The following is a 144179-nucleotide window of genomic DNA, read 5'->3' on the forward strand; positions in this document are numbered from 1 at the left end:
CTGCTCATCCCTTTAACAGATACTCAGCTGACAGATATTTAATGGGGGTGGAACTACAACCTGATGAGTTCACCAGGATTTGATGGCTACAAAGAATTTTATGGTGGGATCCTGAAACAGTGATGCCAAGGAACATAATGAGCCAAACATCAATTTTGTGGACCCTAAGACATAGTTGAACAGACATCTATTAATCACCAAGATCAGCCTTAAGAAACAACTAATGTGGGCTTCCCTGGTAGTTCAGTGGTAAAGAATCTGCCTGCCAATGCAAGAGACTTGAGTTTGATCTGGGAAGACCCCACATGGGGTGGGGCAACTAAGCCCACGCACCACAACTACTGAGCCCACCTGCTGAAACTACCGAAGCTGCAAAGCCTAGAGCCCAGGCTCCACCACCACAATGAGAGGCCCGCGCACAACTAGAGCCCAGCACAGCCAAAACTAATACATTTTAAAAATTATTAAAAAAAAAAAAAAAAAGAAAAGCAACTAAAGGGACTTCCCTGGTGGTCCACACTCCCAATGCAGGGAGCCCATATTCAATCCCTGCTCAGGGAACTAGATCCTCCACGGCACAACTAAAGAGCCCACATGCTGAAGAAGACTGAACATCCGTGTGCCACAACTAAGACCTGGTGCAATCAAATATTTTTAAAAAAGAAAGAAAGAAACAACTAAATCTGTCGGCAACGTCAACTACGCTAATGCCAAAATTGCTTTCGGGAGACGTTGTTCTAAATTCAAATGGGCACGCAGGAGGAGACCAGGGAAAGCTTCCTGGAAGAACAACTTGCATGTTGTCTAAAAGTAGGCCCAAGAGCACTACTGTCCAATGTGGGAGTCACTGGCCTCGTGTGGTTATTGAGCACCTGGATGTGGCTACTGCAACTGAGGAAGGGAACTGAGATGCGAAGTAATATTAACACCATACCTTCCTGTAAAGACAGTAAAAAATTTTTAAATGTATTGATTTTTATATCGATTATATGTTAACTTAAAAAAATACCACTCAAATGGATAGAATTCAGTAACACCTGTGGAGCTAAGCCTGCTCTGCAAGTTCCTCACTGAGGAGGGCCAAACAAGAGGCCGAGGGAGTTTCAAGGTACTTCCAAATCTCCTTTACCAACACTGCCTGCCCTTTGAGAGGTTCCAGGCTAAGAGTCCCTTCTATGCTTTATGGTGCACAACTCTATGGTCCTGACAAAGTAGTATTTCAAATATCTGAGCAACTTCAAAACTCAAGAAAATTTTAGTCCTGCCCACTGTCATCCCCACTACATCATCTCCTTGTCCAAGACCAAGCTCTCCACTTCTCTGGGGGAGAATGAAAGTCAGGCACATTGATTGCCCATAAAGCCAATTGGATCTTCCATATCTGGTATAGGAAGCCTATGGCTCTCGTTTGAGTCAAGAACACTAAGAGAATCATCTGTGCTCCATTCACTCACCAGTCAGACTGCTGGATTAGGAGCCAGGAAAGAGCAGTTTGACAATTGACCTAAGACAGTATAAGGGACAGGCTAATTATCTACTACTCTAAAGCTGTCTTTTTATCAAATAAGGCCAGAAAGCAACATACTTAACACCATGGTGGCTTATCTCTTTTTAACAAATGCCTCCACTATCAAAGTCAATACAAAAAATTGCTTACATTGTTCATTATGTTACTGGGTATCATTATTTAAGGATCCCACCCAAAAACTTCATAGAATTGTGTGTCTGGAAGTAGTATCTAAAGATTGTTATGAAAATAAAAATTACATAATTTACTGCACAAGCCTTTATGCCTTTATCCCTTTGGCTGCCAGGAAGCCAAGGGATACAGTTAAAGTAACACTAAATAAACTTCAGTAATCACTTTATGCCAAATTCTTCACATAGTTACTATAGTCCTTTGTTCTAATAGGCTTCTGCTGTACTTATCTAACTTTTTGTACCTGTGAGCATCATGAAACACTAAACCTTTCTTGAAAGCAGGCAAGGTATTAATTACAAAATTAAATTTTCACTGCCAACTTGTACCACTTTTGTATTATATCACCTAAGGATAATCAACCAACAGTGCGGCCGTTTCCCAAAGCCAAACTTAGGACTAGCACTTACCTTTCAAGCACAGGAGGATGTTATGACCAGACATGCATTTAATAACTAGAAAAAGTTATTTAACTATATGAAAAATAAAAGTAGCACATGTAAATTAGGACACTGTCCTTGTTTTACGGTATGCAATTCCAATCTCACTAATCAAGACCAATCTTTTCCTCCAGTTAGTACTATGATGTACTTTCACAAAGTCTTTTTCAAAAGCCCAGGAACTACACTTAGATTATACAGCTTGGTCAATGAACAGTTCAATGAATCCTCAAAAAACCTTAATATTATTCTTATGGTTTCCTCTAAGTCTCAGAGATAATAAGTTAGGCAGTGATGTATGGCAGAAGAATTTATGGTGTGCCTGAAACCTGTTTGCTTTTAAACCAGGTAGGAAGACCTGGTTTAGCAACTGAAAGGTAACTCTTCTTGCTCTTTCCCTCTAGCTAATGGCTGCTGCTGCTGCTAAGTCACTTTAGTCGTGTCCGACTCCATGCAACCCCACAGACGGCGGCCCAACAGGCTCTTCCATCACCAGGATTCTCCAGGCAAGAATACTGGAGTGGGTTGCCATTTCCTTCTCCTAGCTAATGGCATGTCCTCCAAATTGGCTTTGGGCCAGTGATTCTCTCAGCTGTTCTGGGGAGGCCAGGTGACTAGCTCCATCCATTCCATTTAAACATAAAACAGAAAATACAGTGAATTTAAAAATGCCTTTTAATTGGTGGTATTTTTAAGAAAATCTCAAGAATTTAGATGGGTGCTGGCACATGCAAAACAAGGATTAACTATAGGAAAATCCTAGGTAACCAAGGTTAGTCACTGCCCTTTCAGCCTATCTAGAGTAACCAAATAAAACAAAGTTATTTAACAATATTGAAGAGAATTGAATCCAAACATTCAGTATATATCTTTTTGCCTTTTCATACTGTTCATGGGGTTCTCAAGGCAAGAATACTTAAGTGGTTTGCCATTCCCTTCTCCAGTGGACCATGTTTTGTCATTGGAAAAGCCCCGATACTGGGAAAGATTGAAGGCAGGTGGAGAAGGGGACGACAGAGGACGAGATGGTTGGATGGCATCACCGACTCAATGGACATGAGTCTGAGCAAGCTGCAGGAGTTGGTGATGGACAGGGAAGCCTGGTGTGCTGCAGTCCATGGGGTCACAAAGAGCTAGACATGACTGAGTGACTGAACTGATTTAGTACATATAATAAAAAAAGAAAAAGACCCAGGGGACTTCCCTGGTGGTTCAATGGTTAAGAATCTGCCTTACAATGCAGGGAGTGCAGGTTAGATCCCTGACTGGGGAACTAAGATCACATGTGCAGCAAGGCAACTAAGCCCACGCACCACAACAAAGAGCCTGCATGCTGCAACTAAGACCCGACACAGCCAAAATAGTTCTGAAAAAGAAAGAAACAGAATCACATACAAAGAACCAACCAGTGGTTACCAATGAAGAAGGGAAAGGGGGGAAGATAAGGGTAGGAGATTAAGAGTACAAACTACTGTGTATAAAATAAGCTAAAAGGGTATATAGTACAACACAGGGAATATAGCCAACATTTTATAATAACTATAAATGGACTATAACATTAAAAAATTATTTATCACTTTGTTGTACACCTGAAACCTTATATAAATACTGCATGTCAACTACACCTCAGGTAAAAAACTCAATACATTCAGAAGTTCCAAAATCCAGATAAATATTGTATCAGCAAAAAAATTAAAGGACTTGCCCCAGAGGTGGGCAAGGTACCCTCTGAATCGTAGTTCCTTCATCCATAAAATGGAGATTGTAAGAGTAATCTCTTACAGCAGTGTTGAGGGGATTATATGTGAAATGTGTATAAAGTACTCAGCATGGGAACTAGCACATTTTAAGCACTCAGTATTTATTATTATTAATATCACCATTACTAATAGCAGAAACTTGTTCAACTTTTTTGGAGATCAATTTGGCAATAAGTATTAAAAAGCCTGAAAAGTAGTGTATACCTTTTAACCTAGTAATTCTAGAGATCCAGGAGTTTTCATTTAAAAGCATTAGATCAAAAATTATAAATATTGAATAGGGACTTGGTGATCTAAAATTATAGTAAAATCATGACAAGACTGTACAGCTATTTAAAACAATGGAGACTAAATATTAAGAGAAGTGTTCAAAATATAGTGCTGAGTGAAGAAAGCTATAAACAATATGCCATACTTTTTTGAAAAAGTATATAAACACACAAACACCTGGAAGGTCATAAACTCAAATGTGAACCGTTTGTCTTGGGTGGTAGAATTATTTGGGACATCTTTTATCCTATATTCCCCACATTTTTTGCAATACCATCACCATCCCTTACCAACACTGAGAATCTGTTAAGACAATGTTCTAAGAATTTTACTCCCATCTCATTTAATTGTCACAAAAGACTCTAAAAAACGTGTATGCTCAATCATGTCCAACTCTTTGAGACCCCCATGGACTGTAGCCTACCAGGCTTCTCTGTCCATGGGATTTTCCAGGCAAGAATACTGGAGTGGGTTGCTATCTCCCCATCCAAGGGTTCTTCACGACCCAGGGATGGAATCCGAGTCTCCTGCATTGGCAGCTGGATTCTTTATCACTGAGCCACCTGGGAAGCCCAAATTTATTATTTTAAAGTTTTATAGAGCCATTCCCTTGGTCTTCAAACCTAGGTCTTCCACATTGCAGGCACATTCTTTACTGTCTGAGCCACCACAATACTCTGGGTAGATAATATTTTACAGGTGAGATTACTGAGGCAAAGAAAGGCTTAGGATTCAAATCCAGCTTCTCTGACTCCAGAGCCGGAACCCTCAATCTCTTTCATAGCTATCTGTGTGCCATACACCCACATATATGTATGCATGTTTCTCCTTAAAAACTTGACAGCAGGAACTCCCTGGTGGCACAGTGGTTAAGAATCTGCCTGCCAATGCAGGGGACATCGGTTTGATCCCTCCTGAGAAGATACCACACACCACGAGGCAACTAAGCCCATGTGCCACAACTACTGAGCCCATGTTCTAGAGCCCAGGAGCTGCAACAACTGAGTCTATGTGCCCCAACTACTGAAGCCCTTCTCTGACAACAAGACAAGCCACCGTGATGAGAAGTCTGTTCACAGCAATGAAGAGTAGTGCCCCCACCCCACTCCCCTGCCAACTGCTACTCGCTGCAAATAGAAAAAGCCCACTCACAGCGAGGAAGACCCAGCGCAATCAAAAATTAATTAATTAAAAAAAACTGGACAGCAAAGGATGATCCTGACTTCACGAGAAAACTACTCAGGAGAGCATCAACCCCTGAGATTGTGCCAAATTGCAGCAAAACAGTCTCATCTGAGGATGGGCTTGCAGTTCCCCATCTAATGACCCATAGCACCCACTGTGGGTAGGGGCTATCCTGTCCATGACCTTTAGATCCCAGAGTCAGGGCAGCAATTACCACTTCTGCAGTGCAGAAAAGCCAAAGGTTGGGGGAGGGAGGTGAGGGGAAGCTCCATCGGCAACATATTCGATTATGTTGAATGAAGATTTCAGAACATCTAAGGAGCCAAAAAGCTAATGATAAAGCCAGAAACAAAGCAACCGAACCAGTCAGCAATTTTCCACATTGGGCTTAATCTTATCCAGTGTTTCCAAGCATGTTACTGTCTGGTTATTTAAAAATGAAATCAGCCTTTTAGCTCAGTCTCAGTAGACTGGGACTCCAGACAATTTTAGAGAAATCAATCAGTAGACCACTAAACTGTTCTCCTCCTCCCCTCTCCCAATTTAGCCTCAGGTTCTGATGTGGTGCACTAGGCAGAGGGTGCACAGGGAAAATAAAGTCTTTGTATTTTTCCTGGAAGCATAGAAAAAAGATTTAATAGTCACAGTTCTCTAGGGAACAACAAAAAACCTCCAAATGAAAATCATTCTGGTCCCCTAGCTATACTGCCACTTGCAAAGTCTGGTCCTGTTTTATTACAGCCCATGAGTCATAATGGTGTGGTTAAAGCTAAAGACAGCAGCTTGGCGAGCCTTTCGACTAAGGTATTGTCTGGTTACAGAGGGCATCAGGGCTTGCACCATCATTTGCATCACAACCAATGGCACGATGATCAAGCATCCAGAAGGAAGCTGTCCACTAGAGATGAATGCTTTTACCAGCAGGGTCTACAAAGGACAGGGGAAGTTACACTTTGGGAAGAGAAAAGGAAAACAAAAGCACTTAGGAAAAAATGTTCAAGGCAATCTTCACTAATTTAACTGACTCATTAGGTTTGGTGTGAATTTTCCCCTTAATAGAGGACTGACTGTGGGTACTGCTCTGACTTGATCAACAGGGTAACAACAAAACACAGAAAAACACTTATCAGAACCAGAAGATTCTAGATTTAGATGGAAGTGGTACTGAAAGGATTTGGTGACCAAGTTATCTCTAAGATGGCCCCAAGGTTCAGGAGCATGGTGGAAGTGGGGGGAGGGAGCAAATGTAATCAGCAAAGCAATGACAAAAAAGTCATTGCAATTAACTATGCATTTCCAGCCTTCCACTCCATTATCTTTCTTCTATTATCTTAATATTCAGGGATAAAAATGTTTCTTAAATCCCCCACACATTAGAAGAGGGCAAGTTCAGGATAGACTTTGGTTCTGAAAAATATGCTTTTGCACTGTTTTACAAACAGCTATGCTTGGGAAGATCAAGGATTCCAGAATTAAGGTTCCCTATTATTTTCTGGATGGCTCAAACCAAGATGCTGGCAATCGGGATGCAGTTAACGCATCATTTTATTCAAGCGACTAGAGTTAACTTCGAGTTTAAAGATGTGAAAATTCAACACTCGCCAATCTAAGGAAGTCCTCAGTATTAATTTTGGCGCCCTCAGCACATAATGTCAAGTTCCCTCAACAGTAAATCCGATCAACACGGTTTCAAATTGAAAAGCTGCTTCTCAGACGCTAGGGGAAACACCACGAGGGTTCAGTACGCAGTAAGATCTCCCAAGCGAGCCGGTCTAAGAGCAGAAGAGAACCCAGTCTGGATGGCTCAACAGCTAAGCGGCAAAGCCACGTGTCCCCACCGCGGAGCCTAGGCGTTCTTCCCCTCTAGCCGCTCTAGGAAGCCACCATCCCCGCGTTGGGTCCTCCGGCGATTGGCGTCAAACCCAGTAGCTTCGCCTCCTGCTCCATCTTGACTCCACCCCACCTCACAGTGAGAATGAACGTGACCCTCCCGCGAGAGGTAAAATAACGGAAACAGCCCGTGAGGCACGCTCGTCACAGAGCTGCCCCTTCCCCCCAAACCCGGCCCCTTGGAACTCATGCTGTGACCTCATCCCCCTACCCTCGGTTGCCCTGGCCTCTCCGGCAGGTGAGGCCGGTCGGCGTCCCAACTTCATCCTCACCAGGTCTCCTGGTTGCTGAATTTCTTAGTCACCACCTTGCCCAGTTCCAGGCCCAGGCGGTCGGCAATCTTCTGGGATAGGTCCTGGTGGGAGCTGCCGCTGAAGATTTTGATATTCGGCATCTTGGCCAACTACCCTAGGCTCTCTTTGCTTAACGATCACTGGTGCTGCCTCCGAGACCCGAACCGAGTCGGCCCTGAGACTCAGTACTAAGCACTCGCGTTTCTACTCCGCCATCTTACATTCCCGCCCGGTGCGCGGCTCTAAATCGCCCAGCGCTGGGTAGGCGGAGTCAGAGAGGAAGTTAACACCCAGCCCTCTCCGATTGGCTGAGCGCTAGCGGGGGGCGGGTCCTCGTTGTAGTTCCGCCTACCCCCGACTGTCTCGAGGATTGACTGGAGGCCCTGAAGGGGGCGAGGCTAACGAATCGCCCCGCCCCCTGCAGCGAGGCAGTTGGGGAGGGCAGAACGCCTAGAAGCCCGGGTTCGGATGGGGGTGGAGGGATGCTGGTGACGCGTAGGGCCAGATCTTTCCTGCAAGCGGGAAATCAGCCACGCTTTTTTTTTTTTTTTTTCCTTCAGCACCTGAAAGTAAGCCTGGCTCTGGTTTACAATTCCTTTTTCTTTTCTTTTTTACAGTTTCTTTTAAAAATATCTATTTCTCAGGATAGCAGCCGCAGTTCTGAACATGATTTTTATCTTTTTGTAAGGATGGAGCTGAACTTAAAGCATGATTGCCTCACAGACAGACGCCCATAGCACAGGCTCATCCAAAGGGCACACCGGTAATTTCACTATCCCCTGTGCCTGATAGACAAGTCCCAAGGGGTAAGTGACTGAGGGCAAGCTACCTGAGTCATCCAGAGACACTGCAAGAGAAGTCACATTTCGTTTTTAGCACTGGGACCAAGTACGTTCAAACAGGTGCTGGAGTATGGATTTTCCACAATATCTGGGTGATAAATGGTCTGATTTATCTGACCCTTGGAAAGGAAAGAAAGTACAGTATACTTACAGGACTTCAGATAAAGATCCCCGAAGGAGTCAGAAAACCTAGTTTTGGGTACTATCTGCCTGATGTTATCCTCAGCATCATATTCTACCTGTTGCTAATGTGTTGTTTTACACCACTATTTTATTACTTGTGTGATGATACCAGCTAATTAGACCAAAGACAGCCTTTATTCTCACACCACATTTTCATTAAGCATATCCCAACCATGGGTTAGAAGTAAGACAAAACTCATGTAATTTTAGAATCATACAATTTTAGTTAGAAGTGCCATAATGCTCATAACTACAAGCTGTAAAAATAGAAGGGACTTCAGAAATCATCTAGTCTACTAGCTTCATTTTACATACGGTTGAAACGGAGACCAGACATGGAAAGGAATTTGTCCAAGTGGCAAAGGCAAAAAATATTTCAGGCAGCACCCTAGCTTTCTCTTCCTGCCATTTTCAGCAGTGCCCACAGAGGACCTCTCCTTCTGACCTTTTGTTATAATTTTATGAGTTCAGAAATTCAATATAAGCCCAGGAGTACAGGAATACTTGAAGAAGGAAGTAGACTACAGGCAGAATATTAGCAGTGTTCCATCACAATTCATTCATCAAATATTTACTGAGTGCTTCATTGCATACAAGGCAGTATACTAGGCATTGAGGGGACTATAAAATATTTGCCTCCAGGGAATTTGCTCATTCAATATTTATTGAAATTTTTGTTGAATTCTTCTAATGTACCAGGCCCTGTTCTGGGCACAAGAATGCAGTAGTAAACAATCAGAAACCCCTGCTCTCATAGAGTTTACATTCTCAAACAATAAACATGTAAGTGAAGAAACTGTGTAATATATCAAGTGGTGATAAACCATATGGAGAAAAATCAGGGGAAATGTGCCATGGTGCTTGTGGAGGAAAGGGAGAGTCTAATTTCAAGTAGGGGAGTCAGAGAAGGCCTATCTGGGAAGGTGACATTTGAGCAAAGACCTCATGGAGATAAAGGAATGAGGCCTGTTGATATCTGGGATAAGCAGAAGGCACAGCAAAAACTCTAGGGAAGGAGTGCACCTAACTTGTTCACAGACTAGTAAGGAGATTGGTGTGTCTGGTACAGAGTGAATATTGGGACCACAGGGGTGGAGCACACCTGTAAGAGAAAATAAGATCAGTGAGATAAGAGTGATTGGTGGGAAGATGTCAACCATGTAGGACTGTGAAGATCATTTAAAGGATTTTTGCTATTACTAAGTAAGGGTTTTTACCAAAGAATGACATGAGCTGACTTCTTTCTTAAAAGGAATAGAGTGTAAGCAACAAGCCTTTGACTGTGTGGATCACAATAAACTGTGGAAAATTCTTCAAGAAATGGGAATACCAGACCACCTGACCTACCTCTTGAGAAACCTATATGCAGGTCAGGAAGCAACAGTTAGAACTGGACATGAAACAACAGACTGGTTCCAAATCGGAAAAGGAGTACGTCAAGGCTGTATATTGTCACCCTGCTTATTTAACTTCTATGCAGAGTACATCATGAGAAACGCTGGGCTGGAAGAAGCACAAGCTGGAATCAAGATTGCCAGGAGAAATATCAATAACCTCAGATATGCAGATGACACCACCCTTATGGCAGAAAGTGAAGAGGAACCAAAAAGCCTGTTGATAAAAGTGAAAGAGGAGAGCAAAAAAGTTGGCTTAAAGCTCAACATTCATCATGGCATCTGGTCCCATCACTTCATGGGAAATAGATGGGGAAACAGTGGAAACAGTGTCAGACTTTATTTTTTTTGGACTCCAAAATCACTGCAGATGGTGATTGCAGCCATGAAATTAAAAGATGCTTACTCCTTGGAAGGAAAGTCATGACCAACCTAGATAGCATATTGGAGAAGGCAATGGCACCCCACTCCAGTACTCTTGCCTGGAAAATCCCATGGATGGAGGAGCCTGGAAGGCTGCAGTCCATGAGGTCGATGAGGGTCGGACACGACTGAGCGACTTAACTTTTACTTTTCAGTTTCATGCATTGGAGAAGGAAATGGCAACCCACTCCAGTGTTCTTGCCTGGAGAATCCCAGGGATGGGGGAGCCTGGTGGGCTGCCATCTATGGGGTCGCACAGAGTCGGACACGACTGAAGTGACTTAGCAGCAGCAGCAGCAGATAGCATATTCAAAAGCAGAGACATTACTTTGCCAACAAAGGTCCGTCTAGTCAAGGCTATAGTTTTTCCAGTGGTCATATATGGATGTGAGAGTTGGACTGTGAAGAAAGCTGAGAGCCGAAGAGTTGATGCTTTTGAACTGTGGTGTTGGAGAAGACTCTTGAGAGTCCCTTGGACTGCAAGGAGATCCAACCAGTCCATTCTAAAGGAGATTAGTCCTGGGTGTTCTTTGGAAGGACCGATTCTAAAGCTGAAACTCCAATATTTTGGCCACTTCATGCGAAGAGTTGACTCATTGGAAAAGACTCTGATGCTGGGAGGGATTGGGGGCAGGAGGAGAAGGGGATGACAGAGGATGAGATGGCTGGATGGCATCACTGACTCGGTGGACATGAGTTTGGGTGAACTCCAGGAGTTGGTGATGGACAGGGAGGCCTGGTGTGCTGTGATTCATGGGATTTCGAAGAGTCGGAGACTGAACAAGAAAAGCAGAGAGACCAATTAGGAGATGACTTCCTAGTAAAGAAGATGAGACATTTATACAAATATTTAAGACACAGTACAATTTAATACACTACCTTACAGAACTCTGTGTTCGGGTAAAGAGCAAGGTGCTGTAACATAGACCCTAAAACACAGTGGCTCAAAGAACACAGACTATTTCTCTCTTGTATAACATGCTCCCAGGCCGATGGGACCATTCTGCTCCATGCTATGTCATGAGCACATCCACCTTCCAGTCTGTGGGAAGGAGGAAAGAGAAGAGGTCCAGAGAATGACATGAGCTGACTTCTTTCTTAAAAGGAATAGAGTGTGGGGACCAGATGCCATGATGAATGTTGAGCTTTTTAATCAAGTCACGTGGAATTTCCCAGATGGTGCTAGTGGTAAAGAACTCGAGTGCCAATGCAGTAGACGTAAGAGACACAAGTTTGATCCCTGGGTTGGGAAGATACCCTGGAGGAGGGCATGGCAACTCCATATTCTTTCCTGGAGAATCCCATGGACAGAGGAGTCTGGCGGGCTACAGTCCCTGGGGTTGCAAAGAGTCAGACTTGACTGAAGGGCTATGGAAATTGCTCATTTCATTTTCCATCACATCCCTTTGGAATGAGCTTAGTCACATGGCAAGAGCTTAGTTGCAAGTCACACCTACCTGCAAGAAAGACTAGGAAATGTCTTATACTCAGGATGCAGAGGAAAAAGGGATTTTGGAGGTACAACTAGACATGCAACCCAAACAAAGTGATAATGCAGACTCTGGTAAAAAATGTCTCCTCTACCTGGGATATCCTGAGTCTTTCTGGCAGTGAAAGCACATGAGCTAGGCCTTGAAGGATGGGCAGGGTTTTGGCAGTGATGAAATAAAATTCATATTTTGTGTCAAGACAAAATTCTTCTCTGCCCATCTGGGACTCCTCCTTCCCTTTTAGTGTGTATTATTATTATTAACCAGACCTCTCTAGAAGATAAACTTCCTTCTCATTCTTGTGATGGGTCATGATGACCCACTACTCACTTTGTATGCACAGATCAGGATTATGTAAGCTGTCAATCAAACTGTGATTTGATGTATAACTCTATGTCTCAGGGAGGCCTGGCGTGCTGCAGTCCATGGGATCACAAAAAGTCAGCTATGACTGGACAACTGAAAGTGAAGTCGCTCAGTGGTGTCCAACTCTTTGCGACCCCATGAACTGTAGCCTGCCAGCCTCCTCCATCCATGGGATTTTCCAGGCAAGAATCTTGGAGTGGTTTGCCATTTCCTTCTCCAGGGGATCTTCCTGACCCAGGGATTGAACCTGGGTCTTCCACATTGCAGACAGACTCTTTACCATCTGAGCCACCAGGGAATCCCTGACTGGGCAACTGAACAACAACAAATGTCTCAAAAACTTATATAACTGCTTTGACCTGTGATGGGCAGAACAGTCCTTAGTGCTGTCTGAAAGACTGTTTCCCAGATTACAATCCTCAGGTTGGCTTGAATAAAATTTTTCATTCTTTCTTAGGTCGATTGTTGATTAATTTTTTTGCTGACAGCAGACAATGATTGGGAGGAGGTGGTTCTCCCCTGACAAGAAGAAAAGGTGAGGAAGTAGATGTGTTGAAGAAAGGTAAGTAGTCTGCCTTGACTAGCGTATCAGGTACCATATTGATTTTATTCTGCGGGTGATGGGAAGCCATTTACTATTCTGGAATAAGGGAATGACATGATCATAATTGTGCTTTTGGCAAGTTTAACTGTGTGGGTTAATAATAGGGAAGAGAAGATTGGAGGCAGGCAAACCAGCTTGGGAGGGTAAGTTAGTAATGTCCTTAATTGGGCCAGTAGCTGTAGGTTTAAGAGGAGGGATGAGAGATGTAAATCTCAACCTTTTGGATGTCATGGACCCCTTGGAGAACTTTATGAACACAAGGGATCTTCTCCCCATATAAATGATCAAAGAACCCTGGGCTTATTGGATTAAAACTAATAATGATCCCATTAGGACAAAAACTAAGTCACCTAATCAGAGAATTCCAGAATATAAATGTGTGTGGGGAAAATGCTGTTATCTTTATTCAATTTTTCTCTCTCTAGAAAGGTAAACAACCTTAGGGCATGGGGGATGGGAGTCTTAGTCCTTATTTTAGGTAAGGTAATCGGGAGGAGAAAGTTTAAAGGAGACTTGAATTAAAGTGATCCAGGAAAAAATGTCCACAGACCTTTAGGGATGGATGAACATGGCCAAATTTGTTGTTCAGTTGCTCAGTCATGTCTGACTCTTTGTGACCCCATGGACACAGCATGCCAGGCTTCCCTGTCCTTCACCCTCTCCCTGAATTTTCTCAAACTCATGTCCATTGAGTCGGTGATGCCATCCAACCATCTCATCCTCTGCCACCCTCTTCTCCTCCTGCTTTCAATCTTTCCCAGCATGAGTTTTCTCCAATGAGTTGACTCTTCACATCAGGTGGCCAAAGTATTGGAGCTTCAGCATCAGTCCTTCCAATGAATATAGAGTTGATTTCCTTTAGGATTGAATGGTTTGATCTCCTTGCTGTCCAAGGGACTCTCAAGAGTCTTCTCCAGCACCCAGTTCTAAAGCATCAATCAAAGGTGCTCAGCCTTCCTTATGGTCCAGCTCTCATATCTGTGCATGACTACTGGAAATTAGGTCATCAGAATAGGAACAATGTATGTGAGGCTGGCATAAGGATCCTAAAATACGAAATTTAGAAAAGAGTGTGCTGAGTTATATGTAAATGGTGATGAGTTCTGTAAGTTTGATATCATTCCAAAGAAATATGCTGAGATCCTTCTATATGTCAGGGCTTCTATATGGAGGGCGGAAATGCAAACAGTACACATTCTTTTCTTCCTAGCATGCAAGACAGATACAGAAATAAGGTTAAATATGGGGGGCAGGGGTGTGAGAAATGCAGTCAAGTTGAGAAGATGTAGGAAGAGTCTTGAAGGAAATGGGTCTCTTAAGATTAGTGAGGTTTGTTGCATGGGAAAAAAGGATGGTCACATCCCAGGTCTGAGGTGAGTCCCTGGGATGGGCCATGAACTGTGAGTTCTTGGCTTCATGCAGGAAAGAATTCAAGAGCAAGCCATAGTAAAATGAAAGTTGTTTTACTTAACAATATACATGCCACAGACAGAATGAGGTCTGTCTCAGAAAGTGAGAGAGGCTTTGGGAGAAACACATTCCACAGAGTGTGGGCCATCTCAGAAAGTGAGAGACCCTGAAATATGGGATGGTTAGTTTTTTTCCAACCTTTTATTTTATATTGGAGTATAGCCAATTAACAGTGCTGTGATAGTTTCAAGTGGACAGCAAAGAGACTCAGCCATACATGTACATGTATCCTGCTGCTGCTGCTAAGTCGCTTCAGACGTGTCCGACTCTGTGTGACCCCATAGACGGCAGCCCACCAGGCTCCCCTGTCCCTGGGATTCTCCAGGCAAGAACACTGGAGTGGGTTGCCATTTCCTTCTCCAATGCATGAAAGTGAAAAGTGAAAGTGAAGTCGCTCAGTTGTGTCCGACTCTTAGCGACCCCATGGACTGCAGCCCACCAGGCTTCTCCGTCCATTGGATTTTCTAGGCAGGAGTACTGGAGTAGGGTTCCATTGCCTTCTCCGATACATGTATCCATTCTCCCCCAAACACCCCTCCCATCCAGGCTGCCACATAACATTGAAGAGAGTTCCCTGTGCTATACAGTAGGACCTTGTTGGTTATCCATTTTAAATATAGCAGTGTGTACATGTCCATCCCAAACTCCCTAACTAACCCTTTCCCTCACCCTTGGGGTGGTTAGGTTTTATGGGCTGAGTAATTTCATAGCTAATGAGTTGGAGGATTAGGATTAGTCCAACTATTTGGGGAAAGGGGCAGAGATTTCCAGGGAATTGGGTCACCATCCACTTTTTAGTCTTTTATGGCTAGCCTCAGAACTGTCATGGCGCTGGTGGGTGTGTCTCTCTCTCTCTTTTTTTTTTTTTTGGCACACCACATGGTATGTGGGATTTTACTCCCCCATCTAGGGATCTAACCCATGCCCCCTGTAGTGGAATTGCGTGTGTGTGTGCTAAGTTGCTTCATTTGTGTTAGACTCTTTGTAACCCTATGGACTGTAGCCCTCCAGGCTCCTCTGTCCATGGGATTCTCCAGGCAAGAATACTGGAGTGGATTGCCATGCCCTCCTCCAGGGGATCTTCCCAACCCATGCAGAGTCCTAAACACTGAACTGCCAGGGAATTCCCAAGTGTGTCATTTAGGAAAGTTGATGTATTACAATGGGCATTTAATGAGGTTCAAGCTCTTCTAGTGGAAGTTGACTCTTCTACCATCTTGGGCTTACTTACTTCTAACCAGTTTATATTGTGTTCTCAACATCTAAGTCATTCTTTTAAAGGTTGTGCCCTGCCCCTTTCCTGTCTCAGGTTTATCAAAGGCCTTGGGGCAGGTAAATGCACAGATGGGGAGGTGAAGTAAGGGAAGGTATGTTTGGAGCTCAGGCAAGAAAGCAACTCAGAAGCTTATGATGGTCAGTTTTATGTATCAACTTTTCTAGGCAGTGGTCTTAGTTATTGTATCAAACACTAATCTGGGGGTTGCTGTGACAGTATTTGGTAGATGTGATTTATATTTCTAATGATTGTCTTTAAGTAAAGGAGATTTTCCTAGACAATTTGGGTGGGTCTGATTCAATCAGTTGAAATGTCTTAAGAGGACAATTTCAGTTTCCCTGAGGATAAAGGTATTCCACTAGTAGAATTCTAATCTCCCCTTCCTGGTGACTGGCCTACAAATTTCAGACTTGTCCAGCCAGCCCCTGCAATGGTATAAGCCAATTCCTTATAATAAATCCCTTAATATACACCTCCTACTGGGTCTGTTTCTCTGGTTGACACTGAGTTATACACAACCAGGTTGTGGAGGGTTTTGAATGCCAGTTTCAGGCTGCTAAGGGTAAAGGACTAGAGTCCTGGTCCCCAAATAGGAGAGAAGGGGAGGGGAGAATTCAAACTATTTTGTTCTAGAAAGGGCTGAGAAATGTCCTCTTGCCTGTTTCATATTTCCAACTAACTCCAAAGCTCAGGGCTAGTGGGAGAATTTTGTAAGCACCTTCCTCACTGAGAGAGTCCCCTCCCTCCTCTATAGGGCAGGTCTGGTTTTGCTTCCTTCTGAGATTCCAGGCATTATGTTGTTATTGCCAGGCTTCTCTGTCCTCCACTGTCTCCCAGAGTTTGCTCAGATTCATGTCCTTTGAGTCAGTGATGCTATCCAACAATCTCATCCTCTGCCACCCCTTTCTCCAGACATTATAAAAGTGAAAGTGTTAATCGCTCCATCGTGTCCAACTCTTTGTGACCCTAAGGACTATAGCCTGCCAGGCCCCTCTGTCCATGGAGTTTTCCAGGCAAGAATACTGGAGTGGGTAGCCATGCCCTTCTCCAGGGGATCTTCCAGACCCAGGGATCAAACCCCTGTCTCACTGCCTTGGAGGCAGATTCTTTACTGTCTGAGCCACCAGGGAAGCAGGCATTATCCATCCTAAGTCACTTCAGTTGTGTCTGACTCTTTCGATACCATAGACTGTAACCCATCAGGCTCCTCTGTCCATGGGATCCTCCAGGCAAGAATACTGGAGTGAGTTGCCATTTCCTTCTTCAGGGGATTTTCGCGACCCCAGGGATCAAACCCTTGTCTCTTATGTCTCCTGCACTGGCAGGCAGGTTCTTTACCACTAGCACCACCTGGGAAGACTGTAGCATTATTCAGTTCAGTTCAGCCGCTCAATCGTGTCCAACTCTTTGCGACCCCATGAATCGCAGCACGCCAGGCCTCCCTGTCCATCACCAACTCCCGGAGTTCACCCAGACTCACATCCATCAAGTCAGTGATGCCATCCAGCCATCTCATCCTCTGTCGTCCCCTTCTCCTCCTGCCCCCAATCCCTCCCAGCATCACAGTCTTTTCCAATGAGTCAACTCTTCGCATGAGGTGGCCAAAGTACTGGAGTTTCAGCTTTAGCATCATTCCTTCCAAAGAACACCCAGGACTGATCTCCTTTAGAATGGACTGGTTGGATCTCCTTGCAGTCCAAAGGACTCTCAAAAGTCTTCTCCAACACCACAGTTCAAAAGCATCAATTCTTCGGTGCTCAGCCTTCTTCACAGTCCAACTCTCACATCCATACATGACCACAGGAAAAACCATAGCCTTATAGGAGGGTCTAAATTTATCCATTTATTCAGTCACTTCTTCTGCAGGGATTTCTTGGGCAGCAACTATGGGCAAGATAACAGTGGTCAGCCTTTGGATTACAGAAATGAATAAAACATGACCTTTTCCTTGAGAAGCTTTACAGATTCGTAAATGACTACTTTAACAGCAGGCAGAGAGAAAGTTATGGTTCTCTCCTCCCATCCCCTGCAGGAATATAAGGAAGGAGTTACAGTAGAGTCTCTTCTGGTCCTGCCATTTCAATCCCAGTGCGCAGGGCTCCTTCTAAGCAGCGGCTTTGACCAGCTGGACTTCCTTGTCATCTTCAAGCAAACTTTCCTGCTCCTTCTGGGTATTAGCATTTCTTTCAAGCTATTTTCTCTTTTCTGTCTCCTGCCTTAGTTCTATCTCTTTCCCTCTCGAGGCCAGTGTGGCCTCTCATTGTTCATATCCTCACCTTCACATTTTCAGCCAACTCCTAACTCAGTGCCAGGGTGATGGCAGGTGGGTGTCTCTCTTTTGTCAGCACACCAGAGGGCTTTCAAAGGCCACCACAAAGCACAGTACATCTGTAGAGACAGCCCGATGTGCTGAGCCCACACTGAGTGCACCAACTCTCAAGAGTTAGCCCTTCTGTGGGCCCTGAACTCCCAATTTATGTTCTCTGTGTCTTCAGTGAGCACACAAACTCTTTGAGGCCAGAGACCATGCATCTCTCACAGCCCTTAGCACAGACCCTTAGAGTGGATGCATTTTAAAGATTTAAGAATTTGAACTGAAAATCTGAACTGATGCCAAAGATATATTACGAGGTGAGTAGTAACAGCTTTTCAAAAGGATTAACTTTAGTAGTCCTTTGAAAGAGCAAAAGGCATAAATGTAAGTCATGGTTTTATTAACAAAAGTCTTCTTCTTTTTTTTTTTTCCATGTGCCTTGTGGGATTTTTAGTTCCCTGTCCAGGGATTGAACTGGGGCCCTCAGCATTGAGAGTTCAGAGGGCTAACCACTGGACTGCCAAGGAATTCTCAACAGTTTATCTTTAGGTTTACTTTTTCTTTTCCTCTAATTTTTGGCTGTACCCTGTAGCATGTGGGATCTTAGTTCCCTGACCAGGGACCGAACCTGTACCCCCTGCATTGTCATTCAGTCGCTAAGTCATGTCTGACTCTTTGTGACCCCATGGACTGCAGCATGCCAAGCTTCCCTGTCCTTCACCATCTCCCAAAGTTTGCTCAAACTCATCCATCGAGTCAGTGATGCCATCCAACCATCTCATCCTCTGTCATCCCCTTCTCCTTTTGCCTGCAATCTTTCCCAGAATCAGGATCTTTTCTAATGAGTTGGCACTTCACATCAGGTGGCCAAAATATTGGAGCTTCAGCATCAGTCCTTCCAATGAATATTCAGGGTTGACTTCCTTTAGGATGAACTGATTTGATCTCCTTGCTGTCCAAGGAATTCTCAAGAATCTTCTCCAGAACCACAGTTCAAAAGCATCAGTTTTTTGGCTCTCAGCCTTCTTCATCATCCAACTCACACCCGTACATGACTACTGGAAAAAGGTGGAATCTTATCCACTGGATCACCGGGAAAGTCCAACAGAAGTCTTTTAAATCCAGTTCTGGGACTTCCCTGGCACTCCAATGGTTAGGACTTCGTGCTTTCATTGCGAAGTTTATTCCAGTCTATTCCTGGTCGGGGAAGTAAGACCCCACAAGCCATGCAGCAAGGCCAAACAAACAAAAACAAACAGACAAACAAAACGCAGTCCTGTTGCAGAAGATTTATCTCATAAAGCCAAGTTTGCTGCTTTACCTTAGGATTTGCCTGAACCCTTTAGATGGATTTCACTCTCTAGGGTTCTTGTGAGTTGGTTTCATGTGAATGTAGGCTTTATTGTACAAGGTCAGTATTCCAGGGAGTGAGAATCATCCAGGGATTTAAGAAACAGGAGATTTTATCCCCCTTGACAGAGGGGATTAGATGAAAGCAGCAGGGCCAAGCTGGCTCGGTGGTCTGTTCTGGTGCTTACATTTTATGAGGTTGCAGAGTTCTCCCAGTTTAATTACTGACCTGGCGAATGTTTGGGTGATGCTAGAAGTACTTGTCTTTGTCTAAAAAAATGCTTATATGAAAGAATGTAGGGAAAATGTGCTCTTTTAAAGCTAATAGGACCTCTAGTTCAACCCACTCCTTTTATTAATGTATAGCAAGACACTGATACTCAGGGGAGGGAAGTGAATGCCCAAGGTCACACAGCTAGTTCTTGAAAGAGCTGCAAGTAGAACCCAAATCTCCTGGCTCCTAGTGCCGCTCTGTTACAGAGCCAAGCTAGCATGGGCTCAGGGCTGCAGAAACGGCAAGTCAGATCAAAGCCTCTTCCATTGTTCAGCACGGGGAACATCTGCCTGTTTTTGACTCAGTTCTTTGAATTTTTCCAGGTCCCTGGAGGCATTGTACATTCCTGCTGTGCCAGGCAAGGAAAGGGGCAGGAATGCTTGTCCTTGTCTCCGTTTCCTACCAATTCTCCTGTCCTTGGGGGCCAAGAATCACGTCATTGCCATATGGCATTTCCCCCCTTTTCCTCTAAATTGTACTAGGAAGCAGGAATTTATAGGAAATGTACCATTTCCTAAAAATTGTACTAGGAAACAAGAATCTGCAAACAGCTTGCCCATACTGCAGATTTACCTTCAAATTTATATGAGGGAAATTCCCTGGTTGTCCAGTGGTTAGAACTCTGTATTTCCATTGATGGGGGGCATGAGTTCAGTCCCTGGATGGGGAACTCAGATCTCACAAGCTGTGTGGCTTGCCCCCCACCCCAATATTTTTCATATGAGGTAGGGAGAGGTGGGTGGGTTTCTGAGTTTACAAGTAGACAGGCTGAGGGATTGAATGATTAGGATTCTAGAGAAGGCAAAGAGAACTCTGTTTACCTCAGTGGCTTAGACCATCCCCACTGGCATAATGCCATAACCGAGAGAAGGGATTTCCAATGGCCATGTTACCTAGGTCACAGGCATGCATACAAATTCAAATATCACATTCATTGCATCCTGCACTGGTTATCACTAAAGCTAGCTTTATAGGAAGCCATGAGGCATGGTATAAATTGATTTGTGTGTTAATCAGATGGCTCCGAAACCAAACATAGGCCTGTAATACTAGTTTTTATGTGGGGAGAGGAAGAGGAGGAAGAGGTCATTTTGTAGGGGGGGAATGCCTAGAGGGTTATCACCATGTAGGGCATTGACCGGAGAAGGCAATGGCACCCCACTCCAGTACTCTTGCCTGGAAAATCCCATGGACGGAGGAGCCTGGTAGGCTGCAGTCCATAGGGTCGCTAGGAGTCGGACACGACTGAGCAACTTCACTTTCACTTTTCACTTTCATGCATTGGAGAAGGAAATGGCAACCCACTCCAGTGTTCTTGCCTGGAGAATCCCAGGGATGGGGGAGCCTGGTGGGCTGCCATCTATGGGGTCACACAGAGTCGGACACGACTGAAGCGACTTAGCAGCAGCAGGGCATTGACAAGCTAGAGGAATGCTTGAGGGCCCAGAGTGTCCTGGCAAGGGAGAACCAGGGGTAGGGAAAGAACCAGGGGGTGGGAACCAAAGCCAGCTTTGCCTTCTAAGCCGTCTTGCTGTGATCTGGGAGCTGAACTGCCTCCCCACCCCCTGCCCCCATGGGTCTTCAAAAATCATTTCTCCTGCTGCCCTTGGCCCACTGCCATAGGTTGGCAAACTTCTAAGGTGGGAGTGGGATGCACAGGAGCTAAACACAGGCACTGCAGCAAGAACTCGAAGCTGTCCTTGAGAAGCTGGCTAAGAATTTGAAATGGAAAGTTGTTTCCTGTGAACTAAGCCTGAATGTTGAAAAAAAAAAAAAAAAATGAGAAGCTCAAGTTTCCTTGAATTATAGCTGCTTTAAAGCAAAGAGGATGAGAATGGAGAGGAGAGGAAGGTGTCAGAGAAACAAGCTGGGGTACTGGCCAATGGCTGAAAAGAGCGTTGGGTCTGCCTGACAGGGAGCCTTGGGTCCAGGATGGGAGTGTGTACTGAGGGAGCAGGTGGGCTTCCCAATTTCAAAAGAAAGGCCCGAGAGGGCAGAGACCTCACACATGCCTTTTTGAGGGGAAGGTGGTTTTTGTCAGAAAATAATGGATATTTGAAGGAAATAGACACCCAATTTCCTAGTGCCAGGCTCTTGGTACAAGCTTAATTAGTTTCTGTGGACTGGCTGCAAACGGAGCAGTTCGATTTGCACTTGTTAAGCTCTACAGCTAGGACTTTTACAGCTGTTTTTTTCAGTACCACCTCATTAATCCTCCCAGCTGCAGAGGGAGGCTGAAGACTCAGTCATCTTCGTTTTAGAGAAGAGATCCAAAGAGAAGAAATGATTTGTACTCCCATCAGATGACAAGTTAGCGGCCAGGCTGAAAATAGAACCGAGCCCTGATTCTAGGGGGAACCACTCACCTTACGCACATGGCCACCCTGCTTTGCCTGCTCATTGCAGAGGAAGAAATTTTGGGTGGCATAGAATCTGACTTCCCTGTCTGTACCCAGGGCTGTGGTTGGTGGTTTATTTGCAAAGTCGTGTCTGACTCTTAGTGATCCCATGAACTGTAGCCTGCCAGGCTCCTATGTCCATGGGATTTCCCCAGGCAAGAATACTGGCGTGGGTTGCCATTTCCTCCCCCGGGGATCTTCCCGACCCAGGGATCGAACCCATGTCTCCTGTATATTGCAGGCAGATTCTTTACCACTAAATCATGGGACTGACCCTGTGCTAAAGTGTGTCAGAGGCAACACTGGGGCTGAGAAGGAGACTTTGATAATGTGCTCAATCTCCTCCTGGCGCCCCTTCCTGGCACTCTGTCATGCCAGGTGTCTCATACCCAAAGAGGTGCCTGACCGCCAGGGCCCAGATGCACAGAAATAGGTGAGCCTTAGCTGTCCTCCCCTTGGGGCCTACATCACTATATAGTTCATCTGATGGACTCAGAGCGTGTCCAGCATTTTCACCAACGCACATCTAGGGGTAGAGAAGGGTGAACCTGGACGCTGGTGCAGTAGACATGGTAATGAAGCCAGAAGTATCAACCATGCGTCTCGAGTGTCTTTTGAAATGATATGTTTTCTTTACAGCAAGTTCAACTTCTTCATTCCTCTCCAAAGTTTTACATAAAAACATTGAAGATAGGGACGTCCCTGGTGGCCCAGTGGCTGAGACTCTGCACTCCCAATGCAGGGAATGGTTCAATCCCTGGTCAGGGAACTAGATCCTGCATGCTGCAACTACAACCCTCTCCAGCCAAATAAAAAAATAATAAGTAAAATAAATATTTTTGAAAAGTTAAATATATCATTCATGTGGTATTTGCCTACAAAATCTTTGAGAAAAATGCCAGTGCATAATGAGTATGGGTCATACCCATAGGAAACTCAGATTCCCATTTGAGGAACATGCGGGAGGGATGTTCCCCTCATTTTGATGATGGTGACTTTTTGGACACAGCTGCTCTATATGACTCCACTGCTTCTGAGAGTCACATGGCACTGGGGCCGCTGGGTGAAGAGTCAGCTGGGCTTGCAGTATCCTGCACCTTCCACCCCAACCTTATCAATGACCCACACGCTGCCTGTACCTTGAGCAACAGTTATAGGCCATCCTCTGACGAGTGTGGCTGCGCCTGTGCCTCTGTTTTCAGGGGGAGGGGCTTTAAATTTGGCGCTAGGCTGAGTACTGCAGGGTAGCAGGTGAAAGCTTGGTCTGAGTTTGGAAACCAGCTAGCTTACTGCTTACCAGCTGTATGACCAAGGTAGTGACTTAACCTCTCTAGGCTTCAGTTTCTTCCAAGAAAAGTGGATATGCTTGTGGTATTTCTCTCTAAGGATCTTAGAAAGTTTAAATAAGAACATGCATGTGTGCATGCGTGCTAAGTCACTGAGTTGTGTCTGACTCTTTGTGACCCCATGGTCTGTAGCCCACCACCAGGCTCCTCTGTCCATGGGATTCTCTAGGCAAGAATACTGGAGTGGGTTGCCATGCCCTCCTCCAGGGGATCTTCCTGACCCAGGGATCGAACCCATGTCTCTTGTGTCTGCTGCATTGGCAGGTAAGTTCTTTACCACTAGTGCTACCTGGGAAACCCGATAAGATCATGCATGTAAAGTACTTAACACAGTGCCCAGCATAGGGTAGATACTCATACACGTTTGTGTGTGTGTGTGCATGCGCACACATTTAAAGGCAGGGATCAAATTTTTCTGTGCTGTGGAAGGCTCCCAACTTATTCATATTCCTTTCAGCCAAAGCAGTGAACATTAGAATGAGGCGTCAGTATGCAGAGGGAAGGACAGTCATCGCAGATGGGAGGGCAAGAAGCTCACAGTGAGCACACTGCTAAGTGGTAGGTCCAAAACCTGCAGCTGGAAAGGTCAGTGAGGGTGCCCGGCAGTGTCCCTGAGATACTGGGAGCATGGGCAGCACCTGCAGACTTACTGGTGTGTGGGCCGTGATCATGAGTGGGAAGCAGAAACCCAAACTGAAACAAGAAGTTCTGTACCTGTGAGAAGTCAGGCCTCCATGGTTTCCATGTAATGGTTGCTCCCAGCAGGTCAGGGCGTTGAAACCAAGAAACCCACCTGGAATCCAGGACATTTTGCCCAGACCCGAGACTGAACCCTCAGGGGTCATTTCCTCTGAAGACACACACACACACACACACACACAGTCTGGCTCCCAGGCTGACAGGATGGGGCATGGGATGGAGTTAGTACTCCCATCCTAGTGGCTCTTTGGAGAAATTTGATCCTAAGACAGAAAACCATACCCCTTCCTAGTGCTGGTAGCCGATCCTCCCCGGTCCCTTTGGCAGTAGAAGTTCTGGCTCAGGCGGCCCCTTTCAATTCATTGTTGATGAAATTGACTATGATCCACAGTGTCTTGATAGCAGTTTGGAAAAAAAAATGTGATTGTGCCAACACCACTGGCATCCTGGGCCCACGCCAGTAGTGTGAACCCATTTTCCTCAAATGGCCTGAAGTTGGAAAGGCAGGAGGCAGGCTCTGGGGACTTGTGTCAGGTACAGGATGGCTGGAGAGGATCAGCTTCCGGCTCCAGCTCAGGCCAAAGATGGTGAGGAAGGTGCTTGTGGGGAGAAGCCTGTGCCAACCCCACCCAGGTCTCCCAGCTACTGCAGAGAACCACCCCAGGTCAGGAGAAGAGGAGTCCATTGAGCACCTCAGGAGAGTTTGTGAAGCTTTTGGAAAGTAACTGGTGAAACTCAGCTCTGAGTCTGTGGTACACTTTTCCTAGTTGGCACAAAGGTATCTCATAGACTTGTGGGGACCTGTGATTACCACAAGGACCCAGAACAGGAGAAATAGAATCAGCACCCACCATTAGATATCTCTGAAAAACCAGAGATGTCAGCTCTGCTTAGGGTCCTGCTGCTTCTATTGTACGGAAATACCCCTCTCCCTAGAAATCGCCAGAGGCCATTGCAAAGTCTGTAATGAACGTGACTCCTCATCTTTGATAGGAGGATGCCAGGTTGCTGCGCCTCATCCAACTGCACTGACTAGGGTTAGCCATTCCCATAGAGAGGACCTTTTTCACGAGGGTCAGAGGTCTGGCAGGACTCTCTCACGGCAGTCATCTCATTCAACACATTCATTCAACAAATGTTTATTGAACACCTACTATGTGCCAGGCAGGTACTGTGTGGGTGCACACCCAGACTATAGAACTGAATAAGATATGCTTTCTGACTATAAGGAGCTACCAGTGTGGTACAGGACCACAAGTTTCTGGACTGTCCAATCAGGTCATTTTGAGTGGTGGCCTCTGTTCACACTGGGACTGACTTCAAGAGTCCCAACCTTGATGTCATGGGATGTATCCCTGGTGGGTATTTCCCCAAAGAGTTCTGCCACCAGGTCACCCTGGGTAGCCTCCCACATGCAGAGCCACCCAGCCTGACTGCTGTCTCTGGTTCCTCCTCCATGTGTGGCTTCCAAACCACTTTAGCCATGACCTTTGCAAACATGAGGAAAAGCATCTGTGTCCAAGCTTTGGGAGGAAGTAACTCATTAGGGCTGCTGTACACAGTTGTATAGGATGTACACTCGGCCAGGGAAGCAAGTGGGCCTGAAATTACCAAGCTATGTGTCCAAAGGCCTAGCATCACCCAGAGGACTGGATCTGCCTCCCCTAATTCGTCATGGCAGGTGGGTGCAGCAGGGAGAAACTTCCTAGTTGGCACAAAGGTATCTCATAGACTTGTGGAATCTGTGATTACCACAAGGACCCAGAACAGGAGAAATAGAATTACCACCCCCGACTAGGTAACTCTCTGAAAAACCATCTCTGCTTAGGGTCCTGTTGCTTCTATTGTATGGAAATACCCCTGTCCCTAGAAATTGCTAGAGGCCATTGCAAAGGATTGGCTAGCTTTAACTACAGGCTAGTTCTGAGGTAACTGGGTGCAGTTTCAGAGGGAGAGGCCCCATTTCCCAAAGCAACGTGAAAGCTGACCTGAACCTCTGTCTCCTAGCTCCCAGGCTGCCCAGTTCTCCCAGCACAGAGCACATGGTGTTTCTGTGCTGCCCTTGCTGGCAGCCACGGTGGCCAGTGGAGCCAAAGGCCCCAGGGTCAAGTGAAAGGAGCACAGTATCCAACTCCTGTGACCAACAGGAGACTTCTAAGAGGGGCAAAGGGGAGGCTGGAAGAGCAGGGTTCTCAGCTCTCCTTGTCCACCGGGGCCCAGATAGATGGGTGAGGGGCCCAGTGGGAGCATTCAGAGGGCTGCCAGCAATCAACAATTCAAGGACACAAGGACTCCCACACAGAGGCACTGCAAAGACTTATTGGGATAGTAAGATGAATAGATTTAATCATTCTTGTTTGAAAAACAAGACATAAATTAGTATATATATAGAATTTATATATTTTATGTAGTATATATACTATATACAGACATTAGAAAATGTGTCCTCTCCATGAGGTTGAGGGAGAGGTGAAGGATGGCGGTGGAATGAATGACACAGGCGGGACCTAAATGGTGAAGAGGCAGGATCAAGAGGTTGGGAGAAGAGGGAGACCATGTCAGCAAGTGGGCTCACAGTGGTCGTGGGGGCAAGGGTTCCCCACCTGGCTGCATCTCTGGCCCATTAAACAACTTGGTCCTGTGGGAGGAGAGGCAAGGAAGAGCGGGGGGCGCTGGCTTTTGCAGAACGAGCTCCTCTAATCCTTGCCGGGAGGAATTGCCACTCAGGGGGTCTTTTATCACACTCGGGGGTACCAAGGATAGGTGGGGGTTGAGCACAGTGTACATCTTTATAAAACTCACATAAGAACGGGAGGTTTCACATGAGCCCCTCACAGAACGATGAATGAGGCAGACACAGGGCACGAGCATGTGGGAAATGGGGAATATGGAGAGGTGCATGAGAAGCAATCTATACAGAAGAAACATTGGCTTTCTTTGTTCCCTACAATGGGCAATTAGTAGGGACTCCGTGTCTTCACTCCCAGGAACACTGTGGGGGGACGGTGACGGCAGCAGATGTGTGTCAAGAAGAATGCAAAACAGTGTGAATTCCCTTCCAGATAACTCCAGGGGAGGGGAGAGAGAGAGAGAGAGAAAGGGAGAGAGAGAGGTGCAGGACTGCACCGGGTAAGGCGCTCAGCTTCTTTTCTTAGAGAGACAAATCCACAGGGTCAATACACAGCCAAAAGCATATACTCAGGATTAACATATCACGCTAGCTTCCAGAAGTTTAAGATATAGTCATCGACACCCCCCCACCCCCGACCCCCTGCCCCCCACCCCCCACCCCCCACCCCCAATCTGTAGCTAAGTCGGACTCCTAAGGACAGTCTGTCTGGTAGAGAGATGTTGAGAGGAGTCGCATGCTGGCAGCGACAGCCCCTGTGCTGGGCCGGGCTGGGCAGGGTGGGCTCCAAGGCCTGCACTGGGTCTCCCCAGGGCAGACATGGTCACCAGGTACCTTACCCAGGACGAGCGGGGTAATCCCAGATGCCTGCTCCCTAGTGGACTGAGCTGCCCTGCCCGTCAGCGAGGGACAGGGCACTTTGGGAATGGCTGGTGTGGAGCTACTGGGCCCAGGGGCGAGTGCTCCCAAGGCTGCCAGCCTGTAGAGCTGGCCACCAACAGCCCAGAGTGGCTGTTTTCTGCAGACCCACCACCTGGGCACCAGCCCTCAGGGTGGCTCCTGCCAAGTGAGTGAGAGCTTGGGCACATCTGGGCTGTGTGCCCTCTCCCCTCTGCTCGCTCGGCACCGCCGTGGCCCTGGAGGGAAACAGGTGCCAAGAGGAGCTCGAGACCCACGGGCCTCTGGCTTCAGGCCTGCCTCCCTCTGACTCCCACGATGGAGCAGGAAGTGGACCTGACGTCACGTCTCAGCCCTAGAGAAGAGAGAAAATACAGCTCTGTGACGGGCGTAGTGACGGGGGGGCCGTGGCCCTCACAGTGACGCCCAGAGGCCAGGGAAGGGGCGAGGATACCCAGGGTGGCAGCTGCCTGGAGCCCTCAGGGACAGCCTCCAATCCAGGGACTTCTCAGTCCCTGGAGACTGAGGACTCAGGGGGGCCCTGACTGGCCCAGCAGACACATATACTCACCACAAGATGCAAAGACCACAAAGCTCAAACCTGGGGCCACGGTTGGAGAAGGGGGGCAGGCCTGGGCAGATGGCCTACTTAATAAGGGTCTTTAAGGAGCGGGTGAATGTGCTCATAACAGTCGCTGAAGTTGGGGAGCCTGGCGGGTGGCCCCCAGCTGCCCCCAAGGCTGTTGCTGCCTGCTGTTGCTGCTGCTGCTGCTGGTTAAGGTTCCGGGCAGTGGACTCTTCAGCTGCGCGCAGCAGGAAGGTGTAGTTCCTCACCACTTCCTCCACCTTGGCCAGCAGCTCCTGGCGCTGGGCCTCAGAGCGCACGATGAACACCAGCCGCACAAAGGTCTCAATGAGGCTGCTCAGCACCTGGAAGCTGCCTGTGATGGCCGCCAGCATGTGCGTGGGGCTCTTGTCCACGTTGGCCACACGGCGGCAGGAGGCCCGGAGCTCCTTGAACTTGAGAGCCAGTTCCAGTTTGTATTCAGAGATCTGGGAGACGTAGGGCTTGGGGGCGCGGGCCTCAGGACTGGCCACACACTGCCGCAGGACCGTCAGCAGCTCGTTGGTGTCCAGCCGGGCGGCCAGGAAGCCGTCGGGCAGGCCATAGGCATGGGCCCGCAGGGCATTGATTTTGGCCAGGCTTCCCTCGAAGGTGGACACCCGCAGGTCGATCTCCTGGGTGCGGGATGCCTCGGGGCTGCTGCTGCTGCAGGTGGTGGCATCCAGCACCTGCAGGGTCCTGCTCACCACGGGCACTACCTGCTCATCCAGCTTCATGCCGGGCAGGATCTTCATGGGGATGGAGTACGAGAGCTCATCCTTGCCATCACTGGCATCATCTGCCATGTCACACTTGCGGTAGTAGAAGCAGTAGCGGATGGAGCAGCACTTGCCGTTCTCACTGTCCTCGTCCAGCTCTGCGGGCTTCCGGTACACCTCTTCTGGCAGTGAGAACACGGCCATCTGTCGGGGCCCTTTGGTCTCAGGGGTGACATGGACGTAAGAGGGGTCTCCCAAGGTTGGGGACTCCAGCGACTTGCTTTTGGGACCCATGCCTAGGGGGAGGCCCGCCTCTACCTCCTTGGCCTCCCTGGGCAGCATGCCCAGGGGTGGGTGCGGGTAGATGTCTGAGGTCAGTGAGGCCCTGTCACCCTGGTCCAGCTCACTGATGCTGTAGCGGCGCATCAGTTTCCTGTAGTTGGGAGCTCCGAGACACTCGCCCCCGGAGGCACACGTGGTCAGGCAAGAAACACCACTCTCAGGGTCCGATCGGCACTCTCGGGACTCCAGGCTGGTGGAGCGGATGCGCCTGACACTGGTGGGGGTGTCGAGGCTCAAGCCTGGGCCAGCCTCTGGCTGCCTCTGGGTAGGGGGGACCCTGTCCCGATCCTTCCCCCGGAGGCTGGGCACTGGTGTCTGGGGAGCCTGAGGCCAGGCCCCCCTGCACATGCGCTTGCAATCGCAGCTGCGCCTCTGCTCACGGGACATGCCGGGTCCCTGCTGCACAGGGCTGCTGCGGAGCTGGCAGCTGCAGCGGCCTGGCGCTAGGGGTTGCAGGTACTCGGCTCCTGGCAGCTCCCCCTGGCTTGGCGGCTTAAGGAGTTCCTCGAGGAACTCCAGCTCATACTGCTTCACCTTCTGCAGCTGGGCCTGCCGCTCATCGGTCTCCTTCTTCTGGCGTGTTGGGAAGGTGGCAGAGAATAAATTACGGAGCCGGAAAGGACCCCGGGAAGATTTGGGCTTGACAGGACCTTCGGAGGCTGACTGGCCTCCATCCAGGGTGGTTTCGATCTTTCTGGAGGGCATAGTGCTCACCTGCCGGTTGATGGCTTGAGGCCTCAGTGGGCTCTGGCCTCGTGTCAGGCAGCTGGGGCTCTGCAGAATCATGGGGTAGCCGACTCGGGGGACCAGGCTGGTCTCCTCAAGTTTGCTGCTTTGGGGGGTGCTCTCCAGCTGCCCCTTCTCCCCATGGCCAGAGACAGTGCCCTGTTTGTGCACAGAAGGCTTGGCACCCTCGGGCCCACCCTTGCCTGCCACCTCCCCAGTACCTTGCTTGCCTGCTGACTCTCGACTCGCTCGAGACAGATAGGTTTTGGGAGGGAAAGTTTGAACAGGCAGCCTGTCCTCTTGTGGGGAGAGGTGCAGGCTCTCAGCTCGGCTGCCTGTGGGTGCTCTGGAGCTGGAAGAGACCTCTGGGCTCAGCTGCTGCTGGGAACTGCGTGAGGTCTCCGGAGCACCGGGGCTCATTTTGAACTTCAGATTCTTAGTGGCACTGCCACTCATTGTGCTAATTTCTGGCCTTACTAGGCTGACCTCTGACCTCCCCATGCTGGCCTCTAGCCTTCTCTCTCCACTGCTGGGAGTGTTCCCCAAGGCTCCGGCAGGGGCAGGTAGGCTCTTAGTGTGAACCACCTGCTGGAGGGCAGCTGAGATGATGGCTGGGGTCATGCTGCCCTTTGGGTCCAGGATAAGCTTGGGGCTCAACCTGACCTCCTTGGGCAGATTCTCCCTTAGCTCAGAGACCTGCTCTTCACTAAGGGATGGTGTGGCTGCCCTCAGTGACATCTCTAGGCCTGCCCTAGTGTGGCCAGGCCCTTTGTCCTCAGGAACTGGGGACAGCAGGCTCAGATTCTTCGGCTCACTCAGCTGTGGGGACAGTGCTGGGTGCACTGCCAGGGCATATGTTCGTTCACGCTGTGGCTGGGCCTCCGATGAGGGCAGCTTCCTCCGAGCACCAGGGGGACCGGGACTCTGACCTGCAACCACTGGCTGGAGGGATGAGTTGGGATCCGGGCGCCCGAGAGAATAAGGGGCCGTGAGAACAGCCTGGGCCGCACAACTCTGGATCCGGAAGGGCAGGTCCTTGCGGGCCAGGAGGCTGTCCTTGTTGAGGTGCTGGGCCAGGAAGTAGGTGGTGTTCTGGTGCTGCTTCATGGCCGACATCATCTCCGACATGTCTGTGAGCTCTGAAGAGTTGGTCTCATGGCCCGAGTCCAGTGATGATTCAGGGGTGATTGTGGCCAGCACAATCAGACCTGGGGGGACAGGAAGAGGGGTCTGCAGCACTTACTCAGGTCAAGTCCTTTCCGATCATATGTAGACGGTCTGTGAGGGTAAAGGTTAGTCAATAGGATTTCAAGCTGGGAAAATCCAGTCAGCCCTGGGGGGCCTGCAGGGCTGAGGGTGTGAAGCGGGGAGGGGAGGGGACAAAGAGAGGCAAGCTGGGAGAGGGGTGATGAAGGGCTGGAATCCAAAAGAGAAACAAAAGAGGCCAGAGAGAAGATCTGGGCAGTTTGATGGCAAATTAACATGCAAATCACAGGCAACATAACATGCTAATAATCATCACTATTTTTAGACTCAACAGCCTAGGAAATTTTTGTTAATTGTCCTGAAGAGAGCTGACAAAGAGAGCTCCCTCTCTCTGGCACTCCTCATTTGGCCAGGCCAGCCTACTGTCCCCGCAGCTGAGACCATTTAGCAGACCTTGGCCTCTCTCTGGCTACCACATGGGCCTCTAGCCTGGGAGCAGCTAGTGCTTGGAGCTCCAGACTCTGAGTAGAGAGTCACGCTAGGCCTAGGGGCCGAACACATAGGGGCTGCCCAACACCAAGGATGCTCTTACAGACAGAAAAGGCACACGCTCGCCCTGGTCAGCTAGGCTCCCTCTGACCCCAATAGCTTCACTTTCTGTCCACACTTGTCCTTGCCTCACATGCTTTCCCATATGCCTTCTTCCTCCCTATTTCTTTCCTTTCACTACAGCATTGACCTCTTTTAGGCATATGTGTATGGAAGGATGTACATGTGGCTATGGGTGCATGTCAGACATGTGGGCTTGTTTATAAGATGGATGTATGTGGGTCTATAACAGGGAATAACATGCATGTTGTATGGCTTGCCTACCAAATAATAATAACAATGGCTACAATTTACTGAATCCCTACAATGTACTAGGAAGTGTTTATGTACTTTGCAAGAATGATCTCAATTTAATCCTCACAACACCCCTATGAGATAGGACTGTTCTCAGATCCATTTAAGATGACGAAAGTGAGGCTCAGAGAAGGTTAAGTGGCTTGGAAAAGCAAAGGTGACACCGAAAAGTGGTGAAGGAGCCAGGACTTGGGTGCCTCTGACTGAGAGCCAAAACTCTGAGGTGGGATAAAGGCCTTAGCCCTGAGCAGTGATGGCTCCTGGCTCCTCTGATCCCAGGTCCCTACGTGGTTAGTTGGTCATTTTGTTTTTCTTCCAGACACATGCATGCTGGATGCTCTTTGCCTGTCTTCTATCTCTCTCACAATTTTGCTCTGATCCTCCATCCTGGCCTGGCTCCGTAGCTGTCATGGCCCCAATCCCTGGGGTCCATCCGCAAGACATTTCCAAAGCGATGGGATGGTGAGAGCCAGACCTGTAGTGGGGGCTGAGCAGTAGCTCCCTGTCACAGCATCATCGCTCCCCTGACCCTATCTGAACTGCCTCTGGGCCATCCACTGCCCTGACACACCACGCTGACTTTGACCTCTGCTTGGGAAGAAGAAATGTCACCTGCTGGCCCTGCCTGGCCAGGACAAGGAAGGGGAGGCAAGAGAGAGGAGGAACGGGCTGTTACCTGCAGTCTGTGGGGGTGGGGGATGTGGTCCATCCTCTGAGGCTGCCAGGGCTTCCAGAGCCTGCAGAGTGGACACCAGGGCATCATCTAGCTCCTGGGCATGATCTCGGACTGTCCGGGTCTGCACGCTGTCAATCAGTGTCACTGGAATCTCATCGTACAGGAGCCCCCGCAGGTGGCGTCCTTGCTCTTGGCTCTGGGCAGCCCGGCGCTTGGGGTCATCCTCATCAGAACTGTTGTCTCGGAAACCAGGAGGTGGGGCAGCAATGGCAGGCAACAGCGAAGTGCTCTCATCTTCTTCCTCTTCCTCCTCCTCACTCCCAGGGGGTGGGAGAGACATCAAGTCCACCATATTGTCACGAGAGGAGCCAGACCTCCCACCTTTGCGAGGGCCCAGCTGCTCCTGGAGTTTGGCTTTGCAAGAGTCACAGTAGAAGTTCAGGGCTTCAGCCCCAAGGGAATTGTCCAAGGTGTAGGAGCGGGCCCTGCTGGCACAGGGCTCGTGGTCTAGGCTAGCTGCATCAAAGTCATCAGGGATCGCCTCATAACCTTGGCCAGAGCTCTTGGACGTGGGGTCAGACTTGGTCCGGGGCCTGGTCTCCTCAAAAAAGATTAAGTTTTCATTGACATCCATCCGGCTTTCCTGTTCCTTCCTTTGTTCCCGCATGTGGAGGTAGCAAAAGCTGACAAGCTCAGAGTCGGCAGGTGGGGGCGTGCAGCGGCTCGACTTCCTGGGGCTGGTGCCCACGCTGCCCACATAACTACTCTCCTTTTTCCCCAGGTGGCCCCCAGTGACAGGGCGGTGGGCGCTGTGCATGTAATCTAAACCCAGAAAGAGAATCAACAGATGAGTCCTGGTGCTGAGGACTGTGGCTGACTTCACATGGCGTCTTGGGCCTGGGTCTCTGGCGCCCAGCTGGGTGGTGGGTACTGAGAAAGAGCATGATTTGGCTCCTAGAGATGAGGGGAGGGGCAGCCAGGCTGCTGCTGACCCTGAAAGTAGAGTGAGTAGAATTGAATGGCCTGGGTGGCTAAGAGCCCCCAGGGATGGGGGCAATGGGGGCCCCCATGGGGGGCCTTTTCTGCAATGGGCAAAGGCATGGGGTGAGGTGGTGTAGGGATGAACACCTTGGTGTCTGGGCACAGCTGGACTCTTACATGGGTATATGTCTGGTCCAAGAGTCAGCTGTACGGGTGAGGTTTGTTTCATGTTCCCTCGGAACTGTCACTGTCTCCAACCCCCTCTATTCAGAGCCTGTGTTATACTTGTGTGAGGTTGTATCTCTTCTAGCAGAAGGAAATGAGTCTGACAAGTTAGTAGTGCTTTAGTGAGAAAGTGTACAACAGGTAGTACAATTCCAAGAGTGTGTATTTCAAAGAGGATGGTCAATGGAGGGCACCTAAAAGAACAGAGCTCTACTAGCAGAATTTGGGGCATCTGAATGTGTCAAGCATATGAGACAGATGCTGGCATGTATATTATGTGGGAGGAGAGTAGGAAGAGCATTTTTTTCAATTCCTCAAATCACATCACTTCTCTGTATTCATACAGGGCTAGCCTGCCTGCTCTATGTACATGTGGCAAAATATTCTAGTCAAGTATTTATTTTCCTGACCATGCCTCACTTAAGAGGAATCTTAGTTTCCTGACCAGGGATGGAACCCATGCCCCATGCATTGGAAGCACAGAGTCTTAACCACTGGACTGCCATGGAAGTCTGCTACCAAATGTATTTTAGAGACAGTAAGTGCAGGAGGAGTTCACAGAAGAGACAGAGGCCTTCAGTCTAGAATGATCAGAGAAGACTTTCACAGAGGAGATTTAACAATGGTAAGTATGTAGATCTGAGGATTATTCATAGCAAATGCTTTCTTTCTGAATGGCTTCTCTCTTTTAGGCTGCTTTTTGGCCCCTTCCCATGTTACTTGTGAGAATATACTCAGACAATGCCAGTTTTCTTTGCTATCAGCAGACAGACCGATGGCAAACACTATCTTAGGCTAAGGCTATATACCTGATCCAATTTAATCCTCACAACAACCCAATGACGTAGGTGCTATCATTATCCCCATTTTACAGAGAAAGAAACTGATCCATTCATTTTGTGACTTACCTAAGGTCACATGAATTGTAAATGGCAGTCTGGATTTTTTTTGGGGGGGGGCGTTATGCTACACAGCTTTTGGGGTCTTAGTTTCCCAACCAGAGATTGAACCCACGACCTTGGAAGTGAACGCTCAGAGCCTTAACCATTGGACCAGCTGGGAATTCCCTGGCAGTCTGTATTTGAGCCCAGGTTTGAGAGACGACGAAGCCCATGTATTTTTTTTTTCTTAAACTTTTTACTTTATGTTGGAGTATAGACAGTTAACAGTGTTGTGATAGTTTCACTTGGACAGCAAAGGGACTCAGGCATATTTATACGTGTATCAGAGCTAGTGGAGGTGATGGAATTCCAGTTGAGCTATTTCAAATTCTAAAAGATGAAGCTGTGAAAATGCTACACTCAATATGTCAGCAAATGTGGAAAACTCAGCAGTGGCCACAGGACTGGAAAAGGTCAGTTTTCATTCTAATTCCAAAGAAAGGCAATGCCAAATGCTCAAACTACTGCACAAGTATACTCATCTCACACGGTAGTAAAGTAATGCTCAAAATTCTCCAAGCCAGGCTTCAGCAATACATGAACCTTGAACTTCCAGATGTTTAAGCTGGTTTTAGAAAAGGCAGAGGAACCAGAGATCAAATTGCCAACATCTGCTGGATCATCGAAAAAGCAAGAGAGTTCCAGAAAAACATCTATTTCTGCTTTATTGACTATGCCAAAGCCTTTGACTGTGTGGATCACAATAAACTGTGGAAAATTCTGAAAGAGATGGGCATACAAGACCACCTGACCTGCCTCTTGAGAAACCTGTGTGCAGGTCAGGAAGCAACAGTTAGAACCGGACATGAAACAACAGACTGGTTCCAAATCGGAAAAGGAGTATGTCAAGGTTGTATATTATCACCCTGCTTATTTAACTTCTATGCAGAGTACATCATGAGAAACGCTGGGCTGGAAGAAGCACAAGCTGGAATCAAGATTGCTGGGAGAAATATCAATAACCTGAGATATGCAGATGACACCACCCTTATGGCAGGAAGTGAAGAACTAAAGAGCCTCTTGATGAAAGTGAGAGAGGAGAGTGAAAAAGTTGGCTTAAAGCTCAACATTCAGAAAACTAAGATCATGGCATCCGGTCCCATCACTTCATGGCAAATAGATGGGGAAACAGTGGAAACAGTGGCTGACTTTATATTTCGGGGCTCCAAAATCCCTGCAGATGGTGATTGCAGCCATGAAGTTAAAAGACCCTCCTTGGAAGGAAAGTTATGACCAACCTAGACAGCATATGAAAAAGCAGAGACATTACTTTGCCAACAAAGGTCCATCTAGTTAAGGCTATGGTTTTTCCAGTGGTCATGTATGGATGTGAGAGTTGGACTATAAAGAAAGCTGAGCACCGAAGAATTGATGCTTTTGACTTTGATGTTGGAGAAGACTCTTGAGAGTCCCTTGAACTGCAAGGAGATCCAACCAGTCCATCCTAAAGGAGATCAGTCCTGGGTGTTCATTGGAAGGACTGATATTGAAGCTGAAACTCCAGTACTTTGCCCACCTGATGCAAAGATCTGACTCATTGGAAAAGACCCTGATGCTGGGAAAGATTGAGGGCAGGAGAAGGGGACAACAGAGGATGAGAGGGTTGGATGGCATCACCGACTCAGTGGACATGGGTTTGTGTGCACTCCAGGAGTTGGTGATGGACAGGGTGGCGTGGCATGCTGCAGTTTGTGGGGCTGCAAAGAGTCGGACACGACTGAGTGACTAAACTGAACTGAACTGATACTGTTTCTTTCCTTCTGCTTGTTTTGAGTTTAGTTCACTGATTTTGTTTGTTTGGGGTTTATTTTGTCTATGCCTTGTGGCTTACAGGATCTTAGTTTTCCCACCAGGGATTAAACCTGAGCCATAGCAGTGAAAGTCCCATGGCCTAACCACTGGATTGCCAAGGAATTCCCATACTTTGTCTTCTTCAAGTTTTGTAAGGTGGAAGGTCAGGTTACTGATATGAAGTCTTTTTTTCTTTTTAAATCCAGGTGTTTATAAATTTCCCTCTAAGCCCTATATTAGTTAGATCTCATAAGTTTTCATGCATTGTATCTTCATTTTCATCCATGTCAAAGTATTTTCCAATTTCCCTTGTGATTTATTTTTTGACCCATTGGTTATTTATGAATGCTTTATTTAATTTCCATGTACATATGAATTTCCCAGGTTTCTTTCTGTTATTATTTTTTTCTATTTCTGTTGTGCTCAAAAAACATACTTTATAAGATTTCATTCCTTTTAAATTTGTTGAGGTTTATTTTATGACCTAATAATATATGGTCTGTCCAGGAGAATGTTCCAGGTGTACTTAAGAAGAGTGTATATTCTGCTATTGTTAAATGACATATTCTATAGATTTCTGTTAAGTCTAATTGGTTCATGGTGCTGTTCAGGTCCTCTGTTTCTTCACTGATCTTCTGCCTAGTTGTTCTATCCATTATTGAAAGTAGGGTATTGAATTCTCCAGCTATCGCAGTTTTATTGTGTTTTTCTCTTTTCAATTCAATCAGGTTTTGCTTCATGTATTTTGGGGCTCCATTGTTAAGTGACATCATCACAGTTTTGTGCTGGCTGTAAGCTCTAGTGAAAAGTAACACTGATTCATTGCCCCCGTCAAACTGGAATTTGAAAGGCATTTGGAAGTTTTTTTTTTCCCCCCCCCAGCATCTAGACCACTATGATGAACTATAGGGTAATGGTTAAAAACATAGGCTTATATAGTTATATGACAGCCTGTATGCGAGGAGAGTTTGGGGAAGAATCCATTCAGTTCAGTCGCTCAGTTGTGTCCGACTCTTTGCCACTCCATGAACCACAGCATGCCAGGCCTCCCTGTCCATCACCAATTCCCAGAGTTTACCCAAACTCATGTCTACTGAGTCAGTGATGCCATCCAACCCTCTCATCCTCTGTTGTCCCCTTCTCCCGCCCTCAATCTTTCCCAGCATCAGGGTCTTTTCCAATGAGTCAGATCTTTGCATCAGGTGGGCAAAGTACTGGAGTTTCAGCTTCAATATCAGTCCTTCCAATGAACACCCAGGACTGATCTCCTTTAGGATGGACTGGTTGGATCTCCTTGCAGTTCAAGGGATTCTCAAGAGTCTTCTCCAACACCAAAGTTCAAAAGCATCAATTCTTCGGTGCTCAGCTTTCTTTATAGTCCAACTCTCACATCCATACATGACCACTGGAAAAACCATAGCCTTAACTAGATGGACCTTTGTTGGCAAAGTAATGTCTCTGCTTTTTCATATGCTGTCTAGGTTGGTCATAACTTTCCTTCCAAGGAGGGTCTTTTAACTTCATGGCTGCAATCACCATCTGCAGGGATTTTGGAGCCCCGAAATATAAAGTCAGCCACTGTTTCCACTGTTTCCCCATCTATTTGCCATGAAGTGATGGGACCGGATGCCATGATCTTAGTTTTCTGAATGTTGAGCTTTAAGCCAACTTTTTCACTCTCCTCTCTCACTTTCATCAAGAGGCTCTTTAGTTCTTCACTTCCTGCCATAAGGGTGGTGTCATCTGCATATCTCAGGTTATTGATATTTCTCCCGGCAATCTTGATTCCAGCTTGTGCTTCTTCCAGCCCAGCGTTTCTCATGATGTACTCTGCATAGAAGTTAAATAAGCAGGGTGACAATATACAACCTTGACATACTCCTTTTCCGATTTGGAACCAGTCTGTTGTTCCATGTCCGGTTCTAACTGTTGCTTCCTGACCTGCACACAGGTTTCTCAAGAGGCAGGTCAGGTGGTCTTGTACGCCCATCTATTTCAGAATTTTCCACAGTTTATTGTGATCCACACAGTCAAAGGCTTTGGCATAGTCAATAAAGCAGAAATAGATGTTTTTCTGGAACTCTCTTGCTTTTTCGATGATCCAGCAGATGTTGGCAATTTGATCTCTGCTTTGCTGGAGCAGCCGTGAAGAGATACCCCACATCCAAGGTAAGAGAAAACCAAGTAAGAGGTAGGCACTGACAGAGGGCATCAGAGGGCAGACAGACTGAAAGCACAATCACAGACAACTAGCCAATCTGATCACATGGACCATGGCCTTGTCTAACTCAGTGAAACTATGCCATGCTGTGTGGGGCCACCCAAGATGGACAGCTCATGGTGGAGAGGTCTGACAGAATGTGGTCCACTGGAGAAGGGAATGGCAAACCACTTCAGTATTCTTGCCTTGAGAACCCCATGAACATTATGAAAAGGCAAAAAGATAGGACACTGAAAGATGAACTGAAAGATGAACTCCCCAGGTCGGTAGGTGCTCAATATGCTACTGGAGATCAGTGGAGAAATAACTCCAGAAAGAATGAAGGGATGGAGCCAAAGCAAAAACAATACCCAGTTGTGGATGGGACTGGTGATAGAAGCAAGGTTCGATGTTGTAAAGAGCAATATTGCATAGGAACCTGGAATGTTAGGTCCATGAATCAAGGCAAATTGGAAGTGGTCAAACAGGAGATGACAAGAGTGAACATAGACATTCTAGGAATCGGCAAACTAAAATGGACTGGAATGTGTGAATTTAATTCAGATGACCATTATAATTACTACTGTGGGCAGGAATCCCTTAGAAGAAATGAAGTAGCCATTATAGTCAACAAAAGAGTCCGAAATGCAGTACTTGGATGCAATCTCAAAAATGACAGAATGATCTATGCTTGTTTCCAAGGCAAACCATTCAATATCACGGTAATCTAAGTCTATGCCCCGACCAGTAACGCTGAAGAAGCTGAAGTTGAACAGTTATATGAAGACCTACAAGACCTTCTAGAACTAACACCCAAAAAAGATGTCCTTTTCATTATAGGGGACTGGAATGCAAAAGTAGGAAGTCAAGAAACACCTGGAGTAACAGGCAAATTTGGCCTTGGAGTACAGAATGAAGCAGGGCAAAGGCTGATAGAGTTCTGCCAAGAGAAAGCACTGGTCATAGCAAACACCCTCTTCTAACAACACAAGAGAAGACTCTACACATGGACATCACCAGATGGTTGACACCGAAATCAGACTGATTATATTCTTTGCAGCCAAAGATGGAGAAGCTCTATATAGTCAGCAAAAACAAGACCGGGAGCTGACTGTGGTCAGATCATGAACTCCTTATTGCCAAATTCAGACTGAAATTGAAGAAAGTGGAGAAAAGCACTAGACCATTCAGGTATGACCTAAATCAAATCCCTTATGACTATACAGTGTAAGTGAGAAATAGATTTAAGGGACTAGATCTGATAGACAGAGTGCCTGATGAACTATGAATGGAGGTTTGTGACATTGTACAGGAGACAGGAATCAAGACCATCCCCAAGAAAAAGAAATGCAAAAAAGCAAAATGGCTGTCTGGGGAGGCCTTACAAATAGCTGTGAAAAGAAGGGAAGCAAAAAGTAAAGGGGAAAAGGAAAGATATAACCATTTGAATGCAGAGTTCCAAAGAATAGCAAGGAGAGATAAGAAAGCCTTCTTCAGTGATCAATGCAAAGAAATAGAAAACAATAGAACGGGAAAGACTAGAGATATCTTCAAGAAAATTAGAGATACCAAGGGAACATTTCATGCAAAGATGGGCTTAATAAAGGACAGAACTGGTATGGACCTAACAGAAGCAGAAGATATTAAGAAGAGGTGGCAAGAATACACAGAAGAACTGTACAAAAAAGATCTTCACGACCCAGATAATCATGTTGGTGTTATCACTCACCTAGAGCCAGACATCCTGGAATGTGAAGTCAAATGGGCCTTAGGAAGCATCACTACAAAGCTAGTGGAGGTGATGGAATTCCAGTTGAGCTGTTTCAAATCCTGAAAGATGATGCTGTGATAGTGCTGCACTCAATATGCCAGCAAATTTGGAAAACTCAGCAGTGGCCACAGGACTGGAAAAGGTCAGTTTTCATTCCAATCCCAAAGAAAGGCAATGCCAAAGAATGTTCAGACTACTGCACAATTGTACTCATCTCACACGGTAGTAAAGTAATGCTTAAAATTCTCCAAGCCAGGCTTCAGCAATACGTGAACCATAAACTTCCAGATGTTCAAGCTGGTTTTAGAAAAGGCAGAGGAACCAGAGATCAAATTGCCAACATCTGCTGGATCATCGAAAAAGCAAGAGAGTTCCAGAAAAACATCTATTTCTGCTTTATTGACTATGCCAAAGAAACAGTATAGAGGACAGAAAAATAGAGAAACATCAGTGAATCTAAAAGTTGGTTTTTTGAAAAGATTGATAATACCAACAAACTTTTAGCTGTACAGACCAAGCTCAAAGAGAGACAATTCAAATTATTAAAATCAGGAGTGAAAGAAAGGACATTACTACTCACTCTCCATCAATAGAATCATTTATAAGGTGAATATTTTGAATAAGCTTATGCCAACAAATTAGATAAGCTAAGATAAAATGGACAAATTCCTAGAAATACACCAATTACCAGAACTGAATTAAGAAGATAGAAAATCTAAATAGGCCAATAGCAAGAAGATAAATTGAATCAGTAATTAACTCTCCCCAAATTAATCAAGTCAGTCAGTCAGTCAGTCCAAGCCCAAAATGACTTCACTGGTGAATTTCATAAAGTGCTCAAAGAAGTAATTTATAGTATTCTTCACAAACCCTTCCAAGAAATGATAAGGAACAGATACTTCTCAGCTCATTTTATGATTGTCAATATTACCTTGATACTAAAGCAGACAAAAACATCACACAAGAGAACTACAGACCAATATTCTTTATGAATATAGATACAAAATATAGTCCTCAACAAAATACTAGCAATCAGAATCCAGCAACATATATCAAGAATTACACATCATGCCCAAGAGGGATTTATTGCAGGAATGCAGCATTGGTTTAACATCTGAAAATCAATTAATGTAATATACCACGTTAATAGAATAGAGGACAAAAACCACATGATCATCTCAACAGACACAAAAAAATCATTTGACAAAGTCCAACATCTTTCATGATAAAACTCAACAAGATAGCAATAAAAGGAAATGTCCTCAACATGATAAAGGTTAACTGTGAGAAACCTAAGTTAATTTCATACTTGATGGTGAAAGACTGAAAGCTTCCCCCTAAAATAAGGAAAAAGTCCAGGATTTCTACTTTCACCACTTCTATTCAACACCATACTTGGATTTCTTGCTAGGACAATTATTAAAATGAAATACAGTCATCCAGATTGGAAAGAAAGAAGTAAAACTATTTCTATTTGTAGATCTTATATATAGAAAATCCCAAAGAATCCACTAATAAAATATTAGAACTAATAAACAATCTCAGCAAGACATCCCTGGCAGTCCAGTGGTTAAGGCTGTGCTTCCACTGCAGGGGGCACAGGTTCCATCCCTGGCTGGGGAACTAAGATCCTGCATGCCACACTGTGCAGCCAGAAAAACAAAAAAAAGCCCAATATCAGCAAGGTTACAGTATAAAAACTTAATATATAAAAATCAATTGTATGTTTATGCAGTAGCAATAAATAATCTGATAATAAAATTAGGAAACAATTCTATTTACAATAGCATAAAAATAATATACTTAGGTATAAATTTAATAAAAGAAACTGGAAACTACTGGAAACTACAAAACATTTATGAAAGAAATTGAAGAAGATTTAAATAAATGGAAAGATACTATGTGTTCATGGACTGAAAGACTTAATATTGCTAAGATAGCAATACTTCCCAAATTGATCTATAGATTCAACACAGTCCCTATCAGAATTCCAGCTGACTTTATAGAAGTGAAGTGAAAGTCACTCAGTCACATCCAACTCTTTGCAACCCCATGGACTATACTCCATGGAATTCTCCAGACAAGAATACTGGAGTGGATTGCTGTTCCTGTCTCCAGGGGATCTTCCCAACCCAGGGATCGAACTCAGGTCTCTTGCATTGCAGGTGGATTCTTTACCAGCTGAGCCACAAGTAGAAATTACAAGCTAAGTAGAAACTGACAAGCTAATTCAAAAATTCACATGGAATCACGAGATCCAGAATAACTGAAACAATCTTAAAAAGATCAAAGTAGGAGGACTCATATGTCCTGATTTTAAAACTCACTACGAAGCAATGGTAATTCAAACTGTGGTACTGGCATAAGTTTAGACATTATAGGTCATATGGAATAGAACTGAGAGTCCAGAAAAAAATCCCTTTTTTATGGTCAAATAGGCCAATTTAAGAGCTTCCCTGGTGGCTCAGTGGTTAAAAAAATCTGCCTGCCAATGCAGGAGACATGAGTTCGATCCCTGAGTTGGGAAGATCCTCTGGAGAAGGGCATGGCAACCCACTCCAGTATTCTTGCCTGGAGAATTCCCTGGACAGAGGAGCCTGGTGGGCTACAGTCCATGGTGTTGAAAAGAGTTGGACACGACTGAGCACACACACACACATGCTGCCTCTCTAAACATATAGTCAATGTAACCACATTGAGTGGGTTTAATTTAGATCACAGTGGCTGACTCTAGGGAACTCTAGGTCAGCGGGAGAATGGTATGTAATGACCTCTGTGCTTTAGGTAAGAAGTGCTCTAGGGGAGCACCAAGCCAGGAGCACGAACTAGCAGTTCAGGAGGTCTCTACCCACAGGCACTGTTCACAGGGCTCAGCCATGTACCAGGTGCTAACTCCCTTTGAGGCAGATGAATAATCAGCATAGCCAGCCTGGCAACAAGCTGCCATCATAGGTGGGTCCCAGAGGCATGTGCACTAAGCAGGTGGTGACTTCTCTCAGCCAAGGTCCTGATGTCCAAAGGTGGCTTCCCTCCCTGCAAGATGGAAACATCTCCCAGCACCAGGTTGTCAAGGCCAGATGAAACACAGCCTGCCACTTGGTGCTGTGATGTGCAGATCCAAGGAGCAGCATGGGGCTGTGTGGCAGAGACAGTGTGCCTGCAAAAGCCCACATCTGAGGACAGAAGGTTACAGATGCCAGTAAAGTCAGCTATGATATGCTGACGGCTGGGACAGCATGCCTCTCAGACTGAATCTGCTGTAAATTGCTCATCAGCTTTCCCCAAGAGGGATGCCCTAGTCTAGCCCTCTGTACTCAGTTACTCTCAAGGGTAACTTAAATGCTTGCAAAGAAATAGGATAGTGATTCAACTGTGCTGTGCTTAGTTGCTCAGTTGTGTCTGACTCTTTGTGACCCCATGGGCTGTAGCCCCCCAGGCTTCTCTGTCCATGGGGATTCTCCAGGCAAGAATGCTGGAGTGAATTGCCATGCCCTCCTCCAGGGGATCTTCCCAACTCAGTGATTGAACTGAGGTCTCCCGCATTGGTGGTGGTTTGTTTACCGTCTGAGCCACCAGGGAAGCCTGGTGGTCCAACTAGATCACTATATAAGTATATGTGTGTGTGTGTGTGTGTGTGTGTGTGTGTGTGCGTGTGCTCAGTTGTGTCCAACCCTTTGCAACCCCACAGACTGTAGCCTGCCAGGCTCATCTGTCCATGGACTTTTCCAGGAAAGCATACTGGAACAGATTGCTATTTCCTCCTCCAGGGGATCTTCCTGGCCCAGGGATCAAACCCGCATCTCTTGCGTCTCCTGCATTGGCAGGCGGGTTCTTTACCTATATATGCTCAAGTATATCTCACACACATACACACACACACACATACAGCAGGATGTTGACTTAGCTAGCCTCCTATTACTTGGCCTTGCTATATTCTACAGTCCAGTAATCATTACTGGTTATAATAATGACCTAGAGGCTTTGGAATAAGTTCATGTTCTTTCTGACTCATCATTAAAAAAGCCTGTTATGTTCAATCCAGCTTTAGCACTCTGTGCATGTCATGGAGTTTTAACTTCATGAAAATCAGTAAGCCATGCATGGGCTATGTAGTAGCCATTAAGCATAATACTTGATTCACTAGACCAAACTGCCTTATAACCGTGAGAGAAAATGTAGAGTGAGTTCCTCCAACTGTCATCCCAGTTGGGGCCCCCAAACCTTACTTTCATGGATTTCCCCAGGATACAAGGGAATTCAAGGCTGGAGAGAGAAGGTAGCTGCCTCTGGATTTCCCACAGCTGGAGAACAGGCATTTGTCTGAGTCTTTCTCAAGCCCAGGTATTGTTCTGTTGTGTCAGCTGAATTTCCCCTAAATAAATGCAAAGGCACTTACTGCACTGACATTATCCATTTCATCATCTGTCCGTATTCCCCCGCTGGACTGTAAGCTTGGCGAGGACAAAGACCATGTCTGTTACTCCTGGCTCTATCCGCACTGCCTGGCACATAGTGAATACTAGAGAAAGAGTTGTTGAGTGAATAAATGAAATACCTCCTGTGGGGAAACTACTGATAAAACCCAAGAGGTAATCCCTTCCTTCCCACATCCCCATTTTCCTTTTTCATTCAGTCTCAGAGGAGAGGAGGTGCTTTCTCTTTTCTACTTGTGGGTTTAACAGCATCCTTTTGGCCCAGCCAGCTGAGAACTGAGTCGAGCTAGCTGGCAGCCAGTAACTGCCGAGGGACAAGAATAGAGAGCAGGCCAGGGATACCAGGCCCTGAGTGGTCTGGAGCTTTGGTTCCTGAAGGTAAAGCCCAACTGAAGTTGGCAGGATTCCTTTTCCCTATAGGCCTTGGCTAAGTAACACAGCACTGGGCCTTGTGTTCTGAAATGAAAGTGCGGGCCAACAGAGGAAAGCCATCTCAGCTTTGTACCAGGGACTGATGGCCCCTCACTGTAATCTGGGCAGAGGGCTCCTCAGTGGTACCCATTGCTGTCTTTCTAGCCTGTCCTTGGGGCCAAGGGAGAAGAAGTGCACACCAGCCCCTGACAGGCAGAGCCGGGAGGCTTGCCCTGTGCCACTGGCTGAGAACACTGGGTGGCTGTTGTTGAACCCAGCATCTGACAGTCCCAAAGGCCACACAACTAGGCCCTGCTGTGGACTCAAGGCCTTGGGGAGGTGAAGCACTGCAAACAGCAGGGACACCACTGTGGTCTGTGTGGCTCCCACATGGACAAGTGAGGCCCTGTGGTAGAGACAGCCTGAGCCCCCATCACTCTGCAGGCCCAAGGGGGCTCTCAGGAATCAGGAAGGACCAAAACCCACATCCAGTTTTTTGGAAACCTCTTTGCAGGCTGCAACACCTCCATGAGAAATGGATTTGCCTTTGGAATAGCAGCAGGGTTGCAACATACAATGTGCTCAGTGGAACTGCCAGGACACAGAAGACTGTGCTGCTTACTTGGTGCCATTGTCCCCACAGCAAGGAGAGTATTTAAGGACAGCATTGGCTAGGGTGGGATGACAGAAACACTTTGTCAGGCCGGGTGGGACTGGCAGAGTCACTCCCAGGGTCTTGTGAAAGTGGATCCCTTTAAACAACTGTCATTTCCACACCTGGTCCTCAGCTGGGTTCCAGGCTTTTCTTTCTGGCTTTCCTTTTCCATGTCTCCCTCTTGGTGCTGTTCAGTAAGAGGTATCACTGGATGTGATGACAGAGAGGAAGACCACAGGTGACACTGACAAGGTTAATGCTGGCCTTGGCATCCTTTGACCATCAGAGGTTTGATAGTGCAGATGGCAGCTCAGCCCCTTGGCTCCTTCTATTCTAAGTCACTTCCTATGCTTCTCTACGTAGAACCTCCTTCATGTGCCTTAAGGCCACTGATCCTTTCCTACATCTGTGTTTGGTGGATTGCCTTCTAATTCCTTTGGTCAGGGGCTTCCCCAGTGGTCCAGTGGCTAAGACTCCGAGCTCCCAATGAAAGGGAGCCTGGGTTTGATCCCTGGTCAGGGGACTAGATCTCACATGCCATAACTAAGATTTCACATGCCACAACTTAAAAAAAAAAAAAGATCCTGCATGCCACACAAAGATGGAATATCCCACATGCTGCAGCTAAAACCTGGCACAGCCAAATAAAATAATAATAATTCCTGTGAACAATGCGATGAGATGTAAACACAGGCTTGTCACCACGTTCGTGAAGAGATCATGAAGTGAGAGGGTGGGTGTGAGTGTACACAGCCCACAGGCTGCTGGTTCATCCCCTGAAAGTGTGTTTCTACTCCTCACTCTACATCACAGGTAACCATACTGCAAACCAAGACAGCCTTAAAGAGAAGAGACAAGCAGCAAGGCAAGCGGATGGAGTCATCAGCATGTGAGGAAGGCGACTCCTGGGCAGTCAGTCTCAACTTCCGCCCACGATGTTTGGGTGCTGGGACAAGGCAAGCCTCGGGTGTAATACATGGAATGTCTGTTCTTTGGGTCTCCTCCCTCTCCTCCTACTGTGGTTCAGGACAGCAGTATCTGGACTGGGCTGATCTGTCCTAAGGCCCCTATGTGTCGCATCACCAGCACAGCTCTGGGTGATACACTGAGTTGCCTCACTGGGAAGCCTTCTGTTGGGGGGCAGCCCTTGACTCTATCTGATCCTAGTGATCATTCCCTCCTATCTCTGAGCCTCTTGCTGGGCTTGCATAGCCCTTCCTACCCCCGCCTTCCATGGCCTCTTACTCCAGGCAGCTCCGTCAGTGCCCACTCTGATGAACAAAAGAAAGGTTTTAGCTTCATTTTCAACTGCGCCAGGACATCTGTGCATCTCTCCTAGATCACTGTACCTCTAAAGCTTTGCCTTAGATCCCATGTGATTCTCCAATTGGTTCTATGCATTGCTCGTTTGCTATTTTTATGTTATGCTTGTTGACCAACTCAGACACAAAGTATTGTCACCGGCATCCTTTGTGGGACAGGCCCATATGAAGGCCAGCTGTCTTTTCCACTGGCTTGGGCCAGGGGAGACGCAATGGTGTATCAGGGACTCCTGGTAAACCAGGAGCTGGAAGAAAGGGGTGAGCCTTCCTCCATGTCTGCAGGGTCCAAAGGGCCTCTGAGACACTGAAAACTCAGGCTGAGCCCTACCTGCCTTGATCATTGGAGGTGGTAGAGGCTGGCTGGCGGGCCTGGAGAAGACCATCTTCTTGGAATCCAGCAGGAGGCGGCAGTACCCCGCAATCAGGCAGGCAAAGTTGGTGGCTTCGGGCCACTCCATCAACAGCACCAGAGGCTGGGGGAGAGACAGGAGAAAACGTGAGGAGGCAGGAGGGAGGGGAACAGGTACATGTCCAGGAGAACAACAGCAAAGACAAGATGACTTGAATAGTTAACGAGAACATCCTTTCTGAATCCCACATTAAGGCACCTAGGCTGACAGATAATTTCTTCTGATTTGAGAATTTATTTATAGTCAACTCTTCCCCAGGTATCAAAACTAAATCAACCTTTAATTACACATTTAATGAACCACTTTTACTGAAACAGACTAAAATTATATAACATCACATGACTGCTGTGTGGCTGTTTGGGTTTACTGAGGCTCGGCAGATGGGCAAGCCTGCTGAGAGAACAAGGCTAAACCTGGGAGTCTAGGCTAGGTTGGGGAAGATCCTTGACAGGAAGTTCCTCAAATGCATGAACTATCTCTTACTCAACTCTATAACCTGCTATGATACCCAGGAGAGCTCCCCGGACATGGACACTCTGAGCAATCCAGTCCTCCCTGTGTCTTCTGGGCCACAAAGTCTTTCTGGTCTGTAGTCCTGCTCAGACCTGCATGCTGTTCCCCGCATTTCCCTCTATTTCCCTAAGTGCCCTCACAGTGTTAATCGGTGCCACTTAAAAGAGTTTCTTGGTCAAATATGTATGTGAAACAATGAGTTAAACAAAGCTATGCACACAATTATACTTATGGGAATTCTCAGATCCTTTAATGTGCGCTGTGAAACTTCAAGAGGAGGGCTTTAATACTGCAACTTTTTCCAATTATTTGATCAAAAAAATCTATTTTTATAGAACATCTCATAGTAGCAGGGCTGCTTTTTTTTGGGGGGGGGGTTGTTTTATTTAACCCACACTGGAAAATACTAGCATACTCTGTTGATTTCTGTTCCTGACCCTAAATCAGTCAAATTAATCTTGGGGTTAGCTAGCTGACTACTTCAAAGACCTGGCAATGATATACCAACAAAAAAAAAACACCACACACACACAAAAACACAAAAAAACCCCCCAACCCCAAAAAACACCTACACCTTTTCCAGAAACCTTCCCAATATCTGTATTCTTCAAGTGTGGCTTGAAAATAAATTTGGGTCAGACTGAAGCCAGCCATGAGAGTATTTTCCCTGCCATAGGGAAGTGGCCTCCAGGTAAAGACCACTGAAGACTAGCTAAAGAGGAAGCCATGGGGTCATGCATCATCTTGTCTTTTGAGTGTTTCTGGACCAAGCATTAAGAGCAAAAGGAATTAAGAGGAGGGAATGAGCCTCCTCTGACTAGTGAAGAAGCTACTGCAACAGTACAGGTGAGGGGTGATTAGGACCCTACTAGGGGATTTCTTGATAGCTCAGACAGTAAAGAATCTGCCTGCAATTCAGGAGACCTGGGTTCGATCCCTGGGTCAGGAAGATCCCTTGCAGAAAGGAGTGGCTACCTATTCTAGTATTGTTGCCTGGAGAAACCCCACGGACAGAGGAGCCTGGTCGGCTACAGTCCATGGGGTCACAGAGTCGGACACAAATGAGCGACTAACACTTCTACTTTCAGGGCAGTAGCAGTAAAAAGGCACATCACAAACACTTGATGGAACTTGGTCACCAACTTGACGAGCCCTGTTTGGCTGGACCCTCACCTTGGGAACAATTCTGAATCCAAACCAGCTCAGCTTTTAGCTAAAGTTGCAGCAGTCAGTTTTTTTGCTATCTCTCAGGATCCTGAAACATAGCTTGCATTGAATATTTTCAGTTCATATAGACCAGGGATTGGCAAACTTTTTCTGCAAAGGGCTAGATAGTAAATATTTTAGGCCTGGTAGGCCACACAGGCTGTGTTACAGCTCTGCTATTGTAATGTGAAAAAAGCCATAGATAATCTGTAGGCTAAACAAATGGGTGTGGTGGTCTTCTCCAAAAACTATTTCTAGAAACAAGTGCTGCTGGGTCAGGTTTGCTTCATAGTTTGCCACCTAATCTATGAGTAAAGCTACTTTCCAACTAAATACAATAGTCTGTATTCACATTCACACCTCTCAGCTTGTTTCATTTGTCAACAGTGATCTCATAGTCCTTTGGAAATTCTTCTCTGGACTTCTGTTTCCGAGAGATGACACTGTGCTCTAGTTCTATAAGCTCTGACCACATTTGTCTCTCTCTCTCTCTCTGGGTCTCTTCTTGTCTCAGGCTCAGTCCTCAGGCATCAACTTTCATTTTTGAGCTAGGGATCCCAAAGTCACTATTTCTAGTCCATTCCCCTCTTGAACTCTTTTCCTATCTCAGAGCTTGTACCGTGCTGGGTCTATATCACACAGTCTTGTGCTGGATCGAATCCTATCTTAAGTTGTTTAATAGTTATTGTTCATCTAATTATACTGCACGCCACAGTAAGGCATTTTGGATTCTGCCCCACAGACAGTGAGTTAGTGATGTTCCTGTGGAACTCATTCAACACCATCAGGAAAAAAACAAAAAGGAACCATCTTTACCCAGAAGAGCAATGACTCTATTCTCCAGTGATAAAGGGACCAGGGATGAGACACTACCTTTGAATCATTGTTTGGAAGGGGTAGAGGAGATGTTTGTACCTCCAGTTAACACATGCTTCTCAATCACCACAGAATGGTCAACTTTGTGTACAACAAAGCAGAGGCAGAGGGGAATGGGATGGGGTGGTGAGGCAGGGGGAGAATAAGATCCCCTTCCTTTCTGCGTCACCCCCTGCCACCAACAGCAGAAGGATACATAGAGTGGGTGTAGATAGCTGCTACTGCCATTACTAAGGCCTCTTGCCATTACTACAAGCTAGGCTGGCCTCTGGAGCATTCACACACATCATGGCCATTGCTTCATTCTGGACCCTCATAATCTTCCTCTAAGACCAAATCTTCTCAAGGTACATGTAAATGGGTCACAAGTGTGCTGAGATCCTGAGCCCCTCAGCCTCTGGCCAAAACTGCCTCATCTGTTTATTCCAGTGGGCCATACAAATTGTGATATTTTCATGATTAAGAAAAGGTGAGGATACACTAACCTGAGGACCTTTGATAGCCTCCTGATTGGCCTGCCTTTTTTTTTTTTTTTTTTTTTTTTCTGGCCATGCTGCACAGCATATGGGATCTCAGTTCCTGACCAGGGAGCAAACCCATGCCCCTGTAGTAGAAGCACAGAGTCCTAACTACTGGACTACCAGGGAAGTCCCAGCCTCTTTGCTTCCAGTCTCTACTCACTTCACCTCCATCCTGCGGCCTGAGCATCTGTCTAAAACACAACTCTCACTTAAAATCTTTAATATCTCATCACCTAAAATCTACTGCCTTCCAACATCACACAAAGCCTCTCGTGACCCAACCTACAGCTCCAAGCACATCTTCCACTAACTCTGACTCCTCTCATCACTGTCCTTCACCATATGCTACAGCAACACCACATCATTTACAAGGTGCTAGACAGGCCTTGTGTCTTTGCCCCCTCATACCTTAACCTATGCTGTTCCCTCTGGCTGAAATGCTCCCATGCCCTGTCCACCTAGCAAGCCACTACACACTGGCTAAACGGCTCAAGGACCACATGACCCCCTGAGAGATGCAGCCGTTCATCCTAGAGTGGGGCCAATTAGGTCCTGCCCTCATGGAGCTTATAATCCATCAGGAAATAAGATATAAATGAAGGGAACTTCCTCAGTGACTAGGACTCAGCACTTTCACTGTGGTGGTCTCAGTTCAATACCTGGTTGGGGAACTAAGATCCCACAAGCCTCTCAGTGCAGCCAAAAAAATAAATGAAGTAATCATACAAAGGAATATGATTACAAGGTGTGATAAGCACTACGAAGGGAAAGTGTGTGTGCATGCTAAGTTACTTCAGTCGTGTCTGACTCTTTCCGACCCCATGGACTGTAGCCTGCCAGGCTCCTCTATGCATGGGATTCCCCAGGCAAGAATACTGGAGTGGGTTGCCATTCCCTTCCCCAGGGGATCTTCCTGAGCCAGGGATTAAACCCTTGTCTCTCTGTATCCTGCCTTGGCAAGTGGTTCTTTACAACTAGTGCCACCCAATATGAAGGGAAAGTAGAGAGACCGATCAGAACATAGAATGTACTGGACTGGTGGGTGGGTGGGTGTGAATGTGTGCATGGGTGACTACTTTGGGTTCAGAAGCTGGAGAGAGGTTCTTTGTGGAAATGGCACTGACTGACAAATAGAACGAGAGACCACTGGACCAAAGCACAGGCTGACTGACTGATGGACAGACTGATGACAGACTAGCTGGCTGCAAGCAGTCTGACTCACTGATGCACTGGCTGATGAGCTGGCTGCAGGGCAGGCAGAATGCCTAACAGCCTGACATCTTGACTGGTTAGCTGGCTAGCTGGCCAATGGATAGATCAGAGGCTGAGTGCCTAACTGGCTGATTGACTGAACTGTCTGCCTTCAATGTCCCCTCTTCTCTCCTACCCCCACTATGGCCCAATGTCAGTAATAAAACAGTATGAAACAAAATCTTATGCCCAGAGAGGGCCAAACGTAGCCTGAGTTGGCTCAGCAAAGCACATCAGCAGCCTCTCATCTGCATCGCCATACAACCCAATCGGCTCCAGCAGGGGCCAAATGTAGCTCATGAAAGGAACAGAGGCAGTTTTTGCCATCAGGGGTAAAAAAAAAAAAATCTAATCAGAGGCAGGCAAGCAGAGAGATTGGATAGGTTTTCTTAGAAACCTTCAAAAACAACATTTTATTTTAAATAGGATTTTAATGATCATGACGCCTAATGTAATGCTTGTCCCGACAGAAACCACTAGAGCAATAAGGCTCAAACATGAGAACAGGAGACATACTGGGCCACAAGAGATCCTTTGGGACTTTAGCGTGATGATTTCTTTCTCCCCCTTATGGGTTTCCGTGGTAATGGGGTATGGTAATGGCCCAGAGCCATCTCAGTCCCAGACTGCTGTCTCCTGGAGAAAGATATTTGCAGACTACCTCATGTTTACCTCACTCAGAGCAAGTAAACTGAGTGAAAACTGTAACTAAATAGGCCCAGTGAAAAAGTGAAAGTGACAGTCGCGTCCAGCTCTTTGCAACCCCATGGATGTAGCCTACCAGGCTCCTCTGTCCATGGGATTCTCCAGGTAAGAATACTGGCGTGGGCTACCATTCCCTTCTCCAGGGAATCTTCCTGACCCAGGGATTGAACCCAGGTCTCTGACATTGCAGGTGGATTCTTCACTGTGTGAGCCACTGGGGAAGCCCTTAAATAGGCCCAAGCCATCTTCAAATGGAAAAGAGGAGAATGGAGTTGGAGGCATGGCCAGCCCTGAGAAGGTACAGCAGGGATTCATCTGACATGCTCTAGCACCACCTTCCTGGGGTGCCCTGGGAGTTTGAAGGCACCCAGCACTTGGGGATGCCAGCTAGGGAGGGGACTGGCCTTGGGGGAGCCTCAGCTCACACTAGCATCCCTGAAAACAGGAAAAAATGGAAATTTAGAGGCCTGGAGGAGTAAGGAACAAGATGGTTGTCCTTGAGTCCCAGGGGACTGGTGCCTTTGCATTCTTGCCTCCACAGCACCAGGAAAGGCTAATTGTAATAGTCGGCCAATTCGGGGGCAAGGCAGAATATCACTTTAAGGCAGTGGTTCTCAGGCCAGATGCACATTAGAATCACCTGGGAAGCTTTAAAAACTTATCTACTCCTGACCTCATCCCCAGAAATTCTGGTTTTTAAATGGTTTGAAAAGAAGGGCCTGGGCAGCCAGTGGTTTTTAAATCTCCATACGTGAATCAAATGTGCAGTCAGAGCTGACTGCCTTAAGTGAACAGTCTCAGTTATTAAGGCCCTTCCAGAATATTCCCAAACCAGAATAGCACATCTAGGGGGAAATGGCCAATTCTGGTTTGTAACTTCATGTTCCTTGTTCAGGAAGTTCAAAGAGTCTTTCCTCAGTGTACCTCATGCAGTGGTGTGCTGGTAAACATTTAACAACCAGTTCTCCAAAGTTCTGATTTGTAGCGTTTGCTAACTTCCCTGGCATACATACTCCCACCATGGCTGCTTTCCAGTTATCAATATGACCTCACTGAATGCAGAGTTGGGAGAGATACATATGCCCAATCAGCTCTTATGTGCCTGTGTGAGTTGGGTCCAGCACGACACTGGCCCTACAGAGAGACTCCTACTGAGCCCAGGAAGTCACCCTCCAGTGCAGAGCTTCCCAGACTGTCTTCCCAAATCCTCCTCCTTGTGCACATATATGGAAGAGGCACTGCTTGGTAACCACAGATCCTGCTAATATAAAGTGCCTGCTGGAAGCTTCCTTAATCCCCCAGCCAGAATTAATTTCACACTCCTCTGTATTCTAACATGGTCTTCCCATGTTAAGAACCTGGCAGCCAATGCAGGAGACTCAAGAGACACAGTTTCAGTCTCTGCATCGAGGAGGAAATGGTAACCCACCCCAGTGTTCTTGCCTGGGAAATCCCATGGACAGAGGAGCCTGGTGAGCTACAGTCCATGGGGTCACAAAAAGTTGGATGTGACTGAGCATGCATGCACATACTCTAACATGATCTTGCTACCTCTTCTAAGGTACCTTCTTTGGTATGCATATAAGGGTGTACTTCTTTCTCTCCTACAAGACAGTAAGCTTCTTGAGGGCTAGGAGCCATTTTTTTTTTTTCATCTTTGTATCTCCCATTGGGTTTAGTGTCCTTCCAAGCAACAGTAAATTCACAGTAAATGACTGCCTAATGAAACCTGGATCATTTTGTCCCCACCCTTCCTCTTTTCCTCCTACCAGTATATCACCAATTCTGCCAGTTTACCCAAGAAAGGGACACTTCCCTGTCCATTTCATAGGGCACTGACTTGTAAATAGAGATGCTCATGTCAGACATCTCTGAACACAGATGCATCAGATTTTATGTTAACAGAAGTTGGGTTGCAGATGAAACATTTATCAAAGAAATGACACTTTAACGGAGTGAATGAGAGCTTCCTATTTGAAGGAATCTTAGTTTCCTGTTGCTTCTGTAACAAATTAAACTTAGTGATTTAAACAGTACATGTGTGTTCTCTTACAGTTCTGGATATCAGAAGTTTGACACAAGTCTCATAGGCTAAAATCAAGGGTAGGCAGGCCTGCGTCCCTTCTGGAGGCTTTAGAGGAGAACAGGTTTCCTTGCCTTTTCTGGCTTCTAGAGGCTGTCCACATTCCTTGTTTTATGGTCCCTTCTTCCATCTTCAAGGCCAGCAAGGTTGGGCTGATTCCTTCTCACATCACACCACTCTGACCTTCTCTTCTGTCTCCCTCTTCCACTTACAAGGACCCTTATGTTGACACTGGGCCCACCTGGATAATCCAGGCTAATCTATTTATTTTAAAGTCAGCTGACTAGCAATCTTAATTCCATCTACAACCACAATTCCCCTTGCCATATAACATAGTGTATTCACAGGATCTTGGGCTTAGGGCATGGGAATTTTAGGGGAGGTGTATGATTCTGCTTACCACACATGATAAACCTTTTGACAAAGTAGAAACATTTTAATATAAATTAGAATTCTCCCATAGTTTCTCATATGCATTTTATCAGCACCTTTAAGTAGAGCCAATCTGATCTATCTACCACTTGATGGTTGTATCATCTACCTAATGATTTGCTGCTTTTCACTCAGCAAAGCATAACCTTCTCATACCCCCCTCCATGCACCAACAAGATGTCCTGTTTACCCTGCGATGTAGTGTCTCACCACCTCACCCAGCCACAGTGTGGACCGTCTGTGAGCCGTCTGCACGGCACCGTGCTTCAGTGCATTCAGGATACAGGCAGCAGGCAGCAAGGGTTAGGTATAAGACCTCTGCATTGTGTGTGGAAGAGAGGAATGTGTATGGGGATATGCAAGCAAACTCGTAGTAATTCTATGTTTCACCCTCACTCTTGTCCATTATCACAGCTATTCCTCCAGTTCAGACCCTGCCCTGGTCACTTCACCCTTGTACTTGCACTACTTTCCCCTCTCTGCCTCCCTGGCTTCACATTAGCCTTGCAAACATCCATCTGGTACACTGGTCCCAGTCAGCTTTTGGCCTGTCATTCCTCTCTTCAAGGGCCTACAGTGGATTCCTAGTATTCTAACACATTGAATCTCAATTCCTCGGACTGGCCTTTGAAACTTTTCACCAGCTCGTTCTGCCCACCCCCAATCTCTCTCCAATCTCTTTTCTCATTATTCTCCTCTCCAGCCAAGCAACTATGCTTATCGACCCGCACATATGGCTTACTTATTTCCGTGCTTGCTCTCTGTCTGTGAACACATCCCACTTCTCCTTGCTAATCCATGCCTATCACTTCAAGATCCAGCTTCAAACACTCTCCTGTGGGAAGCAAATTCTGATTAACCCCTTCCTCTTCTTTTGTTCCAGGTTCCACACCACTGCTGCTGCTGCTGCTGCTAAGTCACTTCAGTCATGTCCGACTCTGTGTGACCCCATAGACGGCAGCCCACCAGGCTCCCCCATCCCTGAGATTCTCCAGGCAAGAACACTGGAGTGGGTTGCCATTGCCTTCTCCAATGGTTTCACACCACACTTAACCACAAAATTGACTTCATATGAACTTTTCCTCAGTGCTGTTTTGCATTGGCAAAAATAATAGGTTGCATTTGTTGAGTACTTACTCTGTGTCAGACAGTGTCCTAAGACATTTTACCTCATTTTCTCATTTAATCCTGAATGACGACCTTTGGAGACAGGCACTCCATTTTGCAGTTGAAGAAATCAGTGTTCAGAGAGGTTAAGACACTTTCTCAAGGCCACACAGCTAGGAAGTGGCAGAGCTGAGATTTGAACCTGGTCCGTCTGATTCCAGAGGTCCATACATGTTCTGATGTGGTATGATTAAGGCAGGTCATGTGCCTTTGTGAGTCTCCCCAATAAGAGTGTGACCCCTCCTGGGTGGCATTCATGCCCACAACTGTGGCCAGATCACTCCTAGAAATGAGAGGAGGGTTCCTCACTCAGGCAACACCCAGCAACTCTGCTGGGGCTGGTTCCTCCCAGAACCACAGATGCAGAGGTCAGTGGTTCTCAAACTTGACTGTACTACCGAATCACCAGGGAACTGAAAAAGAAAGAAATCCTGATGCTCGGGCTGCAGCCTGACCAATTAAATCACAAACTCTGGGAACAGGGTTCAGTCATCTGTATTTAAAAAAAAAAAAAAAAAAAAACTCTAAAGGAAATTCTGTTGTGTAGCCAATGTTGAGAATCACTCTCCAAACAGGAGACTCAGCTGGAAACCCGTTTCTCAGTTTTAAACCCTTTTAATTTCTCAGGAAGTCATATCTTCCCTGTATGTCTTGTCTTTCCTCCCCTACTTCCCTGTCTGTTTTGCTTTTCACCCAACAACATCTGAGGAGGCCAGCAATCATTGGTTGAGGAAGTGGCCACAAGCCAATTAAATACTGGCTCCAGGAAGGTTCCTAAACCAATGGAAAGCCTATGAATCACAGGTGGAAAAAATTAATATATTAAAGCTTCCTGGGTTTCACAAAGACAAAAATAAATAATTTGCTCTTTTAGAAACAGCAAACATTCCACCTCTTAATCTGCTAACAATATCTCCCCCTGGGAAATCCTTTAAGATTAAGAAAGGAAACTTGCACCTCCTCTAACAGCTTCCACCAGCTGGCAGGCAGGCCTGCCCCCCATCCACACTGGTCACTGGGTATTCAAACAGGAGAGCCATAGAGGGGGCGGCTGATCACGGCTGCCAGATTCTGTACAGGCGACAGCTGCTTGCCAGTCTGAAGGAGCTGATCTATGGGAAAGGTTGTAAGATCCTAGAAGAACTTGACTCTGGAAGGTGAAATGGGGACGAGGCTCTGCCTGCTCCCTGTCCCCCCAGGACCCCTTGGTTCTGTCCACACACTCAGACACTCCCCTCCTCAATGAATCCAAGTGTGTGCACCTATGGCACCCAAATGGTGTGCACACATCCCTTCAGCCTTGGGGGAAGCCGGGGGCGGCGGCGGGGCTGGGGAGGCCAGAGTCCCAGGGGCTGGTCCATTTACCCCAATGCCCCACGTGAATATCAAATTCTATGTGTGCTGTGACATGAGAAGGATTGGGAAGAGATGGCCTAGGGGTAATTCCAAGTTCCCCAATCTCTGTGCCCATTGCTAAAAACCTCTCACGGGTAGATCAGACACTTTCTAGCCTTCCCTAGCATGGGCTGACCTTAATAGGGGGTCAAGGGCCTCCCTGGTGGCTCAGTGGTAAAGAACCTGCCTGCCAATGCAGAAGACTCCGGTTGAATCTCTGGTCTTGGAAGATCCCACAACTGAGCCTGTACTCTTGAGTCCAGAAGCTGCAACTACTGTGCCCTAGAGCCCATGTTCCACAATGAGGGGCAACGAGAAGCCCATGCACCGAAACGAAGAGTAGCCCCCACTCATCGCAACTAGAGAAAAGCCCATGCAGAAAAGCCTGTGCAGCAATGAAGATCCAGTACAGCTGATAAATAAATAAATCAAAATTTTTTTTAAATTGCAAAGGTGGTTAAAAAAAATGAGGTCAAGATAGCATGTCCCAGAGGGTTGAAAAGAGGAAGAAAGATAAGCCCCCAAAGGCCCAGGATCTGAACCACTTCAGAATCACTGAACCTCACCTCATGGGCTAAAACTATTTGTCAAGTTTACTTCTTCCTCTCTTCCCCAGGCCTGTTCCTGGGAAGGAACCCCTCGAGGCTGGACTTACCTTGGCATCCATGATGCTGGTCTCCACCCGGGCCACGCCCTGGTTCTCCCGGAACAGCTGGATCTTGCTGATCTTGCTGAACTCGGACAGCACAGTGGTGAGGTTGGTTTTGAGGTCAATAACATGGCTGATGCCGTGTCGGGGTCCCACCAGGAGGGTGGTGGCTGACTGCTTCTCATCCTGGGGCCCCAGCGTGGTGCACAGCATTCACAGAAAGAAGGGCAAAGGAAGTGGGGAAGAGGAGGTGGAAGGCGGAAAGACAAAACAGGCATTGGACTGGTTCTGTTGGGAGATCTGGAAATATCTGGAGCTCAGGGTCAGGGCAAGAAGACAACCTCGAAGGGAAAATGGTCTGGGATGCCCCTGTTCCCAGGACAGGGCCCTGGATCATCGGTCTAAATGGACACATTAGCCTCAGTAGCAGGGAGAGTGAAGTGGGCAGCAACAGGGCTAGTTCTAGCAAAATCATCAAATAGGTGAGGTCTGTTTTGGTGCCTTTGAAGTACCCTTGTCCTACTAAACCCCAGAGATTTTTCCATTGGTTGCCTTGGGCCACTCAAGTCTCCCTTGGTGCTCTGTCTGAACAGGTGGCATCTGGTGTTTGGTCTTTACCCTCCCCCACCAACAGCTTGCACTTCTCACCTCGTGCTAAAAGCTAAACTGACAAAGTAGCCTGGAGGGGGATCTCCCTCCCTAAGAAGCTATTTGCTCTCTTGAATAGGCACTATGGGCTTCCCCAGTTGACTCAACAGTAAAGAATCCCCTGCAATGCAGGAGATATGGGTTCGATCCGTGGGTCAGGAAGATCCCCTGGAGAAGGGAATGGCTACCCACTCCATTATTCTTGCCTGGGAAATCCCATGGACAGAGGAGACTGGTGGGCTACAGTCTATTGGGTTGCAAAGAGTCAGACACGACTAAGTGCACACACACGTAATAGGGACCACAGTAGTCTTACCCCAGAGGAATGATCTATAAGAATTTCAGCAGTGGACTTCCCAGGATCCTCAAATCTCAGTATGTAAATGGTCACCTCTGTGCCTGATGGACTAGATTCCCTTAAGTGGTCCTGACAGGCTCCTTGGTGCCATCAAGCCTGAGTCCTCTGCCAGCCCATTCCCTGGCATTAGCATCACCCCAAGGAACCTCTTCCATCTGTTCTAGACACTTTGATAAGTGGCTTTCCATCAGTGTGCCCCACGAGCATGACAGCGTGTTCCCCAGAGCATGACTAACACCTGGATCCAGTAAGCAAATGATTTGAATTTCCTTTCACAGAAGCACACTAGGGTAAACTAGCCCGGGGCACAGTCTTAGGGGGACCACTTATGCCCTACCTCAGGCGAGCATTGCTATACTGAAGGCCCTGGGTGGGGGCTGGTGCAAGGGGCATCCAGGCTGGGGGACTGAGGGAATATGGGTAAGAACAATGAAATAGGGCAGGGGTTGGCAAATTCTGGCCCACAGGCCAATCCAGTCCTCTGCCAGTTTTTGTCCAACCCACAAACTGAGAATGGTTTTGTACATTCTTAAATGCGTGGAAACAATTCCAAAGAACCATATTTTGTGACACATAAAAATCACATGAAATTCACATTTCAGCATCCGTAAACAAAGAGATATTGGAACAGAGCCAGGCCCATTTGTTTATGCACTGTTGATGGCCACTCTTGTGCTACAATGGCAGGGCTGAGTGGTTGCGACAGGGACCCTTGTGGCCTGCCTGCCAAGCCTATGCAATTCACTTATCTGGCCCTTCACAAAAAAAGTTTGCTGACCCCTGAAATTGAGAATAGGAGGCACAAAAGAGCCTGGAGGGATGCTGAAAACAAATATTGTCTCCTACTTTACATTTTATTTTTGGGCTGCACCACATGGCCTGTGGGATCTTAGTTCCCCAACCAGGGATCGAACCCAGGGCCTTGGCAGCAACAGCACCATGTTCTAACCACTGGACTGCCAGGGAATTCCCGAAAGTTTTTACATTTTACTTTATTTATTTATTAATTTTTGCCTCCTACTTTAACCATTTTACCAGAGGTGGGACCAGAACACCACAGGACCCAATGGGGAGAAGGAGGAAGGGGAGGGAAGTCTTTTAGAAATATTCACTGATAGGGAATGCCACCCAAAAGATCTAATGGAGTCCCTTCTGTCCCCCCACCCAAGGACAAGTGCCCCTAAAGAGCTCCCACCCCCTCACTGGCCTCACTTACCAGGCCCACAGTGTTGAACAAAACGCCCGTGAACGTTGGAAGTTCATTCAGAATTCGAAGATACTGGAGTTTGGCCTGAATTGCAGAGCCCTGTGGAAACAACCCACCCAGAAGTGTGAGAAACTTGAGGTGCAGAGGAAAAGCAAACCCATGTTTTCAGGAAGGAGGGTCAACAGCTTTGGATAGGCAGTAGTCAGACCAGCCAGCAAGCCCCACTGTGGGACCTTTGGGAAAAAATCACAGGAAGGTTCCAGTTTGGACAGCTCTTGCCAGACTTTAGCATCCCACCCGCCTTCCTAAACCCTCCTGCTACCTCCAGGTCCTCATTCCTGAAGAATTCAGCTTACTCATTTTTTTCCTGGGTTAATCTCAATGCATTTCCCCAACTTCAACACCCCATGACATCTATACCTCTCTCCTGAGATCCCTGATGACCACTAGGTGCTGGCCATCCCCAACTCGATACCTTTATCCTGAGCACTCCTAAGTCCCCACCCTGCTCTTCCTCTGGCAGAAAAATTTCCAACAGTGGTCCAGGCATTCCCTGGGCATTCAGGCCAGAAACCTGCGAGTCACACTGGACTCTTCCCTCAGCCTCTCATGTCACCAAATCATCTTGATTCTACCTCTTAACTCCCTCTCCACCCTACCATCCCTCTTCTCTAGCTCCATGGTCATTGCCTCAAGGTCTGCCATTTGCATCTGTCAGCCATGTTACCTTCAGTACCAACACTCATTTCCCTTCACATCTTCAATGAGAGGGAGCAGCCTAAAACTTAAATCACATCAGCTGCCCAATTAAACCCTTTGATGGCTGTGTGCTGCTTACAGGATGAAGGATAATCCCTTTCCACAGCACATGAGGCCCTCCATGAACAGGTTCCTGCCAACCTCTCTGGCCTCTTCTCTTGTCTGCACCCTACCCAGGAAGGTTTCTTGAACCCTCTCTACTGGTTTATGTCAGATTTCTCTGCCTGGGGATGTTCCTCCCTGCAACTCGTCTAGACAAACTCCTATCTGTACTTTAAGACCCATCTCTGGCATTAGATGGCATCACCAACTCAATGCACATGAGTTTGAGCCAACTCTAGGAGATAGTGAGGACAGGGAGGCCTGGCATGCTGCAGTCCATGGGGTCTCAGAGTCGGACACGACTGAGACTGAACAACTGGCATCAAATGCACCAGTTCCTGGCTTTTTCCATCTCCTTCAGGATGGGCTGGCTGTTCCTCCTCTAAGCTTCCAGGGAACCTGCATGAGTTGGATTGCACTGTTGTGACTGCCTCTGGTTTTCCCACCAGCCTATGCTTGACTCAGGGCAGAGACTCGGCTTTCTTCATCTTCATGTCTCTCGCCCAAGTGCTGGGCGGGGGTGCGGCGGGGGTGGGGGGGTGGTGGCGCTCACAAATGATGTTTGCTGAGGAGACGGTTAGGAGCCCTGAAACTCTCCACTGGGAAGAAAACAATCTGATTAAATATGCACAGCAAGGTAGGAATGGCTTAACTCTCCGGGGAAATTTGCATCTTAAAAGAGAAGCTAGTTGGGAATGCAGGGAATCTGGAATGGGTGTGATATAAGAGGGCAACTGTGTCTTGTGTCTCCATCTGCATGTGGATTCTGGGGCCTCTCACCACCGCCTCTTAGGAGGCAAGTGGATTGAGCCTTATAAGTCAGAGAAGGGCCTGCAGGGCTGGGGAGGCAGGGAGTGGGAGTCCCTCAGAGGGCACCCCAGAAAGGGAAGGAAAGTACAGCAGTGACCTGAGCCCTCAACGTGACCTGGAGTGGCCAGCAGTGATCTGGAGTCCTGTTATCCAGGTCAGACCTTGTCCCATGGGGTTGGGCTTTTATCTCCCTGTACCAGGACTGATGAACTAGAAAGCTAATGGAGGACAGAGTAGTCGATTCCATGGGAAATGTGTCTATTCAGGGTTCGGGGCTTGTCCACACAACAGGTGCTTCATCAGCAATGACTAAATCGGTGAAACAACCCAAGAATTTTTTCTGCCTGCATCTTGGTCCCTTTGCTTTGAGGATCCTGGGCTCTCCCAGTAACTTGCCACTGAGCTGTCTCTGGGGGAGGCTCAGGCTTGGGGAAAAATCTCCACAGTCATCCTCCATATCTGGTCAAGCTGGATGTGTATCCAGGTCAAAAACAGCAGGGAGAGTCCCCAGAAGACCAGACTTGCTGGGAAACCAAGCAGGAGTCCCCCAGTGCCACTAGTGCCCCAGCAGGGGGCCCCGGGGCTGACTCTGGATACCTTGGTGCCACTGGAAGGATGTGTTTGGTGTGCCTTCAGCTGCTGAGAGAGAGATTTCCGGAGGGTCTTCTCTTTGATGCCCTGTAGGAGGGAGGGGGGAAGAAAGGGTTCCAGGCCCCACTCCTTCCTAAAAGCAGAAGAAAAGTAGGAAATTAGAGGGACAAAGTGAGACAGGAAAGGAAGATGGCAAGACAGAAACGGAGTGAAATTGGAGACAGAGGTGGAGGAATGGAGACTAGGGGGCGGGCAGGAGGCAGGCAAGTAGGAGCTGGAGCTCAAGGGCATCTTGGTCTAGGGGGTTTGAGGAAGTCCAGTTCTCACTCCCATCCCAGGCCCATGGTCCTCAAAAGCATAGCACAGCTCAACCACTGTACCTTCTCCCTGTGTGGCTATGTGCCCCCCTCCTGAAGTGCCCTGGCACAACTCACTCCACATTCTTGAGCGAGATCTTCTGACTAGGTCGAGTAGCTGAGACAGTGATATAGATGTGGAGGGCAGCAAGGCCCAAAAGCATCTCCGGCTTGGGGTCCATTCCAAAGCGTTCTCGGATGACATCATTCCGACTCTGTGAGAGAGGGCAGTCCAAACCCATCAGTTAGAGATCTTTCAGCCACTGCACCACGGACTCCCTTACATCCCAGAAGAGAATCCTGGTGTCACTAAGAATCCCAGATCAAAGGGAAGAGGAAGGTTCTGCCCTTGGGGAAGAGATACTATTTGCTTCATTCAGCAGATAGTTGACTGCCCCCTTCTCAGTGCCAGGTACACACGATGGCAAGGCACAAACAGGTAGGATGTCTAGGGCACTACAGAAGTGAGACATGGCAATACTCCCCTTCTTTCCTCCTGTTCCAAGAGACCTTTCTGCCTTTTCTCTGGGGCCTATACTCACCACTGTTCACCCCCAGCCATCTGAGGCTCCTCTACCAGCTTAGATAAGAACAAAATAAGAGAGACACTGGGAGGGATTCTCTATAGGGCTCTGGCCCAGAAGCCCACAGTGAGAGATGGATGGCAGGCATGGGGCAGATATTCTTTTCCTTGGTGTCTGAAGATCAAAAGCAATAATGAGTCAGTCTTCCCTCAGTTCAGTTCAGTCGCTCAATTGTGTCCAACTCTTTGCGACCCCATGAATCACAGTACGCCAGGCCTCCCTGTCCATCACCAACTCCCGGAGTTCACCCAAACTCATGTCCATCGAGTCGGTGATGCCATCCAGCCATCTCATCCTCTGTCGTCCCCTTCTCCTCCTGCCCCCAATCCCTCCCAACATCAGAATCTTTTCCAATGAGTCAACTCTTCACATGAGGTGGCCAAAGTACTGGAGTTTCAGCTTTAGCATCATTCCTTCCAAAGAAATCCCAGGACTGATCTCCTTTAGAATGGACTGGTTGGATCTCCTTGCAGTCCAAGGGACTCTCGAGAGTCTTCTCCAATACCACAGTTCAAAAGCATCAATTCTTCAGTGCTCAGCTTTCTTCACAGTCCAACTCTTACATCCATATATGACCACTGGAAAAACCATAGCCTTGACTAGATGGACCTTTGTTGGCAAAGTAATGTCTCTGCTTTTTAATATGCTATCTAGGTTGGTCATAACTTTCCTTCCAAGGAGTAAGCATCTTTTAATTTCATGGCTGCAATCACCATGTACAGTGATTTTGGAGCCCCCAAAAATAAAGTCTGACACTGTTTCCACTGTTTCCCCATCTGTTTCCCATGAAGTGATGGGACCAGATGCCATGATCTTCCCTATGCTATCCTAAAAAGGATCTCCTGGAATTAATGGCCAAAGGTAAGAAAACCCTCAGACCCTGAAGGTCAGAATCCCAGCTATCAAGGATCAGCCTAGGTTAGACCAGTTGCCCATTGTGTTGAGGTGGAACCAGAATAAGCTGAGAGACTAGAGAGCCACAGTGGTATCACTACAGCAGAGGAGACAGTGTAAAAGGAATGCTTCATCAATGATCATCTATGTAGAAAATCCAACAGAATCAACAAAAAAATCTACTAGAAATAATGAGTTAACAAGGTTGCAGGATATAATCAATATTTCAGTATCAACATAATCAATATACAAAACCAACCATATTTCTACATGTTTGCGACCATCAGAACCTAAAATTGAAAATCAAAACCATTTCTAATAGCATCAAAAACATGAAATTATTAAGGACAATCTGTCAAAACATGTGAAAGACCTATACACTGAAAAGTACAAAAAACTGTTGATAAAAATTACAGAAGACCTTAAGAAATATAGAAATATACTGTCTTCATGGGTTGGAAGATTCAAACCAATGTATAGATTCAACACAATCTCGATCAGAAGCACAGCAGGTTTGGGATAGAAACTAACCATCTAATTCTAAAATTCACACACAAATGCAAAGGTCCTAGAATGGCCAAAACAGTTTTGAAAAAGAATAAATTTGGAGGACAAACACTACCTGATTTTAAGACTTGTTAAAAAGCTTCAGTAATCAATAAAAATAATAATAATCAATAAAAAGCCTCAGTAATCAAAAAAGTGTGATGGTGGCATAAAGACCGACAAGCAGCTCAACAGAATAGAATAGAGACTTCAGAAATGACCCACACATATACAGACAACTGATTTTTCACATAAGCACAAAGGCAACTAATGGGAAGAAAGGATGCTCTTTTTAATAAATGGTCTGGAACAACTGGATATCCATATGGAAAAAAGAAAGAAATCTGATCAATACTTTGTACCACATACTAAAGTTAACTCAAAATGGATCACAGATCTAAATGCAGAGCCTAAAATGATAATGCTTTTAGAAAAAAACAATAGCAAAATCTTTGTGAACTTGGGCTCGGCCAAGATTTCTTAAATATGACACCATAAGCACAATCCATAAAACAAATTGACAAATTGGACTTCATCAAAATTCAAACTTCTGCTCTGTGAAAGACACTGTTTAGAGATTAGGATGAAATAATTGCAAATAACACATCCAATAAACAACTTGTATCTAGAATACACAAATAACTCTCAAAACTTCCTAATAAGTAAACAAACAACCCCAACTTAAAAAGTGGGCAAAAGATTTGAACAGATACTTCACCAAAAATGATGCATGATGACAAAGAGGCACATGAAAAGGTGTTCAACATCATTAGTCATTAGGGAAATGCAAATGAAAACCAGAATGAGATACTTCTATACCCTATTAGAATGATGGAAATTTAAAAATACTGCCAAGTGCTGATGAGGGTGTAGAGAAACTGGGACTCTAGCACATGGCTGGTGTGAATGTAAAATGGCACAGCCACCTTGGAAAACAGTATTGGAATTTCTTCAAGAAATTAAGGAAAGATAGATCTACCATATGATCAGGTCATTCCATTCTTAGGTATTTACCCAAGAGAAAAGAAAGCATATATCATACAAAGACTTGTATATGAATGTTCATAGAACCTTTATTTGTAGTAGCCAAAACCAGACAACCCAAATATCCATCAGCAGATGGACTGGTAAACAAATTTTTGTATATCCATACCATAGAACAGTACTCAACAATAAAAAGGAATGAATTACTGATACACATAACAACATGAGTGGGCCTCAAAATCATGCTGAGTGAAAGAAGCAAGATCAAAATAAGGGTTTATACTGTATGATTTCGTGCCTATAAAATCTAGAAAATGCAAACTAATCTACAGTGACAGAAAGCATGTCAGTGGCTGCCTGGGGATAGGGGTACGAATTACAAAGGAGACTGAGGAGACTTTTGGGGGTGTTGGATGTGTTTAATATCTTGATTGCGGTGATGGCTTCAAGGATATAAACATATGTCAAAACTTACCAAATTGTCATTTTAAATATGTGCAGTTTGCTATGTGTCAATGAGACCTCACTAAAACTATCTTCAGTATAAAAGGAATATAGCTGAACACATCATCATAAAGGCGAAAGGCAAGGTGGACAAGGTCTTGTCACCAAATTCCAAAATATCTGAACCAAACATCCATCTCTGCGCCCAGCAAACATTCACTCATCCTTCAAGGCTAAGAACACGCATCTATCCCTTCCACTGTGAAGCCTTCACTATGCCTCACCCAGGAAGAGTTGGCAAATTGCTTCCTGAGCACCCCTACTGACATTGTAGCCTGCCATCCTCATAGTGCCTGTCACACTGTCTTGTATTTATTTGTGCACATATCTGTCTGAGCTCTAGCAATCTGCGACAGTTCTTTGATCATTGTGATTGCCAGCACCTAGCACAAGGCCTGGCCCAGAGTAAGTGCTTGGCAAATGTTTCTGGATGAACTGATTTGGGAACTGTCTCCTTACTGGAGCTTAGAACTGAGGAGTGGAACCTTCTGGTACCCAAATGCACTTGTTAAACCAGGGTATCCTGCGAAGATGCCAGAGTTACCAGGGTTGCTTCCTCCTGAATGTTGATGGGATCTGTCTAGACAAACAGACAAACAGACAAACAGACTGGCGCCCCAGACAGCCCAAGTTGCCAGGCCAACTAACTTGACCATGCCCTACCATGGTAGCCAAAAAGGAAAGAGCTACCTGAAGGTTGGAAAAATTTACATTGTGACAGCAGAGCAGCCTGCCTGCTTGTTTGTCCATTGGTCTGTTTGTCTGTGTACCCCAAAACCAGACTCTACCTGGATGTACAGGTACTCGAAAGCAGCAGGATCCCGACGCAGCAGCTCCACGGGGTCTTTGGGAAAGAAGCTTATCCGGAAGAGGCATTTCATTCCATGATAGTGTGTCCGCTGCACTACCTGAATCCCGGAAGTGAGAGGTGGGAGGAAAAGAGATCAGGAATCAATGGCTGGGGTGGCAGGAGTCTGCTCAGGGCCCCCCAAACAGAGCTAGCTGCTATTTCCTACTCTGTCTTCTGCCTGGCTGATTCCAATTACCCTCGGGGAAAGTGATGAGGAGCTGAGTCTTTTTTGCTCTTCTGACCCAAAGTGATTAGAATTTTTCAAACCACTGATCCATGACTTGGTCTTTATCAACAACCCAAGGCCCAGGACACAAGGTAGGAAGAAAGAGCTCCCGGCAACTTCTCTGACTCTTCTTGCTGTGGGGCCTTTGCCTTGCAGAGGGGCTCAGCCTCTGGCAGAGGAAGTTGCTGATGAGCAACCAAATCAAAGAGTTAAAATCCTATTTGGAGGTGTAGCTGAAACAAGCCAGCAATATGCCAGTAACTGCTGAAGCTGGGATGGGTAATGAGGGTTCATTATCCAATTCCTTCTACTTTGGTGTATGTTTGAGATTTTTTAAATTATAAATTTATTTATTTTATTTGGAGGCTAATTACTTTACAATATTGTATTGGTTTTGCCATACATCAACATGAATCCGTAATAAAAATGCTTAAAAATCCCATTTGGAACAAGAGATCAGTTGGATCCATAAGCTCCCCTGATGGGCAGGGAGGTGATTAGGCCTCCATCCAGGCAGGCCATCCACCTTTTTTCCTTCATAGATGGGAACCTAAGTCTCTGGACTACATTTGGCTGAGAACTACCCTTGAAGAATTCCTCTCTCTTAAATCCTTTCATTTTGGTGTGTCTCATTTCAGCTTTTGCTTTGCTTCCTTTAGACATTTCTTTCTGGCCGTCCCTCTCCAACTCCTTCTCTCCCTCTCTGAGAATGTTCTTTTTTTAAAGCAAATGAGAGATTCTTTCTTTCTTTGGCCATGCCATGTGGCATGTGGGATCTTAGTTCCCTGACTAAGGACCAAACCTGTGTCCCCCTGCATTGGGAGAACAGACTCTTAACCACTGGACCTCCAGGGAAGTCTGCACTGCCTGGGAATACTGATTGGCCCTGGTTGCCTGTCTTCCTCTTCGTGGTGAATCACCATTAGTGAAACGTTATCCAGCAATCCTAGATTTCACTGGCTTTTTTCCATAGGCGGGGAAGATAAGACACTTCCCCTACTCCACTGTGGAACCTGACATGGCTGTCACATGGGTGACACGGGTGACACACTGTCCATTCTCGGCTTCACTCAGCCCCTCCTCAGTCCACGTGTCAGCCTCGGGGGTTTCACTAGACTCCACTCGCCAACTCCTCCATATTACAGCGCTAATCTGAAGGTTGAGTGTCCTCTCAGAGGCAGAAACGTCTAGCAGGCAGGGACTCCATGAGATGGTGGAGTTGACACTGCTCTTCAACTCAGCCTTCCACACAATGAATTGCCACTCCACGCCTTCCCTAACTAGTGACCACCAAGACTAACAACCGTCATGCCTTTTTTAGGTTACAAGAGACATTTTAAAGAATTTATTTATTTATTTTGGCTGAGCTGAGTGGCTTGTGGGATCTTAGTTCCCCAAGCAGGGATTGAACGTGGGCCCTCAGCACGGAAAACATAGGGAGTCCTAACCACTGGACCACCAGGGAATTCCCAAGAGACATTTTCTTTAAAACTTTTTTGGGATATGGACCATTTTTAAAGTCTCTATTGAATTTGTTACAATGTTGCTTCTATTATGTTCTGTTTTTAATTTTTTTTTTTGGTCATGAGGCATGTGGGATCTTAGCTCCCTGACCAGGGATCAAACCCACACCCCCTATATTGGAAGGTAAAGTCTTAACCACCAGACTTCCAGGAAAGTCCCTCAAGGGACATTTTTAAAGGCCTCTGTGGGTGGTTGGGACAGATCTTGATTGAGAACTGGGACTTCTAGGAGCTGGCTGAGCAAGTCATGATGAATTTTCCAGTAAGAGATTGCCTGGTGGCCTCTTGTCTACTAGAGGCCACTTGCAAAGGTATGAAGCTGTGACAGAGGAATTACTTACATAAGCCAGGGGCTGCTTGTCCTGGAGAAGCAGGAACTTTTGGTTCTGTTCTGGTCCGGCATACTCAAGGACAAGAGCAAAGTGCTCAATGTACCTCAGGGAAAGCCGGTCCTGTAATGTCACCATCACATCCTATAAAGACAAAGGAGCCTTGAGAGAGAGAGATCCCTTCCAGCTCTAAGATACTTTCTGTACCCAACATGGCAGAAGGGGACTGAACATCAAGAGAGTCCTGGGGAGAAGGCTGAGGGTGGGAAAGTGGGTCAGACAGAGCCACTGGCCTTCAGGGTGGCCCAGGCACAGGGCTCCAGGACGAGGAGAGTGACCTAGGAGTGTTGTTCAGAGGCCTAGGCCCTGGAGAACACAGAAGGGGTGAAGGGAGGTCTTCCTAAACTTGGTTGGTCCATGTAGATGGCAAAAGAAGGTCATGGCCCTTCCTCCCCCTCCCCCCTCTCCATTCAACCAATGATCTCCTGAGCCTGTCCTTAGTGCCATGTGTGGTGTGGGTTCTTCCCTCAGCTTCTCACGTAAATGAGGATGTTCCCTCTGGTTTGTCCAGCAACTCTTTACTTAGGAATCAACAAAAGCCAAGGCCACAATTACATGATTTCAAGGGTACATGATTTCTGGATTCATAATCTAAATTGAATGACTTGCAGTTACTGGCAAAATATTCATCTTTGTCACTGGCTTTTAGAGATGATCAATTTACCAACTTGAAAAATGTGTCCATGCAGAGGAACAACATCACATGTTCTATGTACAGTCAGGAATCTGATGACTTCCAAGCTCCGTCTGCTCTGCTGCCTGCCTTTTAATATTAGGGTGTCTGGAACAGATCTGTGGGGGCTGCCCACATGTCAGTTCTGAGACTTCCCATCTACCTGCTGTGACTTTGGCATACACCGACCTCTAACACGTGTGTTTTAGAGTCAGCGTGGCTCAAGCCTCCAAGGGCCAGAGAGAAGCAGACTTGGGAATGCAAAGCTCCCTTCTAGCCAGGGTTGCCAAACAAGCCCCTCAGTGAACACTGAAAGCCGATTTGCTATTCAAATGCCAGGCTGGAAACTGGCGGGTACTTGAGAGTATCTCTTTGTATTATGCAAGTAGTCACAGAGGCCCCAGTGTTGCTGGAGTGCTGGCACAGACAAATGAGGTTGTCTTTGCCTTTCAACTGCAGTGGGACTGTGGGTGGCCAAGCTGGTGATTGCCAAATTGTATTACAAGTGTAATGGCCCCCGTGCCAGGCTGTCAATTCACCCAGGTACCTCTCCAGGACAAGTGGCTTGGCAACCTGTCCAAGTTCCAATGAAGCAGCCAGTGCACCCTGAAGTCAGGGTATGGTCACCAACCAGGGGCTGCCATTGTTTTGGAAAGCTGGGGCTACCTGGAAGCACCAATGGTGGTGACATTGTGAGGGGAGAGAATGCTTAGAGAAGCTACTCAGGCAAAAGAGAGTGGTAAATGCTCCAGTGTGGGAACAGATCAACATGGCCATACCAGTCCATGATGTAACACACAGGAAGATTCTGACACACCCATACCCACTTCTTGGACTTGGACTTGGGAGGGCACTTGGACATCACTGGGTGGCTTAGTTTTAATGTCTGTCCCATAGACGGAAGCCTTCAACAGTCAAGAGACCACCTCAGGACAGCTTTGGGAGTGTGTTTTAGTCCTAGGTTCCCTGGGGAATCCACCCAGGCCTAAGCCTTCCAAAGAAACTCTCGGTTCAACCAACACAGGTTAAATAAAGCCTAGAGTTTTGCAACTTGGCTGCTACTAGCACTTTGGACAGGACAATTCTTCATCATTTGGGGACTATTCCATTTCTTGTGGGACACTTGGCATCTCTGACCCTGAGACACTAAATGCCAGTAGCACGCCAAACCATGGGGATGACCCCACATACACTCAGACATTCCCAAAAACTACCTGGGAGGGGGCAACGCTGACCCAGGCTGAGAATCGCTGGCAAAGTCAATTCTGAACACCTGGTAACTCCTCTTAGGGAAAGTTTCCTGGCCCACAGCTTGCTTTAGTACAGGGTTGTATTGGTCCCAGCAGGGGTACCCCAGGAGAGCCCTGGGCCAAGTGGGTTTTCTGGGCAGGTGCTGTAGCTGCCTGGCAGTCTTGTTGTTCAGTCACTAAGTCGTATCCGACTCTTGTGACTCCGTGGACTGCAGCCTGCCAGGCTCTGGGAAGCATTAACTGCATGGAAACATTCACTCTGAGGATGGCATTCTCTTTCTGGAGAGAATCCAGAAGGAGCAGGAACAGATATTTCTGTCCCAGAGCAGAGTAGATCCAGGTGGTTAATGGTACATACTTCTCATCCTCAGGACTAAGGGAATTGCTACAACTTCCAGATGCCTGCTGCTGCTGCTGCTGCTAAGTCGCTTCAGTCATGTCCAACTCTGTGCGACCCCATAGACTGCAGCCCACCAGGCTCCCCCGTCCCTGGGATTCTCCAGGCAAGAACACTGGAGTGGGTTGCCATTTCCTTCTCCAATGCATAAAAGTGAAAAGGGAAAGTGAAGTCACTCGGTCGTGTCTGACTCTTAGCGACCCCATGGACTGCAGCCTACCAGGCTCCTCCGCCCATGGGATTTTCCAGGCAAGAGTACTGGAGTGGGGTGCCATTGCCTTCTCCCCAAATGCCTGGCTGAGTTGTTAAGAATCAGAGCTCTTTAGTTGCTCTTCTTGTGAAAGGACTGGCCAAAGGGACTGTTGGTGGACTTTTTTCAATCTTGTTCAGTGCTTAAGAGCTGGTTGTTATTTAAAAAGCAAGGCATGGCTAAGCTAATCTCCTGAGAGATCATTTGTTGATTTCTGTGTGTAAACTTGCATAGGTGTTATTGTAGCAATACAAATCACTTTTGCTTTATAAATGGTTTAATGATCATCACACTCCTTAGCTCCTAAAAGTCATGAAGGATGCAAGGTAACATGACACAAAGCAGTTTGTTAACAGATGTGTGCACACATGCATGCCTACCCACATGCATGCACATGTACATGAATGCACACACACACACATTTACAATCACTAGCACACAGTTGGGCAGGCAACTTTCCCCCCACTACAGTCATCCAATGACTGTACATTTTTACAACCAGGTACTTCCAGGAGCAGGAGGTCAAAGACCAAGAGCACCTTGCTCTGGCAGTGAGCAGCCCTGTGCAGACTCAGAGGAACTCTGAGACCAGTGGCTGTGTGTGCTCCAGAGAGTACAGTACCGACCCGCAAGAGGAGATTTTGTGGGTACCTTAACAGTAGTCCGGCCATCAAACGTGAATGACTTGATCTGCCCATTTTCTAAGAAAACCTTCAGGACATTGGGGATGAGGAGGAGAGCTTCTTTCTTCATCATTTTCTGTGAAAGGACAAGGAGGGGGCTCATTTAGAAGGAGGAGGGAAGCAGAAAGGAAGAGAGAGGAGTGAGTGAAGGAGAGGGAGCCAAAGGTATGGAAGGACAGAGACAGAAGAAAGAACTGATCAAAGATAACATTACACAGAGACCAAAAGCAAATTCTCCAAGAAGACAATGGGCCATATCCAAAGCTCACCCTTCATTTGATGTCACAGCACACCCACGGTCTACTGTGGCTCAAAGCTCCACAGCTCAGAGGGGGCTTGGCCAATAGAGACCACCACACCCTGAAGGGCTGATGGGAGGTCTTAGGAGCCCACCTCACTCACCAGCTCCTATCTCCTGCCTCCTTCCTTTCCACCGGGCCCCTCACACATTGAGATCACTTCCACGCCTTTGCCCTGCCAGTCTCCCTCCGTCCAAGCATCTTAGGTCTTCTCTGACCTAGTCCATGCCTACTTCTCCAGTCATGTCTTATCATTCCTGGTACCCACACTGTTCTTTCATACCTGTATACCTCTAGCAACTCATCATTTGAGGACTGCCTCACTCCCCAAAGGACATTTAGCATCTCTGACTCTGAGACACTAAATGCAATAACAAGCCAAATCATTGGGATGACCCCAAACACCCTCCAGATATTCCCAAAAGCTCTCTGAGAGTGGGCAGTACTGACCCTGATTGAGAACCACTTGCAAAGCCCAGTTCTGAACACCTGACAACTCCTTAAAGCTTTCCTGGCTTAGGCATTTCTGTATTTATAGAGTGGTTCATGTTAGGCTCTTGATAAACCTTTATTAAATAAAGACTGTTTCCTCTGCCTCCCTCTTTTGATACCTGGAAAACTTCTACTCATCCTTCAAAACCCAGCTTAAATATGAATTCTGTAAAGCCTGTCTAATATCATTAGGTACTTGAACCTGGTGTTCCCACATTGTTCTTTTAGCAACTTATACACACCTATCAGTTGTTGTCGTTCAGTCGCTAAGTCATGTCCAACTCTTTGCCACCCCATGGACTACAGCATGCCAGACCTCCTTGTCCTTCACACACCTCTCTAAGTGCTCTTAAATATTTAAGTATTTCCTTATGCATTCATTTTTAAAAATTTTTTTTAATCTTTTGGCCACACTGTGTGGCATGTGGGATCTTAGTTCCCTGACTAGGGATTGAAACCACATCCCCTGCATTGGCAGCATGGAGTCTTAACCACTAGACTGCCAGGGAAGTCCCAGTGCTCTTTTTGAAGAATGTGTGTCTTTTGTAACCGAACAGTTAACTCAGCACTGGGACTATGTCCTATTCAATCTTTGTGGCCCTGACATTGAGCAGAGTTCCCAGCGCACAGATGGTGCTCAATAAATGGCTGCTGAACATATGAGCAGGAGGTGCTTACTATGTGCTTGCTTGATTAGACTCATTACGGAAATCCAACCATTTCCTTGGGCCAACATCATCAGTTCTAGAGGACCTGAAAAGCTGCCTCAGACGTGCAGTGTCCTGAATTCTCTGAGCCTCTGCTACACACTCAGCACTATACTAAGCCTCATGAGGGTACAGCAAAAGCAGAGGACCAGGGTCTAGCCTTATACTGTTTTTAAAAACATTATTTATTTATGGCTGTGCTGGGTTTTTGTTGCTGCAAGCAGCCTTTCTCTAGCTGCTGGTGAGCAGGGGCTATTCTCTCGTTGCAGAGCATGGGCTCAGTAGTGGTGGTGCATGGGCTTAGTTGCTCCGTGGGATGTAGGATCTTCCCTGACTGGGATTGAACCTGTGACCCCTGCACTGGCAAGTGGATTCTTAACCACTAGACCACTAGGGAACTCCAAGCCTTACACTCTTACAGTGACGTGGCACACACATGATCCACTAGAGAACAATAAAACCAAAACAAACCAAAAGGTATAAGTTAAGGTCTCCTAGATGGCGTGAATTGGATTTTGATTGTAAAGGAGATGGCAGGCGTGGACTATCAGAGAGGCCAGACAAGAACAGTCCAGATCTAGGGACTGTCATGGACAAGTACAAAAACATAAAGCAAGTCCTCTTGGGTCGGGATGTGGTAAGAGGAGGGGGTGGTGCTGTTGTGACATCAGGTCATTTCCTGATGGAGTCAAGCCACATCGGGGAGTGATGGGATCTAAAGTTAGAAAAGTGACTCCCTGGTTCTCTCCCTGATCCCAAGATGCTTCACTCCCACCAAGCCCAGAGGCCCCAGATTCCCAGGCTGATGACGCTCTGTGGTGGCAGGTTTTATTTAGCACACTGGGTTGGACTCAGATAATTACTTAATTGATTTTGCTTAAAAATAGAGTTGGCAAGGAATGCCCATAGGATTTATTTTTGCTCTTGTTGCTTAATAAAGTCTGGAACAACAAGAGAAAGGGATTCTGGAGTCACCTGGGCCTGGACACCCCGCCCCACCCCCAACCCTGGACCTAAACAATGGGGAGGCTGCTATGGTCCACGCTGGTGGCAGCGGTGGTCGGGGGGGGGGAGTGTTGTGACATCAGGTCATTTCCTGAGCACAGCTAGGGTAGGAAGGTTGATGTCTCGGTCTCTCCCAAACAAGAGCCTGCCACCACCTCTGGTTTACCTGACCAGGAGCAACAGAGTAACCTGGGGTGGGTTCTAGCCACTCTGCGGCATTTATGTCTAGATTGGTCTGGAGTGGGGGCTTGCTTCTGCCTGTGGCTAGATGTGACATATGGAGAGGCGAGTCATGGTAGAGGGGAGAACACAAGGGAGAGGAAGAAAGGGGAGAAAAAAGGGGGGAAAGAATGGAAGGGGGAGGAGGGATAGGATTCTTCACTGGGTGACCAGGCCTTGGTGGGTTTTTCTGTGATGTTGATAGCTCAGTTGGTAAAGAATCTGCCTGCAATGCAGGAGACCCCAGGTTGATTTCTGGGTTGGGAAGATCTGCTGGAGAAGGGATAGGCTACCCACTCCAGTATTCTTGGGCTTCCCTTGTGGCTCAGCTGGTAAAGAATCCACCTGCAATGTGGGAGACCTGGGTTCAATCCCTGGGTTGGGAAGATCCCCTGGAGAAGGGAAAGGCTACCCACTCTAGTATTCTGGCCTGGAGAATTCCATGGACTATATAGTCCATAGGGTTGCAAAGAGTTAGACATGACTGAGCAACTTTCACTTCACTGAGATGGGAGAAGCTGCACCTGTCTATTGTGTGTGCTAAGTCTCTTCAGTCCTGTCTGATTCTTTGCGACCCTATGGACTGTAGCCCGCCAGGATCCTCTGTCCATGGGATTCTCCAGGCAAGAAAACTGGAGTGTGTAGCCATGCCCTATCCTTCAGGAGATCTTCCCAACCCAGGGATCAAACCATCTGTCTTATGTCTCCGGCACTGGCAGGTGGGCTCTTTACCACTAGCGCCACCTAGACCCTCCAAATTCAGGTCTCATTTCCTTTGGGTGTTCAGGGCTCAGGACACAAATGTACCCTTAGTGACTTGTACCTCAGCTGACACACAAGGACTCCACACAGCTCCCTTTCCTCTCTGTGGCCCCTGCTTTTCCTCAACCTCTTCTGCTGAGACTGACATGAAGCCCAGCCACCAATTATTCAGTTGGCTTAGCCAGTGGGGCCCAGTTGTCCCTTGGGCCTCACAGTCTTCCTCAAACGGGGAGGGAGGAGGGCCTTGGCAGAGTTTGGGGATAAGGGTCAGGGAAATTGAGTCGTAAGACATCTCTGACCTCTATCCATACCATCCTCTGGGTGGTTCTGCCTCAAAGAACTAGAGGGGTGCTGGTGCCCCACTGATTCTCCACTCAGGCTGGGCCTCCTACCTTGTCTCAGCTGCAGCTGTGCTTCACTACAGAAATGCCATGGGCCTCCCGAGAGCCCAGTCCATGACAGCCTGTGAAAGCACACAGCACCTGTTAGCGCTGCTGGCCTCCTCCCACCCACCCCCATGGGATATCACCAACTTCTGCCAACTCCTAGAGGACGTGAAGTTATCATCCATGGCCACCTAATACACATCTTTGTGTGTTCTACCCGCCTCTTCTCATTTGCTTATCTGAAGCAGACAGCTCAGTTCATGTTAACCCCACAAGGCAGTAATAAAGACAGTGGGCTGGCCATGACCCCTCCAGACTGGCTGCTGCATGACATGGGTGGTCAAACACCACCTGCTCCTCAAAACCCTACCACCCAGGGGTGGATTCTATACTGTCTCAATCTGAGTTGCCTGTCCTCCCAACATCACTGAGAGGAATCCAGAGGCAGGGAACAGGTATCTGTTTTGCATCCCTTGTAGTGCTGGGAACACAGCAGGCATCTAGTATTAATAAAAGTTCTGTGACTTAATGAGAGTCTATATCATTTCCCCTAGGCTGCTTCGCCCTTCACTGCCCAGTCTTCTCCAAATGAGACCTGGAGTTGCAGGATCACTTCAACGTGCCGAGGGCTCAATTTCGCCGCATTTACAGAAAACCACTACTTCCTTCCTGTTTCTATCAAGTAGCCAAATGTTTATGGAGCACTTGTTCCGAGTACTGTGCTAGAGGTGAAAATTTCTTGAAGTACCATGAAGATTCTGAGTGAATTGATACATATTCCTTCTCCCCATGATGCCCAGGGCTTCTCTGGATGCCACACACCCCTCACTCGCTCCCCACCCAGAGCCCCAAGGTCCCTCCTCTGACCCCTTCATAATGCTGTCCACTTTGAGGAGCAGCAGATGAGCAACTGGCCCAGAGGGATACTTCGACAGCCTGGCTGACTCTGGCCAAGGGCTGAGGGGAGGAGGTGAAAGCTCACTTACTGCATCTGTTTCTCCAACTGCCACCTGCTCGGAAAATCGGACCTTCACAGGATTGGATCTCAGCTTGGCCTTCTTTGCCGCACTAATGAAGGCAGATTTGGGGGACTGGAAAAAACAGAGAGGGCTCATGAGTTCACCATACTTGGAGAAAACCTGACATCTGCTGCATGGAGTTAAGACGTCTCAGTTCGGGTACCCCCTTTTGCCTTGTGGATCAATAAGCCAATAAATAAGTATTGATTCCCTACTAGGTGCAAGACAATGTGCTAAGTGCTTCCTTAGATGATTGGTATGTTCTGAGTAAGCTGGGCATGAATCGAATTTGAGTAAATTGAATCCCATTATTAATGCTCTAGGCCTACGGGAGTTTGCAAAAATTCTTTGTAATAACGTACACTGAAATTTTATATATTTGGTTTCCTTAATGTGAGATATACCTAAATGGTGATTTTTATTACATCTGAATATGAACATTGCAAAGGATTTAAGGAAATAATCTTATTCATTTCAAAGATATGTCCTGCCCCTAGGAAGGAGGTTCATAGAAAATATTATTTTAGATGCAGAAGAAAGGAGGCTTAGCATGCCAAAATGATTTATCCACAGTTTCTACACTATTTGACAGAAGAGACATTAGCGATTTTACCCAGGTGTCCTGGCTTCCAAGTTCTAGGCTTTCTACTACTTTGTTCATCCAACTCTGTAAGACACACTCAAACAATCAGCTAGGGTCTCTCGTTTTTGAAAACTCCCACAAATTCAGCAGGATGCATGGTTAGCAAATGCTGGAAACTGAGTCTTTCCTGGGTGCACTGTGGATTTGAGAAAATGCAGGAGTCCTAGTGAGGGGCACCCTCATGTCTCTGGGGCATTTATTCATTCGTGTAACAAATTTTGGGAGGGCCCACTCTGTGCCAAGCACTGTTCTACATGACGAGGATCTAGCAGTGAATAAGATGGACAAAACTCTGGCTTCAAGGAGTGCCTATCCTAGCAGGGACAGACAGACAGATAAGAAATACTGAAACACCTCTTAGGAGGCAAATAAGGGCTATGAGAACAAATTGAGCAGACTGAGGGACTACAGCAGAGATTGAAGTCGTGAGGGAGAGAGTGGTGGGGTTGTTATTTTAGACAAGACAGGCAGGGAAGACCTCTTTCAGGAGGTGACATTTAAGCAGAGGTCTGAAGGAAATGAGGGAGAGACAACCATGAGGATATCTGGAGAAAGAGCCTTCCAAACAGAAAGAAGAAGAAAGTGTCTGAGGTGGGAGGAGGAGTGGGGTGCATGGGGAACAGTCAGGAAGCCAAGTGTAGCCACAGCTGAGTGAGTGGGGAGCTGAAGAGGTCGTGCTCAGAGAGGGAGCCGGGGGCTGCGTCAGGTAGGGCCTTGTGCGTCCATGCATGCGTGCTAAGTCATTCTGGTCATGTTTGACTCTGTGCGACCTTATGGACTGTAGCCTGCCAGGCTCTTCTGTCCATGGGCTTCTCAGGCAAGAATATTGGAATGGGTTATCATGCCCTCTTCCAGGGGATCTTCCCAACCCAGGGATCGAACCTGCGTCTCTTATATCTCCTGCATTGGCAGGCAGATTCTTTACCTCTAGTGCCACCTGGGAAGCCCAGGGCCTTGTAAGCCATGGCAAAAACTTTGGATCTTGCTCCACCGGAAGGCTTTGAACAGTTTTGCTCAGTCATGTCTGACTCTTTGTGACCCCATGGACTGTAGCCTGCCAGGCTCTCTGTCCATGGAATTCTCCAGGCAAGAGTATTCGAGTGGGTTGCCATGCCCTTCTCCAGGGGATCTCCCTGACCCAGGGATTGAACCCAGGTCTCCCACATTTCAGGCAGATTCTTTGCCATCTGAGCCACCAGGGAAGTCCTTTTCCTCATCTCAGTATATGGCATCTCCAGTCTTCCAGTTGACTCCTTTCTTTTTCTCACCTCCCACAACCGATCCATCAACATAACTTCTTGGTGCTATCTTCAGAATCTAGCCAGAATCCACTCACTCGTCATCATAGCACCATTATTACCATCCTGGCGCAAGCCTCTATCATGTTTTAACTGTATTCTTGCAGGAGACTCCAAACTAGTCTCCCTCCTCCGGCCGCCAGCCTCTGGTACTATTTTCCACACAGCAGACAGAGGCGTCCTTTTTAAATGCAAGTCAGACCCTGTCTGTTCAAAACCTTCCGGTGGAACAAAATCCAAAGTTTTTGCCATGGCTTACAAGGCCTGGACTTCCCAGGCGGCACTAGTGGTAAAAATCTGCCTATCAATGCAGGAGACATAAGAGATGCAGGTTCGATCCCTGGGTTGGGAAGATCCCCTGGAGTCGGACATGACAGAAATGACTTAGCATGCACGCACGCACGCACAAGGCCCTACTGGACGCAGCCCCCAGCTGCCTCTCTGAGCAGGACCTCTCCAGTAAGGAAGGAGAAAATCAGGTTTGGGGCTCTTTCAAACCACCACCACTACCAGCCTTGCCATGCAGCCTGTGAGCCCTACAATCAAGCATTCCTTTGTGTTCCCAGCCCTGAAGGGTCCCTGCCAGCTGGGAAGGCAATACATTAAGCAATTTTCTGCCATTAATGCTGTAGTTGAGATTCATTTACCAGATCAGCCACAGGAGGGCAGGGCCCTAAGATAAAGACACACCAGAAACAAACGTCCTCATCAGCTCTTGGGCCCTGGTCCCAGCTGTGTTCTCTTCCGGAGCCAACAATCTCATTCCCCACGGAGGGCAGATTGCAGAAAGCCACCTGTTCAACCCAAGTCCAGCCGAACCTCAGGCAGTGGGTCTCCGTCCTGGCTAGAGGGCAGAAACACCGGAGGGAGGAGCTTTACAAAGCACCAGTACCCAGTCCCCACCCCCGATCAATGACGTCAAATTCCTGAGGATAGGACCCAGGTATTAAGCTTCGAATGATTTCAAAATACAGCTAAGGTTGGGAACCACTGTGCTAAAGGAATCTTAGACTTCTCATCCTGAGCCACAGGGACAATTTGTTGGCAGCAGACAATATAGCACAAGGAAATCCAGGGCTGGAGATGGCTGCAGAAAGTGATTATAGTATCGATTGTTCACAGGAGTCCAGAAATGCCTTTGTGTTACACAGCTTGGTGCTCAGATCCTAGGGGCGGGGGTGGAGGGGGCATGGGCTATGGCAGGAACAAGGGAAGGGGCGAGGCAGAAAGATCTGTAGTTCTGTTCAGGCAGCTCTGCTTGACTCGTCTCCACAGTAGTCCCATTTCCACTGGAGGTGCCAGACACAAGGTAGGGGAACTCTTTGTTCCACCCGACAGTCACCCTGTATTTTCTCTGTGATCATCTGTCATCCTCGAATATCCTCATGTACAGTGTGGAATGAGGCATCTCTAGAGACCTGAATGGGCCATGCAGTCCACCCTTCATTTTTACATAGGAAATGGAGCCCAGGGAAGAGGCTATGGTTTATTCAAAGTATCAAAATAATTGAGTAGTGGAGCAAAACCCAGAACCTAGATTTTCTGAGTCCTGGATTAGCTATACAATCCCCTGCAGTGGACTGAAGCTGGAAGTCCATTCCTGGTCTTTTGTTCAATGGTCTGGTTCTATCTTGGTCCCAGCGAATGGATTTGCACAAATAAAGAACCCTAACTGGTACCCTATAGGCAGAGGGGACAGCCTCTTTGCTATCTCTACCAAAAGTCCATGATTATATCCTGTCCTAGAGATACAACAACAAAAAATTCAGATATTTATAGGAGCAAAATCAGAAAGTGGGATTGCCAGTATTTTCAAGGATTTTAGTCATTTCCAGTGTCTGTTGTACAGCCATTTTCAGCTTGTTTGTGCCTCATTACTCACTGACCCCTGCCTGTTGGTTTCTAAGACTCCATCCTACTCTCAGTCTTCAGCCTTGATCACTGACAGTGACTCACTCATTGCCAGCTGGTCTCTGCTATATGTCATAGAGTCATGTCTAGCCTTGTGCTTTGACACAGATGACGCCTGCCTTGCAGTGTGACGTGAGTGGCTCTCAAAGGTTGCCCTGTCCCAAAGCATCTTCAAAGTGCAACTATGGGGCCTGAGGTTTTTGATACTAGAGTGGCCCATCTGAACTAAAGTCTTAAGAATTGGGAAGGCCCTGGCCCAAATTCAAATGTACCTGGAAGGAGTAATGAACACATTTCAGAGGTCAGCAGATTATGGGCCTGTGTGGGCCAGCTCCTGTCTACCACTTGTTTTTTGTAAATAAAGCTTTATTAGAACACAGCCATTCTCTTCATTTCTGCATTGCCTATGGCTACTTCTGTAGTACCACATATGGTCTGCATGCATGTGTGCTAAGTCACTTAAATTGTGTCTGACTCTTTTGTGATCCCATGGACTGCAGTCTGCCAGGCTCCTCTATCCGTAGGATTTCCCAGGTAAGAATACTGCAGTGGGTTGGCATTTCCTTTTCCAGGGGATCTTCCTGACCCAGGAATTGAACCCGTGGCTCCTGACATGTCTCCTGCATTGCAGGAAAAGTTTTTACTGCTGAACCCCTGGGGAAGCACAAAGCCTAGAGTATTTACTTTATGGTCCGTTACAGAAGAAGTTCACAGACTCCTGCACTAACTCATTAGCATACTCTCACTCATGTTTCTAAACCTTACCTGATGCTAAAAATCACCAGGAAATGCTTATTAAAACACAGATTTCTTTGGGAATTCTCCGGAAGTCCAGTGGTTAGGGCTCTACACTGTCATTGCCAGGGCACAGGTTCAGTCTCTGGTCAGGAACTAAGAACCCACAAGCCGAGTGGCATGGCCAAAAACAAAACAAACACAGATTTCTCAGCCCATTTCAGACTTCAAAGGTCAGACTCTCTGAGAGGGTAGGGCCGAGGAATTGCTGAAAATGTCCTAATCCACGAAGCATAGATTAATTGAGTACCTTAAAGCTGGGACATCTGAGCTCTTGACTGACCCCATTTTTCCTCTAAGCAGCTGGAAGTCTCATTTTGCAACAGGCACCCTTTCTAGCAAAAATGAATTTTGGCTTGAAACACGGGACTAGAATTTCTAAGTACCTCCAGGGCCATTGCAAGCCCCTTGAAGTAAATATGAAGCCAGCAGCTTGGTGGAATAAGCAATAGAGGAGACAGTCTGCCTTCTCCCTCAGGGCTGAATTCAGCAGCTGGTGATTCTTTGACCATTTTTTAATTTGGTGACTCTATTAGTACAGATTTCAGGGTTGTGTTCACATATCTTGGCCGAAGACAGGTATATGGCTGAATGTTTTAAGTGTACGATAGGGCCCCACTTTGATAATTGTGAAAGGATTTTAAGAACATGGAGCTCAGGTTCCTGAAGCTTTAACAGCCTCCTGATTTCCCTTTCTGCTGCCTCATTTTCTTTGACACCTGAACCTACTTATAAGCAATTCCCACAGCAACCATTGTGGGAGCCTGGGACTATGGAGGGCCATCCTGATTCCAGGGGTCCACTGATAAGGGACCTGGGGGTCCTTCCTTGCTGCATTCAGGACTGCCTACAGGGGAACATGTCCTCTCCCTGGATTTCAAGGCCCCTGACAAACCACACATAACCCTCACTTCCCATCAATCACCTAATCGAGTTATTCTGCCCACAGCTTCTTCCCGTTTCTGTGCCTATGTCATGCTGTCTCTTCACCATCCCCACTCTTCAGGGCCCCCTTGTGTCCCTCTTGCTCAATAAATGCCATCTCCAAAACCCAGCTCAAATCCTACCTTAGTCCTGAATCCTTTCCCAACCTTGCCGTTCCCTTCTCTGGATTTCCTATAGTCCTCCTTTGTGAATCCACATAGCCATTACTTATCTCTCCAACTAGGTTGTAAAAGAAGAGGTGACATTTTGCATTACTGTGTCTCCCCCAGCACCAAGCACAGAGGAGGCACAGAAGAGAAGACAGTCGTTGATTGCAGGGGCTAGTACTGAATTAATTCATCAATTAAGCAAATAGGACTTGAGTACCTACTGTCTGCCAGGCCCTATACTCAAGAAGCTCTATGGAAAACCAGTTCTTCTGCAGTGGTTCCCATGATTTTGGCTTTTTTCTGGACAGGTGGCTTCAAGCAGAGGGGACTGAGACTCTCTGGGTACAGGCTGTTTTCAAAACCAGAAAACTAGTTTCATTTGAAGGGACTGTCTGCTTGCTTTGCCAGGACTGTTCTAGGTCACCAGTCAGTACTTTATTTTAAAATATTTATTGAGGACAAATGATGTGTCAAGGTCTAAGGATACCGAAATTAATACATATTCAGTCAATCATGGGGAATAGTTGGTCACTCAAAGATTAAAGAACATTCTTAAATACATCTAGACTTAGTAAGTGGCTACCTATGCAATATTGTTTGAGGGTCCCTGGGAAAGGATCTCTATGGCCGCTCAAAATACTCCCCAATGGTCTGCTACGGTAGGAGTCACTCTCTTAAAAAGAAAATGCCATCTGAAAGAGACTACACATTAGACCACGCACCTTGGCTACATATCAGAATCATTTGGGGAGCCTTTTCAAAAGATCAATACCTGGGCTCCATCCCCACAGCTTGTAATTCAATTGGTCAGGGCTAGAGCCCAAGGATCAATATGTTTAAGAGTTCTCAGAAAGTTCTAATGTATATATAGCCAGGGTAGAGAACCACTGTGGAGAAGGCAATGGCACCCCACTCCAGCACTCTTGCCTGGAAAATCCCATGGATGGAGGAGCCTGGTGGGCTGCAGTCCGTGGGGTCGCTAAGAGTCAGACACGACTGAGCGACTTCATTTTCACTTTTTCACTTTCATGCATTGGAGAAGGAAATGGCAACCCACTCCAGTGTTCTTGCCTGGAGAATTCCAGGGGCAGGAGAGCCTGGTGGGCTGACGTCTATGGGGTCACACAGAGTCGGACACGACTGAAGTGACTTAGCAGCAGCGGCAGAGAACCACTGTATTAGACCATTGCCAGCCACACAATGTATGAGTGGTAGCAGCCTTAAATATAGTCTGGTTCAATGTTTCCCAGATTCTACCGAGCATCAGAATTACTTACTTGTGGCTCTTATTAAAAGTACAGATTCTTGAGCCACAACGTGAACCTATCAGGAGGAGACTGTCCTCTGGGAGACTGTCAAGCCTTCACAGGAGAGTTTGATAAGAAGAAGCAGTCTTCATGCACCCATGAGATATCAAGTGCTACCTTGTTACGTGATGTAGGAGCTACAACAGTAATGTCTGCTGGGGGCGGGGGGTGCGATCTTCAAGGAGTTTTCACTTCAGTGTAAGAGAGAAGATTTTCTCACTTGATTTTTGTTATTCACAGTTGTGTTAACACTGAACTAATGAATACTGAACAACTGTTCTTAGGGGGATTGTGTATGTGTCTCACATAGATTATAATCTTAAATTCTAAAAACAATTCATCCTGGTAGATTCGATTTTATTTCACCAGGAGAAAATGAGGTTCTGAAGTGTTAAGTGACTTGCCTGATGCCGCCCCTCTAACAGGTATCAGAGCTGGCATTCAAACCCCATCCCACTGTCCCCGGGCCGGAGTTTCCTGGACTACACTGCACTGCCCACTACCATCTCCATCCTCAGGACAACTCTGCATGACAACTAAAACAAGACAGAGCATCATTTTGCCTGACCTCAGCTGGGAACAGGTACATTGGGAGACTCAAATTTTTCATGCTCTGCATATGTCAGCAAATGACCAGGAAAGCGCCGTAAGTCTCGATTTTGGAGTCACAAATAAATTTTAGGAAGTGGGCAAATTGGAAAATATGAAATCTGTGAATAATGAGGACTGACTATACATGTTTGCAAGGCTGATATTTGGTCGGGACGTGCTGGGATGGCCATACCTATTGTAAAACATTGAGGGACTTTTGCTCACTGTCTGATAAGTAGTCTGTGCCCTAAGCTTTTTGGGTGCCACCTGATCTCTCCCCTGGAACCTCTTTATAAAAGATCAAATAACAAAGGGTTAACACCTGGCACAGTTAGGTGGCCTGCAAGACTCTGCTCCACCGCCTGTGGATGGCTTACATTCTCACTGGAAGGCCCTTCCTGTACAGGTTGCTAACTGTTTTGACTATCCCTTCTGTGTATATGTGCCCCCATACTTTTCTATGTTTCTAGGGTTTAGAGGGGCTTCTCCGGTGGCTCAGTGGTAAAGAATCTGCCTGCAATGCAGGAGACCCGGGTTCAAACCCTGGGTCAGGAAGATCCCCTGGAGAAGGTAACGGCAATTCCAGTATTCTTGCCTGGAGAATCCCCATGGACAGAGGAGCCTGGTGGGCTACAATCCACAGGGTCACAAAGAGTCAGACATGACTGAAGGAACTTAGCAGGAGCAGCAGGGTTTAGAGGGCACAAGGCCAATAACTAGAATGTAAGCTCTCCAAGGGTAGGAAGCATGTTTGTCCTGTGCACTGCTATATTCCCAGCCTGGAAGAGTGCCTAGAATAGTGGGCATTCAGTAAATGTCTGATGAACAAATTAATGAACTAGAAACTCTCATTGAGGTTAGTCAGGCAAAGATGTTTGGAAGACATAAGTCTTAAGGCAGGTATTCAAGGAAAGAGCCATGTGTTACAAGAGATGTGGATCACAACAAGGATAGAAGTCTACAGGGTGGTGAGAACTAAGAAATGTACAAGGAAGAGAAGGAGAGCACCCTGGCCATGACAAAGAGGTGTTGGGGGCACTGGGATGAGAGTTGGGACAGAGATGGGGGAGTGTTAGGCTCTTTATTCTGCACCTAAGTTTGGACACTTGAGTTTGATTTAGGTTTCCTTTATTCCAACAAATACTGAGCACCTATTCTATGTCAGATGCTGTTCCAGGTGCTAGTGATACAGCAGTGAACCACAGTCTACTCTCATGGAAAGCAGTCTGGCTGTTTCTTAATAAACTAAACGTACACTTAGTATATGACTGGACAATCACACTTTTGGGCATTTGTCCTAGAGAAACGAAAACTTATGCTCACAAAAAACCCTGTACATGAATGTTTATAGCAGCTTTAATATCATGCTAGCCAAAGCCTGGAAGGAACCAAGATGTTTTTCAACAGGTGGATGACTAAACAGTGGTACATCCATACCATGGAATACTACTCAGCAATAAAAAAGGAGCAAACTGTTAATACAAGCAATGGCTTGGATGAATTTCAAGGGCATTGTGCAGAGTGAAAAAATCCAATCCCCAAAGGTTACATACTTTATGATTCCACTTATATAATATTCTTGAAATGATGAAATTACAGGAATGGAGAACAGATTAGTGGTTGACACGGATTGAGGGTAGGGAGTAGGTGCCCCAAAAAAGAGCAACATGAGGCATCCTTTCAGTAATAGAACTCTCCAGTATCTTGGCTGTGTTGATACATGAACCCACACATGTGACAGAGTAACACTGAACCATTCACATCACTGTACCGACATCAGTGTCCCAGTTCTGATATAGTACTGTTAGGGATGTAACATGTAACCACTGGGAGAAACAGGGTAAAGGATACACAGGGATGTCACTGTACTAGCTTTGCAACTTCCTATGAATCTACAATGATATCAAACTAAAAAGTAAAAAAAATCAGGGATTCCCTGGTGGTCCAGTGGTTAGGACTCCATGCTTTCACTGTGGAGGATACAGGTTTGATCTCTGGTCAGAGAACTAAGATCCCACAAAGATTACTACGAGGAAGTGACCTAGTAACAGACACAGTGCCTCTGGATTCCAACTTTTAAGAAGGGCCTGGGGACTTCCATTTTTAATAAATAGTCCTGGTGACTATTATGATCAGGCAAGCATGGGGAACACTGATCTAGTCTAAATCCCTCAATTTACAGATGAGGAAACAGGTTCAGAAAAGGGAACTGACTCCCCCAAGGTCATACAGGCAGTTAGTAATTGAACCTAGACAAAGATGAACCTATTTGTCCAACTGCACCTCCCCAGCAACTTTATAGTAAATCCTCCACATACAGTGTTGTGTCTCATACACCATAGGCCATTTAGTATATACCTGTATAAAATGAATGAATAAGATTAGCACCCACAGTCTACAAGGATTAATGGAATTGGACACTGGACAGGTAAATTTTGATGGGACACAGCAAAAAAGAGGTAGAAAATATGTCTGGAACTGGGGCAGTGGTGGGGTAGCTTAAGTGGGGGAAAGCAGAGCACACAGGGCAGCACACAGCACTATGGAGCCCTTCAAAATCCTCAAGTCTGGGATGTGAGCATAGACAAGATGTGCAGAAGGTACGATTTTAAGTTCACTCCTAAACCCTTGGCTCACAACAATGCTGGTCCTAGTCTCTCCCATCTCCCTCTCCCATCACTGTCACTTTCCAATGTGGGAATGCTCTTGTCTCAATCAGGAGGAAGGGTGGATGGCAAAGAGGCTCACTCACCTGATGAGTGTGCAGAACTGTAAGAACGATGAATTCCTTAGCGCTCCTACAGAGAGAAGAGGGAACAGGAGAGTAGTGTATCATGCACTGGGTATTCATCTAGCACAAGAAGGAACACCAGAATTCTCCCCTGGGCTGCATTCAGGTATATGGATTAGGACAGAGGGCAATCTAAATATCTGCATGGCTGCCTCGCCTCCCATCATTTGTGGCAGCTGACATCCACCATCCATAGAGGTTCACACAGGCTTCTGAAAATGGTATTATCATTACCTCTGGGTTGTCATTTTTCAGGTCTTTTTATATTCCTTCTCACATTCTCTCTAGAAATCCTCAAACCCTAGGAACCTTTTATCTATAGGCAAAAAAGTTTGCAAGGAAAACGAAAGACCTGAATTAAGGAACTCAAAGGGAGCACAATCAGAGTCCTGGGAACCGTGTACCATGATTATTGGCAATTTGGTATTTAAGTAAGAGGAGAAACTCAAAGGAAAAACCCAAAGGAGGTCATTTGGTCATCATGACTCATACTCAGCAGAGTTGTTTTAATTGAAGGACCAAAAAAAATGAGAGCCAGAGAGCAACAGATGGAAGACAAGACTCTCCAGATAGCAAACATTCAAAAGGATGAAGAATTTGAAACTCTTCAGACAAGAATTATGCCAATGATCCAACAAGCTGTGAGGTATGAAAATTCTCTCCCAAGAATACATCATCCTTTAAAAGAACTAAAAGAAATGGAAAGAGTTCACCTTGAAGGAGCTTCCCCTCTTTGCTGGTCTTTTTACAAATGTTTCTGGGAACAAAGGTGTTCAGGAAGCAGAGTCAAGACACCCTTGATTCTGGGTATTCAAGAAAAGCCCGGGCTTCCCTGGTGGCTCAGTGGTAAAGAATCCGCCTGCCAACACAGGAGACTCAGGTTCGATCCCTGATCCGGGAAGATCCCACATACTGTGGAGCAACTAAGCCCATGTACCACAACTACTGAGCCATGCTCCACAACAGGATAAGCTACTGTAATGAGAAGCCCATGCATTGCAACTCGAGAGTAGCCCCTGCTCTCCACAACTAGAAGCAATGAAGATTCAGCACAAAAATAACAAATAAATAAAATTATTTTTAAAAAAAGAAAAGAAAAGCCCAGGGCCCCTGCTCGAGGACTTGGACTGGTACCATATTCAATGAGGCAGAGTCCAGGGATGTTGTCAGCTCCTGGGTCTGGGAAGGTCCTCGAGTAAGGAAGGAGCTGTGTTCCAAGGAAAACACCTGGAAAGTCCTGTCTGTTGGCCAGGGCAGGGAACTAGTATAGATTGAATTATGTGACTCCTGTGCTCCAGCCCCTGCCACGTCTCCCCATATCATGTAGAGCAAAGCTAAAGTCCTTGCAGTAGCTACAACTACCCCGTTCCTTACCCCACTCCACACGTGGGCTTCTCCCATGTTCCCCAAACATATCACACACACTCCTGCCTTAGGGCCTCTACACTGGGTTCTTCTTGCCTTCTCTGATATCCTCATTTCCTCCAAGTCTTTCTTCAAATGTCACCTCCTCATTGAGGCCAACACTGGCCATGCTATTTAAAGTTGTACTCTGCACCCGTGTTCCCAGCATTCCTGATCTTTATCTTGTCCCCCTTTCTATTCTTCAATAACATTCATCAACTTCTAATATACTGTGCAATATTTATTTATCATGTTTACTGCTTATGATGTGTCTTCTTCCACTAGAATGTAAACTCCAATGGGCAAGGATTTTTGTCTGTCTTATTCACTGCTGTATATTCAGTGCCTAGAACAACAACTGATGCGCAGGAGACACTCAATATAATAAATATTCACTGAATGAATGAATGATTTGCTAGTCCCAGAGATTATCAAATGTGTGAGCTCTAACTTGACCCAGAAGGTGCTCTGAGCAGTCTCACAAAATTGGGCTACCTTGGTATGGGGTACAAAGATATCCACGAGAAGCAAAGCAAAGACTTCTGAGGGGTCAGCCTGAAAGAACCCCCAACATGCCCTGATGGGGTTGAAAGAATTCACCCCATGGTGATGTGGTGGTGGACCATGAAGGGTAGAGAGTGGGGGAATGCAATGGACAAACTGAACTTGGAGAAGAGCCAAACTAAGGGTCATTAGGGACCAGACACATACCAGGATATTGGGCTGGAGTGGGGAGCCTATGGAGGAAGACCTGCTCTGGACTTCAGGAAGGGGCAGTGCAAACCCTTCCAGAAGTAGCAAGGGGGCGTCACTCCTCTGCCTTTGAAGTGGAGGGAGGGGCCCTGGAGGCAGGTGGGCTTTGGGAGAACAAGAAAGATGAGTGGAATGAAAACACTCCAAATGGAGAAGGGTTGAAGGAGATGGAGGCAGAGATGGAGCAGACTACATCAGACAGAGAGAGAGAGAGAGTAAGAGAGCAAGCGTGTGAAGATAGATAGCTGAGGTCCCCCAAACTGAGGTTATCCCCTGGAATTTAGAGCTGAAAGAATCTAATTCCGTTCTCTCAGTTCTGTTGTCTTACTCCTTATCAAAGTGTCTATGCAAGGGGGCGTGGGGTGGTATGTGTGTGTGCATGTGATAGGCGTGTGGGGTGGGGGAGTATCTATGGCATAGGTGTGTGTGTGTGCGCGCATGTGGTACCTGTGGGTATGGGTGTATTTTTAGCGCATGGTGTGTGTGTGTGTGTATGTGGTGTGTGGTGGCATGGTGTATGGGGGGGAAGAGGTATGTAGTGTCTGTGTGATATGTGGTGGTATGGTATATACAGAGGTTGTTGTTGTTTAGTCGCTCAGTCGTGTCCAACTCTGAGACCCTGTGGACTGTAGCCCACCAGGCTCCTCTGTCCATGGGATTCTCCAGGCAAGAATACTGGAGTGGGTTGCCATGCCTTCCTCCAGGGGATCGTCACCACCCAGGGATCGAACCTGCATCTTCTGCCTTGGCAGGTGGGTTCTTTACTACTGAGCCACAAGGGAAGCCCCATATACAGAAGTAAGGGAGGGTAAAAGTCAGTGTGATGACTCCATGGACAGTGGTGGTCCTCCTCACATTCCTTTCTCTCTCTGACCTGCCCCCATCTGGGGAGGGCACTACACACACTGTGAGCAAAATCCAACATGGCAGTTTCCATGCCTCAACCTGCTGGCCAGGCATTTGGATTTTATTCTCCTTGTGGTTTTTTTTGGGGGGGGGAGGCGGTGCGGGGAGGGAGTGGCGGGTGGGAAATAATGTCTTGCTCACATTGATTCTGCTTATCTCAGAATGTTGTTTGAATGGCTTGTTTATTTCTTATTCTTTACTCACTTGGTCTGTGTCATTGGTCACTCACTTGTTCTCAGTAGTCACTGCACAGGTAAGTTGAAAACCAAAGGGCTTGGGTGAGGGGAGTTGTTGGGTGAAGGGAGGTGAGGTGAACTTCCAGGAGGCTGTTCTTTGTGTCTCTTCACATCACTGAATGAGGTTAAGCCAGAGTGTGTGAGGGCCCTCAGTCCCTGGAAGTTCTGGGTACCCAGGAGCCCTGGCTCAGGTTGCTCTCCCTGGGAAGACCCCTCTCTCTTAGCCAGGGAGGGCTGTGGCAGTCATAGTTACACTACTGGTGGGATGGGGATAGCCGTGCTCAGCTCTCGCAAGGCCCAAGAGGCTCCTATTACCTGATGAGTTCTATGAACCTCTCCCTGGGGGCTTCACTCACGTCCTCCTCATTAATGGCCACAATCTGGTCACCAGCCAGGAGCTTGTCCTCAGAGGGGCCTCCTGTGGAGGAGAGGAGAGAGGCGTGAGGCCTGGGTGGGAGGGAGTTGCCAGTGCCTGAGGGAGTGGCTGCAGGCACTGAGGCCTGCAGGAGATGCGGGCCGAGTGGTGCCACTGACAGGCAACTCTTTGAGCCCTGGGCCACTGTTGCCTGTAGCAAGTGGAGGGCAGAGGGCTGGAGAAAGAGAATGGAATGGCCCTGCCTAGGCTGGGAGTGGTGTGGTAGCAAAGGCCTGGTGCTCAAGCAAGGTTCACCAGTGATTCCCGGCTCGGACCTAGTGAGGAGCACAAACTTCGGTTTCATCAGGAGGGATCTGCTTGGGCACAAGGCATGGCTTCCAGACTACTGGAGGGGTTACAGGTGACAGGAGCGGGTAAGGAATCTTCTTACTTGAACATAATTCATACTTACTGGTCTGGAAGGATGTAGGCATTCACTTCCCTGGAGACAGGGGGATGAACTAAAGAACCTAAAGTGAAAGTGTTAGTGTCCAACTCTGTAACTCCAGTAGCCCGTCCACCAGGCTCCTCAGTCCATGGAATTCTCCAGGCAAGAATACTTGAGTGGGTAGCCATTCCCTTCTCCAGGGGATTTTCTCAATCCAGGGATCAAACCCAGGTCTCCTAGATTGCAGGCAAACTCTTTACCATCTAAGCCACCAGAGAAGCCCTAAAGGCATTTATTTTCTTTCACCTAAGAGACATGCTGCTGTCTGAGAAATGAGAAGAACAAGGCACAGACCCTAAATCACTGGCAGTTGGAAATTTGCTTTCTCTCCTCCTCACGTCTACTGTTGAGGTTTAGAAAGCAGACCTGCCTGAGGGCCCTACCTTCCTGATGGGGGTAAAGGGTGGGTTGGAGGGGCGCCCTGGGCTGTGCTGCCTCTGGTGCTTAGCAAAGATCTCCTTGGAGAAAAGGATTTTAGAGATTTAAGGAGAATGACAAGTAGAACTCAGCTTAACTCAAACCCAAAATAGGACATGTCTAAGGACATGTTTAAGGACATGTCTCACTCTCAACCCAGCCTGGATGCTTGTTGGGATCCACTTGAAAGGGTCAGATCCCAACTGTTCCTCTCTCTGCAAAAAAGTGTGCTGTGTAAATGCAACAAACATGAACAACAACCAGGTCACCATGTCAGTTGAGCATCACTCTGTGGCTCTGGAGAGTGGGGCCTGTGTGCTGAGGGTGAGGCCTGTATGCTCAGCGAGCAGGATTCCCCACTCCAACCGCAAAGACCCTCAACCCACTCTTCTGACAGCACAGGGATGTCAGAAACAGGAAGCCTGCTGGTGAAGAGCCCATTCTTTGCAGCAAGTCAGGCTTGGACGCTCAACTCAAATCTACAACTCAATGGCTGTGGGACCTCGGATGAGACATTTCATCTCTCTGAATCTCTCTTTCCTCATCTAAGAAATGGAAAAATAACAGCAGAAGAAAGATGGGAGGATAAATGGGATGATGGATGTAGAGCATTTAAAACAGTTGATTGATGTTGGTAAGAATTCAATAAATGGTACTTATTATGTCTTCCAAGGGACAGTTCCTTCCACTCATTTCATTCCTCCTATTTGTTGTCGTTTAGTCGCTTCAGTCATGTCCCACTCTGTGCGACCCCATGGACTGTAGTCTGCCAGGCTCCTCTGTGCATGGGATTCTCTAGGCAAAAAATACTGGAGTGGGTTGCCATTTCTTTCTCCAGGGGATCTTCCCGACACAGGATCAAACCCACATCTCCTGCATTGGCTGTACTGTGCTTATTTACTCAGTTGTGCCCAACTCCCTGTGACCTTTGGATAGCAGCCTGTCAGGCTCCTCTGTCCATGGGATTTTTCAGGCAAGAATACTGGAGTGGGTTGCCATTTCCTCCTCCAGGGGATCTTCCTCACTCAGGGATTGAACCCATGTCTCCTGTGTTTCCTGCATTGCAGGTGGGTTCTTTACCCGCTGAGCCAGGTAGATTCTTCACAACTGAGCCACCAGGAAAGATATTCCTCCTATCTACTTCTGCCAAATATGCCAATCTTTTAGGTGCAGACCACTCTACCTATTCCCTCCCTCCCTTCTTTCCTTTCTCCTGTCCATCCATTCATCCCTCCATCCTTCCTTTCAATGGAGGAGGTCCTCATAGAACTTGGTCTCCATCACAGGCCTTGGCTCTCTGATGGCAGTGGTAAGCTCAGTCTACTTACTATTTTCATGGAATTGTTTGTTGGCTTGTTCAGCCTTAACTGTTCCTCTCTGCTGCTGCTGCTGCTAAGTCGCTTCAGTCATGTCTGACTCTGTGCGACCCCATAGATGGCAGCCCATCAGGCTCCCCCGTCCCTGGGATTCTCCAGGCAAGAACACTGGAGTGGGTTGCCATTTCCTTCTCCGATGCATGAAAGGGAAAAGTGAAAGTGAAGTCACTCAGTCGTGTCCGACTCTTCTTGACCCCATGGTCTGCAGCCTACCAGGCTCCTCCGTCCATGGTATTTTCCAGGCAAGGGTACTGGAGTGGGGTACCATTGCCTTCTCCTGTTCCTCTATAGGATGCATCTTATCTTTTCTTGTGGCCTCAAAATCAAGTTTTCTGCATTGGATGGAGGGGCACCTGGGTTGGAGGCAGGTCTGAGATCAGCCTGCTGGCCCCATGGCCTCCTGTGGTCTCCCTTGTGGCTTTTCTTCTCTCCACTCCTCCAACCCCTTCTTATTCATTCTCAGACCACCTGCAGCAACCCTGTGAATTCTGTCTCCTCTAAAGTTAAACCAGGGTCTCCTGGTGATCTGTTACTAAGTTTTATATGGTCCCTCTTTCCCAGGATAAATTTGATTTTGGATCAGAGACTCAAAAACCTTTTGCAAAACTGCATGACTACCTCAGGAGCCTTAGGTCAGCCACAAACTCCTGTACCGAATTGTTTTTTTACTTTATGCCCTCCAGTTGAAGAGCAAGCTTACAAAAATCTTTTTCTTTTCCTTGGAGGATTGCAAAATTCATCAAATTTCTGCTAGACCAGTTTGTACTCCGGCTGCTCCTCTTGACTGAGCAAGAAACTGTTGTAAACATCTAAAGCCTCAGGCCCAGCAATTCAGGAATAGAGCTCCTTTCCGTCTGTCTTTTCTTGTCAATGCCTAGCAAGATTTGGAACAAAACAGTGCTCAGGCCCTTTCCCATTTCATTCACAACAGCAGGCTTTCACAGTTCTGGTGGGCTCGCACTTGGTCCACCCCGTATGGTCCCATTCAAGCCCTGCTTCCCTCCCCACCCCCCTCAGTGGCATCACACAGGCACAGGTGCAAATCCTAGCTCTGCTACTTCTTAGTGGAGTGACCCTGGACATGCCATTTCTCTTCCTCTCTGCCTCAGTTTTCTCATCTGTAAAATGGGAATGGTATTACTTACCTTGTGGACATAGCCGCAAGCACTGAACAAGATGATGTAAATTTGTACACTCTAGGGGGCTTCATCAATGGTAGGTGTTGTATTGCTACTGGGGCTTCAGAGATTTCACTTCCTCTCCCTTTCTCTGCCACCTATGGTCTATATCCTGACTCCAGCCTTCACTGGATGACCTATTTGGTGAGCGTGTACTGGTCTCTACAGCCTGATGATTAGATTCTTGGGGGCAGGAACTCTGTCTTGTTATTTCCCTATAACCTTGCTTAGAGTAGGCAGTCAATACATACTTGTTGAATTGAATCAGATCGGTATGTCTCACTCAAGGCAGTATGGCTCTTCTGTGAAGGTTCTATGCAAAGGGAAGTTTTGTTAAGACCCAGACCCTACTAAATTATCAACTGCAGCGTCAGTGTTGTGTGTGGATAAATCTTTAAAAACCAGCTCCCTCACACAGTTATTGGCTGGCAAGTCTTCACCCACTCTTCATGAATTCCTTGGCAACACAGTATACTTGGGTGCTCTTTTCTCTGGGACGATGTGTGGGTGTTTGGTGGGGGTGGGAGCCAGGGCCAGGGGGACACTCTGGGTGACACCTACCTGGCCTCACAGATCGCACCACCACAGGCCTCTCACTGCCAGCCACGAAGCCAAAGCCACATATAGGGTCCCGGTGAATGGTCACTTGTCGCAGCGTCTCTGCCGGCAGCTGCTCACATTCCATATCATTTGCGTTCTCTTCCTGCATCACATGACTGAGGGGGAGGGGAAGATGGGAGCAAAAGAAGACGCAAAGGCAGCTAAGCCTCAGAGCAGCTGGGAGGGATGCTGATAAGGGTGCTGGCCATGGCACCTGGGAGTTCACGCACATTGCTTCCTACATCCTCTGGCACCAGCAGAAGGGATGACCAATGCATATTTCACACTGGAGAAAGAAGAGTCTAGAAAGGAGAAGCCACTTGGCTATAGGGCCAGGGCCAACAGAGGACATGGGTGCCATGGAGCCTGACATTAGAGTCTGTCCTTTCCTCAAGATACTGGGACTCAGAAGGAGCCTAAAAGCAAATGTGTTGTTGGAAGGTTAACCGGTATCACCCATGGAATCGGCTATTAACTCCCTGAGAGAAACCAAAACCTTGAGGGAAGGGACTGCAAAACAGGCAAGGCCGTGGGGAAGGAATGTGAAGTCATTTCAGAGTGTGGAGCACCTTCACGAAGTCCTTGTGTAATTTTAAACTTTAAAATCCCTTAGGTCATATATAAAAAGAAAATATTGAGATGCCATATGAAAACAAACAGGCTCACATGGAGGACCAGTCCCTTACACAACTGTGCATAATGCTAACTTCTGTTTTTTGTTTTTTTGGCCACACCAAACAGCATGTGGGATCTTAGTTCCCCAATCAGGGATCAAACCCGTGTCCACTGCAGCAGAAGTGCAGATTCTTAACCACTGGACCACCAGGGGAGTCCCAATGCCAACTTATTTCAGTTAATAGGACAGCTGGAGAATAGCTGCCAAGGGCAAGTGGGAAGAGCCACTGCTGGAGGCTGTCAGCAGACCTGAACCCAGGTGAGCTGGGAGAAGAGAAATCGCTGCCCTGATACTTGGGAGAGATTATAGATGGCACTCCAATGCCCGTAACAGATCTTACTGAAGCTTCAGAATTATGCCAGGACTTTATAAAGGGTTAACATCAAGGGCAAGGGTGAAGCATATTGCAGGCAAGGATGGGTCTGAGCTCAGTATTTGAATGAAGAGCCTTAAGGAGTGAAGGCATGGGGACCCCTGGGCTATGTGAAGGCACTGGGTTTAGGGGCAGAAAAGAGGAGAAAAGGGAAATGAATGACCGGGAGGCAGGATAGGGCAGGTGGAGGTGGAAGAGAGGGGACCAGAGCCAAGAGGCTTTCTGGTCTAATAAATGAGGTTGAGTTTCCTAGTCTCGGCGTGTGTTTCTGAAACACTAAGGTTCCAGGCAGGGCCCTTCTGAACAAGATACAGAGGGCCAGGAGCTAATTAATCAAACTAGTGCAAGATTTGGAAAAGAAGTGGGAGGTTCTGACACTAGGAGAGTGATTGTTGACTAACTAAGAACACCAAATTCCTCAGGAGCAAACGGTTGTAAGCAATTAGGTTGTTTATCAGGACACAGATTTGCTAATTAGAGAGGAGCTTTAGGACTATCGATGGGGAGAGGGTGGGAAGATTTAGAGTAATTGTGTAAAAGAGAAATTCATAGTCCCAGACTCATCTCTCTCATTGAAGAACTCAGGAAGAAAGATGGACCGTGGCTGATTGGAATCTGACCACATCAACTATGGCTGCACCCAAGCTGACTTGGGCTCTGTCTGGTGTCCCTTAGGGAGGTGGAAGGGGCTTCCAGGGCTAGGTCAAGGCTCCTGAAGATGAGTTCAGGAACTGGCTCCTTCCATTTCACACTGGGTAAGACAAATGGTCACTCTTTGACAGAAAGTTAGTTGGGAGCTGGAATATGGCTAGTTGGTGTTCTAGAGAGGTACCCTTCCAGGACAAGGGCTCAGTGACGGTGGCCTCAGGCTGGCCCCTCTCTCATTTCTGCTCCTGGGGGCAGGTAGGCACTTGAAGGCTTGAAGGGAGCCACAGAGGATCTTCCTGTGGCTGCCATCGTGCCTCACCATGGAGGCTGCTTCCCAAATGAGCCCTTGGCCTGCTGTTTCCTAATCTCAGCTCACTGGCCCTAAAAGGGCCTCTGCTTGGGATGACACCAGCTCATTTCGGCCATGGGCTCCAGCCAGGGCACCCTGGACAATGAGAGCCTGTCGGGATACACAGGCTGTGGCGTGGGAAGCAGGGACACCACAAGGAAGACCCACACATGCAATGAGAGCGCTCGACACCCTGTCCTTTGCTCAGGGCCCCCTGGTCACTGCAACCTTCCTTTTGGTGCCTTTTTCTTTTTCTAAAGCTAGGGACACTCCAGTCTCCACTGGGCCTTGAAGTACCACCAATACTCATGAAAAGAGACACTCCTGGTGCCAGGGGAACCGACAAGCTAAGAGCCTTTTGTGACCCAAGTGTTCTGCTTTACTGTTTGGACTATGTTAATCCATCAACAAGTATTTATTGAGTGCCTACTCACACAGTTGGAGATTTGGGGAGGAGGCACAAGAAGTTACAGATCTCTGCCTTCAAAGATCTTCCAGTCTGGGGTTGGGGGAGGGGGAACACACAAGTGTACACTGAACAGGAGAAAGAGAGTGGTAACTAAGAATAGTATAAAAAGTCAAAGTGTTAGTTGCTCAGTTGTGTCCCAATTCTTTGCAATGCCGAGGACTGTGGCCCTCCAGGCTCCTCTGTCCATGACATTCTCCAGGCAAGAATACTGAAGTGGGTTGCCATCTCCTTTTCCAGGGGATCATCCCAACCCAGGGATCAAACCCAGGTTTCCTGCATTGCAGACAGATTCTTTACCACTTGAGCCATCAGGGAGCCCATGAGAATAGTATATGAAGTTCATAATTAAGGTCCCAATAGTATGTTCATAGAAGGGAGTGAAGACTGAAGGGCTCCCTGGAGGAGGTAGGACCTATGCTGTGTAGTCAGAAAATGGCACTGATGGGAAGAGAAACACGAGGCTAAGCTCTGTCCATGGGTGGCCCCCATCTTTTCACAGGGGACCCAGCTATTTCTCCCACAGCCACAGGCATGTCTCCAGGTGTGACTGGAGCACTTCATCCCTGGGTTGTGTCTGACAGAGCTGGACTACCTGTCCCTAATTAGTTCTTCTTCCTTGTGCTCAGTTGTGCCCCCATGGGTACCCATGGGTGACCCCCCATGGACCGTAGCCTGCCAGGCTTCTCTGTCCATGGAATTCTCCAGGCAAGAATACTGAAGTGGGTTGCCATTTCCTTCTCCATGGGATCATCCCAAAACAGGGATCAAACCTGTGTCTCCTGCACTGACAGGCAAATTTTTTACCATTACCATGGTGCCAACCACTAGATCCTCCCCCAATTCTGCAAGGAGTCCTTTTTTCACACTGCTTGGGCCTTCCCAGCATCTGTGGTCAGAGAAGAAACCCCTCCTTTAACACACTGGAAGGCCATTTTGCAGTGCAAATTGCAGCTGTCCCCACCCTCCTGGGGTTGGCATCTTTCAGTGTCTGAGGCTCAGTCAGTCCCTCCGAAATTTGCTCAGTGCATAGAGACTTGGGAGTGACATTGAAGGCCAGTGGTGATGGATGACAGCAGCTCAGCTGTCCATGGGCCACGTGACTGCCCTCCTGGGGGAAATATGCACTTTGACTTTGAAAGATGTTTGGCTTCTGGTCTCATCAAACCGGGCAACTCTGAACAAAATTATGAAGCAGCCACAGCTTATGGTCCTCTCTCCCCACCCTCCACCCAGCTTTGTTTCTGGGATTGGCTATTTTGTTCTTCAAACCACACAGTGCCTTCAATCTGTCCTGTTCCTACCCAAGGTCTCCAAAGGTATATCCCTTCAGCCTGCACCAGGCTTGCCCTCTCTGGTCAGTGACCTGGGTAAAGGTCTAGCCTTTTCTCTTCTGCCTAATGATAACACTTTATAGCCAAGTGGTTATTTCTTTTTTATTCTTAAACCCATTATCTCATCCAACAAAAAGATCCTTTCACATCCATTATCACTTCCTAGTCGCCAAACAGACTAGGTCTCTGCCCCTCCTCCAGCCCAGACTCCAAGGCGGAGGCCAATGAGGGACTCAGCTGGGGCCAGATTTCTTGGACAGGGCTCACAATCCCAGTACCCTCATCTATACCCACCCAGGGTCCCGGACCTTCTGGCTATTTAGTCTCCATCGCAGAATTGGCCTAACCCTGCAGCCAGCAGCTCTCCACATCCTGGCCAAGTCTGACGGGCTGGCCCTCATCTTAATTCATCTGTCTTGGATCCCATTCACTCAGCGTCACTGGGAGAAGGAAATGAGATCATAGTTACAGCAACCCTTTAGAAGGTTAAACATATCATGTAGATGTAGAGGTGGTGATCTTACCAGTGGCATCATTTGGGGTGGCAGGCAGAGCAGAGAATAAGGGCTGAAGATAAACTTCGCTTTCTACAGTCCGGGCCCTTCCCCCACCAACTCCTGGCCTCTAAGTGGCAGCCCCAAGAAGTGCTCTGCCCCCTCATTTTCCAAGCAACTGTCCCCACTATCAGATGACCTGGCTCCCTATGGACACCCTGGCACCAGTTCCTTTGTGGGCTAAATTGATCCCCTACACCACCACCACTAACAACTCCCACCCTCCACCCCGCATCTCTGTCTAAAGAGGAGCTGGTGGCTGGAGCTCATGCTGACAACTGTTGCTAGGCAGGATGTGGTTGAAGGACAGGTGAACTGAGAAGATGGACTGATTGTGAGCTGCTGCTCTCTCCCCTGCACTTCTGGGCAGGAAGATAGAAATGTTAACAGCTTAACTCCCAGGCATCAGCTTTGAGCTCCCCATCCCTCCTTGCCTTTGGCTCCTTCTTCTTTACATTTATTGGCTCCTTGGGGAGTTTTGTTGCTCCCCTCGAAACTGGCAGGCTGTGGAGACACATGGGGCCAATTAGCCCTCTGCTTCCAGTCATAGGAGGCTGATTCTCCTGAAAGCTCCAGAGATCCCACGTGGCAGCTGGGACCCCAGGAGATGCCATCTTCTCCTTGTGGTAGGAATGGGAGATCCTGGGTGAAGGAGCTGCTCTGGGTGCCCTCTTTTCAGGAGCTTGAACACAAAACCCTTCTTTTGCTAAAGGAGCCCTCACTTGGGCTCACTTACTCTAAGCAGGGTGGCTCACCCTTGAGTGTGTAGTTGCACCACCTGGGAGTAGTACTAGAATGATTCTGATGCAGTAGGTCTGGAGTTAAGTTTAAGATTCTAGCAAATTCCAGGGTGCTGCCCAGGTGGCTTGTTCATGGACCACACTTTGAGGAGCAAGATATAAAAGAACACCTTTGTCAGACAATGGGAGGGCCACAATCAAGTGGGAGGGATAAGGTGCTTTCATTCCGTTGGTTTATGGCATTGAAGGCACAGTTAAAACACAAATGCTATCTTGGGGAAACGATACAGAAAGCCATGCAAACAAATGACTGACTGGCTGAATCAGATTTACCCCAGGAGAGAATAGGGAGTGAGCTATAAGGATAAGAAGTGACAGGTAAGGCTGAATTAGGGGAAAGGAGAGAAAGATCTGGAGAGATGGGGCACCATTTACCCTGAAGAGTCTGGTCAGTCAAAGAACAGCCTGAGGTCTCACACAACATCTGGGAGTAAGGTGAGGACAATGCTGAGAGAGGACAGTGCTGAAAACAACAGCTACCATTTACTGAGGACTTGTGGTGTGCCAGGTACTATGCACATATTGCCTCACTCCAGCCTCACGACAACCCCATGAGTAGAAGACCTTATTGCCATTTTACAGATGAGGAAACCGAGATTGGGGAAGAGAGATTAATTTACTCCACGACATCCACCTATTTACACTGTGGTGTAGCTACAATGTCAACCCAGGTCCATCCAACTCCAGAGCCAATTTTCTCACACGATTTGGGCCAAGAACCTGTGGGTAAGTAACGGGCATGAAGAGATGTTGGGGGAGAGTCAGCAGACTGCTCCTCTGCCAGGGAACAGAAGGCCACGCCAGTGCTGTGTGTCAGAGCAGCCTCCCCTGAAGCCACCACAGCAGAGGGGACAGGTGGGAGACTCCAGCCCCAGAACTGACTTCCTACCTGCCTCCAAGTCCACCCTCCTACATGGGAGACTCAGCCCAGGGGGCCTCCCATGCCTGTTAACCTCAGTCACCACCAGAGAGAAGTGCACTCAACTCTGGTCATCCCTCAGAACCCAGGGGTTCTCATCCCCGTGGGCATCTGTTCACCCTCTAATGCCACCCTTCTCTTCTCTTCTCTTCGAACTCTTTTGCGGTGCCCTTGGGAATTCTCAGTCAATAGCAAACTCCTCTGTATCTTTCACTGACTCTCTGAAAGTGCCCTTTCGCTTCTTTCTCAATGGAAGCCGGCTTTATTCCTTGAGGACATCACTTGCCCACCAAGCCCTCTCAACAGGAAGCTGGACTTTTTTCCCTCTCAAATCTCAAGACCCTCAGGGCCTGTGTGTGTGTGGGGGGGGGTGGGGAGGGCGGGTAGGTGTCTCCTTGCTTGCCAGTGCCATTCCTCCTCCTTCCTTCTGCCTAAATCCTGCTCCCTTGTGGAATACGCCTGCCACCCACCTCTACCTCTCCCTCTCCATTGCTGTCTATGATATCCTGGGTAGTCCCCACAGTGACATTGATTTATGTTACTAGTCATATGTGATCTTCCCCTCTGCTCTAACTTTTTATTTTATTATGAGAAAATGTGTCTAACATAAAATTTATCATCTTAATAATTTTTTAAAGCACATAGTTCAGTGGCATCAAATACACTTACACTGTTGTGCCACGATCACCACCACCTGTGTCCAGAATTTTTCATCATCCCAAAGTGAAATTGTGTACCCATTAAATACTGACATCCTATTTCCCCCCTCCCCACGGTCACTGACAACCGTTATTCTATTGAGCTGGTCAAAAGTTTGTTTGAGTTTTTCCATTACATCATATGGAAAACTCCAAATAAAGTTTTTGGCCAGCCCAATACCATCTCCACTGTCTGACCACCACTTTCTCACTCTCTAAGATGACTATTTTATAGGTCTTCCTCTCCTCCATCTGCCCCACCTCCCCATTTATCCCAATGAATCTCATCTGATGACCTTGTCCTATATGTTATTGAGAAAACACAAGCCATCAAATGGGAGCTCCTTTATCTTACCACCACTAAATCTATACACCACCCTGTCTGCATCTGTACCCATGACTCTGTTTTCCCTCCTACTAAAATGGAGGATCTTTAGTTTCTTGTGTCAATGGCAGATCTACTCAGTTATGCCCTAGTACCATAAAGAAGACTCTTGTCTTCTCAAAGACTTCCCTCCTTTGGCCATTCACTCTCTTCCCTAAGTCATCAATCTCTTCATCTCTCCAGAATCATGCTAGCATACTGATGGAAATCATCTATCCTTAAGAAAACTAACAGAAATGACCTGGTTCCACTCCATAATCCCCTTACATGGCAAAATTGCTCGAGTTTTCTACAAATATTTTCTCCACGTCTTCATCTTCTACTTGCTCCTCAATCCACTCTAATCTGGTTCCTACATATCTCAACTCCACAGAATCACTCTTGTTAAGGCCACCAACGGCCTTCATGGTTCTCTCTCAGTCCTTATCTTACTCAGCCTCTAACCACCCTTGGACACAGTTGACCACTCCTTCCTTTTGAGGAGGCTCTCCTCCTCTGGTTTCTGTGGCTACTCCAACTACCTTTCTGCCCAATATTTCTTAGTTTCCTTTGTGGGCTTCTCCTCCTACACCGAATCACTGGATACCACAATTCTTGCGAACTCAGAACTTCTTACCAACTTCCCAGACCTTCTCTCTAGACTCTCTTTCCCAGGTGATCTCATCAGTCCCCTGGCTTGAAATACAATCTATGTGCAGACAATGCCCAAATTTCCATTCTATCCACACCTCTTCTGTGAGCCCCCAAACTCCTACATTCCAACGATCTACTTTGACATGTCTGCTCCCATGTCTCAAGGGAACTGCAAATTTAACATGTCCAAAACTGAACTCAAATTTTTCCCCCTCAAGCCTAGGCCTCTCTCAGCCCTCCTCATCTCAGTACATGGCACCATCATCTCTTCAGTGACTCAAGCCAGAAACCTCAGAGTCATTCTTGTGTCCTGTCTCTCTGTTTCCCTCACCCTCATCTCTAACCTCTCAGTAAATGCTTGCAGCTATTCCTTCAGAATCTGACCAACTCTCTCAATCTCCATGACTGTCACCCAGTTCAAGCCACCATCATCTCTCTCCTTCATTGCTGCAGCAGCCTTCTTTCTGGTCTCCCTATAGACATTGCTGCCCCCCTTTAAGCCTGTTCCCTATAGATATTGCAAAAGCCCAAATCATATCCCGTCATTCTTCTGCTTAACACCCTGAAGACATTTCCCACTGCAAGTGAAGAACATCCAAAGTTCTTTTCCATGGCCTACGAGGCCCTGTTGTGATCTCTTCCTTGCCAACCTCTCTTGTACGTGTGTGCTAAGTCACTTCAATCATGTCCGACTCTGTGTGACCCTATGGACTGTAGCCTGCCAGGCTCCTCTGTCCATGGGATTCTCCAGGCAAGGACACTGGAGTGGGTTGCTGTGCCCTCCTCCAAGGGATCTTTCTTACTCTTGCCTAGAACAATCTGGCCCCACTAGCCTCCTTTCAGTTTCTGATCAAGCTCTATGCTACCTTGAAGTCTTCCCAGTTGGTACTCCTTTCTTCCTGGAAACCTCTTTCCCTATTCTTCACGTGGCCAATCATCCTTCCTTCAAGTCTCATGTAAATATCACCTCCTCGAAGGGGTCTTCCCTGAAAACTCTGCCCCTTGATAGTCCTAACACTGTAAACTGATCTGTTTCCTTCATGATATTCATCAGGATCAGTAACTATAGACTCATTTCTGTGATTATTTGCCTGTAAACCTCATAAGAGTATTGATTATGTATCTTTTGTTCAACAGTATATCTCCACCTTCTAGTGTGTACATGGCACATAGTGGGTGCTATAATAAATATTTTATAAATGGCTTGATGGATGGATTTTGAGGCATAAGGATTAGAATCCTCTGGCTAGACCATGTAGTTCATTATCAAATGCCTACTGGCTCTGCCTCAGGTTTCTAAATGGGGAGTCTGGTCCATGGAAGAAAGCTTTCAACATCTCTGACCAAAGACAAAAAGAGGGAGAGAATGGAGTAAAAGCAAGCACACAAGGAGGGCTACAGTTTAAGAAGAAATGGCTACAGTTCTTAGAAGAGTATCAGGGCGGGAAATCTAATGACTATTCCTTCCTGGGACAGAAAAGTCTCTTTAAAGGGCAACAACTCTTCTTTCAGAATGGCCAGAGGCCCAGGGGTGGGCAGGATGACTTTGGATAGTCTTTTCCCTTCCAAGAGCCTCTAGGCAGACAATTCAATCGATTACTGTCCCAGGGCTGCCTCCAGGGCTTTCCGCCCTCTTTCCCTCCAGGTCTTCATGGCCCTGACACTTCTTTCTCAGCTGAGACTGGAGAGGCATCTCCCGGAAAACCTGCTGGTGTCTGGATTCATTTTCTCATTGTCCAAACAGTTGTTCTTCCCCAGAGGGCTGGAATGGAGACACCTGTCACCCATTCTAGCAGGTCACAAGGGAGCAGGTAGAGAGACCAAAGCCATTCGTCCTTCCACAAATACCCGTGAACCTGGAGTCACCTCACAAAAGACCATCCCCATGATCCTTCTGAGAGGAGGCTGCAGTGGACCCTCTGGGCAGCCGCCTCCTCCCCTCCCTACTTCTCCCCCTCAGGGGCTACACATTCAAGAAACTCAGACATGTTGTCTAATAGGCCCAGATATGCTCCTCAGCCCTCCCTGCCAGCCCAGTGACAGATGTGAGGGCTGTGCCAGTTGTGAGGCTGGTACCATATGGCACCATGGGTCACAAGGTCTGAAGCTGCTGCCACTGAGCTGTGGCGGAGTTTGTGGGGAGATCCTTGCATTTTAGCCCCCACTCACCTGTCACTGGCAGAGGCAGTGAGGGGGAACTGGAGCTATGAAATATTCACGGGAGCTTGCAGGAATTGTCATGTCACCCCAAAGAGCACCCTGGCCCCCACCCTCCACTTACACATGAAGTATTTCTGAGGAAGGCTGAGAGAAAGACTGACCGAGCCAGTGCGGGAGAGGTGAGGAGTGGAGGGGAAGACAGGAGTGGGGGCCAGACAGAGCCAGGAGGGAGAAGAGAGGTGAGGTGAAGCCCAGAAACCCAGACAGAAGCAGAGATATGAGATAAGAGGAGGGCTTTGGAGACAGTGAAGAAGAAAAGACAGGGCTGAAGAAGGCAAGCCTGGCAGAGAAACTGTGCCCGCCAACTCATTTGCCTTAGCTTTTTGGAGGCCCACTTCTGTGCCTCGCCTGTTCTCTAAATACCCTCAAGCTGCTCCCAGCTCTGTCCTCAGGCTCTGGCAGTAGGCCACACGGTAACAAGAGCCCTCTGTTATAGGACTTCCAGTGCTCCATCTCTCTGGGGAAGGGTACTGCTATTCTGCCACACTGACCGCATCCATTTCATGGATGGGGATGTGGGTGAGCGAGGGGCAAATCTGAAGTAGGCTGAAGAAGAAAACCCAGGACACTGTCCCAACTGGGGCCAATTCCCCAGCCACAAGAAGCTGTATTTTTTGGGGGAAAGAGATCAAGAGGAGAAAATAGGATGGAGAGAACATTCCAGAAGGTGGGAGGGAATGGTCATGATGGGAAAAGTGGAGCTGGCAGGGAAGGGAGCAGCAGGCCTGAATTCTTCCCCTCAGCGAGCATACCTCTCTGAGGCCAGGCTGGGCTGCAGAGCCCTGGCACAGAACACTAAGCTAGGAGAGGGTCCCTGGCCACCCAGATCTTTCTCTTTTCTTGGATCGCAGCCTCTAGTCTGCCCATGGCTGAACTGTAAACAAGGCTTGGAGGCCAGAGAGGGGGAGCAGGTGTGAACAGGGGCTTCTGGGAATATCCCCATAAGTAGCTACCTCCAGCAGCCAAAGACCTGGGACTCCAACAGTGGCCCTATGGGGTCTGCTTGGCAGGCACCAGCTGCACAGGGCTCCAGGCAAAATCTCCTGAAGCCAAATGAGGGCCCGCTCCTCGGCAGGCTGGCTGCGCTATCTCCCTCCACTCTGTGAGCCTGCCAGGCATCCATGGCCTGGGCCGCCAGCCTGAGAGGTCCCAGGCTAACTCCAATTAAACAGCTGGAGAATCTTGGAGTTGCCAGGGCCCTGGGAAGAAGTTATTTATTTCACCTTTATTCACTCTGAAGATTTGCAGAATGACAGGGGAAGGCTTTCTGGAGAAATTGCAGCTGGGGGTTATAGGAGGGGCCAGATTTGGACCCTGAGATAGAAGTGGGTGGTGAGGGGCTGTGGCAGGAGGCAGAGGAGACAGCCCAAGTGCAAGGCGCTGGGGAGAAGTGGGCCGGGGGAGCAGGCAGCTGGAGCTGACCCAGAGAGACAGTGGGTAAACTTTCTCCTCCCTCCCTTGCTCACGTCTGGCTCTGCTGGGGCATTATGTCCTCTCTGCAGTGCCCTCTTAGGGAGCCAGTCTAGTTGTGGCTGGACAGAGAAAGGCACATCCATCCCGCTGCTTTGCCTAGATGGCCCATCTGCCCCCTCTTTGCCTGAGATGATGCAGGTGGTAGCTGAAGCCCAGGCACCAAGCCCAGCAGGCACCAGGCTCACCTCTTGCGAGGGAACAAACTGGAGCAAGCCCCGGCTTCCCCCACTGTGCACTGGCTCCAAACTCTGTTCATTGGGTCCATGGGGGGAGGGGTGGCAGGGCAGAAATCAGGCCAAGAAGCAACTCAATAAAAGAGGTTATGTGAGCAGAGGCCTGGTAAATTCATGTCACCCCATCTGGAGGCATCCAGAGATGCCAACTACAGCTTCAGGGCAAAGAGATACCTTTTATTCTGCCTAATTGCATCTTCCTGCAGACAGTGAGTAAGAAATTAGAAGGTTTTTCCTAAAGCAAAGAGAAGATTCTATGGGATCAGAGAAAGGGAAACAAGGTTGGTGAACCCTCCACCTAAGAATAAAAGTAAAGGGCAGGTACTTCCCTGGTGGCTCAGTGGTAAAGAATCTACCTGCCAACGTAGGAGGCACAGGTTCGATTCCTGGTACAGGAAGACACCACATGCCTTGGAACAACACTGTGTGCAACACTATTGAGCCTGTGTTCTAGAGACTGGGAGTCGCAATTACTGAGCCCATGCGCCGCAACTACTGAAGCTGTGCACCCTAGAGCCTGTGCTCTGCAACAAGAGAAGCCATCACAATGAGAAGCCTGTGCACTGCAGTGAAGAGTAGCTCTGGCTTGCCATAACTAGAGAAAAGCCCGCGGAGCAGTGAAGACCCAGCATAGCCAAAAAATAAAAATAAATAAATAAAATTATTTTTAACAAAGTTAAGGGCAAGGGCAGGTGCCGATCTCATAAGGCGTGAGTTAGCCAGCACCTCCTCCACGTTGTTAGTTGGTTTCCAGGATGTGAATGGCAGTAAAACTGCAAAACTCAAAGGGCCTGTAGACTTGTTTTTGACTGGCTGTGAGGGTGATAAGGAGATTACACCCAACTATGCAACCAGGCTTGAGGGAGACAGGATCCTAAGGAATTCCAAGAACCCACAGGCTGCCTACTTGGCAACACTGCTTCAATGGTGGACCCCCCAGATTCAACTCATTATTTCTGGTTTTAAAACTAGACCCAGACATTGTAGAAAGAACAAAAAAGGGTAAGAAAAATAGCTTTTTTTTAAACCTAATCCTCAGTTACCCAGAACATTCTATTAACCAGAAAAGTCCTTCCCCAAGCATTCAGGTTTTGGCATTACAGGGTATTTGTATTTTTTCAGTGATTCACATATGCAGAGCTGGGACTCTTTGTTACATCATAATGCCAGCTCTGCTCCCACCTGCCCTCTTGTAAGAGGAATAATAGCAGAGCTATTATTATTAGCCATTATGTGCTCAATCACTCAGTAGTGTCTGACTTTTCGACCCTATGGACTGTAGCCCTTCAGGCTCCTCTGTCCATGGGATTTCCCAGGCAAGAATACTGGAGTGGGTTGCCATTTCCTCTTCCAGGGGATCTTCCCAACCCAGGGATTGAACCCATGTCTCCTGAATTGCAGGTGGATTCTTTACCAGTGCCACCTGGGAAGCCTTATTAGCTATTCTCCTCGTTGTAAGTCAGGGGCTCCCTCCACAGGCTCTTACATAGCATTTATTCATACAGACAACAAAAATTTACTGAGCACCTACTATGTGCCAGGCACAGTGCTGGGTACTGAAGAAAAACTAGGGCCAGTCTCTCCCCTCAGGGAGGTTGCAGTCTGAGGTGGAGGCAGGTATGTCAACACACAAATATAAAACCGTGTGTCACCTGGCACCACAGGGGGAAGCAGGGGATGCCATGGGAAAGAGAGGAGGGCTCTTCCCCCAGCCCTATGACTCCCACCACAGCCCCCTCACCCCAAGCTGAGTGGTGAAGGTGAGGAGTCCAGCAGACAGACAAAGCAGAGAAAGGCATTCCAGGAAGGGAAAAGATTCAGTAAAGAGGGAAACCTCTAGCTACTGAAGCTGCTATAATGGAAAAAAGAAGTCATAGGAAAAAAATCAGGCATAACTCGTCAGTCTTTAATTTCTAGGTATGGGAATGAGGGCGGAGGGCTAGTGCTACCCAGTGGCTCCTTTCATGTAGCCTTCTGAGATGATGCACTGAACTCAGAAGAGGTCACAGACACAACCAGGGGCACAGCCCAACACTGGGTTACCAGCCACATATCTATACACCAGCCAAAAGCTACACGTGGAAGACCCCTGTCTCATGGGAAGGCAGAAAGGGTGGCCTGCTAGTGGATGCACTGAAATCCAGCCATAGTAATGGAGACCAAAGCTGCAAAGCTCAAACGCCATTATGCCCACATGGCAGCAGGTCTGTGGAAGCCAGCTCTGTGAACAAGACAGGGCTAATAGTACGAAATGACAAACATCCTGACTGCAGGGCCACCTGTGCCCCAGGAAGAGCCCCTCCAAACCTGGCTACATTTCATTCAGTTCACAGGGGCCATCCTGGGGGAAGGAGGGACAAAAATCAATAGAAACAGCAATATTTCTACACAAGCTACAGTCTCAGTTATTGAAGTCCTGCCAGGAAAAAAGGCCCCCTCTCCCTCCCTGGGAGGTAAAGAGATGACTTTGCTCAGCACTGCAAATCAGGCTCTAAAAACTTTTTAGAAAACAATTCTGAACAGAGGTACTCAGATAGAGCCATAATGTCAGATTAACAGCTCCAAACCAGCAGAGCAGACATTTGTCTAATTAATAAAACTTATAAAGCATAACAACTTATTGATGTTACAGGCCCAGCACTTAGTACAACAACAAAACCCAAATCCATGCAGAACGCTCCATGTTCCTTAGGAAACCCTTTCTCCGCCAACTTGTACAATCCTTTCATCAATGCAAACACAGGGCTGGGGGATGGAGGGAACAGTGCAGTTGTTGTTCAGTCGCTCAGTCATATCCAACTCTTTGCCACCCGATGGACTGCAGTGCACCAGGCTTCCCTGTCCTTCACCATCTCCCAGAGTCTGCTCAAACTCATGTCCATTGAGTCAGTGATGCCATCCAACCACCTCACCCTCTGTCGCCCCCTTCTCCTCCTGCCCTCAATCTTTCCCAGCATCAGGGGCTTTTCCAGTGCTGAGCAGAGCCCTGGGCAACTGGCTGGGGAGGAGATGGCTCAAAGAGTTGATGCACATCTGCCAAAGGTCTGGTCCAACCTGGACTTTGGAGCCAGGGGATCTGGGCTGGAATCCCAACTCTGTGGCAAGTTACTTAACCTCTTGAGCCTCAGTTTCCTCGTCTATAAAATGAGGCTCATGATAGTGCCTACTTCAAAGTACCTACATGAGGATGAAAGGTACAAAGTAAGTGTCAATTACTAATGGCTATTAGCAATGACTGTTATGGTTGTTATGTTTAGATACTAATAGGACCTGCTGTCCTGTTACAGCCTGCTAGGTTTGCCTCTCACCACAGAATGTAATGAGGATGATTTGAAATTGTTTCAAATCTCTGTGGACCTTGGGCCCTGACTTCAGATCTACAGAATAAGCAAGCTTTGCTATGGGAAAAACAAAGCCTGTATTATTACTTCATTAAAGTCAAGTTCTCATCCTATTTCTAGCCATTAACAGTGGGGAGTGAAGATCATGGTGGGGCAGGGTAGGAAGCCCAGCTCTGCTTCTCACTAGCTGAGGGACCTTGGGCTTGTCCACCCCTCAGTTTCTACCACCTCAATTTCCTCATGTGTAAAATGGGGAAAATATCAGGTTTTATCTCACAGAGTTGTTCTGAAGATTAAATACAGGTAAAGCACTTACAACAACTGTGTCCCCATACACAGAAAGCACTGAGTGAACACCAGTTACAGTTCTTATTGTACACGACTTCTCATTACTACCTAAAGAGCTTAGCACAATTCTTGGCATATAGTAATAGTGATGGTTGGTACTCTTGAACTCACCTTTGTGATTTCACACACTACCCTCCCCGCCCCCCAACTGTACACAGCTCAAGAAAAAAATGTGACAGGTACAGGCCTACATATTCCCGCCTGCCAAGCTTTCTACAAGTAAGCATCATCTCATAGGGCGGTCTCGTTTCTCAGCCTCGCAATGCTTCCTGAACTCGAGAGGGCAGGCCAGCCTGGGTGCATCCGCCCTTGGGAAGACTAGGTGCTGTGAGGAGGGCGGCTAGAAGTCCCCCTCCGGGTCCCCCGGTAGTTCAGATACCCGGCTCCCTCCTGGGGGCTGAGCTTTGGGGGCGGGGCGGCAGCGGGGAGGGTGGGGCCGAGTCCCCTGGAGGTGTAGCCCCTGCTCCCGCGGGCGCGTGCGTCGCGGTTTCCAGCTCTCCTTCCCAACCCCCACCCCCCGCCCCCCAGCCACCCCCACTTCCAGCGGAAAACTTCCCGCTTGCGCTTCCACCGTTCCAGCGGCGTCCAAACCCTCAGCCCCGCGCATCTTGTCTTCCTATTTCATAGCGAGCGGCACTGCGAAGAGGCACGCGGGTGGCCTGTCGACCCGAAGGGTTCCCTGGGGACCCAGGATGGGAGGAGGAGAGATGTCGGCTCTAGACGCGCCAACTCTGTCCCCTCGTCCATCGACTGCTGGCGCCCAGCGGACGCACACCCTGGACCAGGGACCCATGCCAGTGCCGCCCGGAGTCACTGTGTGGCCGGCGAGGACCCCCAGCACCCGACTCCCCCAACCCCACAGACACCGGCCTCATCAGCTGGGCGCCCCACTTTCTGGTCCTTTCCTAGGCGATCTCAAACCCGGCTGCTCAGAGGGCTGTACTTACTGTCGGGGCCCTCTTTTGGGCCGGGGCTGGGCAGCTGCCTGGCCCAGGGAACCCTCTGGCCACCCTCTGGCTGTCTCCCCTCGCGCTACCCCCGGCTGTGCCCAGCACCGACGGTAGCACGGTAGCGGCAGCGGCGTCTGTAGGAAGAGAAAGATCACGCCTGCCTTAGAAACCCAGCCCCTGCTGTGACCAGAATCTTAAAGACAGAGGCGACTGGCTCGGCCCCAGAGGCGCGGCTGAGCTGAGGTGGCGAACTAGCGAGGCAGCTGGTAAACACGGCGTCTGCTGCCTCTAGCCCGCCCGCAATCCGCCGCGGAGGAGCTCCCCCCTCATCCTCCCCCTTGGACGGGCCCCCGCGGGGGAGCAGAGGAGGGGGGCTCCAAGTACTGTGACAGGCGGGTGATCCAGCTGCCGCTGGGTGGGCACTTACTAAGTGCCCGGCACTGTGCTTTCTAATCATCTTCTCATCTCAGCATCCTCCCCATTGTACAGAAAATAAAACCGAGGCTCAGGGGAGCAAAGCAAGTAGACCCAAATGCAGGAGCTGGGAATAAGTGGTGGGAAGCCAAGTTCAGAAACACGAAGAATGGCAAATTCACCGCTACCTGCCTCAAAAGCCACTGCGCTGCTGCAAAGAACTTATTTGAATACCTGTGTCCCCACCTCCTCTTTCCCCATTTTCCAGACAGGACTAGGGACAGGTGGCAACTCCAGGCCAGTTTGCTGGTGGAGGTGGGGGGTAGAGGCCCTGGGAGGTAGGATCCTGACCATTGTGCTAGTGCCCAGGAGTGGGCATCCCTGCTTACAATTCACCTGCTAGTGCCAGGCCTTGTGGAAGACAAAAAGGTCAAGGAGGTATTCTCCAGGTGTTATTCAGGAGACAGCCAGTGAGTCTGTGAGGTGTGGGTTATGCTAGAAAGATCAAAGGTGGCAGGGGTAGAGGCCCTTAAAGGAGCAAGTAGCCAGTGTTCTCAGACACCCATGGGAGAATCTTGGGGAACTGCTGGCAGGGACCACACCATCCACTCCTCTTTAGAGAATGCGTGGAAGGCAGCCTTCTGGGGAGACTGAGCCCCACAGGTTCTTAATAGGAGCTACCCTAATCTCCCTGCCATGGCAATGACATCTGTGAAATGGGAAAGGTCTCTTATTCCTTCCTTCCTGGTTAAAATGATGAAATAACACAGTATTCTTGCCCTTCTATTCTGATCATAAAAAAGAGCAGTTCAAGAACTTGTATTCTTCCCTCCCTTGCCCTGCTTATTCACTCAGTCATTCATTTGGCAAATGTTTATTTGCATCCACTCTGCATCTCCACGGTTCTGTGGGGGAGTCTACATGGGAGGTGGAAGGCACACAGGGCTGGTAGTTAGGAAACACATTTAAAGTCCTAGTTCTTTCGACTAAATAGCTGTGTGACCCTGGATGAGTCATGTATCCTTTCCGGACCTCCGTTTTCTTGTTGGTCAAACAGGGATAATAACACCTTCCCTTCCTACTTCATGGGGGTGTCTTGAGGCTCAATGGAGATAATGGATGTGAAGGAGCTTTGAAAAGTATAAAGCCACTAGACAAATGTCAGGGATTAGTCTGTCTCCAAGGTGGGAGGGGGCTGCTGGGAAGAAAAGCTTAAGAGAAATCCTGGCTGACGCTCCCAAATTGATTGCACTGAATTCCATCTTCCCCGAATCACTGATTCTGCACTCACAGGAGTCTCTGCTCTGTGAAACATCGTCTTCCATCAGCAGTGCCCATGACATCAAGGTTAGTGATGACCTGGTTTTAAGCCAGGGAGATTGTTTGGGGGACTTGAGTGGAACCGGGGTGGGTGGCAGTTTTGCCTCTGGGTCTCTAATTCCCGGCAATGGCAGCATCCTCCCCCTTCCCCACCTCCATTGAGCCCACCAGACGTATCTGGGTAGAAACCATTTGAGGCCCCCAGAGACACCCTTTCAGGAAGCAAAGGGTTCATGTCACACAGCAGTGGTGGCCCTCAGGGTGAATGCTCTACACTTTGGGAAGCTAGGCTTTCTGGGTTCAGTCTAGCTGACTGAAATCTACAACAGAACTAGTGGAGCCTCTGGGAGGGTCTTAAATTTGCTCAGTTCTCTCCTGCAAGTGCCGTCAAATAGACCTATAATCTAAATTACAATAGTACACTTGCTATGCAATACAGTTACGAGACATATTCCCAAATTTCCAAAAGTACTCTCCCCTACCCTCTGCTACCCGAAGTAAACACACAGACTAAGGAAACACAGGGTCTTTCCAGGAAAACCATTTCCAGAAAAATCTGCTAGCCTCTTTCCTTCCTTTCCTTCTTCCCACCAGACTGTCACCCCAAAGCTTCTTCCATATAAAAATACAGAACCAATGTGGAACGGGGAGGCCTCTGGGGACCATGGCTGGCTGAGTCCAGAGCTGCACCCCACAGCTCTGGGGCCAAACCAGGATGGAAGTCAGAGGCAGCGATACAAAGGAGCCCAGCTTTGGGCCAGGGCACCTTCAGTCAGCAGGTCCCTGGGGGAGGTGCAAACTCTACACCCAGCCTTCTTTGGAAGCCTAGAGGCTCCACTCAATGTCTTCACAGATTCCTTTGCCACATCCATTTCACCCAGACTGCTCCTCTTAATAAAGTGTTCCTGCGACCACTCCAGACAGCCTGATGTTATCCTTCACTCTCCCACCCTTCTCCCCAGCATGGGCCACACAGCAGTGATTCAGGCCTCCTAGGTCACAATACAGTTTCCTGAGCACCCAAGCCAGGCTGTGACAAAAGCTTTGGATGTGGGTGTATCAAGTACTCCTTCCTTGCCCCCTCAGGGTGGCCTGGGTGCTGGATTGAGTCTCAGTCCAAGTTCCCACACCTACACCAGCCGGCATCCTCCTCCCTGAGCTGGCTGCCACTGGTCTACCCCCAGCTACATAACCTGAGTCCAATTTGCAAAGTCTTTCCTTGCTGATTGTCAATAAATCACCCATCCCCCTGAAAGACCAGAAAGCTTCAAGATCTGAAGGAATGAATCACCGGTGGTGAAATTCCAGGCACTGTGACAGGCAACTGAGGAAACATATTTGATCACATCATGTTTACCTATGTGTGAGGCTGGCCCTGAGAATATTCTGGCATTTTTCCTCGACTATAATGAAGACTTGGAATAACAGCAAAGGAAGACATAGAAAATACACCAGGCTGGGAGCAGGGACATCTTCCTGCTCATCCCAGTTCCATTAGTAATTAGATATATGGTCCTATACTTTTCCTTCCTAGGGCTCTGTTTCCCCATATGTCAAAAGAGAGCACTGGACTAGCTGATTTCCCCTTCGTGTTTAACAGGCTCAGGTTCTGGGCAATCTGGCATGGAGATAGACTGATGTTCCCTCCAGAGTGGGCCCCTACTAGGAGGACACTGGGCAGGGCACTGTGTATGCACGGGCATCAGAGGGGGCAAAAGGGTTGGCACTGTGTGCATAAGCTTGGTGCTGCTATTCAACAATGTAGCCAGTGTTTGACCCACCTTTGCTAGGAAGCAAAGAGAGGATTTATTCACTGCCCCCACCCCATCTTGCCACCAGGATCCCTCAGGTTCCTAGCTGCATCTTTCTGCCTGTGAACCCCCACTATACCTCCCAGGACTTATTCCAGCTGCCCCAGGATCAGGATTGACATTCTCCAGTGAACACCTGTGCCCCGTCACACGTTCCTGATTGAGTGATGGGTAAACACTGCCCCAAGTTTCCTGAGTGCCCTCCAACTGTCTCCACCACCTTTGGATCCAGTGTGTGTTAGTTGCTCAGTCATGTCCAACTCTTTGCAACCCTATGGACTGCAGCCCGCCAGGCTCCTCCATCCATGGGATTCTTGCCATTTCCTTCCCCAGGGATCCAGTAACTAAAGGGTTAATGCTTGGCCCAGTAGGGGGTGCTGACCATTCTGCCTGTTCAGCCATACAGGTGATATTAAAAAAATAAAATTTTCCAGCCTCATTGGCATGTGGAATCTTAGTTCCCTGATCAGGAATGGAACCCGTGCCCCCTGCAGTGGAAGCACAAAGTCTTAACCACTGGATGGATCACTAGGGAAGTCTGGCGATAGAATATTTTTAGTATCACTCTAGTCTAGGATTCCCCTCTAGTCTAACACACCAGCCCCTTCCCAGGCCATGTCTCCATGAAGATGTGTCAAGGGCTTTCTGGATTGAGGAATGCGCCACTTGCTGCCTCAGTCAGGTGGGTCCTGATTGCTTTGCCAGGAAGGAAGAAAAAGTAGGGAATAGGGGGTGGGGAGACTGGCTCTGTACTTAGCAGCAGCTGCCCTAGTGACTCTGCCCTGAGGTCTGGATCCACTTGCCAGAGGATGAAACCAAATGTGTTGAAACTGGAGGGACACTCCTTTTGGCTATAACCCGAACAGGGTGTTGATTCTGCACCCCTCACTGGTCTCCCCCCATCCCCGCTGCCTCCCACTCCCCAGCCCCTCCCTGGCCACCTCCCACCAAGGGCTGTGGGCACTCTTACCTGCTCCTCAGGCCCACCTGGGGTGCCTGCCACCATTTTCTTTGCCTCCTTCATAGCCGACCCCATCCCTTCTGCTCTTAGCCACGGTGAGGCTCCCCAGCTTTGAAGACCACCTCCCCCCGCCCTTGGCCTGTTTCCCCTCCCTCTGCTCTTCTACTTCCTCTCCCTGCTAAGGTCTGGCTGCTCCAATGGGTGCACTGCCCCTGCGGTGCGAATGTTCTGTTCTCTCAGGGCCCAGTATTAATTTGCTCTCATTTGTGTGCTGCTTTGTTACTGTGCATGGCCTTTTCTTGATGTGCCACGCTGCTCCCGCTGCCTCCATTACCTCCCCACCCACACCCTCCTTAATCTTGTAATATGGGGCCCTTCCCTGTGGAGAGGGGGTTGGGCTCCCTCAAAGCTCTTTCTGGTACAGTCTTTAGTCGTTCAGGACCTCTTCACAACTACCTGAGGAAGCACAGCGGGTGCGAGTACTGATCGCTGGGGGAAACCATGAGGAAACCAAAGCTAGGAACGCTTGCTCGTCTACATGGAGATACAGTGTGATCACTGTCCAGGCCTAGAACACGGCTCTTCCCCACAGGACCCCACATGCTTACGGTTTTCATCTTCAACACTGTTCTTTGAGGCCCTAACCAAGTCCCCAGAAAAGTCCATATACACACACACACCCACATGCACTTTTGCTTATGAATTTGTGAGGGGTCATAGAACCTCAGAGGGTCAAGCCCCAGCACAAGTATTTTTTGGAGCTGCCCAGGTAATTCTAATATGCTGCCAGGGTTGAGACTCACGGCTTGAAAGGAAGATGTAAAAATGAGAGATGAGAGAGTGTAAAAGCCTCAAGAAGCCAAGAGCTTTCTTATAAACGTTGGGCGTCCCCGGTAAGAACTCAGTGTAGACTGGGATGGGAACTTACGATCTAGCTTCCCTGCCTCAGTTTCCTCCCTTCTGCCTGAAGGAAACCATTCTGCAGGCCTTCACCACCCCTCCCTAGCCCTGGACAGGCTCTGTAAACCAGTCAGCACTGATTTTGTTATGTGAAGGGATATTAAGAAGGAAATGCACCTCTCTCTCCAAATACACAGGCTGGCTAACTGCTAGGTAAGCACACCTTTAGTATCCTCTGCCTACAAGCGTGGAGCTGAATTCTGCTGAGTAAGGCATGGGGTCTCTCTCCAGGTGAAGAATAGAGACTTCCATGTCAATCATCTAGAATGAGGTACTCCTTAGGTAACAGGCTGGAACCCCTAATAATAATCATATGGATAGCTATTGTGGATCACTTCCTACATTATAGGCAAGAATACTGGAGTGGACAGTCATTTTCTTCTCCAGACCTTGCCCTAGTGAATACATTTACTCCTTTGGGTCTGGCCCTATAGACATCTATGCCTATGAACCCTTCACCCCACTCCTCTGCACTCCTCTTTACTGTGGGGAGAGGGAAGGCTGAGTATCCCAGTTTGGGAGAGTACTCGTTAGTGGTTGGGACTATAGGTGTTCTCTGGCCCATGGAGGTATGCTGGGAGTTAGGAAGGAGGACCCCAGGGACACGGACAGTGAAAGATGACTGAGAGATATTATCTAGGACCGACTGTCTAGTCTAGCATCCTGGCCCTTATCTGTGAAATGGGCATAAAGATGATAACAGTACCATGTCTACGCCATGGGCTTATTATGAGGATTAAAATGAGTATAAATATACATACACATTTAGAATCATGCCTGGCTCAGAGGAGGTGCTCAACAAACGTTAGCTATTTCATTCTTCTTCTCCATGTTGGTTTCCCAGAATTTTGTCATCTCCTAAGCTTTTAAAAAAATTTTTTTTTATCTATTTTTGGTTGAGCTGGGTCTTCATTGCTGTGTGCAGGTTTTCTCTAGTTGCGGTGAGCAGCAGCTACTACTCTTCATTGCAGTGCACCAGCTTCTCATTGTGATGGCTTCTCTTGTTGTGGAGCATGGGTTCTAGGTGCACAGACTTCAGTAGTTGCAGCACGCAGGCTCAGTAGTTGTGGTGCACAGGCTTAGCTGCCCAGTGGCATGTGGAATCTTCCCAGACCAGCGATCAAACCTGTGTCCCCTGCATTGGCAGGTGAACTCGCATCCACTGCACCACCAGGGAAGTTCCTCCTAAGCCTTTGACATATGAAACTATCAGCCTGGTCTAAACAATACTGTAAAGCGTTACTGATAAAAGACTCCTGTGATGGGTCAGTGTTACGGGGGAAGGTGAATCTCACAGATGCTTCTTCCCATGGAAACCATCTCATTCTAGTGCCAATAGTGGAAATTCTGGGTGACATTTTATTAAGGGAGATGACATTTCCTTGCCTTGTTCATGGGACCACATCAGAAGGCCCTCCACCCCCTTGTCTACCTGGCAGTCTCCTACACATCCTTCTGAATTCAGCTCAAATCACTTTATCTGGGAAACCCTCTGTGAGCCTCATCTGCCTCCCCAGGTGGAGTTAATTTCAAAGTCTACTCTACACTAGAATATAAGCTCACTGAAGGCAGGGAGGGCATGACTTGTCCACTGGATCCCCAGTGCCCAGCACAAGTATCAGTATGCAGTAAATGCTGGTTGGATGAACTGGAAGAAGGGGGATGTGGGGAAAAGAAAGGTTCAAGCCACATTTTGGGGGGATTCTCTGGTTCCCAGCACATCTTCTAAGTCTGATTCTGTGTGGCTCCTTAAATTCTTCAAACCATTACCAAACCATCACTTAATGGCAAATAGATGGGGAGACAATGGAAACAGTGACAGACTTTATTTTTGGGGCCCGAAAATCACTGCAGGTGGTGACTGCAGCCATGAAATTAAAAGATGCTTGCTCCTTGGAAGAAAAGTTATGACCAACCTAGATAGCATATTAAAAAGCAGAGACATTACTTTGCCAACAAAGGACCATCTAGTCAAGGCTATGGTTTTTCCAGTACTCATGTATGGATGTGAGAGTTGGACTATAAAGAAACCTGAGTGCAGAAGAATTGATGCTTTTGAACTGTGGTGTTGGAGAAGACTCTTGAGAGTCCCTTGGACTGCAAGGAGATCCAACCAGTCCATCCTAAAGGAGATCAGTCCTAAATATTCATTGGAAGGACTGATGCTGAAGCTAAAGCTTCAATACTTTGGCCACCTAATGCGAAGAACTGACTCATTTGAAAAGACCCTGATGCTAGGAAAGATTGAAGGCAGGAGGAGAAAGGGATGAAAGAGGATGAGATGGTTGGATGGCATCACTGACTCAATGGACATGAGTTTGAGCAAGCTTTGGGAGTTGGTGATGGACAGGGAGGCCTGGTGTGCTGCAGCCCATGGGGTCATAAAGAGTTGGACATGACTGAGTGACTGAACTGAATCATCCCTAACTCCCTGTGCCCTTCCCAGACCTATTTTAAGGCTTACCTGTAAGGTAGATGGATGGGATTGTTTTGCGGAGCCTTCCCAAACTTTCAGTATGCCCTTGCTCCTTTGAACAGCCCCTCACTATGATGGACCCATGGGCTTCCATCCCCTAGGCTCTTTAGGATGTCCCCAAACCATTGAGCATTTCCTGGAGCACCCCTCTTGAGCATCAAAGCTGAGATGCTTTATGTCCCCATAAAACATGTGAGGCCTTGCTGTCCCACTAGGTCTTCCTTCCAAGACAACATATGTGAGTCTCCCGTACATCCATCCAATGGGGATTTTGAGCCCTGACTTTGAGGCTAGCTGGGGAGCTACTTCCACGTGGATAGGGTTCCAACACTACTACAGCTGGGGTGAGATTTGTACCGTCAACCCTGCCACCCTCCATTAACAAAAACACAGGCCCACTCTGGACCATGCCTGCAGCTCTGCTCCACAGTTTTTCACTCCTCCATCCCAGGTCACTGTGGCCTGGGTCACCATCTCCCACCCCACTGGAACTTCCCCGCCCATTTCCTCTGGATGATTGAGTTCCTTTGCCAGGAGCAACTTGTCTTCGTGCAAAAACAACTTGAAAGCCATTAACAGAAAAGAGCATATTTCAGAAAAGCCAGATGATTTTAAAGCATTAATAGACACCTTTGCGATTCCATTTCAGGAGGAGTTAATGTCTCGTAAGGTGGCACTGGGCCGAGGACTGCTTGACACGACAGCCCTCCAACACTGAAGAAACATGCCCTAGAACCCAAGATTTTGCCAGAAAAGCCAGGTGAGATCTGAGGAACAGTGAGAAAACCCAAGATGAGAGGTCCCACAGAGTGTGGAGCCCAATGCCACATGCGTGCGTGCGGGTGCACACACACACACACACACACACATCCAGAGACACAGGTGGGGCCACCGTTGGCACAAAAACACCACCCACACTCTTGCTATAAGACCCACATGTGATTTGCCAACAAATTGCAAATTAACCTCCTAGTGAACAGATTAATGGTATTCATGGTAATTTACACTCCAAGTTTCATAGCAACAGACTTTGAGCATTCTGGTTGCATAAGAATTCAAGGATTTTCAAGTTCCTGGAGACATTGTAGTAATTAACCTGATAAGCCTATGCAAATTAGCCCCAATTTGACACTGTCATTTTTGAATCCAATATCCAAGGTATCTGCCCAGAAGGTTGCCCATCGCCTCGTGTCGCTGATCCAGCTCCTTGGCTTGAGGTGCTAAGCTGACAGATGCCAGTCTGCATTTGTCTATGCAAATGAGGCCCCAGAGCAGAACTCCCCATCAGGCTGGGGAAGGGACTGGACAGTTACAAATGGGCTCCTTGCACAGTGATGAGAATTGAGTTAAGGCTTCCAGAAGCAATGGAGAGGGGGCTGCAGTCAATCTACACATGACTGACTGAGCTATCGTTTTAAGATTCTTGGTTGAGGACAAAAAATTCTGACTTGCATGAGAGTTTGAGCTTTCCACCTGAAGGTTGGGAAGAAGCCTCTTTGTGGTCTGTGGCTACGTGCCACTGGAGTTTTGTTTTTTTTTTTTAATCTTTCCAGAAAGATCAGCTTCTTAAAATAGAATCAAAAGCTGGGGTTCCCTGCTTCTCCCCTGAGAAGGTGAAGTTTAATTGGCTATATTTCCCATTTTGAGCAAAAAAATCACAGAACATACTCAACTCCCTCATCAAATCAATCAGCCTATGGGCACAGCATGCATGCTCTTTCCACAGGTTGACTGGTTCCTGTCTAATAATGTTCAGCTTCAGTGGGTGGCCACTATACCACCCCCCCACCCAGAGCTCCATCCTTGACTTCCTTCTTGTTTGAGCCCTTGAACCACCAGAAGTCACTGAACCCCCTGGGTAATCTGCCCTGTGCTTCCTGCTCTGCAGGGCACAGTAATGAAGTGCCATGAAGGACATATTCCTGACCGACTGGCTACCCACTGCCACTTCCAGATCAGGTCTCCCAAGGACCTCAGCTGGTTGCTTGTGGTCCCGCCACCCCTACAGATTATTTTGGAAATGGCTTTCTGGAGCCCTGGTTTGGGGGCAGGGGGTGAGGATGGAAATATTGCAGAGAAACTGTCCAGGTCGCCCAGATCCAACCTGTCATTCAAGGGCTACCATCTGGTACTCAGCGTTCTATGCAATACAAGGCCAGGCAGGGTAAGGATAAGAGTAGCCTCACCACTCTAGAAGAGCTAACACTTGGAGGTGATAAAAACTTGAAACTTATACCAGGGACATTCAGTAATAACTATCTTTATCTGTATTCCTGAGCAACCTTTGACTAAGTCAGGATTTCAGAAGTATTGGAAGGCCTCCGGTTGGCTTCTTCTCTGAAGGCATACCTTGAGCCACCATTCCAAGATGATGCCCGGGGCCACTCTCCCTCTTGTCTACCTTCCCCTTCTACCCACGACCATGTCTCTATTCATCCAGCTACTGACCCCTCTTCTTTGACTGCCAACGAGACTTAGTGTCCACCACACTGGCCCCCAGAACTGTGAGCTCCAGACCCCTGGGCTGCAGCATACTGCCAGAGGGATGCACATCCATACACTATGAAGCATAAACTGTGGATATGTCAATCAAAAACCTACAATGATAATGATGATGATGATGATGCTAAGAACTTCCATTTGGGGAACATTTACTACATTCCAGACACTTTACATGAGTTTGACATGCAATATCTCATTGCATCTTCATCATTACCTTGTGAGCCTGGTACTATCATTAGCCCCATTTTGCAGACAAGGACACCAAAGCAAAGGTTTGAGCAATTTGCTCAAGATCACACAGGTAATACTTAGAAGTGCTGGAAATTAAACCCTGGCTGACAGATGCCGGAGACTAGGCCTTTAAGCACCATCCTAAAATACCTCACACATGTGTGTACCACTATTTTCTAGATGTGAGGCAGATGTCGTAATGAAATTCCTTTAAAGGTATCGTATATTCAGATTACTCTGGTCATTATATATTTCTCAATCAATGGATGCATTCATGTATGCATGCTAGGTCAATTCAGTTGTGTCCAACTCTTTGCGACCCTAGGGACTATAGCCCGCCAGGCTCCTCTGTCTATGGGATTTTCCAGGCAAGAATACTGGAGTGGGTTGTTATTTCCTTCTCTTGGGGGTCATCTCAACCCAGGGATTCAACCCACGTCTCTTACATCTCCTGCATTGGCAGGCGGGTTCTTTACCACTAGCGCCACGTGGGAAGCCTGATGTCTTTGTGTTACCAAGCAAAGTCAGAAGAGCCCAGGTCTAAACGTTAAATAAGTGTAACAAGGGTCCAGAATATGGGTCCTCGGTTTTAGCCAGATTGAGAACTGTGCAGACAGACTGCACAGACTGTGAGAACTGTGGGTATTTGTGCATGGAGTATTCCCATTTCATGTCCTCTCAGCCATGAAGGGACACATTCTTTTATCTGCTCACCTTTTGTTTTATTTCAAAATACCTGTGTGTCTCTGTAGCTGTGACAGGGTAGGGAGCCATGTTGAAAGCTATCTGCACATTCCCATTAAGCAAACATTTATTGAGCTCCTACTGCCTGCCAGACATTGTTCTAGACCGGGGGGGGGGCGGGGGACACTGCAGTGAACAAAATAGTAAAAAAAAATCCCTATCCTCATGGAGCTTGCCTCCTAGTGACAATATACAAATAAATAAGTAAAATTACATATTTTACAAAGTGAGAAAGTGCTTTGGAAGGAACACTGAAGCAAGGAATTGGGGGTGAGTGGCTGCCATTTTCAATCGGGTGGTCAAGAAAGGCCTGTATGAGAGGGCGACAACTGAGCAGAGCCCTAAAGGAAGGGAGGGAGCCAACACTGTAGCTGTCGGGGGCAGAGTCTGTCTGCACAAGGAACAGCACAGGTGCCGGCCGGGGATGGAGCTTGCCTGAGGTAACCAAGGACTGACAGGGAGTCAAGCTTGTGGAAGAGTTTGTCTGAGAGAATGTTCTATGTATAGAAGTGGATTCCAAAATGGGCTCTGCCATTAGCTCTCCAAGTGGCCTACAAGGGTCACCCTATCCTGGTTTGCAGAACTAGCTCTAGGCAAAATTATGAGGCAAACGCTTCTGTCTCTCCTCAACTCCCTAGTCCTTTCTTGTTGCCTCCTCGGGAGCCCATTTGTTCCTCTCTCCCCAGTGTTTGGGGCCTCTTCAGTGCTTTCTGCCAGCAAAGCTAGTCCCATAGCCTCAGAAATAAAGAACACAGCTTGGGGGTCCCACAGGTCTGGGCTCAACTCCAGGTTCCACCTCTCACCAGCTGTAGGACTTCCTCTGGGTAAGTCATGTATTTCTATGAGCCACAGTTTTCTTATTTTTAAAACGGAGGTAATAAAGTATTTGGGGGTTTCCTTAAGTGGCTCAGATGGTAAAGAATCTGCTTGCAACACAGGAGCCCCAGGTTTAGTCCCTGGGTTGGGAAGATCCTCTGGAGAAGGGAATGGCTACCCACTCCAGTATTCTTGCCTGGGAAATCCCATGGACAGAGGAGCCTGGCAGGCTACAGTCCATGGGGTTGCAAAGATCTGGACACAACTTAGTGACTAAACAACAAAATAAGGTATTGGGAGGATTAAATGAAATAAATGCATGTGAAATGTTGAGACCAGTGCTGGGCACATAGTCAGTGCTCAAGAAACAGTAGCTGCTATTATTCATTCACACCCATGTATAAACTCTAGAGACAACTGTGCGCCTGGGGACCCCGTGAAAAGTCTGTGGATTTCTTGCAAGGAAAATTCTCAAATATACCAACTGTGGGTTGTCAGTAGAGAGGGGGGAAAAAATGCAAGTAGAATCACCATTGTAGGGAGTGTCTTACATTTTTAACATTACAAATGGGTATTGATGTTGGCTTGGCCAAAAAGTTCATTCAGGTAATCATCATACCAAAAGACTTGAATGAACTTTTTGGCCAACCCAATACTTAGAAAGCCAAGCAGTGCCATCAATTGGCACTGGTAGCATCGCTGAGAGGGTAGGAAATTCAAATGAAGCCTTGGATCTTCTGAGGAGATGTGAGGAGGTGTTTCCATAGTTTCTTCCCTCTTTACTCTGTTGCTTTTGTTCATATGGGCAACAGAGTAAAGATCTCTTCATGGGAGAGATCAGAATCATGGTTCCAAACCCAGAACAAGCAACTTCTATGGTTGGCAGGCCCTCCAACCCAAGAAGCCTAATAGTGGGAGTGTCTTTTGCTTTCACACATATCATCCTGCTGGTCCTATTACATCCTTTTCCTGTATTCTGAACAAAACTTCCTGTCCAGCCAGAGAAAGTAGCCTCTGAGGAGGTGCTTGGTAACAACATCCAGGAAACTTCAATGACAGCTTTACCATGACCTAACCAGAGCTTGGGCATGTCAGCCCCTTATTGTACAGAATGATTGCAACCTGGACAAGTTTCTCAGAAATCAAATCTTCACATATCAAAGCCTATTTTCCATTTAACTTTTAACATAAAATTGAAGATGTGTTTCTCTGAGAAAAAAAATGAGGCCCTGAGACTTAATAAAAAGCATGTTTATGAATGCGATGCAGCAACACACTTGAAAAATCACAAATGTGAATGGCAAAAAATGAGAATTTTCTTATAAAATATTAACCATGCCCCCAAATGAGTGGCAAGATCTGAATATAAAATAGCTGGTGTTATTTTGATATCTGGCACAGTAGCTTAAAGGCGCCAAAGAAAAACAATGACAGCTTAACTGAACAGAACACATCAGACTGAAAAGTTGCCCAGCTCCTATAAAATTGCCTTTCTAATGTTCTACAGTGGGGTCCAGGCACATTATTTGGAGGCTCAGAGCCTGAGTTCTAGCACTCTGGAGAAGTTGCTGGATTTCAGAAATGAACAGGTTGATCTGGCCCAGAGAATAGACAAAGTGGCACAGCCGAGGCGATGTTTAAAAATGCCCCAGGAAATGAATTAATTGGGGCCATGGAGGTAAGTGGAAGACTATCTGGTAACACAAGACTTGAAACTCTGTAAAGTGAGACTTCGCTTAATGTATAATGAATCAGTCCCCCAATCTCTGTCGCTCTGGCGAATGTCTTTCCATGGAGTCTCTGGACAATGAGAAATTCCTTTGGCTTTCCACTCTTGGCACTTCCCCCAAAGTATGCTGCAAGGAACACCAATCCCAGAGGAGGCTCCATAAAGGAGTTCCATGAATAAAAAGTTTAAGAAATACCTAGTACTCCAAGTCAGTACTTCTCCAAATTTAATGTGCCTACAGATTGACTGAGGATCTTGTTACAATGTTGATTGTGACTCAGATAGTCTGGGGCAGAGGCCTGAGATGTTCCATTCCCAGCAAGCTGCCAGTCCTCACACAACACTTTGGTGGCAAGGCTCTAAATGTCCTCTTGGAGATTCATGATTCTCATTAGTATGTTAAGGGCTCTGTGAGACCCTGTAGTAAAGTTTAGCTTATCTAACCCAGCATTTGTCAAACTCACTTGTACCTGGAAACCTTTCTCTTCCTGTGGTACCTATTAATCCCACACACTGTGGAAGCCAATTGGGGAGTGCTGTTTAGGCTAATACTACTCTACCTGGAGTGACTTCACATCATCTGAGAAGTCGACATTTTGGGTCGTGGCCACAAACTTCATCTAGGGCTGGTTAATGGCCCTGCAGAGACAAAGGTATGCCAGGGCTGTGAATTGCCATTGGTTTCCAAAGATTCCAAGCTCAATGACAGCAAAATATCATAAAACTCTATTTACCATCCTGCCATACTCACCACATTCCAAAATGCTTTACAACCTTAATGTGGCTCAAGCTGAAATGAAAGCAGGGAAAAGTGAAGAGATTTGGAGCAGAGAGGAGCAGGCATTTTCGAAAGAGCGATGAAATGAGATGATGAGCAAATGGCACTGAAAGCAGACAGGAGGTAAGGGACTCAGGGGTTAGTTGGGGTGAGGAGGAAGGAATAGGCATCAGTAAGTGATGCTAGTGGGCAGGGTGTCCTGGAAGTGCAATGAAAAGAAAATATACAGTCTATAAAATCCAACCTTGGGACTTCCCTGGTGGAAGAGTGGCTAAGACTCTGTGTTCCCACTGCAAGGCACCCGAGTTTGATCCCTGGTCAGGGAACTAGATCCCACAAGCCACAACTAAAGATCCTGAGTGCCACAACTAAGACCTGGCACAGCCAAATAAATAAATTAATTATTAAAAAGAATTAAGTGGAAACAGTGGCAGACTTTATTTTTGGGGGCTCCAAAATCACTGCAGATGGTGACTGCAGCCATGAAATTAAAAGACGCTTACTCCTTGGAAGGAAAGTTATGACCAACATAGACAGCATATTAAAAAGCAGAGACATTACTTTGTCAACAAAGGTCCGTCTAATCAAGGCTATGGTTTTTTCAGTGGTCATATATGGATGTGAGAGTTGGACTATAAAGAAAGTTGAGCACTGAAGAACTGATGCTTTTGAACTGTGGTGTTGGAGAAGACTCTTGAGAGTCCCTTGGACTGCAAGATGATACAACCAGTCCATTCTAAAGGAGAACAGTCCTAGGTGTTCTTTGGAAGGAATGATGCTAAAGCTGAAACTCCAGTACTTTGGCCACCTGATGCAAAGAGCTGACTCATTTGAAAAGACCCTGATGCTGGGAAAGACAGAAGGCAGGAAGAGAAGGGGATGACAGAGGATGAGATGGTTGGATGGCATTACCGACTCAATGGACATGAATTTGAGTAAACTCCGGGAGTTGGTGATGGACAGGGAGGCCTGGTGTGCTGCAGTCCATGGGGTCACAAAGAGTCGACCCACAACTGAGCGACTGAACTGACTAAAGTCTCAATAAACCTGGGAGGAAGAAATAAATAAAATACAGTGGAAATGAGAAAAAAGAATCGAAGGTAATAAAAAGAAAAAAACAACCTCAGAATGAGGAGGAAGACAATACAAAGAGTCATCTTGATTAACTGGCTTCCACCTGTACAGGTCTCAGCTATGTATTTTCCCAAAGTTCTGCTGCACAAATTGTTTGGCCACGAGGCTCTCTCTGGGCAGATCTCTCATTCTCATGGCATTGGCTGCCAGATGGAAAGGGTCTGGGTTGTCAGTTCATGTAGGAGGTCATCTGCTCACACCCACGGTGGCCTGTCACTCCAGCTCCTCTTCCAATTAGCACATGGATCCGAGAGGGCTCTCCAATTATCAGAAGGCAGACAGTGCTTCTGAACTGGAAAACACAAGAGATGGGAACTCCTGCCCTGGGGGTCAGATGGAGGCCACACCACAGCTCTGTTACTCTGTGAGGCCATGGGATAAACAAGCCCATTGAAACCTCAGTTTTCTCCTCTTTAAAACAGGGTTAAGTACACCCATGGTGGATTCAAGTCAATGTATGGCAAAACCAATACAATATTGTAAAGTAAAATAAATAAACAGAAAAAAATTTTTTAAAAAACAGGGTTAAGAATAGGATCTGTCTCACAGCAACTTGGTGAGGAAATGATTAGGGTGATCCTGGTAAGCTGGTCAGGACAGTGCCTGCCACAGAACACGAATCCAGTAACTGTTAACTGTTATCAGTTCAATAGTATTCTTTTATTATTATTAAAAGCTTTTTAGTGCAAATTACTTGGCACAAAGAAAGCAGTTGACAAATGATCGCTGATATGATGACAGGATGACAATGACCATGACAATGAGGACAGTGATAATGTTGCTCTCGATGAGGAGGGAGCTTGCTTTGCCTCAGCCCTGCTTTGGCAGTAGCATCAGAAGGGGGTGTGGTTTGAAAGGCTCTGGGGTCACACAGTCCTGGGTTTGAATCCTGACTCTGCTATTGACTAGTAGGTGAGCCATTTTGCCATTTGCAAAATGTGGATGAGAGTTTTACTCACCTTTCCCTTGTGAGGAGGGAAAGAGACGATGCGTGTGAAGTAGCAAGCCTAGCGCCTGGTGGACTGTGAGCACCAATAGCTGTGAACCCACTAGCTAGCCAGGCAATGTCTGAGAATTTTTGAGAGTTCTGGAAAGTAAAGTAACAGGACTCAAGATGCCCTTATAGTCCAACATGAGAATCATGGACAGGCCCATAAAAGACATGATGTGCTTTTACACACATCACCATTTCACACAGACAAAAGGTAAATAACTTGTTCAGGCCTGTGTGCAGAAACCCACCCCTGCGCTGAAGAGAATATCCAGTGTATGGAAATTCCTAACTCAGTTTAACGTGTTTGTTTTTCTTTTTAAAAATAGTGCTTTTTTGTTCAGGAATAGTAGTTTAAAAAAAAAAAAAAAAGATGACTAAAAGCCTCTAGACTGCCAGCACTAGGCATGCAGGTTTGGGTCACCATCAAATTCAAAAAACAACATATCCACTGAAGAAAATATCGCATTTTTTTCATCTCAAGTAGTTTTGTAGCAACAGTATCTAATTTTTTAGGTCATGAATCAAGGATGCTTTTCTCAGCTCTTGGGAAAGTCCCGTCAACTCTGCAAATGGGCCAAATTTGAATATTAGCCATAAGGGCTAGACACCCACAAGTACACAAAGACTCCCTCAAGTGCATACACAGACAGTCACTCTCCACATGCTGTGCCAACTTTGGGCCTCCCCTGCAAGACGTGGGCCCTGCTTCTCTGGATGGAAATAGAGTGTGCGTCTGCGATGGTTCTTGGAGCCAGAACGAAGGGGCCATCCAGGGTCCTTGTCAAAACCAAATGGATCTGGAGTGAAATTTCAATCATCTCATCAGCTGGCACTAGATCCCTCTTAAGGAGAGAACTGGGACTGCCTTTAGGAAAAGATGTTGATAAGCTACTTGCCTTGACAGCATGGGTAGGCAGGAGTCAAGGCAACAGAAAAGGGAGCGTAATGCCGGGTGGGGAAAGTGAACAGAACTTTGGGGGTTGCTGGGGAAGCAGAGAGGAGAGGAGTAGACAGAGGAAAGAGAGGGGGACTGGGGAACAGGCTGGGAGGCTAGAGCCTGACTGGGAAAATGACCATGGCCTAAGGCCCAGGATTCCCAAGTTTACATTTTCAGTTGTTTGTGCAAGCAACCAGAGAGAATCACCTGAGGGAGCTTTTTTAAAACCTGGGATGGCCCCGGGGCCTCCCTTCGGAGATTCTAATGTAATTAGTCTGGGGTGGGGCCTGGCATTAAGGCTTCTAATAGCTCCCCAAGTGATTCTGCACAAGTCAAAGCTTAGAACCACTGCTCCAGATGGAACTCTTTCAGGAGAACCAGGTGCTTGGGGTGGGTGGGGGATGAGGAGAAAGGAGGCCTTTCCTGGGAATGCAGGGGTCTGGGAGCATGGCGATTTGGAAGGATCTTTTGGGCAGGGAGGACCTGGATTAGAAGGATAACTGATGCCAGTTGTTTGATTTGCGCCTCAGCTGCCCAGTCCTTCCTCCCTGCCCAAGTAATTATGACTCCCGGCTCAGCTAGCCCATTATGCTTCTCCTAATTGCAAACATAACCTCTCTCCCCTTCCCATCAAGCATTATTTGCCCTGGATCCTATTTTGTTCATGAGCCTGCTTTTGACAAGTAAAGGCCAATGGATCTGATATATAAAAACTTTTCTTGGACCCCAAAAAATAATTGTATATTTTAACAAAGGTCTTCAGAGGACAATGCCCAGACTCACAACAATAATGACAAAGCATGGAGAACATATTCTGGGGTGAAAGGGACCTGTGTGTGTGTTAGCTGCTCAGTCGTGTCTGACTCTTTGCAATGCCAGGCTCCTCTGTCCAAGGGATTCTCCAGGCAAGAATACTGGAGTGGGTAGCTGTTCCCTTCTCCAGGGGATCTTTCCCACCCAGGGATCAAACCTGGGTCTCCCGCATGGCAGGCAGATTCTTTACCATCTGCGCCACCAGGGAAGCCCAACTTCAAAGCACACTTTGTGAGTAGATGGCTAGCCATGAAGCTAATGACTAGAGATCCACGTAGAAGAAATGTCAGGAACAGCTGGGCCCATTCTTCCAGGGGTTACTGGAGACGGCACCCAGGAAAGGTCCAGCCATCCTCCAGCCACATGGGGCTCTTCTGGCCCCCAGCCACCAGCATCTTCCTCCCTACTCCTCCACCAGCCCTTCTAGCTCTTTACTCCTTCATTGTTTGCTACAGCTCTGAAGAAAATAAGCTCCACAGGCCAAGCTACCCTGTTAAAAGCTCACTCCATCATGGACATGGCAGGACTCAGCATTTTATTGGCGCTTTGGCCTTTGCCGGGGAAGACAGGCAGAGAAAGGCAGGTCGCAGGTGCCAATTCCCCGGTTTTTATAGGTCCAAGCCCGAGGGATGGATCATCCTGTCACACCTCCCGAAGCTAAATGTGACAAATGAGCACTTTTCAGTGGGAAAACCATTAAGCGGGATGGCGCCACGGAGGAACAGTCCTCCTTCGCCTAGGCCCCTCCCTCCATGCGCTCCTGCCCTCCACACAGGGAGAGTCTAAGAGAAGGTGATGCTTCCGGAGACCCTGGGGCCTCAGAGGCTACCAGAGACCTGTCTTCACAGCTGCTTTTCCCAGGCTGACTGATTCAGAGGCAGGAGCTCGAATGGAACAGGCTGCAAACTCTATGTCAGAATGAAACCTGTTAATTTGCTGACCCTTTCCTTCACCGAACTGGGCTTCCTGTCTTATCAAACACAGAACTTGAATGCTTTTTCAAATCTAGTCAGTTCAGTTCAGTTGCTCAGTTGTGTCCGACTCTTTGCCACCCGATGGACTGCAGCACACCTGGCTTCCCTGTCCATCACCAACTCGCAGAGCTTGCTTAAACTCATGTCCATTGAGTCGGTGATGCCATCCAACCATCTCATCCAGAGATCAAATTGCCAACATCTGCTGGATCGTAGAAAAAGCAAGAGAGTTCCAGAAAAACATCTACTTCAAACCTAGTAATCCCAATAAACCTGGGAAGGAACCCGCATATTTTCTAATATTTGTTGTTGTGGTTCAGTCGCTCAGTCGTGTCTGACTCTTTGCGACTCCATGGACTGTGGCACACCAGGCTTCTGGTCCATCACCAACTCCCAGAGCTTGCTCAAACTCATGTCCATTGAGTTGGTGATGCCATGCAACCATCTCTTCCTCTGTCACTCCTTCTCTTGCTTTCAATCTTTCCCAGTATCAGAGTCTCTTTCAATGAGTTGGCTGTTCACATTGGTGGCCAAAGTATTGGAGCTTCAGCTTCAGCATCAGTCCTTCCAATGGATATTCATTTCTAACATTATTAAACAAAATTTAAACAGCTAGTACATCTGAGCAGGAGTAAGCATCTAAGTTGGCCCAGGATCGTTCTCTGAAGACTGGAGATGCTTGTTTGGGAACTCTCTTCTCTGCCTCTATCTTTCTGTCTGCTCCCCTGCCCCACAACTGTCTGGTGTCCCTGTCCCTGTGATTCCCACCCCTGCAAAGAAAATCTCAACTGACCAGTTCCTATAGTTGAGACCCCCTCAAGGACTCAGCCATCCCTAAACCAGATCCCTCAAGACCTGCCTTAGCAGCAGAGGAACCCAAGTTCCATGGCACAAGGAGTCCTTCCATCCCAGGGTGCCTGCCTCTTTCCCTTCTCCTCACCAAATTACTTGGTTGGCTAAGCCCACTGGCATGACTAAATTGGAACATTCTTCTAGGAAGAACCAGGAAGCAGACATTTCTGACTAAGGACAAACTGATCTGGGGTTGCCTCCACTCTATAACTCTGACATCTTGGGATGACCAGATCTTTGGCCTTCCCAATTAGTGAAACATCTCCTTGGGGATTTGCTCCCACACCTGGGGAGCAGACTGAACTCTGAGAAGTCTGGGAGGTTGAGGATGGTGCTTAACCAGGCACTGGGAAAACCAGCAGCTTTGATTTTCCTGAGAGGCAGCAGCAGGATTACTGTTGAACTCTTCAAAGCCTGGTGCCCTGTCCAGCTGGTATCCACCTAGAGTTGGACTTGCCCTGGTTTGTGCATTCCCTAAATGTCCTGGGCTTGCTGGGTCTCTATGCACCCTGGGCCAAGCCCCTCTCCTTCTGCCCTGGCCCTTGGTTCTAAGCCCCAGCACCTGCCTGTACCCCATCTCAATCCCCCTGCTCCTCTTGGCAGGGACCCGCACCAGCTCCCCTCCCTCTTGCCCCAGGGGAGCCAGCTGCGATGACGCAGCTTGTCAGGGCAGGAGATTGATGGCAGGCCCTCTGCTTTCCTTCCCCGCCCCTTCTTCCACTGTCTGGTTCCTTCCAGCTCTGGGGTTTGGAGAAGGAGGGAGGAGGCAGAGAGGGAAAAGGCTTAGCTGTTCCATTCACACCCTTGATTCAAGGGCTTTTGTTGGTCCTTACTTGAAGGGGCTCAGCTGAGAGGACACTGGCTTTCTTGTCAGAGTGGAGAGGTTTAGGGAACTGGGCTCCTTCCCTGTTGCCTCCTCCAACCCCGGGGTCTGGCCCCAAGCTGGTCCTGATCCAAGGCCCCTTTCTGAGGCCCCTTTCTTTGTCCCAGAAGCACTTTGGGCAGTGGGCTTCAGGCCCATCTGTTCCCATAATCCCCTGGTCTCTGAGAGGTCCCAGGGAGCTCATTTGGGAGCCTTGGGCATGGGCCTCCAGGAAGTGGGGGAGGGGACGCTTTAAGCATCATGAGAAGGAGCTGCTGGATCCTAAGGACTAAGCTGTCTTCCCCACCCAAACTCACCCCCAACCATGCAGGTTTCTACCTGTTCCTGGACCTGCCACGGGGAGGACAGGGAGATTATCTGCTGGGGTCTGGACAGGCACTATGTGGGGACGATAAAGCTCTGCAGCTGAGTGCCCCTGGCCACCATCATCCTCCCTGCCCACCTCACACACTTGTTCTTTCACAGGGAAAAGCACCAACAGGAGGCCTCTGTCCAGATCAGCAGGCAGGCAGGGAGCAAGAGTGAGCTGGCATGCTGGAGGTGAGCCTCACCCCCACCAGCCCCAGCATCAGGGCCCTACAGGCTGAGGGGCTGTGTTCTGGCTACAACAACTGATTCCAGAGGGGGCAGCTGGGAGGGCAGGGCACAGAAAACAGGGGACACAGCAGTCAGAGTCACGATTCAGACAAACAGTTGGCACCAGACTGGCAGGAAGAGAACGGGCATCCAAGATGTGGTAGCTGAGCCAAACAGGTGGGCAGAGCACAGGAGCAGAAAATGCAGGGCTGAGAGAGCTGAGAAATCTGGGAGTGTTCCTGAGGCGGGCCCCAGCCCTAAGAGACCTGCCTCACTAGATCTCCCACCCTCGGGCTCTGAAGATGCCTGGCAAGAACAAAAAGCCTGGGACCAGGGGGTACAGGGAGGAGAAGAGCCTCAGGGGGAAACTTGGGAACCTAAGGGCGGGTCACCATGGAGCACAGGAGCCCATGGCTGATGACAGCCAGAACCACAAGTAGTCTATTCAGTGCCTTTGTGTATAAAGCTTAGAAAAAGCTACTTCCTCTGGGTAAACACAGCCCCATGAACATGTGGCTTTTTCAGGTGAAAAATGTACCCCTTTATCCAAGTAGACTCAGCCCTTCAGGAGGACACATGATGTGGGGAGCAGAGCACGAGCAGGATTTCCTCCCCTACTTATTTTGTCTAGTTAGTCACCTTTATGCAGTTCACAACCTGCACAACTGTACATGGCAACCCAGACTGTAACAAATAACTCCCCTCCTCCTGCATATTGAGGTGCATGGAGACTGAGCTGCTGAAAGTTTGCCTGCATCCCATTCTCAGTGGGCTAGAAGGAAAGGGATGGGCCTATGGATAGGGAAAATGGTGAACCTGGCGGGGTTACCAGACCAGTGGGAGGCTACATTGTGACGTGGAGATAGATCTTTTCCTTTTTGAGGGAGTTATTCTCTAGGTCCTTCTGCCCATAAACAACTTTGCAACTTTTTGTTTTTACTGTGTTTTATCCTGTCATGGAAGCAATACAGGTATCATGTGTGTGTGTGTGGTTTTTTTAGAGGTCAAGATTTTTGGTCTTTGAATTTTATTATATTTTTTAAACTTTTAATTTTGTATTGGGGTATAGGTGATTAACAAATAATGTTGTGATAGTTTCAGGTGAACAGCAAAGGGATTCCTCCATACATATACTTGTATCCATTCTCTCCCAATCTCCCCTCCCATCCAGGCTGCCACATAACATTGAGCAGAGTTCCCTGTGCTGTTCAGTAGGTCCTTGTTAGTTATCCATTTAAAATATAGCAGTGTGTACATGTCCATCCCAAACTCCCTAACTATCCCTTCCCCCCTGGAAACCATAAGTTCATTTTCTAAGTCTGTGAGTCTCTTTTTGTTTTGTAAGTAAGATCATCTGCATCATTTCCTTTTAGATCCTACATATAAGGGATGTCATATGATATTTCTCCTTCTCTGTCTGACTTACTTCACTCAGTATGACACTCCCTAGGTCAATCCATGTTGCTGCAAATGGTGTTATTTCATTCCATTCTTTTTAATGGCTGAGTAATATTCCATTGTATATATGTACCACATCTTCGTTAGGGTCAAGATTTTTAATACAATACACACCCACGAAAACCTATATTTATTCTAACACCAACACTTATTTAGGAATTATTTTATATTTTTTTATTTTTTAAATTGTGGTAAAGTATACTTAACATCAGGCTTTCCTGTTGGCTCAGTGGTAAAGAAGCTGCCTGCCAATGCAGGAGATGCAGGTTCAATCCCTGGGTGGGCAAGATCCCCTGGAAAAGGAAATGGCAACCCACTCCAGTATTTTTCGCTGGGGAAATCCCACAGACAGAGGAGCCTAGTGGACTACAGTCCATGGGGATAGCAAAGAGTCAGACACAACTTATCGACTAAGCAACAACAATAACAAATATATAACATCAAATTTATCATCTTAATCATTTGAAGTGTCCAGCTCAGTGGCACTGAGTACATTCATATTGTTGTGCAATATACATGTCTTTTTCATTTACCAACCTCTCCCTTGCATTCCCCACCCCCAGAGCCCTCCATATAACCTCCCTGCCCAAAAGTGTTGGCATGCAAGCCAACTCTCTGGGGACCCCATTCCCTCTTGCTCTGCTCTCAAGTGGAACCTAAATTGCAACAGTGCTCCTCAGTTCCCTTATCTATACAATGGAGGCAGATCAAGGTCCCTTCCTGTTCGGAGGGTCTGTAATTCTGAAAAGCCTGTCCCACCTCCTGTCACAAGGTTTGCTTCCTGGCCCCTCCTCTCCAGCAACTCAACAGAGGGTCCTGAGGCTGGAAGCTGGTGAAAGTAAAAGTGTTAGTCACTCAGTCATATCCAACTCTTTGTGACCCCATGGACTGTAGCCTGCCAGGCTCCCCTATCCATGGAATTCTCCAGTCAAGAATACTGGAGTGGGTAGCCGTTCCCTTATTTAGGAGATCTTCCTGAAAGCTGAGGTGGGAAAAAATATGAGCCCCAGGGCAGAATCTGGTCAACCCTGTGCTCAGAGTTGAAGGTAAAAGTTGGGCCAGGTACAGCAGAGATCAAGGGCCTCAACCTGGGACCAAGGGAGATAGCCGAGCCTGTAGTCAGCCAGCGGCTACCTGCTAACGAGCACTTCACTGACATTACCTTCATTCCAGAGTGGCCTTTCCGGTAAGTCTCTGCTGACAAAGGCATGGGAGGGGGAGCGGGCTGGAGACAGAGTGAGGACCTACGGGAGCTTGGCCTGACTCCAGAGTATGGCTGTCTCGCTGGGTAAGACAGGAAGGGAGGAGGGGCAGGCCTCTTCCAACTCCTTGCAGAGATGTTTGAGAGAATAAAGAACTCTCAGCTCATGCGGGTTTTGCCTGCCAGAACGTGTTATGATTTATACACAGCAGATTGGAACAGGATTCAGGGGCTGGACTAATTAATTAGCAGGGTGGTCTTGGGTAAGTCCCTTCCCCTCGCTGAGTCTCAGGTTCCTTCTGTGTACCGTTTGGAAGGAAACTGAGCTAATGTATCATCTCCAGCATTCTAGCCGATCCTGCTCTGTCCAATCTCCCACCCGCGTTCATTTGTTATGACGACACTGCATCAGGCCCTGCTTACAGCCTGATTTCTTGCAGCTTCAGTCTCCATAACTTTGGAGCATGGCCATCAAACATGACGTGGAAGGGAATCCAATTTTCCAGAGGCTGAAGTGAGAGCTCACTGAGGATTCATTCTGGCCAGCTCTTTTCCAGACCACCTTGCTCCCCTGCCACTAGGCCCTATTGCTTGTTCAAGCGCTTTCTCTCTCTGTCTCTCTCTGGCTTGCTCCATTCTCTTGGTGGCATTTATCCATTATGGTGATTAATGTAGACACCAGGCAAATGCTGGCCAAGGGAAAATGCAAATTAAGTCCCTGTCCCTTTCCTTTGTGCCTTGAGAGGGGCAGTCAGAAGACCTTCTATCCTTGTATGCTGAGGAGGGGTGAGGCCCTGGTGGGGCTGAAGCAAGTGGGTCAAGCAAAGCAACAGTGGGGACGATGTGACCCTTACAAATTACAGCTTGTCAGGACTTCCCTGGTGCTCCAGTGGTTAAAACTCTATGCTCCTGATCCAGGGGGCATGAGTTCCATCCCTGGTCAAGGAACTAGATCCCACATGCCTCAACTAAAGGTTCCTTGTGCTGCAACTAAGACCTGGTGGCAGCCAAATAAAAATTAAAACAACAACAACAAATTACAGTTTGTCCTGTGCTTGGGAGGACCAGACCCCACCCTAATGGCTCTCTTTGTTGAGTTCTGAACTGATCCTTAAGCCCTGCCAGCAGTGAGATGGATAGCACCTTCGTACTCCAGGCAAGAACATCTGGAAGGTTCCCCAGCACTAGATCCTTCTAGATCCTTCTCTTTCATCAGCAAAGGTTCAAGTGGCTGACAGAATACATGAAGGTAGGGCTGTGTGACTGAATCACAAGTCTTTCCTTTTGATTTCTCCTCTCACCAAACCTTGGACCACCAAGCCATTATGGATTAACTTTCAGCAAGCCATTCTGATGCCCACCTGCTGCTGCTAAGTCGCTTCAGTCGTGTCCGACTCTGTGTGACCCCATAGATGGCAGCCCACCAGGCTCCCCCGTCCTTGGGATTCTCCAGGCAAGAATACTGGAGTGGGTTGTCATTTCCTTCTCCAATGCATGAAAGTGAAAAGTGAAAGTGAAGTCACTCAGTCGTATCCAACTCCTAGCGACCCCATGGACTGCAGCCCACCCAGCCCCTCCGTCCATGGGATTTTCCAGGCAAGAGTACTGGAGTGGGTTGCCATTGCCTTCTCCAATGCCCACCTAGGGGATGTATATTTTGATAAAATTTCAAGAGTGGTGAAGAACTGCACAAAACCAACCAAAATGAACTGATGACGGTTTCAGCAACTTTATTTCTCTGTGTCAATCAATCAGGGAAGACTCACAAGCATGCCCATGGTCCAGAGGGAGGGGTGAGGCAGAAACTGGACAGCTGGCCTCTGAGTAATTCAGAGCCATTGAGACACCCGTAACTCTGAGCTGTGTTATGTCGCAATCTAGGGACTCTCTACATAACAACTTTCCTATCACATATGCCACATGACATCCAGAGTAGAAAACTGCCATCTTACCTGCCAACTAACTAACAATGGCCAACCACACAGCAACTCATTCATTGTCTCCACTCCATCATGGGTTCCAAATTTCGCTGTGCCCATGAGGCCCATGACTCCTCTCTGGTACAATCTTTGGCTGCTTCTGACAATCATGTATCCATTTCTCGATAAGCCTATTCACATTAAGAGTTCTATTATGAATATTTATAGAGAGCTGCTAAAGCAACCCTAAGCACAATATGATAACCACCTTTATATTCATCACCTAGATTCAACATTTATTAATATTTTTTCCATTTTGCTTTATCTTTGTGTGTATATTTATACATATTTTATTGTGGTAAAATATCACACATAAAGCTTACCATTTTAATCATTTTTAAGTGTACAATTCAATGGTTTTAAGTACATTCATACTGCTGTGCAACCATCACCATCATCCATTTTTATACCCATTAAACAACTCCCCATATTCCCCAACCCCTATTTATATCTTTTGAAATGCTGTATCAGTTTAAAGTTTCAAACATCATGATGCATCACCCCTAAATACTTCATCATTCATCTCCTAAGAATGAGAATATTCCCACATAATCACGATGTCATTCTCACACTGAAGACAATTACCGATCTGCTATCCAGTTGTCAGGGTCTTCTTAAATAAGCAAAGGGTTCTCTACATGCAAAATGAGGGGAATGAGTCACATCCAGTCATTTCATAAACCATGGAGTGCTGGATAAATGTGAGGCATTAATAGCCTTATTAGATGGTCTTACAAATTTGTTTCAGCTCTAAAATTCAATTCGTGTTTATGATTTTCCAAAAGGTTCCACCTCCAGATCACCTGATGTGCCAGAGGCCGCTCCCCACCCCCTCCCCAGTGCCCCAAGGAAGTGAGACACCCCTGGGGGTGAGAGCCTTCATTCCAGCCCTGCCTCTTCTACCCTTACACCTGATCAACAGTCAACAAATATATCAAATCAGACTTCTCTGGTGGCTCAGTGGTAAAGAACCAACCTGCCAATGCTGGGGACACAGGTTTGATCACTTGTCTGGGAAGATCTCACATGCCTCAGAGCAACTAAGCCCGTGCGCCCCAACTACTGAGCCCACACTCTAGAATCCGTGCTCTGCCACAAAAGAAGCCCCACAATGAGAAGCCCACACACCATAACTAGAGAATAGATTCTAGTCGCCGCGATTAGAGAAAGCCCATGTGCAGCAACAAAGACCCAGGGCAGCCAGAAAAAAAAAAAAAAAAAAAAAAAAAAACCTCCCCCACAAATATATCAAATATCAAATAAATCCATACAAATCCCACGACTGACTCCACAAAGGAGAAAAAAGGCCACATAGAGTAGGTTCTCGAGACTTGAAACATGAAAGAAGCCATGCCAAGGAGGCCTTGATCAGGCCACCAATATGGCCACTGGCCCAGGGAGCAACAGGTCCCAAAGAAAGTGGGGTGTCTAGGGCCCTCCCTCCCCACCTCTAGCACTGCTCCCACCTCTCCTCAAACCAGATTCTCAGCTCACTGCAAATATTTGAGCTCCTTGGTGTCCGTATTTGTCTCTGCCTTCAGATAATCTGTGCACAGTCACCAATCATTTGAGTTTTTGGCTGCTTTTTTCCCAGCCATCTTAACAATCAACTTTGGTATGATTGCACAGCTTGGCTTTGCAGTCTAGCACAACCAGGCACTGAGTCAAACATTTTCTTTTTTCTTTATTTATACTGTGTCTTGTTTCAGAAAGGATTTAAAACGAGGAGACAAACATTTAGTAAACACCCTGGACCAGATGCTTGAAACTCTGCTAGGTGTTGTGGGAAATGCAACAGAGTTTTTTTTTGGGTTTTCTTGTTTTGTTTGTTTTTACCCTCAGTCGAGTTTACAATTCACTTGGGGAGAGAAGACTCTCTTAGGAGGCAACTAACTCACAACAGCGCTGGCCCTGGGAACTGGGAACTTGAACACCTGCCGTCTTAACTCCAAGCCTGGCCATTAGTTAGCTGTGTGATCTTGGACAAGTTGCCTCATGTCTCTGGGCCTCAGTTTCCTTACAGATAAAATGAAGAAGCTGTGTATGAGTGTAGAGACAGAATGATGAGATTGGTAATATTGGTTTTCTGAGGGGATGGGATTAGAGGGACAGAAGAGGGGGATAATTTTTTTTTCTAGAAGCTTCTCTGGATTTTTTTGACTTGTAATGTGCATGCATGACTTTTGTGATTAAATACATCTATGATTTACAAGTGGGAATGGATGGAACTTGCTACATTCTGGTTTAGCTCTAACCACAGTCTGTGAGTATTTGTGGTTTGGACAATACTTAACATTTGGAGTTAGGAGACAGGAAAGCTCACCGAGGGTCCTGATAATCAGGGAGAGCTTCCTGGAGGAGGGGAGACTCCAGGCGGATCTGAAGGACTTGCATGCTTTGGATTAGTAGAGACACGGAGAGAGCATCCTTGGCATAGGGTGGAGATGGGCAATAAACGAGCTGAGGCCATAATAGAAGATGGAAGACCAAGAGTAGAATAACTCTTTCCTGAGGCCCAGAACCATCTTAGGTTGGGGATTGGGGTTAGCATCCCAGGCTGGGCAGGGAGCCTGAGAGCAGGAACAGTCCAGCTCAGTCCCCTTCTGGGGGCAGCCCCCCAGGCCCACCTGCCATCACAGCAGCTGCAGAATCTAAGTGGAAGAATGTCTGGAGGCCCCAGCCTGGTGCTCTTGGATCACGGAGTAAGCATAACACTTGGGTATTAGCTAATCAATCTCGTAAATTCATCTCTCTTTTACTGGGATCTGTCAGGAAGCTGATTAAATGCTGTGCGAGTGGGATTTGGCTCAGATGCTAGCCGGGAGCTTGGGGCTGAAGTTTTTCAATGTTCAGCTCATGCATAAAATTCATAGTTTATCATTATCCAGACTTGCTTCTCTAGAACTATCCAGATGGGAATATTTCTATGTGACAGTCCTATCCTGGGTGAGCTGGTTGTCTGGCCTCTCTCCCCACAGTTCCCTCTGCAATAGGTGCTGCCCCCACCCCCACTCAGCTCTGTCTGTAGAATCACCAGGCCAGGATGCCAAGAGCCCTGGGCACTGAGCTGGTTGTTTCTCTTTCCTGGGGCCCCAAAGGGATTCCCTGGGACAAAGCCAGCACCCTATACCTCCGGTATCCTTGGACAAAACTGGGGAGGAGGCTGGATGTCTTTAAGGAATGACACGTGTATGCCACCCCTACCACCTCCTGCCCCCATCCCTGACTAGATGCCCTCTGGTTGTCCTTCTAGCCTGGGTGCCCCTGTTCATCCCTGCTCTCCACTCTCAAGACCCCAAATTCTCCCAAGTCATCTAGGCCTGGGTTCCTTCCCCAGAGGCCAGTCCCTCCTTTATCCTCAACCCTCGGCCTAAGCAGGTGAAGTAGTCCCAGCTAACAGGCAGATGGGAAAGGACCAGGGAGGAGATCGAACCCAGACCACAACCTTCTTCAACTTTTGCCTCTCTGTCTTCCTTTCCCCCTATCTGCTCTGAAGGGATGGTGCTTAGATTTTCCACCAGTGTACTTCCTCCGACCTTGTTTCCTCATCTGTAAAGTCTCTTCCAGCTCTGCTATTCTCCTTGCTATGACTACACATACAATTCTAGCAGTCCCAGTGGAACTGGTGATTCCATGTTTATTCCTACTATCTTCTCCAGTTTTTAGGTAGCCCCCAAAGAAGAATGATACTAGAACCAGCAACTACCGTATGTTAAGCACTCACTGAATGCCAAGCCCTATGTTTGCCCAGATCTCAAAGCAGGGATTCTGTCGGAACCTGCAGCTTGGCCAGTGGTGGAGGGATGAAGGCATCAACAAGGCACCACTGTGAAAGATGACTAAGCATTGGGTAGGTGCTTGAGACTGAACTGGAAGCTAAGGGGTTCAAATGGTGTGCAGTGGATATAGTGTGTATCCTTGGGGGTTAAAAAATGGGACAAATGGTGACATTTCAGTCAACAAAAGACCAATCTTCCGATTCATCAGTGGATCATATACATTTTTTCTTCACTTGGCTGTTTGGAAAAAAGAGGCAAAGGATAATGAAATAAAGCCAGCATGAAGGAAAGATTCAAGTAAGTAATTTTCAGGAAATAGTCTGGATTCAGGATTTTCACCTATATTTTCTCCATCCTATAAAAATAACAAAACTCCATTTGACAGATGAGGAAATGAAGGCTCTAATAGGATAAGCTACAGACCAAAGTCACACTGCTAGTGGGTGGCTACGTCGGAAGTAGAACCCACATCCTCTGACTTCTAGAAATCAGTGTTCTGACTGATATACTATACTATCTTCCTGTGACCCCAAACATTGGGGCTGATATTTAGAAAGCAAAGCCCTTAGTCATCAAACAGAATCCAGTTCACTGAGCCTTACATTCTAAGGCAAGAAAGGGACCTCAGACTTTAGAGAGAATGTCAACAATGAATCAAAATAAAAATCCCCAATCCACCAGAAAACTGCATTATTATCTGCCCATTCTCAAATATTCTGGTCAACAGAGGTTTCACTCCTTCTATGGATAATTCTCTTTTAGGCATCTGGAAACAATGGCTGAGCTGACATCTCATTGGCTCAGAGATTCTTCTTAAACCAATGACTGCTTCCCCCTTTGGATGTTGTTGAGGAAATAGCAGCTCAGGCTAAGGTTGGGGCAGAGGAAAAAGGAACTGCAGAAAACAAAAACACATTCCCAGCTGGGGCCCCTCTTCCACAGAGCAGAGCAGACACTTGACAGAGCTCAGAGGGGAAAGAGAGCTGAGATGAAATGGCCTTCACAGGCCAAGGAACGATCCTCTGTCCCCTGGATAGCATACAGGGCGCATAATCTCTTTCACACACACTGTGTGTGTTAGCCATGGGTGTGCAATGCATCTGTGTACAGGGAGAGGAAATGTTCCTCTCTAGGAGCACACACAGATGTGTGTGTGTGTGTGTGTGTGTGTGTGTGTGTGTGTGTGTGTGTGTGTGTAAGAGAGAGAGAGAGAG

The 144179-nt window shown here is 47.4% G+C and overlaps 2 protein-coding genes across 7 annotated transcripts in view; both read right to left on the minus strand.

Annotated features, from left to right (window-relative positions):
* The window catches only part of PRPS1 (phosphoribosyl pyrophosphate synthetase 1), a 22438-nt gene extending 14643 nt beyond the window's left edge, over positions 1 to 7795 (minus strand). The window contains exon 1 of the mRNA XM_027533923.1: positions 7517 to 7795. Within this exon, the coding sequence (XP_027389724.1) occupies positions 7517 to 7638 (122 nt within the window). The 5' untranslated portion in view covers positions 7639 to 7795. The remainder of the gene's footprint in view (positions 1 to 7516) is intronic.
* Positions 7796 to 27264: 19469 nt separating this feature from the next.
* FRMPD3 (FERM and PDZ domain containing 3) lies at positions 27265 to 96355 on the minus strand. Of its 6 annotated transcripts, XM_027534478.1 has the most exons (14): positions 96205 to 96355; positions 92125 to 92227; positions 88472 to 88517; positions 78048 to 78152; positions 73160 to 73267; positions 69891 to 70022; positions 67739 to 67858; positions 63517 to 63653; positions 63089 to 63215; positions 60830 to 60919; positions 58614 to 58793; positions 47728 to 47872; positions 32670 to 33491; positions 27265 to 31092 (listed from the first exon to the last, which is right to left on the minus strand). In XM_027534478.1, the coding sequence occupies exons 1-14, from the start codon at positions 96350 to 96352 to the stop codon at positions 28139 to 28141; spliced, it is 5217 nt and encodes a 1738-aa protein (XP_027390279.1). In that variant the 5' UTR covers positions 96353 to 96355; the 3' UTR covers positions 27265 to 28138. The 6 variants fall into 6 exon arrangements, with proteins under 6 accessions (XP_027390279.1, XP_027390285.1, XP_027390280.1 ...); XM_027534484.1 differs by lacking the exon at positions 32670 to 33491; XM_027534479.1 differs by lacking the exons at positions 63089 to 63215; positions 63517 to 63653.
* Between the last annotated feature and the right edge of the window lie 47824 nt (positions 96356 to 144179).

The sequence above is a fragment of the Bos indicus x Bos taurus genome, chromosome X, assembly GCF_003369695.1.
Source record: "Bos indicus x Bos taurus breed Angus x Brahman F1 hybrid chromosome X, Bos_hybrid_MaternalHap_v2.0, whole genome shotgun sequence".
In the NCBI taxonomy this organism is placed as follows: domain Eukaryota; kingdom Metazoa; phylum Chordata; class Mammalia; order Artiodactyla; family Bovidae; genus Bos; species Bos indicus x Bos taurus.

Coding starts and splice junctions, on each gene's coding strand:
- FRMPD3 (XM_027534478.1), bottom strand. CDS start 96,352: ATGCAGGAAGAGAACGCAAATGATATGGAATGTGAGCAGCTGCCGGCA. Junction 70,023..73,159: donor ATGGCCGGACTACTGTTAAG/GTACCCACAAAA, acceptor TTGTCTTTATAG/GATGTGATGGTGACATTACA. Junction 47,873..58,613: donor CCAGCATCATGGATGCCAAG/GTAAGTCCAGCC, acceptor TCTCTCCCCCAG/CCTCTGGTGCTGTTGATGGA.